Raw genomic sequence first — 121,331 nt, 5'->3', positions numbered from 1 at the left:
AAGGGAACACCTAAAAATGTAATGTGTATTTGAACCAGGGTCATCCAGGTCCACTAATCAGAGAACCAGGGTTGGCTCCAGTTCCCAGTTAAGAACAGCCTTGATGGCAATGTAACCGGGAAATGTACAGAAAGGCACTTCTACCTCTTTCCTAACTCTTTCCTAGCAATCCAAGCTGCTATTTCACAAGTTTTAAAACTTGACTGATGATGCAATGGGAAATTTGTGTTTGACACTCAGTGTTTGGTAGCTGTTGTACTCACCTGCGAACAAATGCCTTCAGGAACGGGCCTCCTGCGATATGTGGCCTCTCTGATCTAACAGATGATGGGTTTTGTATACACACTTGATTTGTTTAATCAGGGAATCAGAAGTATTAAAATACTTCAGTGAAGTATATTCATCATTGTATTTACTGCAGAGGCCGTTTGGCCTTGACTGTAGGCTCCGAGAGGCAAAAGGGGCTCACTCAAACTGGCAAAGTGCCTGGATGTTTCCTTTCCTTATTCTTATGCCATATGCCTTAAAAGTCAGAGGTGCCTGCTGCAGGGAGGGAAGGGGGCAGAGAAATGTAAAGGGAAAGTTGGGGGCTCCACTGATGCCATTTTGGCTGGTAGCCCACAAAATCCTGAACTTATTTAACGTGTTTCCATCACACCTCTACACACTGATTCAGACAGCTCTGCAAAGTAATGAAAACGTCTTTCGTATCGAGTATAAAATTTAACAGTGTATTCTGCATCACTTGTGAGACTTTCCTGAAAACTCCCATCCATCTAATCCATAAATAAATTAATACCAAAAGATTCTTTGTTTTCTTCTTCTTTTTTGTTTTAAAAAAAGACACCTGGTTGCTCCAGCCTGAATTAATCTAATAATCATATCCTTGGTTTTATGTTTTTAAAAGGCCATCATTTCCACTTTGCAAGCAACAGGACGAAGGGACACTTTGAAGCTTCAGCACCAGGAGAACAACAAGGAAGAGTGCAGGAAATGGCTCCTTTTGGAAGCACAGCGCTATACTGAACAACAATTGATTATTGTCCGGGCCTGTTAACAAGTCTCTCCAAGTCCTACATCTGTGGAGTCTTAAAAAGGGTTCATTAAGTAAATTCTTGCACAGGATCAATACTGACGATTTGTGGTGTTTAGAAAACAAAACAGAACATGTCAGCAGCACACATAACCCACCTTCCTAGGAATGTCAAGGAATGTCAGGGTCATTCTGGACTACAAACACTGCTCTCCTTCTCCAAACCAGGAATCTCATGTCGGAGAGGATTGTCATCTTAAGGGACAGATTGCTTTCTTTGCGGTTTGGGTTTTGGACGGGAACTTTCGCTGAACTGAACAGTCCCAGCCAAAGCGAGCTTATAATGGCTAAGATGTTAAAAGCAAAAAAAGTTAAGAGCTGAGTGTCAATTCTTGCTACGCCTTCCCAGGTCTCCCTCATGTTCCTCTCTTGCCGCTGCCAAGTTCTTTCCGGGCTCAGTCTTCTGCTTTTTCTGATTTCCTTTTGCGAGTCTTGCTTCCACAGGAAGCGGATACCTGGCAGATTTGCAAGGGCGCGGAAAATCAGCTGTGGAAATTCTGCACCACTGTCTGTTTCTGAGAGAGCCGGAGCAGCTCCTCGCGGATTGCTTTGATGAGGGAGGCCGAAGAGTGACCCGGCTGCAGGTCCTCAGTGGAGCTGGTGCTGTAGCAGAGTCCCAGGCCTGGGGGGTTGCTGGGTGGAAGCTGAACAGGTGGCGCTGAGGGCTGTCGGGCCGAAGTCCTCGGCATCTGGAACACTGGTGAGGAGGAATATTCTTGATGTCCAGGCGTATGCGTCTGGGGAAAGGCACAGAGCATTACTGCAATGCATGATTAAGAAGTACAGGCGAAGAGATGAGAGAAAAACAAACAATAATGGCAGAGGATAAAACAGAAAGGTTCTCTTGATCTGAAATATAAAACTGGAATGCTGAATGTATGTAAGTGTCTGGGAGAAAACCTTACCATCTACCGGTTTCCTATCTGAGAGACAAAGGAGTAAACTTTCTCTGCCCTTTGTATGAGGGGTGTGTGTGTGTGTGTGTGTTGAGTGCCGTCAAGTCGCTTCCGACTCATGGCGACCCTATGAATCAAAGTCCTCCAAAATGTCCTATCTTTGACAGCCTTGCTCAGATATTGTAAATTGAGGGCTGTGACTTCCTTTATGGAGTCAATCCATCTCATGTTGGGTCTTCCTCTTTTCCTGCTGCCCTCAACTTTTCCTAGCATGACTGTCTTTTCCAGTGACTCTTGTCTTCTCATAATGTGACCAAAATACGATAGCCTCAGTTTAGTCATTTTAGCTTCTAGGGTCAGTTCAGGCTTGATTTGATCTATAACCCACTGATTTGTTTTTTTGGCAGTCTGAATGAGTTACAGGTGGAAAATGCTTGTTCAAACTGAACATATTTTGCAATATACTTCACTGCAAGCACACTACATTTAAAATGTTTTTAGTCTTCTGGAACATCCTTTAATCCTTTTTATAGACTTTGCAAAATGATACTATTAACAGACTACAGCCTCTGGGTCTGCAATTATAAGGAAAAGATGGGTACAGGGAGAGAGGAGCTATGTAAGCCCTTCCCCCTTGCTCCGTTTCCCCACTGAAAAGTTTCCACCTCTGGGCTACTTCGTTCTTTGCTGAGGAAAACTTACCTGTATACTGACACGTCTGCTGCAACGGACCCCAAAGGAGCTGGAGAAGGACAATTTTCAGTGGGGAAAAAATGGCATAAGGTGGGGAGAGATAAATAGCTCCTCCCATCCACAGACATACGCACCTATATTCCTCATCAAAATGCAGCCACTGGAACAACTGTATAATGTTTTTAAAAGTTTTTCATTCATTCATAGCCTTATTTATTGGCATAGTAGCTAAAACATCAAGTTTTTAAAAGTTGTTAAAAAGGAATCATAGGACTACATGTCATGTATAGCTCTGCCCTAAAAACAGTCACTATATACCTAAGGAGGAGGAAGAGAGCCAGAGGTGAACTGTATACTCTGAAGTGCATCAAGGTGAAGTAAATAAAGAAAATCAAACAATCATCATAGCACAATAATTAACATATAAATACATTTGTCTGATTGTGTAATATGCATATAGTGATCATAAAAAAATGTTTGCCCACCACCAACCCTGCTTTAGCATCAATACCAACACTACTCCATAGCCTGTCAAAAGGGAAAAAACTGTAGAGTGGTAAAAAAGAATTAAACTTGAGAAAAAGTAGATAAAAGAAGAATCAAGGCGCTACCAAGCAACACTGAGCCAACAATGTTAACAATGGTCATGCAAAAGAAGCTTATTGCTTGACAGAGAGGGGGAAATATCAAGCACTAAGGAATTTACTTCAGTAAGTACCAGCAGACGGTAGAGATTCAGTGCTGTGTTTCGAAGCCCAATACAAGAATACAGACAATTCAAATCTGGCCATGTTGGTGTGAAAGGCTGTGAGGACTCCACAGGGGACCCCATTAATCAGAAAGTGACTGTCTTTACTGCTGGTCAGAAGAGGAAGGTGCAGTCAATTCCAGCAAAGACAATGGCACACAACCACAAGTCCTCCCGGCCTGGGTGACACCAGAAAGCCAATCACTGGCTGATATAAACTCCCAGAGCTGCTGCCTTTCTTCAGTGGGGGAAACTATGGTAGAAGGAGGCCACTGGATCCTCCCTTTGCACTGCCAAACTGCCTTTGGTCCACCAGTAGCATATCCCCACTCTTAGTAGCCTGCAGTCTGAGAGGCCTGCTTTTTGAGGCTTCTTATGTCAAGGGACCCAGAACACACACCTACCCATGGGCCAGCTGAAGGTCATCCCAGTTTCCTTACCTGCCACTCCCTTGCATGATACTATGTCATGTGGAAATTGCTAGATCTCCAGTTCCACACAGCGAATATGCCACTGGCGCACAGCTCACCAGAATTCGGCCCTATGACCCAAGAAATGGGAAAAAAATTGTCCTCTCTCAGGTTTATGTCATATCTCTCCAGCAGTAGAGTTCAGAATTTCTGACTCTTCCTTCTGAGAGTCAGGTCTACGTTGCACATTTTTGTTTTTCCAAATCTCTTTGTAACTTTGTAATCTCTTTGTAAATGCTTTCTCTGATAAACCAATTTAAGACCATTTGGATGGAGACTTAGGTGAGCCGGGACACACCAATAAAAATGTGCAACAACTTAAGCATGTGGGGTTCCACTAGAAGGTCACGTTCTGGAAGGAGCACCTTTCATGAATGAAACAGGCAGGTAAAAACGAAATCATCATCAAGTGATTTTCAAAACCCCGTGGCTCTTTGTGGTCACATTGGTGGCATCTTCAACTCCATAGTCAGCAGCCAAATTCTATTGTTTGCAATTGACAATGCATTTCCAACATCAGTCAGACAACCTGGGCCATTGCAGTAAGTGCTTCCTATCTACCCTTGGCTCAGAGACAGCGTGTTGAACGAGCAGAACCCAACTGACTCGGTAACAAGGAGAAGAGCCAAGAGTGAGAAAGAAAAGGACAGAGAAGCAGAGATTCCGATGCAGGAGGATGAGAGAGACAAAAGCAGCAGCTACTGTCCAACCAACGAATAAAAATGTCTTGGAAAGAAATGCTCGAATAGCAATGGATGCAAAAAGAAGTTAAACGGAACACAAGATCGCTTCAGAAACTATTCAAATATGAAGCACAGTACTCACTGCATCTCTCCTAGCATATTCATCCTCTCCACGATACGGGGGCCACCCAGGTTCCCCCGGCTGGCCATGCCCTGCTCTGCCTGAGGGTATCTCCACTTGTTGACCTCCGATCCTGCTAGCAATTCCCACCTGAGTGAGGTGCTGTATCTGAGAACCTTAAAAGCAAATATTGGTGTTTTTCATTTTTACGTGCAGCAACAGAAGCGTGAAGGGCAAATAAAACCGAGGGCAGGGGGAGTGGAAAACACAAAGGTATGACATTTGAGAGGTGCAGAAAAAGGGAACCGGCTTTATTTAATTAACCAAGGTCAATGTACGGGCAACAAAAAGTTCCATTTGCATGCAACGCTGTCTTTTTTCAATAGGTCCTTTTGTATACCAAAGGGAATTCTGGGGAGGCTCAAAATCAGGACTGTGTCTGTATGTGGAGTGGAGGGGGTAGAGGTGGGAAAAGGAAACAGACTATGTGCTGGCCCAGATTTGGCCCACTGTGTAATTTTTATTAAAGTGTAAAGTGTCTATTATTAAAGTCTATTATTGAGGTCTGGCATGCAAGTGAATTGCCCTTGGTGGACGAAGGAAAAATATTTGCTTACTGCGAGACACTCAGCTCAAGAGTAACAGCAGGACCCCAGTGCTGGGACAACAGTCTTCAAACCAGATCCTCAGAAGAGCCTAGAGAACAGCCCTCAGCTGCCTGTGCCAATACGACTTTTCCAGCTAAGAGGCACCGGCCCTAATTTTGAATCTTGGCCAGTCAGAAGACCAGTATTTTGGAGTTGTCCCCAGGGCTACACTTAACACTAGTTTTAAAATAAAAGTACAAAATACTTTTTGTTCAAAAAAACCCCCCTAGCCCGTCATGAAGTGTGAGCACATGTAAATCACCACCCTCCCCTTTGAAAGACACTAAAGCATTGATTGGGAGAGAACAGGTCCTTGACGATGTGTGTTTTAAAACAAGGATTTGCTGGCATATACACCCTTCACAACAGATGTGGCACACATACGATTTATATAAGCATCAGTGCCTGAGTGTTAAACACACTGGAGTCTTCTGGCACCCAGGATGAACAAGTTTTTATTCTAGCACAAGCTTTTGTGGATTCCAACCCAGTTTGTCCAGGTGCATTTGATGAAGTAGGCTCTAGCCCACGAAAGGTTATGCTGACTTTCAAGGTGCCACAAAAAGCCTGATTGTTTTTTTCCCCTGTAACAGACTAACACAGCTGCTCCTCTGTGTTTAAAAAAGCAGCGTGGGATTGATGTCCTCCGTTCAGAAGCTACCTCCTGTACTCTTGCAGCCCTCTGACCTGAGTGGTGTTCAACAGATGACAGTGGCGTCTTTCGCCTTGATGTAACTAACAGAAATTCCAGGCCACACTTTCCACCACCTCCTCATTTCATCATATGATAAATCAAAAGTGTTTCCTGTGCACTTAAGCCATTAGTGAACAGATGCATTGTGGGACTCTTGCGATAGCTTAAAAAAAAGAAGGTATTTCTCCCTGTTCAGAAAGCAATTTTACATGCTTTATGAAAAAAATAATAAAAGAACAGCAGCAGCAACAACAAAAATCCCCGAAATCCCCTGGACTTCTAAATCAACATACCTGCAGCTTAATCACACTTCCCCCATGTATATGATATACCAGTCACTTATCATTGCCTCCAACCCACTTCCTGGAGCTGCTGATGGAGCAGTTCTAGGAAATCTTTGGGAGATATGGTTGCATGCATAGCTACTAATGTTTCAGCCTGAAGAATACAAGTTAGGAAGGTTTGCGTCCATTTATTTCTGTCTCCCCTGAAGCATATGAACACCACATACCTCACACACACACACTAGCTGCACAACTGAGTTGGACAAACAATATACAGGTGAGCTGCATGGTTCAATAAAGCTCTTCTACCACATCCCTCCCCAGTTGGCCCTCAATACATGCTATTGGGTGCCCTGGGTTAGGGTTGCCAACTGCCCTCCCCCAGCAGACGTTCACCTGCTAATCCACTCACTTGCCCACCAACGCTGGTTGGTGCGATGGGAGAAAGTTGAGGGGAGGGGGGCTTTGCCCAAACCCAGAAGTGACAGGCAATGCTTTAGGAATATCCCTCCCACCCCAACAATGGTACTTACCATAGAGATTTGGGGGATTCCGAGAGCACAGCCTGGAAATTTGGATGCACTTTTCCACTTTCTCCCACTGTGACAATCAACAGGCCTAGAATTCCCTAGTATGGATCCTGCTACTTGCTTGTATATTAAGTTTATGGAACAACTTAGCTGTTTCAGAGCCATGGCGGATTACAAGTGCTGAATTCTAAAATGCGGCCACTTTGTATATAATGCGGCAACATAGCAGTATACGACAGCTATTAATCTTTAAGTACCTGCAGTGCTTCCAACTGGTCGTGGCCGTGCTACTGAGGGCATTTCCTCTGAGTAGAGCCCTCTGCTGGAATACTGAACATCAGATGCCTGCTGATCTGGATGCATTAGTTCAACAGGGGGAAGGAAACCCGAGCCAACGTTTTGCCTGTAGGCAGAGAAACAATGCAACAGAACACCTTAGTGTTCTTAGGAAACAGCATCACAGGTGCATCTCCCTACCAGCCATATTTTTGAACAACCCTAGAAACATGCATATTTAGAACTGGCTGTTTGCAATATATACGTGACTCTTGGGAAAACATGAAAAAACACAATATATATGAAACTGCCTTATACTGAATCATACTGTTCGTCCATCAAGGTCAGCAGTGTCTAGTCAGACTGGCAGCGGCTCTTCAGGGTCTCAGGCAGGGGTCTTTCACATCACCTACTGCCTGATGCTTTTAACTGGAGGTACGAGGGATTGAACCTGGGACCTTCTGCACGCCAAGGAGATGTTCTACCATTGAGCCATGCCTCTCCCCAAACATAACCTAGAATACAGTACACATGAAGCTGCCTTCTACTGAATCAGACCACCAGCCCCTTCAAGGTCAGTACTGTCTACTCAGAGTGGCAGTAGCTCTCCAGGATCTCAGTAGAGGTCTTTCACACCACCTACTACCTAATCCTTAACTAGAGAAGCCAAGGATTGAACCTGGGACCTTCAACATGTCGAGCAGATGCTCAACCAGTGAGTCACAGCCCCCTCCTGCAGTAAGAGAATATAATTTGAACTCTGCAAACATATACAAAGTGTACCATTTGCCCAAACTGGGTTACTGCTTGTACAATTTGAAAGTTTAAACTCAGAATATTAGTTCCTAAAATATAGCCTTGCACTGCTCTCAAGAAAGCCCTCCCCCTTACCATACTAGAAAGAAGGGATATGAGGTATAGGGTATGCAAGTTGGTTCCAGCCCACTGAAAACCTTGATTAGATTATTAAGAAGAAAAGGAACAATGTGTTTTTCCAGCCACTGTTCCAAGAACTGGCTATTTAAACCACTTGACTGTGACATTAATAATGGCTCAATGCCACAGCAAACTTTTAAAAAAATTAGGACCCACCATAACCTCCCAATCATTTCAAACGGCCTGACACACAAGCTTCACAGAAACGGAAGGCAGCGAGAGCATCACAGAGGCCTTTATTGTTTAATGACTTTATGAGATATTTCATGGTAGCTGTGTATTCATCTGTAACTCAAGAAAGCCCAGCGCTGCCTGAACAGAAGGTAATTGCCATCTAGGAAGCAAGACCGTCTTGCTCAGTTATTTGAAGGCCAAAAGGTTTTTAATGTAATTGTGGATTTGATGATGGCTGTTGTTGCTCTTTACTGTTTTGTCTGTCACTTCAAACTGTTTTTTTGGCTGGGAAAGCTGCTTATAAATACTTGAAAATCAGTCCAATAAATCGCAGATTTCCATACTAACCTTGTCAGGGTCTCTTTGTCCCTCCCCCTTCTACCGCTCCATTTCTCTCTCACTCTTCCTGGCACTGTCTAATTTTATACAAGAGGTGAAAAAGTGAAGTCATTGTGCGGTGCCTTCCCTTTCCAGGTGCAGATCATTGGCTGCAGATGGGGGGGGGGGCAGGAGAACATCTGGCAGCATGACATCATACACACTGTGTTGAAACCAGACACTGCTGAGAGGAGAGGGAGAGGGAAACACAGTGGCCCATAGTTCTTATAATACCAGCAGAGGGGGGAAAAATCAGAGAACTACCTTTGAAGCAGGCCCGGTGCTGATGGAGGAGTCATCCCAAATTCCATGTATCTCTAAAAGAAAACCATGGTATTGAAACACATTTTTTTTAAAAAAAGAGAGAGATTTAAGTACATGATGTAGATGAAAGACTAGGAAGGTTTAAGATGCAAGTTTAAGCGATCACTTTTTCTTCTTATTACACCAATTGTACAATTATATTTAAAAGGTAAAGGTAGTTCCCTGTGCAAGCACGAGTCATTACTGACCCATGGGGTGACGTCACATCTCGACTTTTACTAGGCAGACTATGTTTACAGGGTGGTTTGCCATTGCCTTTCCCAGTCATCTACACTTTACCCCCAGCAAACTGAGTAATCATTTTACCAACCTGTAAGGATGGAAGGCTGAGTCAACCCCGAGCCGACTCCCTGAAACCGACTTCTGTCGGGATCAAACTCAGGCCGTGAGCAGAGCATGGACTGCAGTACTGCAGCTTACCACTCTGTGCCACGGGACTCTTACACAATTATATTTACCCCACCCTAAATCTTTGGAATACCATGGGTACAAATAAACAGAACAACTGAAAGCACAGCAAGCGGCAAGAACAGTTAGGCATTTCTGCAACCTTTCAAGCTGTACCCCTGCAGCGTTGAAATGGTTGCTTACTGTGTGAGTTGGGCCATAGGGAGACCCCCACTGGTTGCTTGAGGTCTCTCTTGGAGCTCGAACAGGCGTGTTGTTTGCCGGCTGTCCCCCTGAGCCTCCAGGGTGCGTGATGGCAGCAGAACTGGTGGTTTGGCTACTGGGGGCCACCAAGGCAAAGGCATCGTCCAAGAGAGAATGCATGGTCTGCCTGGCCTCTTCAATGGAAGGTTGAGGAGGTGTGTACTGAGACGGGTGTGGGGGCAGGCCTGAGTACTTCCCCAGCTCAGTCGACGAAGGTGTTTGGGGTTCAGCAGGAAGATCGGGATCAGACTGGAAAGGGAACAGAAAGGAAGTGATGTGAGAAGAGAGATACTACTTCAACAGCGGTATTGTAAATGTTCCACGATGTATGGATTAAACCAAACAAGTAAAGTGCTTGTGTCACCAGAAGGACCTTCTCAGTTGTGGCCCCTACACTGTGGAATGATACCCGTGCTCTGCTGGACTTGTTTGGTTTCCGCAGGGCACGCAAGGTGGAATTGTTTACATTGGCCTTTGGAGTATAATCCACAAGTCTGAGGTGTCTCATTATTGTTTTATTAAGGCGAGGTGTTTTATTAGGTGTTTATAATCCACAAGTCTGAAGTGTTTTATTAGCTACATATTTTAATAGTTTAATATTTTATATGTTATCTGATTTTACGTTGTTTTTCACTCATGTAAGTCACCACGAGACTCTGGGTGAGTGGCGACTTTAAAAAAAATCTAATAAATAAATAAATATTTCCTCCCACAAGGGGGAGACTTAAGTTGCTGACAAGGTGTGGAAGGGATTGGGTTTAATATCCTTTTGCCTTCCAACAACTCTTCCTCAGTCTTCAAAGCAGCCGTGTGGGCTTAGAAAACAAAACCACAACCTGTGACAAGAGATCCTAATCACTCTTGTTAATGTGTGGTTTGAAACCAGGCAGTTTAACTTGTTACAGTGATGATATCTGTATGTCATAATTTACACAATTCATCTCTGCAGAGAATACGAGCTAGGCATGTAGATCGTTAACAATACCTCCTCATCTGGAGTAGTAGGCAAGTGATGGATTGCTACATATCCCGGAACAAGTGCAATCACCTACTACACTACCTCTCTTAACATCTAAGACTCATCCAAGTGTTTATATTTTGCACATTATACTAAACTTCCAAAACCACATGATTATAATCTTGGGCCCGCATTTGTTCTATATAGAAGTGAAGTCTAAATAATTGTATGTGAGAAAGGTCCCTCCCCCAAGAGGGGGGGGCATGCAAACAAATGAACAAAATCCTCTGAATAAAGTCTCTAAGAGAACTTTATTTACAACAAGCTGATGACCAATTCACATGGCCAGCACCTGGCCAGCCATTCCACCACCCTCCTAAAGGAACTATGGTGTATTTGGGAGTGTGTCTGTGGGAATGTGACACATCCTGTCTCTGCCTTGGCCCCAAACTGCCAAGATGGGTCTGCCATCACTGTTTTGGATGGGTTTGTCCTATGAATCAGCCCTCAGCCAACGAAGGCACCCTTTTTGAGCACCTGATGACAGGGCTGTAAGAAAGATAGCTGAAAATGGTTGTGGAAAACCACACAAATAGTTTTGTATAATTCCTTGCATTATGCAGATTCAAGATAGCAACACTACTTGCTTCCTGAGAAGCAGATGCTTTTTCTCCACCCTGCAACTTATCATAAAGCATTGTTCTCTCTCTCTAAAAAAAAAAAAAAAACGCCAAACATACGATGTACGCAGAGTTGTTAACTCCTGGAGGCCTCTTGTACGTCCCGTCACTGTCAGTAGTGATCAGCCTGTCCTTGTCTGCATCCATCGGGCTTCCATTTAGTTGATGTCTCCTGCGTTGCCTTGGGGAACGTTTAGCCCGTGAACTACGAAGACATTACAAAATTAAAAGTTAACTATTTTCCACCTTACTAAGAGGAAGAAGAATAACAGGCTTCCTCGGGAGGTGGTGGGCCCTCCTTCTCTGGAGGTTTTTAAGCAGAGGCTTAGATGGCCATCTGTCAGCAATGCTGATTCTGTGACTTTAGGCATATAATGGGACGGATGGCAGGAAGGGTTGTGTCAGTGTTTGGCTCTTGTGGCCCTTTTTGCATGCCCAAGGTAGTGCTGATCATCACTTTGGGGTCAGGAAGTAATTTTTCCTCCAGGCTAGATTGGCCAGGGATCATGGAGGGGTTTTTTTTTTTTTTTTTGGCCATCTTCTGGGCATGGAGTAGGGGTCACTTGGTGTGTGTGTGGGAGAGGTCGTTGTGAATTTCCTGCATTGTGTTGGATTAGATGACCCTGGTGGTCCCTTCCAACTCTATGATTCTAAGAGGAGTTGGTTTTTATACCCCACTTTTTCTCTACCTTTAAGGAGTCTCAAAGTGGCTTACAACTGCCTTCCCTTCCCCTACCCACAACAGACACCTTGTGAGGTAGGCGGGGCTGAGAGAGTCCTGAGAGAACTGTGACTAGCCCAAGGCCACCCACCAGGCTTCATGTGGAGGAGTCAATAATCAAACCCGGTTCACCAGATTAGAGTCCGCTGCTCATCAACAGAGAATGGCCTTCCTTCTCCAACTCTGTATCACTGTTACCTCTTTCTGGGCTCTATGAAGACAGTCGGCATATTGCCCCCAGGGTCCAAGATCTTGTCTATCTGCATCTGTGCCTTGCGATACATTCTCTGCTGCTCTTTGGTGTCAATGATAATCATGTCATCCACAATTGGAAACTCGTAGTGTCCTTTGCGCTTGGCTCGAAGTCGGATCTTGTTGCGGTGATGTTCTATTTCAGATTTATGCCTCAGGGCTGTTTGGATCTTTAAAATAAAAACAAAAGCATTACAATACACTTTGGAACACAAAATGTTCCTCAGTTCTTTGCTGGAGGTTTGTGTGGACGGGGAGAAATGGAAGACGACAAATGTTAAAAGCACACGTCTCAATAACACCCTGATATCTCAGTCTCCAGCCTATAATTCACCAATAGTCTTTCCAGGCAGAAAAATGATTGCGCACAGCGTGATGATTAACAGAGCAAGGGCAATTAAAGAGAGAGTGCAGAGTGTGAATAAAAATGCATGACAAATAGCGAATTATATCTCCTGCAGGCTGCCATAAAAGAACAGCAGCAAGGAAATGAGAAGGGAACCAGATTTTAGTGTCTGTTTGTATGGCAGAACTGAATTAAAACTTGGGAGGCACACCAACATTTTACTCTGGAATAAACTTACTTGCACAGTGTGTAGCAGTAAAAACTACTTGACTCAACAGAGCTCACCCCATGTATTTCTGTATGAGTTTCTGCTCTGGGCAAGCCTCTGAGTGCAGGTAATTCTGCTACATCTCTGTGTTGGGAGTGAATTATAGATGTGACATGCACAGATGTGGCAGAATTACCTACCCCAGAAGAGGGTGACTTGAAGGTCAGATCAGTGAATCATACAGAGACACAGCATCTGCTTCTTTCCTCCTGTTTATAGTTCCTCCTGGGTGAGGCCTATGTTAATTTTATACCAGTGTAACCATCATGCCATTTTATCAAAGAATCCTGAGAACTGTAATTTGGTAAGAATCTCTGTTTAAAAACTCCCTCTCCTCAGGGAATCTTAGGAACCAAAGTTCTTTGAGGGGAGCTGGGAAATCTCGATTCCAAAGTTTCTACGTGTGTTCTGTGGGCAGCTTATAGTCTCTCTATCCCAAGTCACAAAACTCTTCATAAAACACATTACCTCCTTGTTAATTTTGTTGGTCTCCGCGACTCTGTCAGAAAGGGGCTGGTTCTGAACTGGAGGTGCTGCTATGGGCTGCATGGCAATCAACTGGATCTTGTTGGGGACTCTCCTGCTGACTTCTGAGGATCGCGACATCCTGTCCACATGCTCAAAGATGGAGGCCGAGGAGTGTTGCTCTGTTCCATTACCCATCTGTGGAGGGCCTGAATTAGAAAGACACATGTAAGACAGAGATCACTATTGCTCCACCAACCTTAGTTAAAGGCCCAGGACATGAGTGGATGATAAGAACACCTTGTTGAAGCTAAGTCTAGGTCTGGGTCATTCGATGGAAGATTTATATACATCTGGGATTCCATGATGGAAGAAAGGAAGGAATATTAATGTAATAAATATATAAGATACGAAGAATGCATGATTTTGCACTCCTGTTCTGGATCAGACATTGATCCATTGCATGAATAAGAAACAATCAAAATACTGTTAAGTTTTTAAAAAGAAAATTCTAAGAGTACAGAAAAGGCTTAACTTTGTAGATACTAAATAACAAGAAATGCCTATTATGAACACATGAAGCTGCCTTATACTGAATCTGAATGAACCTACTGCTTCGTCCTTTTAAGTGGAGATGCCAGGGATTGAACCTGGGACTACCACCTTGCCACAGCCTCTCCCCACAGAAAGAGAGCTAATATACACTGTATATTTTATAACATTCTTGAACAGCAGGATTTCAAGACTTGATTTTTTTTTTACTGTATCCAGTAATTCCTTAGGCCACCAAAAGTCACAGTCATTTCGGCCCCACAAATGTGATACTCTGCATAAATGACCTTAACTGCATCGCCAGATGTTGGCAGGGCTTAGTAAATTTGACGATTTCCTCAAGATAGACCCCCCCCCCCCATTTCTTCCAGTGGCCCTTCTGACTCAGAATTTCTCTTTTGCTCACTTCTCTTTTGGCATTAGAGATTCTTCCAGCTTGTGGATGGTCACTCAAACCAAAGCAAGCATTGCTAATTTTTGTGATGAGTTTAATGGTTTTCTTTGTGTATGTTTACACTGTGTAAGCTGCCTTGGGCATGGTAGAAAGGAGGGATATAAATATAGTAAATAAAATAAACAAACAAAGCTACTGTTTTTGCAATCTGGAGGAGGAGGATGAAGTACAAGAACAAGAAGAAGAGTTGTTTTTTATATGTTGACTTTCTCTACCTTTTAAGGAGAATCAAACCGGCTTACAATCTCCTTCCCTTCCTCTTCCCACAACAGACACCCTGTGTGGCAGGAGGGCTGAGAGAGTTCGGAGAGAACTGTGACTAGCCCAAGGTCACCCAGCTGGCTTTATGTGTTGGAGTGGAGAAGCCAACCCGGTTCACCACATTTGAGTCCAGCAATGAAACCTTAAGATAAGCCTGAGAAGCTAGCAGGACTGGGCCTTTGGGGGCACGAGCCAAACATGCCAAAGCAAAAGAGAGGCAGTGTGGTGTAGTGGTTAAAATGTTGGACTAGGACCAGGAGACCCAGGTTCAATCTCCCCTCAACCATGAGTCTCACTGGATGGCCCTAGCCAGACACCTTGTCAGCCTAACTGACCTTACAGGGATGAAAAGGGTGAGATGGAAAAAAATGAAACAAACCCTGCTAAAATATCATACATTCCAAAGCAAAAGGTGTGTTTTCAGGCACTTCTAATGCCTTTTCTGCCAGCTTTGCAACAAGATGGGTAAAATGCCAACTACAGAATGTAACTCACACATAAAAAACATCATTGTTACTGTAGAAAATAAGGGCAGACACCCTCTTTCTCAAAAGCTTAACAGGAAAAACAGGATCACAGCTTTTCCCCATTATAGATCACTCACACTTTTACTTGAATGGTATATTTTGCAGGTAATAGCTGCAATGTTCTCAATGCCTCTGTTTGCTTGAGCATATATATGAATCTACTTAAGTCTGCTTCTGTAGACAACAGAGATATAGACGCTGAGGGGGGTGGAAGAAGGGCAAGCGAGAAGTCTACCTAGAGAGGGCCAATTCACATGCTGCAGACAGCACAAGCCAATTAATTCCTAGAAGGTTCATCCGCCACAGCCGGAATGGTTCGCTTTGCCAAAAATAGTTTAATTAAGCTTTCTCAAGGTTACAAGTTTTTTCCCCTTTAAGAAGTCCCATGATTGCTCTGGATGAACACACATTTCATCTTTGCCAAAGCAGAGGAGACAATGAGATCCAGGAGAATTAGCAAGGATGGACAAAAATATTTGTCTGGATCAAATATGAGAGTAGTGTACGTGCAACTTCAAGTGGCTGCCTGAAATTAAAGACTGTGTGGAGAACTCTGTTGTCTTTTACCAATGCTTTTAGCCACCACCAGAAAACCTGGTAAAAGCCAGTGTGGTGCAGTGGTTAAAGTGTTGGACTAAGACCCGGGAAACCCAGGTTCAAATCCCCACTCGTGCCAAGGAAGCTTGCAGGGTGACCTTGGGCCAGTCACATACTCTCAGCCCTGACCCTGGCTAGTGTTTGGATGGGAGACCTCCAAGGAATACCAGGGTTGTGACGCTGAGGGAGGCAATGGCCTACCACCTCTGAAAGTCTCTTGGCTTGAAAACCTTACGGGGTCGCCATAAGTCAGCTATGACTTGATGGCAAAAAATTATAAACAATACATAAATATAAATAAAACCTGACAGAGTATCAGATACACAGAACTGAAATGAAAGTGAATCACTCCTCCTCACTAGAAAAGGAGTGTATATCTTGACTTGGATAGCCTAAGCTAGCCCGATTTTATCAGATTAGTATTTGGTTAGTATTTGGATGGAAGACCAAGGAAGACCAGGGTTGCTATGTAGAGGCAAGCAATGGCAAACCAAATCTGAACATCTCTTAACTTGAAAACCCTAAAGTTTCAATTGTTTCATTTCCGCACATTAAGTCTTGAAGAAGAAGAGTTGGTTTTTATATGCCAACTTTCTCTACCTTTTTAAAGGAGAATCAAACTGGCTTAAAACCTCTTTCCCTTCCTCTCCCCACAACAGACACCTTGTGAGGAGCTGAGAGACTTCAGAGAGAGCTGTGAGTAGCCCAAGGTCACCCAGCAGGATTCATGCGTAGGAGTGGGGAATCAAACCCAGTTCACCAGATTTACAGTCCACTGCTCGTAACCACTACACCACACTGGACAAGACATTTTTCTCCAGGCCTGTTATCAATCCTAACTAAAAGTCAAGTGCACTTTAAATATTAATATTTAAATATTAATGAAAATACTCTTATCTTTGTGGAATTGTGGAACTCCCTGCCCCAGGATGTGGTGATGGCTACCAGCTTGGAGGGCTTTAAGAGGGGAGTGGACATTTCATGGAAGAGAGGGGTATTCATGGCTATTAGTTAGAATGGATACTAGTCATGCTGCATACCTATTCTCTCTAGCATCAGAGGAGCATGCCTATAATTTTGGGTGCGGTGGAACACAGGCAAGATGGTGCTGCTGCACTCGTCTTGTTTGTGGCTTCCTAGAGGCACCTGTGTGAACAGACTGCTGGACTTGATGGGCCTTGGTCTGATCCAGCAGGGCCTTTCTTATGTTCTTATCTTATGTCATACACATAAGACAGTTGCATGTTTTTAAAATAAACTTACCAACTCTGTTTACTCCTAGCAGCATCAAGGCAAAAGATAACAGCATAGTTATCATTTAGCACACTACAGGTGAAGAGCCATATGCAACTAAAGGGAACTCTGATCTCAAGTTTCTATTGTTCAATAGTAGAAACCAAGTGTTCTCAAAAAGAGTACAGAACAGGCCTCCAGAGAACCTACCACTTATGAATAAATTTAGAATTAATTTAGGGAATCACATGCTTCCATGCTTGAATCCTTCAAATCTAACTTATAAGGACTTTTTAACATGAGAGCACATTTAAATTTGAGAACTGCACTTTGAAGTGGTACAGCCTGGGGAGGACTGTACCACAGGTTTCCCCCCCCAAAAAAACAACTCTGAGTACTGCTGTATCTTAAGAGTATCATACAGTTTATACAGAACTCCTGAGATCAGTACCACGATTCCCTCACTGACTCAGACAGAAAAATAAATTGCTTCTTATTACCATTGGAAAAAGTAATATTAACCAGGGACTAAGAAAGGGCTCATATTTAACAGGCACCTTGCCAAATTAAAGTTCAAGTCCCAGTATAAAGTCTTTAAACCCCAAAAACTAACAGCACAATGAACATACTGGATCTTTAAATACACATACTGCCCCTTATTTAATTTTTTACACAAGTTTGTGTGCACGCATGAAATAAATTATATTTTAAAAGCAAGAGTGTATAAATCTATCTCAAAATAACCATTTGGCAGCTTTCCTATTCTAGCACACTGTGTCAGTGAGTCGAACTAAACATTCACAGAGGGATAGGAGGCTGAATACCTCGTGCCATACTTATTTTCATTTCCAGCATTCATATGTGATCCTCTAACTGCAGCAGCCATGCTACAGGAGGGAGTATTTTACCCTTTATTCTCCTGTGCCCCCTTTCAGATCAAAATCCCCCACCTCACTAACTTCAGGCAACTGAAAATAAATAAACAGAGAGATTCAAACACAATTCTCCCATACAGTATGTAGTTCGATCCTACAATGTGAAAGGAGTGGTGGGGGGGGGGGAGACTGGCAGACAGACAGACATACCTGTCTTGCCGACTCTGTGATGTTTAGCCTCATTCACAGCAGTGTGTGGCCTTGTAGTTTCTTCTCCTGTTTCACGTCCACTAGACTGTTCGCTTGCTGTGGAGTCAGCATCAGAGGGGGAAACTCTGTAGGTGGGAAAAACCAAAACATTTTTTTAAAGGTGGTACACCTTTTTTTAAAGGTGGTACAATACTGAATACAAGGGAGAGTCAAATACCAAGTGAACAAAGTCATATATCTTCCCCCTTTCACATTGAACAGATTCTTTGAGTGGCTTTGTCTTCTGCTGCAGCCCACAACATTCAGATTTCAGCAAATAAAGTTGATTGTCAGTAAACAGGACAGTCAAAAGAAAGCATTCCTTCAAATATGACATAATTGTGGCATTCACTGCAAAAGGATCCCAGAACTAAACACATTTATTGGGGGTTAGATCTGCTAATGGCAATTACCCATGACAACTATACATTTCAGGTGCATTCTATCCTCAGTTTATGAGGGCAGGTGGCATGGTATAGCTTGATCTTGTCAGATCTCAGAAGCTAAGCAGGGTCCATACTTGGAAGGGAGACAACCAGGGAAGACTCTGCAGAGGTAGGCAATGGCAAACCACCTTTGCTTCTCGCTTGCTTTCAGCCCCTTGCTGGGGTTGCCATAAGTCAGCTGTGACTTGACGGGACTTTAAACACACACTATCATCAGATTACCAGATACTGGGAACACATAGAAACTGGCCACTGCCACTTTCTCTAGAAACAAATGCAAGAAACATTTCTTGGATAAGTGTATAAGCATTAAGCAGAATAGTTGGCCCATAGTTGAGGATAGCCATGGTTTCCATCAAAGCTGGCCTCCCTATCCCCTTCCCCTTCCTTTTTGGTCATTGATTTTGTATGAAGGAGGGCCCTGGCAACACCATGCAACGGTAGTTACACCTTAGCGATTACCGCCATCTTGATTTTCCTCTGATGTTGTTGATTTTTAATTCTTGCTGCTTTTAGAATTTTAAATGTGCACTGTTGAACTGTATTTTATTGTTTATGATATTGTATAATACTTGTTGGTAACCGCCCTGAGCCTGGCTTAGGTCGGGGATGAGGGTGGGACACAAAACCAAAAAATAAAATAAAATGAAATATGGGACAGCAAGTATGAAAGAACACATTAGGTGTCTATGTCTTCTATCCGTTTAGATGTCAGAAGAATACATTGTCAACAGTCTTGAAAACCGGATGGACTGGAAGGTTAAAATGGCAGCCCTGGTGATGGTGGCAACCCTCAAATGGACAGCTCGGCTCTCCCCTGGGACAAAGCAGCCACAATGATGGGCGCCACCAATGGCCCAGGACGAAGCGAGGGGCAAGCCTGCTGCCCGCTGGTCAGGTTCAAAGCTGAGTGAGCATGGGGTGCTGCCAACACCACTGAGTCTCAGCCCAGCTTGCTCCTGGCTAGCAGTAAGACTCCAGGGCAGCGGCTTGCTGATAACTTTCCCAGAAAGCAGAAGGGGAGGAGATGAAGAGGAGGGGCCGTAGGTCAGTGGTGGAGCATCTGCTTGGCATGCAGAAGGTCTCGGGTTCAATCCCCGGCATCTCCAGTTAAAGGGACTAGGCAAGTAGGTGATGTGAAAGACCTCTGTCCCTGAGACCCTGGAGAGCCGCTGCCAGTCTGAGTAGACAATACTGACCTTGATGGACCAAGGGTCTGATTCAGTATAAGGCAGCTTCATGTGTTCAAGAAAAGTTGGTTTTTCTAGGTTGATTTTTCTCTACCTTTTTAAGGAGAATCAAACTGGTTTACAATCTCCTTCCCTTCCTCTCTCCACAACAGACACCTTATGAGGTAGGCAGGGCTGAGAGAGTTCGAAGAGAACTGTGACTAGCCCAAGGTCACCCAGCAGGCTTCATGTGAAGGAGTGGGGAAACCAACCCGGTTCACCAGATTAGAGTCCACTGCTCTTAGCCACTACACCACGCTGGCTCTCAAAGGGCCAATATGCCTCTGCAGGAAGCACTGGAGAAATTTATCTACACAAATAAATCACATTCAAGACCCGCACCATTCAGACAGATCCCAGCTCATCCCTCACTTAACTTAAAAAACCTACACAATTAAAAAGCAGCCAAGAGAAAAGCCCAAGAAGGAACAAGACACAAATCCTTGCAGATAAATGTAAAAAGCGAGTTCCTGAGCGGAAGCTATTCCAAGGGGGATGGGAGGGAAAGCTTAGTCGAGCAAAATAATCCTCCACAGCCAATTAACTTTAATCTGTGCCAAGCGATTTCTCATCCACTGAACTGACCTCCCTCTGTGTCGGACATTCTTGGATGGCTTTGAAGAGATCTTGGTCTTGGGGCTCGGCAGGTCACCGTTTTCTGAAGGGGTGGTGTCCTTAATTGGCCCCGGCAGAGGAGTCGGCTCATGTATGATCAGGATGTCGTCTTTGTTGTGCTGGCCTAAATGCTGCTTTGCAAAATCAAAGCCCTTCACGCTGGGGGCTTGCAACTGCAATGGGGGGAAAAGGAAAAGAAACAAAATACATAAGAACATAAGAAAGGCCATGCTGGATCAGACCAAAGCCCATCAAGTCCAGCAGTCTATTCACACAGCCCATCAGGTGCCTCTGGGAAGCCCACAAACAAGATGACTGCAGCAGCACTGTCCTGCCTGTGTTCCAAAGCACCTAATATAATAGGCATGCTCCTCTGATCCTGGAGAGAATAGATACGCACCATGACTAGTATCAACTTTGACTGGTAGCCATGGATCGCCCTCTCCTCCATGAACATGTCCACTCCTCTTTTAAAGCCTTCCAAGTGGGCAGCCATCACCACATCCTGGGGCAGGGAGTCCCACAATTTAACTATGCACACCTATGGATTCACCAGCCCAAGTCTTATCCCTTATACTTTTGAATATAAGTAGTAGTGCTACCATGAGCTGACATCAAAAGTATAAGCAATAAGACCTGGGCTGGTGGATCCAAAGGTGTGCAGTATGACACAAAGATGTGGAAATAGAGCAGATGTGTGTCAACTGCTGGAAAATATGAAAATGTGGAAAATCATTTCCATGATATTGTGGACATGATCAGAAGAGTTCTGACATATCTATGATTACACTCAATCTATATTTCTGCTGCACAAACTTAACCACACGCTCGGAATTCTTTCCTTTAATGATACCCTGCATTGCCCAGAACAAATTGCAGACATGGAAGTACTAAAAATGGATGCAGAAATGCAGAATATACCTGTGCCTGCTATGTGTGTGTGTTAAGTGTCGTCAAGTGGCTTCCAATTCATGGTGACCCTATGAATCAAAGTCCTCCAAAATGTCCTATCTTTGACAGCTTGCTATGCCCTGGAGCATATCCCACAGAAGACAACGTACCTTACAGCACAAACATTGGAGGGAAGGGAACTAAAGCTAGGCACCACAGAAAGGCCTTTGGGAAGGAGCTACTCACTCTGTGACTTTTCAATGCTAATTTTGGGCTCCAGTCCTTAAAAAATACTTTCCTGGGAGTAAGCCCTAATGAATAACATGAGACGTCTGAGTAAATGCACTTAGGATTGCTCTCTTAGAAGCAACTAATTCTTAAAACAAGATGCTCAGTAAGACAAATCAAAAGCACTAGTGCACAGAATATGCACAAATCTAATCATTATAAATAACAATAAATGAATATAAGCACTACGTATACAGCACCATCAACACATACCACATTTTACAGAGTAACAATTACAAGGCAGGGCCCTAGTGAGGACTGCACAACCTAACATTCAGCAACAAAAGGAGTTTGCCATAGGCTTGACTGAAAAGGTGGGGTTTGAGGAGCAATTCAATGAGACTCAGTGTGCAATACACAAGTGTTCTCGAAGCGAGAAAGAGCGGAATCATTTAGAAGAGTTGAATTCTGGAGAGCTGAAGCAGAAAAGGTCAGAGCAATTTAAACGTACTATGATATTATTTATGGAAAATGACATTTATTCCCTAATCTCCATTCAAACAAGATTAAGAACGATCAGTTTTATAGACAGAACTGTTGCTAGCAGTAAAGATGGTATCAGCACCCTACGATGCTACTCTCACAACTGGCTGGAGAAGGCTGCACTTGCTCTCTGGACCAGCAGAGGGAGATAAGAGTCCTGTTCGTCAGAGAAAAAGGTCTACCTCTCTTACATGGACAGTTAATGCTGTCATTCTTTTGTGTCAACAGCTCAAGTGAAAGGTTGGGACCAATGACCACTTTCCACTAAGTGCAAGGTAGAACGAGTCCTTCTGTGAAGGGTTTCTTCCCTAGGAGGAAGACTTCCCACTTAGCAGAAGGGAGCCAGTGGACCAACCAATCATCACCTGCTTTTCTTCTCCTAACCTGTTCATGTCACCTTCAAAACATTTTGGTTTCCATATTCACTCACACACAATTTCCTGCTTTGATTCCAGCAGCCCCCTTTTCTCTGAGCAGGCTTAATAAAGAATCCACGTTCTTTCTCAGCCTAGATACATTAATCTACATGAAGCCACTGGAAGAGGTGGTCAGGAGGTTTTGGCTGTGGTGCCACCAATATGCGGATGAGCCCCAGCTCTACATTTCTTTTCTACCTAATTCCAAGGAAGGTGACAATGATCTAAACCAGTGCTTGGAGTCAGTAATGGGCTGGATGAGGGTGAACTAGCTGAAACTTAATCCTGTCCTGACAAGACAGGTGCTCTGAATTAGTTGGGAACCAGTGTGGTGTAGTGGTTAAGAGCGGTGGTTTGGAGTGGTGGACTCTAATCTGGAGAACCGGGTTTGATTCCCTACCCCTCCACATGAGTGGCGGAGGCTAATCTGGTAAACCAGGTTGGTTTTCCCAAACCTCCACATGAAGCCAGCTGGGTGACCTTGGGCTAGTCACAAGAGCTCTTAGAGCTCTTTCAGCCCCACCCGCCTCACAGGGTGTCTGTTGTGGGGAGGGGAAGGGAAGGTGATTGTAAGCCAGTTTGATTCTCCCTTAAGTGGTAGAGTAAATTGGCATGTAAAAACCAACCCTTCTTCTTTTTCTAGTTGAAAGGCAGACCAGGGAATTGAGATCTCCCCTGTCCTGGATGGGATTATATTCCCCTTGAAATACAGGTTTGCAGCTTGGGAGTGCTGCTCGACACAGCAGTCATCTTAGAATATCAATGGCTGCTGTGGTTTGGAGCGTTTTGGACCAGCTTCAGCTGCACCTGTCCTTGGCTCAGTCTGATCTAGCCACAGTGATCCATGCCTTAGTTACATTTAGACTGGACTCGTGTAATGCGCTTTACTGAAGAATCTCCAGAGGCTGCAGCTAGTGCAGAATGCCGCAGCTAGACTGCCGGTCGGGGCCAGTTACCAGGATCATGTTGACCCCCAATCCTACAGCCATTATGCTGGCTTCCGATCCACTCCCAAGCCCAATACAAGGTGGTCTTGACCTTAAAAGCCCCGATACAAAGCAAGAGCTTGTAGGCAAGTTGTTAGCAGATGTTGATCCAAATGTGTCCTTGGCAGTTGCAAAATTCTTGTCTAGAACATTAAATGGTATTACTTTTTAATTTTTAATTTGTAGTCTCATACAGTTAAAATAAGAAATTTGAAATTGAATATGTTACATATAATTTTAGTTATTTAGTTGTTAATTTGTAACCATTTTTTCTTTTTGCTTGTGACCTTTGAGCAGTAAATAAAATGGAATGGACCTTAAAAGTCCTACATGGCTTGGACCAGGGCATCTGAAGATCACAGGGAGAGGCCCTCTTGACTGTCCCATCAGCCAAAGAAGCTAATCAGGTGGGTAAATGAGAAAAGGCATTTTCAGCGGCAGCTCCACAATTATAGAACCTCCCCAGGGAGGTGCACCCGGCCCCCTCACTCTCCATCTTTAGAAGGCAGCTGAAGACATTTTTTATCCATGACAGCATTAGATTAGTTCTTCTGTCTACTGGCAGTTTTAAATTATTGATTTTAACTTGCAGTTTTTGTGTATTTTACCCTATTTTATTGTTATTTACATTGTAAGCTGCCTTGAGTGCCTATAAAGTAGAAAACTGGCTAACAAATATTTTTAAATAAATAAAACAATAGTCTGCCCACACCCCAACCCATTTCTGAATTCTTCAACTGTTGTTGTCAAGGGTGCACTCACAGTGATTCTGCCTGCTGCTATATATGCCTTCATTTCACCCTTCTTCCACAGAGCCCAGGGCAGCATACATGTTCTTCCTTCCTCCATCAATCAAGCCTGTGCAGCAGATTATATGACTAAGGGCATCACTAATCCTTCAGAAGTCCCATGACATCACTTTGAAGGAGACTAGCAAAGGTTTAAAAGTAGTGCTGTACATACATGGTAATGTATTTTCTAAGTCTCCTTCAAAGTGATGACATGGGAACTGTGAAGGATTAGGGGTCTTACGTCACTTCACCCTGAAACTGATATTGTGAAGCCATGTACATTAGTCAACATACAACTGAAGCCATATAAGGGGACATGGAGAGGAAAGAGTAGCAATGGCTCAGCGATCCATGGCTCCCAGTATGCCCTTCCACTGCCACCACAGCAGCCAACTTATTTTCTATGGTGACTGCTGTGTTGCGCATCTTTGCGCATGAGGACACTATGAATGAGATCCATCTTGACAGTAGTCCACTTAACTGGATCCAATCTCTGCTTTGTTGACATGAACAAGAGGCTGATCAATGATAGTCAGGAAGTATAACAAATCCTGGATAGTCAAGGACCCGACTCAACACTTTTTCATCTTGCATGCAAATAAACAATAGCACAGTTACTATTGTGGATGGGCAGAAGCCAGTAAGGAGAGAACTCACAATGCAGTGATAGAGCATGAGCTTTGAACATAAGAACATAAGAAAGGCCCTGCTGGATCAGACCAAGGCCCATCAAGTCCAGCAGTCTGTTCACACAGTGGCCAACCAGGTGTCTTTAGGAAGCCACAAACAAGTGCAGCAGCACCATCCTGCCTGTGTTCCACCGCACCCAAAATAATAGGCATGCTCCTCTGATACTCCCCTGATACTTTGCATGCATATAGTCCAAGGGTCAATTCTTGAAATCTCCAATTAAAAATGGATCTCAAGTGTCACAGCTAGGATACATTTGAACCAATTAATATTAATAATATTAGACAACTTCTTATATTCCCAATTCAATGCAAACTTGTAGCAACCCAAGATGTGAACCCAAGGATATGTGGCTTATATACCTAGGAATTTCAACTTGGATACAGGAAAGAATGGTTAATTCAAGCCAATAAACACCACCATGCATGGGCATCCTCTCATCAACCCTCAACCATGTGCAGACAACTATTCCAAGATAAATGTACTTTTATCTAGATGTATATTTATTTTGTTTTTTATGCCGAAGAAGAGTGCATGTGTAGGAGTGGGGAGTCCACCGCTCCTAACCACTACACCACGCTGTGTGTGTGTGTGTTTTTATATATATATATATATATATATATATATATATATATATATATATATATATATATATATATATATATATATATACACACACACACACACACACACACACACACACACACACACACATATCTCACACAACATATATATCCTACACATATCTATATATCTATACACACACACACACTATATATATATATAAACCAACCTATTGATAGATCGATCTATATATACATACATATACACTACAATATACGGCATAATACAAACATTTATTCTATTCAAAGGTGCACACTATAATATGGATACTTTTGCTACCTAACAAATCGAGACCTGAATTTGATCCCAGGAACAATAATATTTCAGTCCTGGCAGTTAATCTATGAACTGCTCTAAAGACCCTGTAAAAGCATCTTGTTGAATTATGACCTGGTGAAAATTCTAGTGCATGTTGTTCTGGAAAACTGGTGGGGAAAAACAAGGCACACCAAAAAGATTTTTGCAAATATTAACAATATCAATAAAGGTAATGATGATGATGATGATGTTCTGAATCTTTTTTTTAAACAATTTTTTTTTAAAGACTCAATATGCACAACGCTTGTATAGAAACTGCTTCATTTTAGGGTCAGCAGAAACTCATAGCATCCAACAGATATTGGCTTGGATCAACCAGGGGAAATTCTGCCCGTGGAGCACAGCTTTTTCACCCTCAGTCCAGCCCCCAATGTCCCCCAAACACTGCTCTTGGGAGACAGCATGATGTGGGAGTCAGAGGTATGTAGCAGGAGGGGGGGAATGGAGACCACCCCCCTTTTGTCAGCAGAAATGCTCCATGGAATCTAAGCCATCATTTCTCAGCGTAGTCTTCAGATTGTGATTATGTATGTAATGCTGACGTTCTTCGAGGCGGCACAAAGAATAATAAAGAAACGAATGAATACTGTATGTTTCCATTCTGGCTTCACCAGTAAGAGAATATGTCTGCTAAGAACTACCATGTGGGATTTTGGTTACGATACAATGGCCCATTTAGACTGTAATCTTATACATCTTTACGTGCAAGTAAATCCTGCGAAATTTAAATTAAGCGTGCATAGGACAGAAGCCAAAGATTGCACAATTTATATTTTCATAAATGGGAATTGCATTCACAAGTCATTTACATAGTACAAGAGATGGCAAATTATGGGATTTCAAGATATTATGTAATAATATTCAATCGTTACCACCAACTGATAAAACTGAAGGTGAATTTCACTACTAGAAATTAAACTGGCTTCTTTTTAAAAACTTACTTCCTTACTCCTCTTTAGCATTTTAGCCAAAAAAAATTTTTAAATCTATTTTGTAATAATGAGCACTAGAAATATGCTGAACAGGGAAAAGTAGGAGTCAGCATGGTTAAGAGCAGCAGACTCTCAACTGGAGAACCAGGTCTGATTCCCTGCTCCTCCACATGAGCAGTGGACTCTAATCTGGCGAATTGGGTTGGTTTCCCCACTCCTCCACATGAAGCCTGCTGGGTGACCTTGGGCCAGTCACAGTTCTCTCAGAACTCTCTCAGCCCTACCTACCTCACAAAGTGTCTGTTGTGGAGAAGGTGATTGTAAGCTGCTTTGAAGCTCCTTAAGGATAGAGAAAAGCAGGGTATAATAACCAGCTTCTAAAATCCTTGAGGTACGTGCATAGCCCTTGAGTTGATCAGTCACGATTGGAAAGCATTTCTACATTTCAGCACAATATAAATCATCAGGTTTCTGATAAGACTTATTTGAGTATGGAAATCATGTTGCTGACTTTGAAAACTAAGGAATTTGGTTTGGTTTTTCTTTTTGCAAGGGCACATGAACACCTTTCTGCCATTTCTGTAATCTCATCTAGTTGTAGAAAAGAAGTGTTTGCAGACTAAAGCTGGAGATACTAAACCTCACTGCATTCTTTCCATTTCCCATGAAAGTATAGCTCTTTTCCATTGTGATAACACAGATGACATCAAAAGGTTCGTAAAAGACACAGTGACTTACAGAGTGGGCCATGTATATTTGATGTGCTTTTTACATAACTCATCCGCTAAAAAGGCAATTCTGCCTCAGAGCCTAATCCATGACAAAACCACTGAAGCAGTAAGGGCTGAGATTTGTCCCTGTCATGAACTTTCATGTCTGAAACTCACCGCTATTTTTATTATGTTGCGGTGTCTGCCTACAAATGAGGTCCAAATAATTCTGATTCATTTCTCTCACTTAATCCGTAAAACGATTGCTCCTTCCTATGTGCTGGGAAAGCAATGACAGCTATTCTGTCAATTCCCTCTCCAGAAATTGTGATAAGTCTGTTTAAAGCAACTCTTTCGTACCTGTGGTTCATCCTGCCTTTGAAATGGCTTGTTCATTTTGCAGCAATGAATTTATATTAGAAGGGGAGAGACTCCCAACCCTATGCAGAAAAGAGCAACCAAAACGATCAGGAGACTAGAGCAACTGCCCTATGAGGAGCAGTTAAAATGCTGTTTAACTTGGAAAGAAGGGGATTAAGGGGATACATGATAGAGGTCTATAACATTATGCATGGTATGTAGAGAGTGGACAGGGAGAAACTTTTCTCCCTCTGTCATAATACTAGAACACGGGGTCATCTGCTGAAGCAGGAGGGTGACAGATTCAAAACTGATAAAAGGAAGTATTTCTTCACACAATGCATAGTTAAATTGTGGAACTCCCTGCCCCAGGATTTGGTGATGGCTACCAACTTGGAAGGCTTTAAGAGGGAAGTGGACATGTTCATGGAGGATAGGGCTATCCATGGCTACTAGTCAAAATGGATACTAGTCACGATATACCTATTGGATACCTATTGGATAGTATCAAAATGGATACTAGTCACGCATACCTATTCTCTCCAGGATCAGAGAAGCATGCTAATTACATTAGATGCTGTGGAACACAGGCAGGATAATGCTGCTGCAGTCGTCTTGTTTGTGGGCTTCCTAGAGGCACCTGGTTGGCCACTGTGTGAACAGACAGCTGGACTTGATGGGCTTTGGTATGATCCAGCATGGCTTTTCTTATGTTCTTATGTGGGGAATGGAGACTGGCATGGAGCAGAGGAGGAGGTTGACTGCTGTCGGTCCTTCCTCTAACACACTACCAGGTAGTCCACTTAGCCTGAAGGTTGCTCTAACCAAGTATATAGGTTGTTAGAGCCTCATGACAATAAACCTTCACCTAATGGGTTGGATCCAAACTGAACTCCCCACTAGCAGAATTCCTACCTCCCTGCTCTCACTGCAGCCCACTGATCTCCATGGAATTTTGAAGGGAGATGCAGACAGTCTGCAGGGTGGGCTGCACAGACAGTGAATCCCCCACCAACGCATAGAAGAAGAAGAGTTGGTTTTTATATGCCGATTTACCTTTCAAGGAGAATCAAACCGGCTTACAATCGCCTTCCCTTCCCCTTCCCACAACAGACACCTTGTGAGATAGGTGAGGCTGAGAGAGTTCAAAGAGAACTGTGACTAGCCCAAGGTCACCCAGCTGGCTTCATGTGGAGTGGGGAAACCAACCCGGTTCACCAGATTATAGTCTGCCACTCTTAACCACTACACCACATACACTCTGTAAGGGAATCAATGCAGAAATCTATCACTTCTTCCACATGTCTTATATGGAGAAAACACCTAGGCTAAGAAAGGAATCGCTCCCTGGACTGGGCTTTCTCATCACATGGACCAATCACCATCACTGTATACTGATCTTAAGCAATAACAGTGGAAAGTAGGAAGGATGGAACTTCTCTCTTAATATTTATTTACAAGGCTTCCCTAAAGTGGCTCTTGCTGTTGAGTAAACTGGACTAGAAAAAGCTTTGTAGTTAGCAAAGTGTTCGACAAGGATCTGGGAGACCCAGGTTCGCATCCCTACTCCACCATGGAAACAAGCCGAGCGAGCCTGGCCTAGTCACACACTCTCAGCCTAACCTTCCTCACAACACTGTTGTAATAATAAAATGGAGAAGAGAAAGATGTAAAAAGCTTGGGTCCCCAACTGGGGGAAAGGCAGGTTATAAATGAAGAAAACGAATAAATTCACTTCATTTGAGGGCCAGATAATATGTCTGTGGTCCTATTTAACTTAAGAGAGGCTGTTGTGGCTCTTGACACAGGTGCTTGACACAGTGCTGAACAGTGCACATCCTGCCACTAAGATTAAACGCAAAAGAAAAAGTTTCATGTTTAATGTACTAGCCAACTGGAGAACTTTACTGCAAAATGCTGCATACTCTTTTCTCTTTACTGTGCCCATAAATTGAAAACTGAACAAAGCTGATTCCACCATTTCTGATCAATTTGTAAATGAGAAATTATGTATAAAAGGCCACTTAGCAGCTGGTAGAAACAGTAATCCGTTACAGCTAGATTCAATTCTTACGGAGCATAAGATGTGAAAAGGCTTTTGCACTCCCTCGGAATGGCTTTGGGTATAAATCATAATACAGGAAACGCAAGGGAGTTATTATTTCTTTATTTGTGCACCTTCCCACAGGGAGAGTAATGATAAGTGTGAATATAGGAAGCACAGCTCATTCACACTTCCTTTATTCATGCATATCATCATCATCCAAAGCCACGCCGGGAATCACTTTCCATTGGTTCAGAGGTGAAACTGGGTCAATGCATGCAACCAATGAGCCGCAGCCTCTCCTCTGTCAATTACACTTACTTCATACTTGAAGGAGAACCATCTCCCAAGGCTTTTCAAAAGTATCTGCTTTGAAGAACACATATTAATTAAAAAAATGCTTGGTTTTCAGATTTCACTAATGGATTAATTACTTTATGAAGCTAACAGCCCATTCCTGAGCTCTGAGGCTGAAAGAGCTCAGGAGGTGGCGCAAGTGGTCGGGCTGGCGCTCATGCCACCTGTGCTGCCAAGACTGGCACAGATGTCGGCATTGGGACGCTTACGCTGGCCTCTCTGGACTGCCACGGCAGCGCAGCCCTGGGACACCAGCTCAAACTCCCGCTGGCATCCTGTCAGCGCAAGTGCTCATGCCGTCGTCCCAGGGGACATTCCCTGGGTCTTCTAGGGGGTGGAGCTGTGAGTAGGCAGCTTCTTAACCCCTTCTAGCCTGGCAACGCCTCCCCCCATGCATCAGCAGTGCTGTGCCAGGTTTTTGCTGGCGCAGAATTGCTTTTTTCTATGGAGCTCCCTGCTCCCCCATTTTTTATTTTTAAACTTTCTAAAAGCCCTTTTCCCTGCTCACAGCGGCCTCCAACCCTCTTTGGAGGCACAGCAGTGGCACCTCAGCCCGGGCACCGCTGGGCTCAGGAATGGACTGTAAAAGTAGGGCATTCCTAGGGCAAAAGACTCTCTCACACACAAACTCTTTGTCTACCAATACAGCTCCTCACAGACCTGTGTACTCCATTTAAATTAAGTGAAAAGTAAATGCGCAGCAAATGTATGAAAACTTATAGTGGTGTGATGCTTTCTAAAGGAGAAATCTCACAGAGAAACAACATGTAAAGCCAGTATTGACAGAAATGTGTATCTATATGACTGTTGCATATATTTTAATGCTTCCAAGGAAGGTAGTTTTAATTTCCAACAAAAATTGCTATCATGATAATTAGCTTGACATGAGAATCAATGAGGTGCAACGGTTCAGGAGAAACCTGAGTTCAGATTCCCACCCTACCACTGAAGCTCTCTGGGTGACCTTGGACCAGTCACACAGCCTACCTCACAGGGATGCTGTGTGGATACAGTAGAGAAGGGGGAACTCTCTATGCCACTCTGAGCTCTTCGGATGAAGGACATGATGAAAATGCATTGAACAGATGACTTCCTTTCGACGTATAATAACATGGAAAGCATGTTCCTGATTCCCTTGTGTAAAAGTGCCAGTGTCCTAACACAAATGATTCCCAACAGACACATCTCCTTTCACATCAGATGTTTAGCTGCCCTTTTACACATTTATCTGTGAAAGGTGTAGCCCCAAGCACTTAAAACAATCAGGGAGCAAAATCTGGCTTTGCCTTTGTACCCTGTAATGAATCTTGACAAAAACAAACCTGCCGGAAAATCTTGTGGAGAATTTTTAGCCCAAGGTCAGTTAGGCTACTGACCACATAAATTCACCGAGGAAAAAGTAGTTTGCAGACACTGGAATTAAAATCTGTTTCTGACCACATTGTTCCAGTCCACGCAGTGGTCTATAAATAGCTGTGTCAGAAATATGTCCCCCAGAACTGCTTTTTTGCTTTCATAGACTTTTGGCTCATACGGCAACAAATGAACGCTCCATAAAATGTGTCACCGAATCCACTTTTTCACCTCAGTTACTGAAGGCCAGAGTGCAATCAATATTCTAATGCAGCTGCTAGTTAGAAATTGTAACAACTAAAACTGGCTTCAAATAGGGCTGTTTAAAAATATATATTCAGAATTCAGATTCGGCAAAATTTGGCCCGTTTTGATTCGGGAAATGCCGAAGTCCGAACTTCCCCGATTTGGATCCAGGGAATTCGGCCAAATTCCTGAATAAATTCGGCCGAATAAAGGGAGGCGGGGGTTTAACTGCAAGCAGTTTAAAGACCCACAGCCCGCTTTCCCCGGGAGTCCCGGGAAGGAGGGCGGTGGGGGTTTAAACTGCTCCGTGCTGCCTGGGCAGGCAGCGCAGAGCAGTTTAACCTCCGCCCCCCCTTCCCGGTCTCGACTCTCAACTGTTGAGCTGGGGGGGAGTGCTCCGCGCTGCCTGGGCAGACAGCGCAGAGCACTTTAAAGACTCCCGGGAGGGGGGACGGTGGGTCTTTAAAGTGCTCTGCGCTGCCTGCCCAGGTAGCGCGGAGCACTCCCCCCCCCTTCCCGGTCTGATGCTCAGCTGTTGGGTGGGGGGCGGGACCCGCCCAACAGCTGAGCTGGGGGGGGAAGTGCTCCGCGCTGCCTGGGCAGGCAGCGGGGAGCACTTTCCCCCCCTTCCCAGTCCAATGCTCAGCTGTTGGGCGGGACCCTCCCAACAGCTGAGCTGGGGGGAAAGTGCTCCGTGCTGCCTGGGCAGGCAGCGGGGAGCACTTTCCCCCCCTTCCCAGTCCGATGCTCAGCTGTTGGGCGGGACCCTCCCAACAGCTGAGCTGGGGGGGGGGAGTGCTCCGCTCTGCCTGGGCAGGCAGCGGGGAGCAGTTTAAAGACCGCCCCGCCCAGTTTCCTGAAACTCCCAGGAAACCAGGCAGGGCGGTCTTTAAAGGCGGGAAAAGGCAGGTTCGGGGAACGCCGAACCTGCCAAATTTATTCGGCGTTCGCCCGAACCCACCGAATTCGGCGCGCCCTTTTCCCGCCTTTTTTGAGTTTGGTTCCATCCGAACCGAAAACCGCCGAATCTGGGGAAATTCAGCGGTTTTTCGGTTCGGGACGAACCAAATCGACAGCCCTAGCTTCAAACACTAGTACTCTCTATTTATCCCTAGCATATTCTTTAGAAAAACGTTGTTAAAATACTTGATAGGCAAGCAGCTTTGAGAATTAAATAACAGAACAGACTTCTGCTAATTAGTAGAACATTGTGGAATCACCCATGCTGAGATTATATATAAAGGACATCACCCCACTTTCCCCCCTCATAATTGTCTGGATAACTCTATGCATTCCAGCACTCTTACCTACCTTATTGCTAAAATTGTCTTTTTATAAAGCTGAATGTTTTTATTCTGTTTTATAACCAGAGCGGACTTCTTATTTTTTTTTTACTAGTGGTTTTAATTTTGATAACTAATATTTACTCTTGTTTTAATGCTTTTATTGCTGTATTGCTTTTATCTTGTGTCTCACCATGAGTTGGTCTCTGCAGGGGGGAGGCGTCATACATGTTTTCTAAACAAATTAATTGAGTAATTTTACCTTCTGACGTTGTTGAAGGTTGCTCATGGTGTCTGGCTGAAACTCCAACTTGTCACTGCGGCAGAGCTTCCAGTATAAAATGATGATGATGAGCAGTACCACAGCCACAGGGACTGCAACACCAACAATAATCCATAGGTTGTTCTGAGATTCTGGAGGTGATTCTTTAATTCTTTCCACAGCTGCAAATTTTCAGATGGGATGTGGGGGGGAGGGAGAATTAGAATTTCATTTGCGGTATTGTTATGAATGCATTGACATTCTAATGCTGTATAGCGTAAGCTCTCACTAGAGGCCGGATCCAGCCCCTTGAGAGCCCTTATCTGGCCCGCGAGCCAGCTGAGGCAGCTGCCACCCCTCGAAGGTGTCAATGATCAAAGACTGTTAAATAAAAGAAAATACTGTAACAGCATTACTGTGTTAAGCATGTTTATTTTTAAAGTAAAAAATAAAGTAAAAAAATTATATCATTAATTGACTTTGCCTGTGTCTTCTATAAAATTTGTATCTCCAGAACCTGGCATTAAATTTTATGGTATCCATGGCCTGGCCCAACCGAGTGTCATTTATATCATTTCCGGCCCTCGTAAAAAATGAGTTCGACACTCCTGCACTAGAGTATGCAGATAAGAAGCAGCAGTGGAGGCAAAGTTACAATTGACAACTCCTGGCCTTGAATATGGCTCTTATCCCTTTACTGGCTGAACTGTAGGGGAAATTCCTGGCAAACCCAGTTTGCTTACCACAACAAAATGTAGAAAGGTGATTATATGCAATATTTATTCCTGTAGTAAGAAGTATGGGAATGTTAATAATCTCCTCACTATAGGAGTAAATACTTCAGGTGAAGGGCTCCCCACGTGGCTTGGGGACCACATCGTAAATAGTTGTTGGTGTTCATGCAATATTTTCTAAAAAAAATGCTGAATCGATCTTTTAACAGAATATTTCATAGCAGGACTCACGCTGTGCCACCGGGCCTCGAATGCGGTATCCTAGGACAATAGCAGCTCTTTGGATGTCCACTCTATTAATCAGATCGGATATCTTCACAGCACTGAGCCTTTCACCATCCTGATCCTCCACGAAATAAACCAGCATGACTGGGTTGTCAATGCCCTCTGTTTGTGAAACATTCACAATCTGGAAAGGGATACGAAAATCCATGAGTCAGATTAAAAGCCTTTTATTTAAGGTGCTCAGCTGGGACTCAAACTGGACCTTCTACCAGCTAAGCCACAGTCCCTTAAAACTGCAGGATAAAAGGTGGAGGGCATTTGGAGATTTTACAGATTTCTCCTCATGCTAAATTCTCCTTTGGTAAACCTAATGAGAAATAAAGAGCTGAAGTGCAAACATTCAAATATATGAGAGATGAAAGAAAGGCCATCAATAGTGTGATGCCAGAGTCCTAGCTATCATATATTGTTTGTGACTGCTCTGTTATTCTTGTTGATGGCACCACAAAAAATTCCAATGAACACCATGACTGAAAACCTCCTTCAGTGATTCAGACAGGCCTATCGTGACTCCTCAAGCTAAACGTTAATAGGGCAAAAAATTCAATATGAAGATTCCCAAACTGCTTCATAAGAAGTAGTCCATGACTCCTTCACAGGGCTGGCAGAAAGTACATCACACTATTCTGTGCAGGACTCGGAGCAGCTAACTTATTACAAAAAGGAACTGTCCATCACTAGAGGTTTATGGACATCATTCACCTCGCTTTTCAAGTTCGTTGTCCTTTGGGAATGTTTCACAGCCATGACAGGTGTATAATTTACTCTTTTAACTGGATTTTATTTTCATCCATGCTGTGCATAGTAATGAAATAACACTGATGTCTTGGACTGCCATGTCTTTTGGCTTGCCTTTGTAATTATGTTCCCTGCCACCTTTTGTTTATATTCATGTACATACATTTCCACCAAATTAGGGCAACGTTTTATAGGCAGTGAACTCTGACTCACAGCAACTTCTGCATATTTGTTAGTGCTCAAGGTGCTACAGGACTCCCTACTGCTAAAAAAAAAGGTACAGGTCCCCTGTGCAAGCACCGGGTCATTCCTGATCCATGGGGTGACGTCACATCCCGACGTTTACTAGGCAGACTTTGTTTACGGGGTGGTGTGCCAGTGCCTTCCCCAGTCATCTTCCCTTTACCCCCAGCAAGCTGGGTATCATTTGACCGACCTCGGAAGGATGGAAGGCTGAGTCAACCTTGAGCCGGCTACCTGAAACTGACTCCCGTTGGGATCGAACTCAGGTTGTGAGCAGAGCTTGGACTGCAGTACTGCAGCTTACCACTCTGCGCCACGGGGCTCTTTCCCTATTGCTAAAGCATGATATAAATCAACAGCCAATTTATTGACAAATATGTTATTTATATGGTCAAAATAAGCCCCCAGGTAAGCCAACAGAAATCCGTATTATGAAAAACAAACAAAAAAACAGTTAAAACCTTAAAATGCAATTAAAATCACTCATGAATCCCTAACATGCAACCCAGGGGCAGAAAAATAAATTGCCTATCTCAATTTAAAAAAATCAGATTAGAACTGCAGCCACCTATTTATCACCTGCCATTCCATAACCCACAGTTAAGGTAACACATTACCAAATCAAAAAGCTTGACTCAGAACAGCAAACCCATATAAGAACAAATTAATCACAACTGGAAACCAAAGGAGAGTAAAAGATATAAATCTCATGAACCTTGAATAAAAATTGCTCACAATTAACATTTTGAAAAATCACACTCACCAAGTATAAATCCAAAGGTAATAATCTAAAATTTCACCGGCTAAGTCGTGCCGGAGGTTAAGCATACACACTGAGGGACGCTCTTTGCCTTCTAATGCTCATCCCAAGCCATTTTCACACAGAGATTGTGCTATGCCATGGCTTCCTTTCAAGAAGTGTTTTTGGGAGCATCCACACGACTTTGTCCTGTATTTGTTATGTTTCCATGTGTCCCCTTGCTCTGCTATGACCTTTCCCAAGTCTTGCTTGATACAAACGTTTTGGAAAGATTGCTGCCAATGAGCCTTTGCACATCATATGGGTGGGAAGGTGCACATGTTTTCAGGTCCTCCCCATGCCTGCGCCATTTTCCTTACCTCAGTATATGTGGCAGCTATTCCCCTTTACTGGAGGGCTTTCCCCAGGCTTTTTCTCTTTGATCAGTATTGCTATAACATTATACTGCCCTATTGCAACAATTTACTAGTTCCCAGCTTTCATTTAAAAGAAATAGTCAGTCTCTGGTTGAAAGGTTATAAGGGAAAAGGTACCGACTGTGCACTTCTTATCTGCAAACCAAAGGACGAGAGACTTTTTTAAAAAAAAATGAAAGCTGGGATCTAATACATCGTTTCTATAGACGGTAATAACGCTACAGCACTATAGCTACTATCTTTTTTAAAAGCCTGGAAAAACCCTCCGCGGCAGTGGAAATGGCAGACACAGGGGGCTGAGGCAGGGCAAGTGAGGGGGAAACTTATATATGAAATGCTTTGCCGCAACTGTGAACGCTCAGCATTTGCAGCAACTATGGGAACTACACAGAGAATCATTTTAAAATGTCCTCTTGTTTCAAGTGTAGTTTGCTGTTCAGACAGTGTACACAACAGGAAGATTATCACTGGAACAATAACTCAAAGAGATAATACCCATTGTAAGACTCATCTGAAGACCACAGCCTCAGTACACAGGCCATTTACCTACCTTAGCATATCCAAGACTGGGAAAACCTACCCGCTTGAAGTGTCAGAGCTGCTACTGGCCAGATTAACCTTAGTTTGTGATTGCCACAAAACCTGCTTGTTTTCTTGCTCGCGCCCTCTCTCCTTTCCATTGCACCGTGTAACACAACCTAGTTTCAGAAGCCTTCATCCAAACTCCAGTTTGCCACGACATTCATATGAAGGCAACTGGGCAAACTGGGGTTTTCCTTTCCCCGTAACTGGAATTCTAAACCAGTTTAATCTGCAATTAGAATTCCAGTTTGTGGAGAAGAAAGAAATTTCAGTTTGCCCCAGAGCCTGCATTTGACTAGTACAGCAATTTGATTCAAGGTTTCCAAGAACTTCAATCCCATGTGTGAGGGGAGGAGAAACAGCATGCCTAAGTATGAGAACAAGCTAAGTTCATGCCTGCAACAAACAGAGGTTTGCTTGAAATGTTTGAATGTGGGTTACGACTCAGGAACTTAAAATATTTTTCTAGCCTTGAACATAACCTCTCTGTGTCACTGCTTCATCATCAAGTCACCAGGAGCTAGAAAAAAACAGTCTTCTACGTAAACCCAAAACAAAATACACTTAGCAATAAGAAAAACACCCCAAAAACAGGTCTAGATTTTTGGGAAATAAATGTGGAATCTCTCAGATAATCTATTAAGGTGTATATCCTTTGTAACCATCTCCTTCAGCCTACGTTCAAACATTCTCAGGATTCTATATTCTATTATATCTAACCACAGCCTCTCATGTGTTAGAAACCCTTATTTATTTTACTATGTTTGGAGATTGAGGAGGAGTTGAGATTGACAGGGGCATAGGAGAGAAAACATAATGAAAAGAGGCAAAAATTAATCTATCTGAAGCAATAACAAAAGAACAACAAAAAGTAAAACTCCTACTCAGTCCGATTATCTCATATTCTTATATCCGCCAATGTTTCACAGGAAAACAGACCTCCCAATTCTCATATCAAGGACTGTACTGTGAGCCTCCCTCCTTCCCGTTCTGATACACAAGGCTAAAGGCTGCATTCCACTCATCAGTTTTTCCCAATGATTTAAAAAACATGAAGGTTGTTTTGGTAAAGCGTTGAATAACATAAAAGCAGTTTCCCAAAGTGCAAGTTACTTCCAAAAGTGGAAGAAGGGAAGCACATTTCACCAATTCCCCCACCCAATGCAATCTTGCTGAACTGCTCCTGGGGACAGAAAACCCTAAGGAACCCTGTGGGAAGCCAAGTGGGGGTCTACAGTGGTAGGAGGAATAGCTAACACCCCCGCCCTTTCTGTTGGTAGAAGATGATGTTTGGATTCAGCCCATATGAAGAATCGTTGCTCTACATTATAAACACATATGTCAACAGCGGCGGTGTATAAAATGGCAGACCATGCGATGCCCGATGCCTTACTGCTCGTCTGTTTACATGATTTATTTTACAGCATTTATACAGCCTGCCCTTCTCAAAAAGGCTCAAGATACCCCATTACCCACTCAAAAGTACACTTTCAGTCAGCGGGGAGAGCTGTACCCTGAAGAATGCCCCTGCTAGCAACCCAGTCACAACATCTCAACTAGACATCACTCGAGACCAAAAACAGGGACAGTCATTCACCAGGAAACAGGCATAAAAATACAGGAACTATGTGGAAAAGTCACGATGGATGGATTCTGTTTATTTGCTGATACAACTTAACCACCACTTAGCCCCAGGAATTCAACAGTAAAATATAATTCAAACAGTTGGGAGGGGGGATTGTTTTGTGCAGATTCCACATGAATTCTCTTCTAATATATTACCTGCACAACACTGTTCCCGGCAAAAGTTGCCCTTCTCCATATCCGCCCTCTGCCCAAGGCCTCATTTAATAACTGGGCTAGTTTCCGCTCCATGTCAGCCTGGAATACGTCCTCTTGGATTTTCTTGTTTATGACACCCAAAACAACTATGGTGAAAGAAATATACAAGTAGGAAAAATAGTATTTGAATATACAGCTTCAAATGTAAGTGATCCAGTGATTTCCAATACCACCCAAAATAACAGAATGATGTAGGTTTATCATTGCTAACTGATATACGTTGACAAATGAAATGATAGGAGAAGGAAGAGGAGAAAAAAGAAGAAGGGTTGGTTTTTATATGCTACCTTTTTTTTAAGGAGAATCAAACCTGCTTACAATCTCCTTCCCTTCCTCTCCCCACAGACACCTTGTGAGGTAGGTGATGCTGAGAGAGTTCAGAGAACTGAGATTAGACCAAGGTCACCCAGCTGGCTTCAAGTGGAGGGAGTGGGGAATCAAACCTGGTTCTCCAGATTAGAGTCCACCACTCTTAACCACTACACCACGCTTGCTCTCCAGTATATTAGAGTATATTATATTACAGTATATGCATGTAAGTCCAGAATCTTGTTAGCAAGCATTCTTTTTCCTTAGCTGTAAAGCTCCTACTTTAGAATAAAGGCCTGGCGCTTAATGTCAGTGTTGATCCAAAGCTTCTTTGAAATGAATCTGCCATTTGTTGCTGCCACAGATATTAACAGAGTGCTTATATGTAAAGTATATGTGAAGTAATTAAACCAGACAACTTATATACTGAAAGCTTATATCCTAAAAATCTTGTTGGTCTCTAAGGTGCTACTGGATCAACCTAGCTCTTTTACTTCAGACCAACACAACTACCCTCTGAAACCATCTTTAATATTTAAATTGTTTTTTTTTTTAAAAAAGGTTTCTGGTTCTTTAACATGTTGATTTCTTTGTTGCCACTGGTTCTACACTGTTGTCTATTTTGTTCATTGTAGTTTTGTTGTACTATTATTGGTCTTCATGCTATCAATTTTTGTAAAGCATCCTGAAAATCATGCATGGTGGAAAAGTGGAGTAAAAATATTTAGAACAGATTAGGTGTTAGAGAGACAATCATTCACTAGAACAGAGATAGGAAATTCCAGCACAATTCTTGTAGACCTACTTGGGGTGACCCCACCGATTTCCAGCACAGAAAACAAACAAACAAGCAAGGTGATAGAAACGAACCTCAAAACAGGGGCTTATTAAGTTACCAACACATTTCAATCATGTCTTTATCAGGTGGTGACCACTGCAAGTTCTTTCATAGTAAAAATGTGCTTCCAAAGCATTTAGGTTTAATATAATACGTGTTTTGTGGGACACGAGTGTCAGTTTACTTATGGGTTTGGTGATTGTGGAAGGGACTGACTCACAATTTATATGTAATTTAAAATTACATTAATACTGCTAAGCTTTTAGACAAAAAATGTTCCTATTGTGCGGTCCCACATATTTCACATGAAGGACGCACTTACTAAAATACAGAAGTGGGGTTTCCAGAGTAAGTGAAGTCCCGTTGTGTGGCCTCCCTGAAATTTCTTCTCCATATAATCTTGCTTAACTTATCCCATGTCCCCACATTATTGTGATGCACTTGCCCATCTCCATCAGTGACAGCCAATTAAGTAGATAATATTACATTTTTATCCCTTCTTTTCACCAAGGAGCTCTTGGTGGAATACTTGGTTTCCCCTTTCCTCCAAGATACAGTATAGGGCAGATTAGGAAGGGGCAACTTGACATGAGTCTACCATTTGAGTCCAAAAAGACAAGTCGGGATGGAAATGTTTTAAATAAATGAATTTAAATAAGCAAACGTTTAGCAGAAGCTCTGGGATCCAACCAGCTTTTCTGCTGGTGAAAGAGAGAGGAAAGGTTCCCCTTGAGCCACCAAAAAGGTTGGGGGTCATGGGACCTGCATAGACAATGAATGTAGTAAGAAAGGGGCATCAGGTGAGACTGAGGGGGGAAATCTGGCTGGGTCCAACCATATAAATTAACTTTAGATAGAATGGCTACTACATATCCTTAATTTCGGGATGCTTAGCCAGAACCATAGCAATAAAGGCAGAAATTACAATAACTTATAAGAGAAATGTCAAATGAAGGTCAAGGATTCTGGTCAAATAATTTACATAGCTCTAAGTACAATTTATAATCGTCATCTTTGATCATTTAATTTCATACTTTGCTGAAGTGTAAATATTGTAGAGTAATACACTACACTAAAAATTGGTCCTAAGAAAAAGACATGTTATTATGTTTTCAGTGTCTCTTCTTTCTTTTGAATTTTCTTTCTTAATTATAAAACTGAATTCCAAAATACACAACATCAAACTGTTAGAGCAAACAGATGAAATTAGACTTGTCAAAAGTGCCTTATACTACCAACAATAAAAGACAGTAACATAATTATTTTATTCAAAACCTCCCTTCAACCCTTATTGTCATTTTGGGGTGTTTCTCCTCAATGGACTAACCAAACGACACATAATTTTTATCTACTTTAGATGTAGTTTCAGAACCATGGTCATTACTTTTTTTAAAAAATTAATATGCCTTTCATGACTGAATCTTCATGTTATCCAGCTAACAGAATATCACATAAAAAATTCAGTCTTACTGTTGCACATACCTGTTCGCACCCAGGAAGATTTCATCAAGTGAGATGTGTTCAGCTGAGGGTAATAAACAGCTGGAGAGAAAAAATGGATAGGGAGGAGTCAGAAAACATGATATTAATAGTAAGTTCCATAACTCTACAGACAGGAATCAAGAGGCTATTTTGCAGTTCCTACTGAGACAATGAAATAAATTGTGCAAGGTCCTGGGGTCCCATAATCATTGCTGCCAGTTCTAAGCCCTGAAAGTTCAGCTTATTTAATTAATTCCAATAGATCTATTATATGCTTGCATATTTTGAGAGAGATTAGAAGGAGGAGGAGGGGAGCTACACTATGAAATTAGGAAGCTAATTGCTTTATTCTCAAATAACTAAGGCTACAATTCTATGAACACTTTTCTGGGAGTAAACTCCACTGAGGAGACTCATGTAAGATTCTGAGTATATCTGGTTAGTATTGCCCTGTAAAGGTGCCATCTTCTGGAATCCGGTGTGTTAAGGCTGCAAATTTTATGCCATCTTTCCACCCAGTTCAGGGTCTGGGGGAACACCAAATGAAACAGAAAAGTTTTCACCTGCCTGAGGAAGACTGTGACAGAGGGGCAGGGCTGGTGTCACCACTGCTGCTGATTTGCATGTCCGAACTCCACCTGCTTGTGTGCAAGCACTCCATCAATGCTCCCAGCCGTACACACTGCCCAGCAAGTAAAGGGCATGTGGGTGATGCAGCCATCTCTGGACTTGATGGGCCTTGGTCTGACCCAGCAGGCTTTTCTTATGTTCTTATATTAATTGAGTGAAAAGGCGGGATAAAAATGTTTTAAATAAACTACAGGTTTTTAAAAAACAGTACCGGTATGTTTTTTCTTTATGGATTAAGAATTTGGACTGAAATTTGATATGATGCAGAAAATCACTGGGGGAGAGTGCCATATAAAGACATAACTCAGCACTGACCTATATGTAAACCCTAAAAACCAAGGTTCAGGGGAAGGAGGAGAAGGAGGAGGGTTGGTTTAATATGCCAACTTTCTCTACCACTTAAGGAAGAATCAAAGCGGCTTACAATCACCTTCTCTTCCCCTTCCCACAACAGACCCCCTGTGAGGTAGGTGGGGCTCAGAGAACTCTAAGAGAGCTGTAACTTGCCCAAGGTCACCCAGCTGGCTTCATGTATAGGAGTAGGGAAACCAAACCGGTTCACCAGATTAGCATCCACCACTCATGTGGAGGAGTGGGGTAGCAAACCTGGTTCACTAGATTAGAGTCCACCACTCTTAACCACTACACCATACTGGGTGCAGAAGCCCTATGAAAATATGCAATAAACCGCACCCAAAGAGCTATCACCTCAACAGTATTCAAAAACATTAATCTGAAAATTCTGGTTCCCTTCCCCAAATTTAATGGGATTAATTTCCTGTAATTCCCTAAATATCACTTAGCTCTTGGTCTCAGCCATGTCCCTTGAAACAAGATTTAAAGTTTCCATCTATGCAGTAAGTGAAAGGCTATGAATCATTCCCCCTTAGCTGTTGATCAATTATTCAGAGAAAAAAATGATTACAAAGGGTGCATTATATTGGTTGTTTAACGGCAGGAAATCTGCTTGCCCATATGATACATTCATTTACCTATGCCCACAAGTTCCAAGGAAAAATGAGCAGCAAGAACTATATGCTGATGTTTCCTCAGCCTGGGGAAAAGTGGAATTAGCCATCTGCTAAAGGACATAAAATTTTAAACGAAGAGCTAAGTTTTCTTAAAGAAGACGTAATATTTGGGCTTAACACTCAACAAGCCATCAATATTTCATCAAAATTAGCTTGCAAATATGGCTTTTAAACAAACTCATGCACTGTTACAGCAAAGGCTTTTTAAAATTTATTTATTTTTAAAAGGAAGAAGAAGTTTGAAGCACCAGGGACCACAGTAACCTGAGGCAGGATGCTGAGTCTTTGGCAGCTGCACAAGAAACAAAATTTATTTGGGAAGACTGCGTAGAACATGGTTCTGTGAAAACTTGTACTTGAAATGAATTGGGTTAGATTGGAGTAACTCTCTTTAGGATTGCACTGTTAATGATTGCGATATTTGGGATTGAGAAGAAACTCCTCCCCCCAGCCAAATTCCACCTCATTCTGGATTCTGGCATAGGCAACACTGAAATGTACAGTTGTCAACAATGTTTAAATTGGGTCATCGCCATCTTCTGATTGGCTGTATTTAAATAAATTTGCATATTACTAAAGCTTCCATGCTCTTTTAGATACTAAATTATAGTTTATTAGCACAGAAGATAATCTTACCATGATATCCTGAGCAGAGTTACACCAATGGAATTCAGGGGGGTTAAAAGGGTATAACTTTATTCAGGACCGCACTGTTATTCTCAAGGCTACAAGTAATCCACCAATAAAAATTCAGCATACCTCAACCATGTATTCTGACTTGAGAATACTCCCTTTGTTTGCAATTGTAAGCAGGTGCTTTATCAAGTTCCTCTTGAGCTACCATTTGTGAGCAACTCAGCTTGGTAGTCTTAACGCCTTGGATTTCACAGCTCTTGATAAAATTCCGATAATACTGTTTCCCGCCCCCCCATCCTTCTTCCCTTTCTGCCTTTTACAGTGTATGTTTATCTGAACTGCAGTTTCAAATATATCTGCATGGCTTTGACCTCTCTCTCTTCCAAAGCTGTAACACCACCCATTGTATTTAAGTGGTGGTACTGTCATGGAAGGAAAAGAGAAAAGAAGTTAAAACTTGTGGTGTTTTTTTAATGGCCACAGGTCTTGTTGTTGGGTGCACAGTTTTTAATTACTATGTGAACAGACAATGTCCAATTATCTTTCAGAGAAAATGGCCTCCTCAATAGGGATGAATCTATGTGTAATGTGTCATTTGCTTAGCAAAATCATGTACTATATCATCCATTTTTATGCCACAACATGTATTTTCCATACTGTGCAAAAAGTGTTAGCTTTCTGTCAAGAGCAGCCACACTGTTAGAAGATGCAAGACCTTCCCCATTAAATATCCGGACTCACACCTGCGCTTCCAGCCATGCAAAACACAAGGCGAAAAACCATTCTGGCATCTAAAAAGTGATTCTTCTTGAGAAAAATGCAGCAAAAGGACTTTATCTCCCTGATCCATTCCATTCACACTACCACTGAACATGACACCAATTTTTAAAAAGCTTTGAAATGCTTCATGACATGTCTCCAAACATGACTGACAAAGTTTGCAAAGTTTTAAACTGGCCACAATATCATATAGACAGCGCCAAAGAAAACAGTTATTTGCATATGCTGATGGTCACACAAAACACTCCATGTGTTCTTGTAGATATTTCATTCAACCAAGTTATCATGTGATCTCTCTGGCCTGGTGGAATGCTCTGTCTGGTGACATCAGGGCCCTGAGGGACCTTAAAGAGTTCCGCAGGGCTGTAAGACAGAGCTATTCAGCCAGGCCTATAGTTGAGGGCAGCTGTGGATCTATCATCCCCTGGCCTCCCTATTTCCTATACCCCCCCTTCTGTATTATATGCCAGATTCCATCTGAGGGGGTGGCCTGCCTGTCTACTTGGTCAAGTCAGCAGAACTGGAGCCATCTTGAGACTTGCCTGTTTTTAGCTAAAATGTTATTGTTTTATTGTTTTTAAATTTCTATGGCTGATATATATTTTAAATGATGTGACCTGCCCTGAGCCTGGACTCGGCTGGGCAAGAAATTGAATGAATAAATAAATAAATAAATAAATAAATAAATAAATAAATAAATAAATAAATATTGGTTCTCGTAGGTTATCCGGGCTGTGTAACCGTGGTCTTGGTATTTTCTTTCCTGACGTTTCGCCAGCAGCTGTGGCCGGCATCTTCAGAGGAGTAACACTGAAGGACAGTGTGAATATTTCAGAAGAAAATCAGCTTATGTTTCATAGATTACAGCAAAGCTTTTGACTGTGTGGATCATGAAAAGCCATGGCTGGTTTGAAAGGAAATGGGCATGCCACAGCATCTGATTGTTTTAATGAGCAACCTGTACTCAGGACAAGAGGCTACTGTTAGGACAGAATATGGAGAAGAAGAATGGTTTCCAATTGGCAAAGGTGTCAGACAAGGATGTATTTTAGCTCCCTATTTCTTCAATCTATATGCAGAATGTATCATAAGGAAAGCTGCATTAGATTTAGATGAAGGTGGAGTGAAAACTGGATGGAGGAAGATTAACAATTTCAGATATGCCAATGATACCACATTACTGACAGAAAATAGCGAAGACTTGAAACGACTACTGGTGAACTTTGAAGCAGAAAGTGCCAAAGCAGGACTCCAGCTGAACATCAAGAAGACAAAAGTAATGACTATTGGGGAATTACTCATCTTTAAGGTTGATAATGAGGAAATTGAAATAGTTCAAGATTTTCTATTCCTTGGCTCCATCATCAACCGAAAGGGAGACTGCTACCAAGAAATCAGAAGGAAATTGAGACTGGGAAGGACAGCCATGAAGGAGCTAGAAAAGATACTTAAGTGTAAGGGTGTGTCACTGGCAACCAAGATCAAGTTAACTCTTGCCATAGTATTCCCTATTACTATTTATGGGTGTGAATGTTGGACAATGAAGAAAACTGATAGAAAGTGTGGTATTGGAGAAGCGTTTTATGGATACTGTGAACTGCCAAAAAGACAAATAAGTGGGTTCTAGATCAAATCAAGCCTGAACTGTCTCTAGAAACTAAATGGCTGAACTGAGGCTAGCGTACTTTGGTCATATTATTTGGACAACAATAGTCACTGGAAAAGACAACAATGCTAAGAATAGTTGAAGGCAGCAGGAAAAGAAGAAGACCCAACATGACATGGATTGACTTTATAAAAGAAACCACGTTTGCGAAACCTGAGCAAAGCTGTTAATGATAGGACATTTTGGAGGACATTGATTCATAGGGTCGCCATGAGTCAGAAGCAACTTGATGGCACCTAACACATACAGACTGGACTTGGGAATGCAGCCATGGAATCCTGAGACAGATTTATTTGGCCATGAAGAGTATTTCTTACATACATTAGAGTCATTTAAATAGGAACTTTTTTTTACTACAAGAATACTTACGTTCTGCAATTTGCTGCACAGGAAAGCCCAAGTAGAAACTGAACTCCACCACAGACAGGTTCCTTAGCAATTCACTGACTTCAGACCCATTCAAGAAACCACGTTTCTCTCGGATGGCAAATACAATTTGAACAGGGCCTTGACGATATACTGCTCTAGACCTACCCAGGGTTATATTCAATATCTGAAAAGATTACGTTAGAAAAAGGAAAATATTAGCATCACCCTTCGTTTTCCAATCTGCCATTCTCAAAACACAAACATTACAAAGTTCAATTTTTTAATTTGAGCCTATAACTAGAGCCATTCGTTTCAATTTTAGGTTTGTTTGAATTGGGCTTTTCCAAGAAATGCATCAATAATTCTCCATGCATCTGTCTAGGGAGCTAATGAAGGAAAGCCTGTGATCTTGGCCAAGGGAAATACTATGCATGTGCTATACAACTGATATAGCACAATGACTAACGTGTTGAGCTACAACTCAAGATGACCTAATTAACATGTCACCTCTTCCATGACATCTCAATGTTAATTTAGATAAGCCATTTTTTTGCAGCCTCAATTCTTCATCTATAGTTTGTGTATTTTATTTATTTACAAGAATTATTGGCAGTGGGTAGCCGTGTTAGTCTGTTTGCAGTAGTCAAAAAGGGCAAGAGTCCAGTAGCACCTTAAAGACTAACAAAAATATTTTCTGGTAGGGTATGAGCTTGTTGAGTTGACTGCAACTCAACAATTCCAGTATGTAATACAAGAACACCACAGACCTATGTATATAAAAGTTATCTGCATACTCTAAAGCAAATGCAAAGTATTAATTAGAGAAGTATGTAAATATTAATTATTATTGTGCAGAGAGAATTGGGAACAGGACATTTCTTTCTGGTTTTGCAGATCTTTCCTTTTAAGAAAAACAGTTTTCCTCTGACGGCATTTAAGATTCAACCATATTTTTAGGAAGGCTTTTGATGTTAACTGTACTTTTCCTGTAGAATACTGTCTGTGTTAGATGGCTTTTAGCTGATTTATAGTAAGTTAAAAGATTACAATGGCTCGTATCCAAGAAGCCATGAGTGGTACAAAGCACAGAGAACAGGGCTTTTCTGCACCCCTCCAGCTCTAGTCCACTGAGCCCCCCCTCAAATTCTGCTCCTGGGGGACACAATACCTTCATAAACAGGAGAGGTAGTAAAATGAGGGTCTCAAGTGGGTGGGGGAAACTGGCGAACATCTCTTCTTCCTCTGCTAACAGAAAGGAACTTCATTTCATTGGCAGAAAATGATGGAGGGATACAAGCCACCGTAATTTATTTTTATATTGTGGATCACTTTGTATTTACCTACAGAAAAACATGTCAATGTAGCCAGTTGCAAAATTATTATCTGGCCTATTATTATCTAGTTATCTGGCTCAGATAACTAGTCAGGAATCATCATCTAGCCAGCAGACAATGGCTGCAGTCCTTAGAACACTTTCCTAGAAGTAAGCCCCACTGCATAAAATAGGACTTCTGAATACACATGCTTAGGTGCACACTGTGAGCGAGTAAGCAACCCCAAGGACTTCTAAGGCTCCTTTCTGGCACATGGTTTACTTGATCATTTCAGTGCAGCCAGTATTTAACAGGCCTTTGGACTCAAAAGAAGTTATCTGGCAACTATCTACAGTAATCACATTGACTGGGAATAACTGTAGCAAATATCACCAACTCCATCGTGTTAGTTATCAACAACGTACAGCAAACAGTACTTTGGGGGAAAGGAGAGAGGAAGGGAAGCTTTCACTTTGGAACAGTCTTATCTCACCTGCACGGAGAAGTTAGATATGTCCACATGATGTTTCCTCACTTCCCCAAATGCAACAGTCAGCCCTTTTTCAATACGCTGACTGAAGTTACAGACTCGGATGTCAACGTTTTGAGGCACGAACTGAAGCACTGGAAATACAAAGGTTTGTGTTTGTGTTATTATATTAAACATTTGGATTACACAATAAAGGAATGGCAGGGCTTGGACAGACATCCTTTATCCCCAGATCCTGGTTCTCCCAGGGACATTATCGCTTATCCTGAGTCCAGAATTGCAGAACTCTTCCCCCTAGGTATTCACATACACAAGGACAGTTGACCATAGCAACGCTGGCCAATGATAAATTATTACCAGGACAAGCATCACTCCATGCCTGAATGGTATTTCTGAATCCTACTCTGTTCCCTTGCTCTTAGGGTTACACTACCCATCAAGTAAGGGATTTATGACAGGACCCCTGACACATGGTAGCCCTAAAGAAGGCAGGCTTCATCTTTCCCCTGAACCAGCTGACTGAAATCACCCCACTTCCATGGGCTGCTATTAGCCTTAGTAAGGGGGAAAGTACAGGCATTCTCTCTTTGTCTACCTTTTTCATTTCCAGAAATAACAGCTGCCCAAGAGGAGCTTTGTGCAGCCACTGGCACAGCAGGCACAAAGGGGGGGGGGAGGAAAGAGTTAACACCCTTTTCCCGTCCTCAATGCTACAATCCCAACCCAACTGAGTTCTCCCTTGTTCTTGCTATTTAAGGCTAAACTAGGGTTGTGCAAAAAAACCAAAAATATTCGGTAAATGTTGGGTTTGGGTTTATTGGGCCCAATTTTTTGGGAAACCTGAAATAAGCCAAATACTAATACCAGTAAATATGGGCATTTGGCTTATTTTTGGGTTTCCCAAAAAATTCGGCCCTGGGGGGGGGTCATTTTTTGAGGTAGAGCCCCCAAATTCACAGCGTAGCTTGAAGGAACTCTGTTTGCATGATCCCCAAAGTTTGGTGAAGGTTGGGTCAGGGGGTCCAATTTTACAGGGTCCAGAAGGGGTCACCCCCCCCCTCTATAGAGATACTGTGCTTTAAAGGTTACAAAACATTTAAAAAAGACTATATACTTCATAAATGATCAAAGACTGCTCATTACTTTGTACCAACAACAACAAAAAGCCAACCATATGCCATGACTGTCACTGCTTGAGCCACCTATTTTTCTGCTGTGCTTTTTAGCAACATTGTGTGAGCGTCAAAATAGCATATTCAAATACATATGTGTGAAACAGAATACTTTTAATTAAATCTGTGATTTGAGAAAGGGAGTGTTTCTTTGTCCCACAATGAACCACTCAGATCAACATGGCCAAGTTTCTCTACACCAGCTCCATTTAATAAAAAGGCCAGAGTGATCGTTTAACTTACCAGTCTGTACATGGAATTTGCAGTCTGGGACAGTGAAAGACGGTTGCAGTGATGAAATTAGAGGTACCTGACCACGAAGAAGGCTGCTGTTCACAAGAGCGTTTATGACAGCAATTGCTGTGTAAACAAATGGACCCGAGGTCACCAAAAAAGAGAATTTCGGAGAAAGTCTATAAACCTAAGAAAAAAGAAAGGCATTTTTTAAAACATAGATGCAAACACCTGGTCGCACCCACTGCAGCACATTTAATTTTGTAGAAATCTTGGGGAGCTTGTTTGGCAACGAAGAAGGGGATGCTACAGAGGTATCCTATGAGCTGATGAGATCGTGTCTACTGCACATCAAAAACATGTGGGACTTGGTATTAAGTGAATAGGCCATTGGCCCACATGCTCTCTCTTCTCTCCATTTGTGTGTAAAGTGCCGTCAAGTCGCAGCCGACTTATGGCGACCCCTTATGGGGTTTTCATGGCAAGAGACTAACAGAGGTGGTTTGCCAGTGCCTTCCTCTGCACAGCAACCCTGATATTCCTTGGTGGTCTCCCATCCAAATACTAACCAGGGCTGACCCTGCTTAGCTTCTGAGATCTGACGAGATCAGGCTAGCCTGGGCCATCCAGTTCAAATACTCACTTTCTGTTCATTGTAAACCACAGGGTGCCATTACATTTACAGAAGTGGGCAGTGAATTGGGCTTGCCTTCCACATCAGGACTGCAAACTTTCTTCAACTGTGGTGTGCAATCCTGGTTTACAGGACAAGTGTACAGTAGTAATGTAATGGCCAACCATGGTTTACACTAAACAGGAAGTAACTAATTGAACTGAAGCACACAAATGGAGGAGGGAGGGGAAGGGAGGGTTACAGAAACCCTTTAATCACATCATGCCAAATCATGGCTTTGTGATGTATATGAATTGACTCACAGTTTAGGCAGCGTGACCAAACCCTTTCTCTCTAGTTTTACCACCTTGGGCATTCTTAGGAATGGAAAGAAAGGACACACTTTTAAAAAATAAAATAAACACACTCCCCATCAATGGAGGAAAACTCATGATACTAGCAGCCCCCAAATGTCTAAAGTGCAGAACCATGACCCTAAAATTGTAATAGAACCTGAAAAACCCATGATACCAAACATTCTCATTTGCTCTTTCCCTGAACCTTTAAATTACACAGTGTTTTCCAAAACCATCAAGTCCAGAAATCTTTTCTTTTAAATCCGGAAAACTAAATTAATAATATTATCACAACACTCTGCTGACAGAGTATGCTACCAAAGCTTCAGACCAGAAACTCAAATTTAGAAGCCTGTATGATATAAGAACAGGAGAGGAGAGAACCTGATTTTTGGAAACAGCTGAAATTGGATCCATTTAATTATTGTTCTTCCCAAATTTTGCTCCTTTTAAATACATACTGCAAACAAGTATGTACTAACACATCACATCGCAAAATTTTAAGCTGATGGCTTATTAGCTCATTTCACATGCTACAACCATAACCAGCAGCCATGGTTCACTCTCATCAATATTATTCACACATCCAACTGTAACTGATTAAAGCTAGATTACTATAATGTGCTGTACATGAGGCTGCCCCTGAAGACAATCCAGAAATTGCAGGTGGTGAAAAATGCAGAAGCCCATTTGTTATCGGGAGGCCGGCAGGGCCATGACACTCCTGTTCTGAGGTCCCTTCACTGACTGCTGACTAGTTTCCAGGTCCAATTCAAAAGTGTCAGTGCTCGCCTTTAAAGCTCTTCTTGATCTGGGCCCACATAATGCCTCTCTCTGCATGTTCCTGCCTGGCAACTTCATTCTTTCTAGCAAAGAGTATTGTCAGGACCCCTGTGGTTAAGGCCTATTCTGCAACATTGTAGGCTCGGACTTTTTTCAGTGGCTGCCCCACAGCAATGGAACAGCCCCCTAGAACTGGTCAGAGAACTTCTGGAGCCTCTCCTCTTCACCCTTGCAAGTCAGCCTTGCCTGGACAGAGGTGGGGTGCCACATTCCCACCCCCAGAGCCAAACTCTTTCTGGAAGTCATTCCTGTCCTCTGGCAGCAGCTGCCTCCACCCCCACCCCACTCATTTGGGCAGAGAGGGAGCCCCGGCTCTTGCTGCAAACTGCCAGGGGGGCTATGCAGAAACTTACCAGTTTCAGGTCAGCATCTTCCCCGCCCCCCGCCCCGCCCGTTCCCTCCTCCCCTGCTGCCTCAAAGGCTGTTCTTTCTGCACATGCTGGGGTCCAACGTTGTGTCCCTGTGTATTATGAATAATAAAGACAAAGGGGGAAATACCCTGCTGGTGGGGACAAGGAGTTTTTAGATGGGTTTTAATGTATGTTTTGATGTGTTATAATTTTTATTTCCAATTGGTTTTATATTGCTGTTTTTCACTTTGGGTCCTAAGATGCTTGGGAGAAAAGGAGTGATACAACATTTTTAAACAAACAAAACAAACGGGGCTCTTAACACCCACATGGAACTGTGGTAATGAACAGAGTAAGTGAAGCAGAAAACCCTGTTCCCAAGGCAAAACCGTGTCCTCTGTGTGACACCACTTCCTTTTTTCACTCCCACCCCACAAATGCATGCCTCTTTGCTCACAGATACATGCTTCAAGGACTGTAGAGTAAACTGAAAATGAGGGGTGCACATTTCAAACACTTGGGGGTCTTTAAATCACCCTTCTACTGCCACAACCTCCCTTTATCGGGTAATCCCAAATGCCAGTCCCCAAAGTTACATCTCATGTGGGGGGAGGGGGAATTCAAATTCAACAATATGAATTTCACCCATGTGAAACTAATCTGGCATTTCCAGAGGGTGCATCTAGTAAAGCTAAATAAGGGCTTGCAAGGAAATGTCACATTAGGCTGACATTTTCCTTTCAAAATTGCTAGTGTAAACTTGCTCCAAATGTTTTTGTATTTGATGTGTGAGCTCTATAAAGCTCAAAGGCATGAACCCCCCCTTTTTCACCACCAGAAGCTATTCCAATAAAAGTTATCACCGTACATATTTTGTGCCTCTCATGTTGCTACTGAGCTATTAATGTTAAAGAGCAGGCACCATTGCAAGTTTTCTTTGCTACGGTGCTGCATTTAACACAGTTACCCCCTGCAAAGTGCGTCATAAAAATGAAACATCTGCGAACTGTAATACGAGATGAAAAGAGTGGAAAACATGAAATGAACGGGGGTTTACCTTCAGTTGCACCATACATAAACCTGTTTACATGCAGAACTTAATAATACAGACAAGTTTGTTTGCAGGATGAAGTTTCACTCCAGGGAGCGTGTTTCCGAGACACCCAACAACAATTAATTTGCGTGGCATATTATGTAGCACAATTAACTTCAAAACATAGCAACCTCGGCAGTATTTTATTGCAAGAGGGGGGTCTCTTCCTTGAAGAGCAAACAACATTCTATTTTTTTTTTAGTTGTACTTTGGAAAGAAAACCATCTTTCATCTAAGATGGAAAGCGTGCAGTGATTACACCAATCGGTCAAAACACAGCGACACAAGCAACTGCTAGTGATGCAGATGTGAGAATCACAATATCAGTTAGCATTTGAAGATGGGAGAAAAGTCACTAAGCTAATGGGCGCTTTATGTTTTTCTCCCATCCCTCTTCCATAATTTGAAATGCCCCCCAAAGGTGCGATTATCTCTGTGTGGAGTAAAATAGAGGTACAACCATATTGTTCCTTCACACAGAGCTAAACACAGCCTTGGAGAGACGTTTCAAATCACTGAAAGGCACCGGATAAAAGAGCAAAACATTTGTTAAGCCTAGTGATTCTTCCCCAGTCTTTAAAACAACCACCTGAGATTGCTTGGGGTTTTTTTAAAGTGAAGAATCTTTCACATTTGTTTCAGCCCAGAATAAAAATGTGAGGGTTTTGTTAGTTTTATAAAAAGAAGGTTGGCAGAGGATGTACCCAAGCTTGGGAGGCTATGTGCATTACTGATGAATGCAGCGGACATGCAGCTGCTTCAGACATTTATCAGCCAAGACTTTTGCAGAGTAAATGAAGGAAAATGGGCTATGCAAAAAGGTAATGGTAAAGCAAGGAGATACAAGGTGTTGGTTCAAGTCTACTTATAAACATTTGCAGTGTTTTTGGGCACACTGTAGCTGATACTGCCTCCTCTCATCTGTCTTAGTGCTACAGAAAATTCAGAGCCTCTGCTCAGACTGCCCACCAGCATAAATCAGCATGAACCCATTAAAGCCGTTCCCTGACAAAAGTAACACCCGTGCTGAAGTGATTGCTGAGAGTTAGCACATACAGTACAGGCTCTGTACAAATGAAAATTTTCCTCCAGTATGCTAATAATAATGTTGATCCAAGGAGACAGAAGGCTTTGTCCTTGGGTTTCCTATGCCAGCAAACAAGTGGCTGAGACATACCAATGAAAACACACAGCATTATACCACACCATGGAAACGTTTAGGATCAAGAAACCAGCTAATCTGAATGTATGTCAAAGCTACAGCCATACCCCTCCAGTATCCCCATGATGCAGAAGATGCCTCTGGCCTATATGAGTCAAGTGATTAATACCGTGCCGTGTATTTGCTACTACTTACCTCCAGTTCCACTAATCTCCTGAACTCAATTCTCAAGATTTCTTTGATGGATTCACTGATGTTTTCTAGGACAGATTTCCGGGTCAGCACTAGAAATTTCAACCAACGAATAAGCTTTAGCTTAATGTGACATTAACAGGTTCACATACAATAATGTAAACAGTGGGACTGTAAGAGAGAGGAGGGGAAGTCCAGAACAGGAGACCAGCGGTACAGAGCCTCAGTGGAATATGAACAACGTCAGAGCAAATTTTCACCTTGAAATTTTTTCAGTTGGATACACTAGGTCACAATTAGTGCTGTAAACATTCAGGGAATTTTGAAGGAGTGGGGAAAAACATTGTGGGGAGGGGACACAAATCATCACAGCTATTTCTCAGGGAATCCTAATTTTCCCCCACCCAGGGCCCATTTCTCTTTCTCAGGACAGAATATTGCTGGGCCCACATGGGGAAAAAAATTATACAGATAAAGGCTGAGTGAGAATTTGACCCCAGATCTCATCACTAAGCCCAACACTATCCACTACATCATGCCAGGTCTACTACACCGACTTTAATAACCAGGATACTCTGCTATTCTATCTGTATTTCAGTCAGCTCTACCCTGAGGGCACATACTTTCTATTTAAGAGTTTCTACTACTATCCTTGGTTTCTTCAGTTTAGAGCAGCTAACACCCATTTTAAATGTAACGGTCTTTCCCCAACCCACTTATTTTATAAACAGACTGATGTTTTTAAAAGATTAGAATTGACAGAGTTCACTCATCCCTCGACATAAGACTGAGGAGGCAATTTCCTAGATATGCAGTATCCACAGGCAAAAACTAAAGCACCAAATTGCTCCCAGAAGTCTACATCATGTTCGTAAAAGGGATGAAATGCTTACCTAATGTTCTTCTGGTTAGCTACTCTAAGTCAGGAAGCAGACTGTGATCTATACCACCTGCAGCCTATGATCGTGTCTAAAGAAAAAAACTCCTGTTCACAGACTTTGAGGGAGGCCACTTAGGAATCACAAGGAACAGGACAGTTGCCAAATATCAGTTTGCAAAAAAGCTTTGCCAGAAATGTTGGGTGCAGCAACAAACCCAAGATTCTGTTAACTCAGAAACTGGAGGATGCTGCAACTCATCATTTTTGTTTATTTGTTTACTTCCATTTTTTTCCAGTTCTTCAATCCCAGGCCCATTGCACCATTTTGGAAGAGTCTGTTTAGTTATAGCTGCATGACTGAATTGTTCTACATATTTTATAATCCACCATGAGTCTCAGTGAGAAATTCAGGCTATAAATGAAGTTAACAACAACAACAGTAACAGTAATAATAATAATGAGGAGGAGGAGGAGTAGTTGGGGTTTGTACTCCGACTTTCTCTACCACTTAAGGAAGAATCAAATCGGCTTAAAATCACCGTCCCTTCCCTCTAAGAGAGCTGTGACTAGCCCAAGGTCACCCAGCAGGTTTCATGTGTAGGAGTCGGGAAACCAACCCAGTTCACCAGATTAGCGTCCACCGCTCATGTGGAGGAATGGGGAATCAAACCCGGTTCTCCAGATTAGATTCTACCACTCCAAATCACCGTACTTAACCACTACACCACCATACTTAACCACTACACCACCATTCTTAACCACTACACCACACTAACAATAATAACAGCAATAGTAATCAATGAGGAGTCTCCTACAGGCCAGTTTTAAAAAATCTGTAGTCATCCACTGATGTTGTTTGTAAGGTGAGGATTCTGCTTTAATCGGTTTACCCATACCTAGAATTTCCTGACTCTACCCTGTTTTCTACATCAAGTGGACAGTTACATGAGAGAACAGGGGCAATACTTTCCCACAGAGGACAGCCGAGTCCGTTTCGTAGCCTCTTTATTGACGGGGAAAGCAGCTGACTGGATGGTCCTCCAATTTGACACTAGATCCCGATCTATCCGCTCCCTCAACAATTTCATGTTTGCCTTGCGGAGACAATTTGAGGATCCCTTTATGGGGGAACGAGCCAAAGCAGAACTGTTACAACTCAGACAGGGCTCCTCTCCAGTCCGGGAATTTGCGGATGAATTCCAGAGACTGGCCAGTAAGATTGTGGACTGGCTTGAGGCCACCCTTATTCATTATTTCAGGGAAGCCTTGCACCCTGACATTCTGAACTGGTCGTATATGCGGGGTGATCCCGAGACCCTAGAACAGGGGTGGGGAACCTCAGGCCCGGGGGCCATATGCGGCCCCCAAGGACATTTTTTGTGGCCCTCGGGAGCTCCGGGGCCCTGCTGCAGAGGCGGGGCGCAGGGTGGCTCTCCCAGAGAGTGTTCCTGGCGCCATGGCTTACATGGCTTTGGACCTCCTCTCGCCGACTGTCGGCTGTTGAGCAGCGAAAGGGAGGGGGAAAGAGGCTGGTGGATCCCGGCGGCAGAGCATGCATGCAGGAGCCGATTGGGCTTCAGGGGGGCCCTTTTGTGGAGTCTGGGGAGGAGAGGGCATGGAGACTGGGCCCGGTCACGCGGGGCTCTGTGCGCCGCCGTGTGTGTGTGTGTGTGTGTGTGTGTGTGTGTGTGTGTGTGTGTGTGTGTGTGTAGGCAGGGGAGGCTGGGGCCCGGTCGCGCGGGGCCAGCGTGCGCGGGTGTGTGTGTGTGGGGGGGAAGGCTTTTCTCTCTTTTCTTCCTCTTTTTCTGTCACTCTTTCTCCTTTCTCTCCCTCTTTCTCCCTCTTTTTCTGTCTCTTTCTTTGTCTCCCTCCGTCCTTCTCTTTGTCTCCCTTCGTCCTTTTCTTTCTTTCTTTCTCCCTCTCTCTACATTTTTTCTCCCTTTCTCCCTCCCTCCTCCTCTTTCTCTGTTTTCATTCCTCCCTTGCAGATCGACTGTGGGCTGCGCCCCCCTGGCACCTCGTTTGCTCGGGCCCACTGCTGGCTGCCCTTCCACCTGGGAGGGGGAGTGGGGGCACCCTGCAGGCCTTCTCTGTGTGGCCTCCCCTGGGGTTGCCAACCTCCAGGTGGTGGCTGGAGACCTGGCAATCCTAGCCTCTCCCCCCCACCGGGAGATCTACACCTGGTATGGCCCCTGAATGATGTCATAAATGTGCAAATGGCCCTTGGCAGGAAAAAGGTTCCCCACCCCTGCCCTAGAAGATTGGATTTTGCTAGCTGAGGAGGTCAAGAGCCGCCGACGTTTCATTTCCCTGGTCCGACAGCGGAACAGAGATAAAAGCGCCCAAAAGCCCCCATCGAAAGCGCCGCTTTCCAGCCTGCGTAAACCTACGCGGCCATCTCTGGATCGCGAAACAAGGTTCCAGAGGGGGGCTTGCCTTGTTTGCGGGGAATTGGGTCACTTTGCAGCGGCTTGTCCTCAGCGCCCGGAGGCCACTCGCCCCAGCATGCCACCCCGAGCTCGAGGGAGACCTCAACGCAGAGGCACCGCGGCCACCCGTAGCGCAGCGCCGGGACGACCCACACCCTCTGCACTTCACGTTGAGGAATCGGCTAACCTTTCTACACCAAGTGACCCCGCAGGATCCCGGATTACAAGTGCCCCAATGGGGGACAACTCTCCTTCTTCTGACGAGGATAATCAATGGAATTCTCCAGCTCTAAACCTGGAAACCCCACTTGATCTGTCAAAAAACGGATTCGGTCTGTGGTGAGTGGAGCGTCTCCACAGACCCCTGCAGAATCTCCTGCTAAACACAAAGCTCCCGTCAAGGTGAGTGAAGTGGAAACCACTGTTTATGTGGACGCAGTGTTGCAACACTATAAAGGGGGCCCCCAACTGCCTGTCAAGGCACTTATTGACTCTGGCTGCAGCCGCACTTTAATTAGTGAGGCCACGTTTGCAGCCCTCAAAGTCAAGTCCGAGGCTTTACCAGCTCCTGTCCAATTCGCCCAGATGGATGGGAGACATTTTAAGAGGGGACCAGTCGATCATCGCACACGGGGAGTAGCGATGGGAATTGGTTCTCATTGGGAACAAATAGACTTTACCATAGCCCCCATAGTCCTTTGGGGAAACACAACATATTGCTATGGCAGTAGCCAATCTTAGACTAGAACTTGCACAAGTAAATTTTCCTTGAGTCCAATTATATGAATGCCTGATTTTAAGAAACATTTTATGGGATGAAATATATCTGAAAAAGGTCTTACCTGCTGTGACTAAATATTTATCAGGAACTGTGATATCGCAAACATAGGGTTGCCTGGTTGTGGTTGCCACTGTAACTTGAGGAGTAGTGACCAATGCAGAAATTGAAGATGATGTAGAAGAACTTGGTGTACTGCTGGTAATTGTAGAAAGACCTTTTGTGCTACTAGGGGTCATGGCAGTAAAGGTTCTCATGCTGGTAAATTCATTCACACTAGTTCTTGTTGGAATGACAGACTCTGTTGTCATTATCACAGATGAAGGCATCTCTGTAGGCACAGATGACGACACCATGCCCATAGATTCAGTGGGGGAAGGTGTAATGCTGCTTACATCTGTGGCCAATGGTGGCATATTTGGCCTTGTAATAAAAATTGTTGTGGTAGCAGCTGCCTCAGGGGCAGAAGAAACCAAATTGTTAGCAGTAGCACCAGCATCCTCACTTATAACAGTAGAGAAAAAGAGTGAAGATGTCAAAACAGGGGTTGTCTGCAAAGAGGTGAACCATGAGGACATGTGAGTTTCATTCTCCATGATATTGCTGGTGAAAACAGGCTCTGAGACAGAGATGGACAGCACCAGTGTAGGAATGGTCGCATCAATAGCTAAGGATGTTAACTTGAACTGAGAGGTAGCTTCTGAGGTAAAATAATTTTCAGATTCCATTAGTAAGATTGATGTTGGTTCCAGTAAAACAGAGGAGTTCATATAGAAACTTGATGGCACTATTGTAGGACTCTGTGTGACTGGAACAAAAGATGAGTTTGAATTAAAAAATGATGTTTGCCATGAAAGAGATTGGGAAACCTCTGTGCTTGTGATGGTAACACTGGGAAGCTCAGCTGATCCCCAGCTAGAAGAACTGTCAAAAAGCACAGATGACGGAAGGAATGTGGGTGAAAGTTGAGGTAAAAATGTTGACAAATCACTTGGCATTATCAAGAAAGATGTGGCTGTAGACGATGACAAATGTGACAAGCCATTTGGCTCAGAAGAAAAAGGCAATAATGAAAAACTGGACAAAATATCCAATGTATTGACAGGAGATTCTTCTGTTGGGAAACCCACAACTGTAGTATCAAAGAAAAGTGCAGATTCTGATGGCATAAATTCAGGTGTTTCCAGTAGGCTTGAATTCTTGATTGTCATGGATGGAGTACCTACATTTTCAGGGAAGGTAGACTCAAGGGTAACCGTAGTGACATAAAAGGGTAGTTCTTCAGTAACACTAGGTGTTAACATAATCGTTTCAGTCACAGGGTAGGATAAAATGACAGAAGTACTTTCTAATGGTATTACCTCAGAAGACTGACTATAGGAAGCAGGAAATGATGTAAATATATTTTTAAGGCTAACATCCACAATTCTTGATGTAGAGACGTCTGTAAACTTTGAAGAGAATGAAACAACAGGCCTTGAGGGAAAGCTAGTATCAAAGACTTCAGGAGGAGGCTCCTGTACCTCATACAGATCGCTGACTGCCGATGTAAATGGGGAAACTCCTCTTGCTTCAGAGGAGAGGAATGATAACGTCTCAGCATAGTCACCTGAACCCACATCACTTTCTGATGGCTCCACTGAAAAAACTGGCTCGGAAGAAACTGAAATGAAGTCACAGTATGAACATGAAGTGTATGGTCTAGTGAAAGGCACTGGGCTTGTGAAGACACTGAAGAACTCAACTTGAGTTTGTCTTTCTGAATTGTCTGGCAAATCTTTTTCTGTACTGCTAGAAGATATATGAGGAAGCTCATGTGTAAACAATTTCTCATTAAAAAGACTATCAGCCAAAATGGTAGCTGAGGGAGAGGGCTGAAAAACAAATGGAAGATGAATTGAAGATGCAGCAGCCTCCATGTCACTTGTCCAAACAGGAATGTCCCTTGAAAAGTTCAGAACAGGTGAGCTCCTTTGACTAAGTGCTTCTGTTACACTACTGCTTATACTATGGTAGGCTTCAGTGTATATTTTAGTACTTCTTGTCAAAATGTCTGGCACACTTTGGGTACGCTCTTCTAGCTGTCTCATAAACTGGGGCGACCCTACTGCAGTAGTATCAAAAAGCAAATGTGTTGCAGAACTGGTATGAAAGAGCAAACTGTCCTCCTCTTTTCTGGCTGTTCCTTCTACCACTTTACTTGCCATGGAACTTAAGGAAATAATATCTATGTTAGTCGTGGGCATAAGCAAGTCTCTGCTTGGAGTCAGAGTTACACCTGAGGTGTCAAAAGGGTTCGAATGTGGAGGAGGAACATGACGGACAGAGGCAGTCCACGTTGCCTGCAGCGTTTCCGTGTAGTCAGGTGGCAAGGAGAGGACAGGTAACGAAGGCGCTAACAATAACACTTGCAAATTTTCTTTTGCTGGCTTTGCCGGATAGGGACCTGAAGGATAGCCCTCTGTAAAAGACTTTAATGAAGGAGTCCATTGTGCATTTGGAAACGAGCTAATAAATCTATCATCACTTAAGACTGCCTCATTGCTTGTTAGTGAAATATCCAACAGTGGTACAGTTTGTCCAGCGGAGGCTCTCCTTGTTCCTTCATGGTCCAATGAAGTCCCCTCAGAAGAAGTTACTGGTGATGACAGCCCCTCAGGAAACACACTATTTGCCTTGGTGTCCATTGTGCTTGTTTTTAAGGCTGTGCCCACAGAGCTTTGACTTGGCAAAAGTGAGGAAATGTTCTGCCACTCCAAATGTAATTCATCTAAAAAATAAGAAACTAAAGTTATTATGGTGTTTTAAAAGTGAGCAACAACAACACTGAAATCTTAAGATTTTATTACCATCTACAGGTCCAATGTCTGGTAGGCTGAACATGCAAAATCTCAAATTAATAAATGTAAAAATTGGAAATTAATTTCTAAAATCCATGATTTTGCATGATTTCTCTCTTTGAGGAACCGTTTCAACATGACCCTTTCTGCCACAGAATTCCTGTGAGCTGCATGTTTTTTTTAAGTTGAACGGTTACGATCATGCCTGATTTATACATCAGCAGAACATTGTCACAGCATGGACAGAACCACTATGGAGTGCAGGCAGGAACAGGGAATAAATTCACTAAACGTTAAAAAAAAATCTAGCACGGCAGAGAAAGGCCTAGGCTAGAACTTGCTCTATTTGTGCAAGGTTTCTTCTCACAGGGAGGCTTTTTAAATACACAGAGAGCATTAAAAATGTGATTTCTCATAGACTTATTATTGTATCATCTCAGCATTACACCACCTCTTCCTTCTGCATGTGTAGACCTAGAACTGTCTATTTCTGCTGGGCACCTTGTAGCATACCCAGTACTTCCTTGTAAGTGTGCTCTGCAGAAGACAATTTCATGGAAGCTTGACTGCCGTAACTGATCTTTTCATTGAGATAACGCTGAAACTCTTCCAAGGCATCCTAGAATTCACCTAAATAGCTGCTCTGAAAATTATTACATGGCTTTCACACGACCCATTGGCATGAATAACCCTTGAACCTATTGCCCCCCGTTTTCACAGACCTACATTCTCCCAGTTTATGGATTTTGCCCTTCTTAAGAGTCAGGGTGTCCTCCCAATCTCTTTTGCATCATTCAAAAAATACATAAAATAACTGCAGTAAATTATTCCATGAAACAAAGGTGTTTTTAAAAATTGTGTTCCAAGGAAACTAGAGCTTTCTCAATGAGGAGAATAGTAATGGGCAAGTTTCCTTAAAAGACACCTTATCTCAGTGCCCACTGTTGTGTTAGAACTTATCATTTCAAGATATTCCCTTATGTTAGTCCAGCGTGTTAATTTGAAGACCTTCCCTAAGGTCACATGTTCACATAGGCAGTTCAATTAGTTGAGAGTGCTTGCGTGAACCTGTTGGAGTTGCTCCTTAGAGCAAAGCTTTTTGAACTACTCCTCACTCTTTTGGTATGTTATTTTGGAATCCAGAAACATGACACCCACTACTGCTAATCTGTTCCTGTATTCTGCATCCACAGGACGACGTAAGGTTTGTTCAAGGACACATGTTCTGTTCACATCATGTGCCAAAGAAGCCCAATGGGCTAGCATGAGCCCTACAAAATCACAAGTGTTCTACAACAGTCCTAGAAATTTCCACAGCTTCCAGGGGATTCCTCAGAAGACATGTCAAGATGAAAATTATTTCCTGATTAAATAATTTGAAAACAGCTGGCTTAGAAATACAATAAGAATCAGTAAAGCAGTACTCTATAGGACAACTAAATTTGAATCTTCTCTAAGTTAAGATGGCTACTAGGAATGAAATGGAAAAATGCACCCTTAAAAAAAAAGACTGCAGCACCCATTTTCAGTTAAAAACAAAAACAAATACCTTGCATCGGTTCTTGTAGGTTATTCGGGCTGTGTGACCGTGGTCTTGGTATTTTCTTTCCTGACGTTTTGCCAGCAGCTGTGGCAGGCATCTTCAGAGGAGTAACACTGAAGGACAGTGTCAAAATACCAAGACCACGGTCACACAGCCCGGATAACCTACAAGAACCATAACCTACAAGAACCGATGAACTCTGACCGTGACAGCCTTCGACAAATACCTTGCAGCTTGTGGATGTTCACAAAGCAAACCTGGGAATATGCTTGGCACTGTGCTTTTGTTTTGTTTGTTTGCATTTGAGGTTCCCTTAACAGATTTTAACCATAGTCCAGATGCAAAAACAAGTCAACAATAATTATTCAAAACCCAAAGTACTGTAAGGGTTGCAGGCAGAAGTGCAGAAACACTTCATATTAATGCAAATGATTGGCCCACAATCCATAAAGCCAGCAAAATAAAAAAAAGACATCTGTGTAATACAATCTGCTGAAAACAATTGCACATCATACTTCAAAGCCTAGTTTTTGCTGGGAGCATGTATGCTTTTTGGCATTAGCTGTATGTGATGTCATCATGCAAGAAGCCATATGTTACAGGAAGAATAAGCAAAGCTTCAACTGGGATCACAAACATTGGTTCTAAAAATATCCCAAGATGTGATGATCACTTTGGTAAGTAAGCTATTTTTTAAAATATCATAGCTCCCTTTCCTTACTACATTAATTGAAATGTCCCAATCAACAAGTTGCCTGCTATTAGGGGAAGGGCTCAAAATATATGCAACATAGGGTCGTCTGTACTGCCTCAGCAACTGTTGGGAGATTTTGAGGGGGGTCCCTGGGGAGGATGTGACACCACTCCCAGTTGACACGTCAGGAATTTTCCTTGATCTGTAAAAGACATGGGGGGAGTTCCTCAAGTGTCACTATGAAGGTCTTTTTCCAGCCATTTCTTCTCCAGTTCCTCAGTTTCTCAAGGACAGGGGGTTGAGGGTGGGGACATATCTGCTGCTGCCAGGCAAATTGAAAGACTAAAATAATGTTTATTCCAAGGGACTGCACTTTCCTTTCTACATTGGTCAATGGCTGACATTTATTCTTACAGGACAAGCAAAAGGATGAACCCAGGAGACAAGGCTGAGCAGAGACCGTCAGCCCATTCCTGAGGGGAAGGGCTGAGCCGGTGACTGGAGGGAGAGCAGCTGTGCTGCCTCCAAAAGAGATCAGTTCCCCTGGAGAAAATGGCTGCTTTGGAGGGTGGACCATATGGCATTATACCCTGCCGAGGTCACTTCCTTCCCCAAACCTCGCCCTCTCAAGATTCCACCCCCAAATATCCAATGAAGCTTTAGGGTAGCCTGCTGCAAGAGAAATATCTGGTTGATACAACACACATTTATTGATCCATTTCCCCCCTCTTTTTCAGACAAAGCACATTTTTTAACCTAGCTCATATTCAGTGCTAATCTGCTGACTAGATATATGGTATGGATATATGGCATGGATGTGTAAGGATGTGAGGGTGATCTGGCTGCGGCATCTGTCACCCCATTGATTGCCAGGGTTGATTTGACGGGCTACATAGGTGTCCCCTACCTCCCTCACCACTCTATGTGTGTCCCAAAGCTGCATGCTCGGTGGAAGAGGATGACCATCCCAGATAAAAGGAGTGTACTGTTCTTTGGTCAAGGGTATACGATACAGAAATGATGTCTTGGATTCAGCAGTTAATTTTGCACCAGCAGAAAAGGGGGAGCAATTTACTCAGATTCCCTCTCCCTCTTCAGACCCTCAATATGACCTCTTTGCTATTCTTGAGGGTCCCCCCGGGGCAGCAAAGTCATGTTGCATAGACATAAATGACTTTGGTAAGCAGAAAGTTACTGCTGGATCCAAACCAAAGTGTTTTTCCACTATCCTGTGATGTAAGTTGTTGAAAATTTCATTTCAGACGCTGGGTCGGCACTCACAATTTTCTACATGTGCAAATATAGAATAATAGAATCATAGAGTTGGACGCGACCACCAGGGTCATCTAGTCCTAACTCCTGCACAATGCAGGAAATTCATAACTACCTCCCCCACACAACCCCAGTGACCCTTACTCTATGCCCAGAAGATGACCAAGGTGCCCCCCCTCTCATGATCTGCCTAAGGTCATAGAATAAGCATTGTTGATAAATGGTCATCTAGCCTCTGCTTAAAAACCTCCAGGGAAGGAGAGCTCACCACCTCCCGAGGAAGCCTGTTCCACTGAGGAACCGCTGTTAGACAATTCTTCCTAATGCCTAGACAGAAACTCTTTTGATATAATACATGCAGAAAGTGATCATAGGTACCACCAGCAACAATTTCTGAGGTTCTGGCAACACTATTTTCCTAGTAGCCACAGTCAAGGTAATTGATGATAACAACATGCATGATCACCTGGTTCACATATGACATGCCATGTACTCAGGGGAGGGGGGAAGCAGCATTACTGATGGCGCCATAACATGGCTCCCACTTGTGGAATTGCCTATCTGATGAGGTCAGGAAGGGTTCCTACAGTTCTATCGTTTTGCAGTACACATAAAGCAGAGTTGTTTAGAGGGACATTTTTACGAGGGAACAGGGGTGTGGTAAAATGGAACAGTGCAGAAGGCATTTTTAATGCTGAGAACAGGGCTGTAGTTTCAGTTGTCTGGAATTTTTTAGACACTTTCCTTTCTTCGTCCTTTCGGTACCGTACTGTCTATCGGATCTATTAGACTGTTATCATTTCATTTGCCTCCCTCATACTGCACTGTTTATTGAATATATTAGACTGCTTTCACTTCATTCTCCTCTAACACCATGATCCAATTTTATGGTATTGTTTATTGTATGTATTTTACTGGGTTTTATCATGACAGTGTTTTTACAATTATGTAATTCACCCTGTGTCTCAGTAAGAAAGGTGGATAATAAATGAACTAAAACACACAATTTATACTGCCTACTACCTTCCTACTTCTTTTGAGGAGCTAGCCAAGAGGAAAACACTGTACCCTAGCATATGCCCCCCCTTTCCACCATTCCTTTCTTCTGCTCCTACAGGACACAACCTTCACCTCTACCACAATGTGGTAACAGTCATTAACAAATGTAGGGGGGGTCTTCTGCAGCACCAAAGAGGGCTGTTGGATTGAGGCCTATAGCCTGTCAAAGGGAGGAAATATTTTAAACTATGGACAATCAGAATTGTTTCAATGTTATCCCTAAACCAGCTAGCTTCCATGGTGCTGAAGAAGTGTCTAAAAAACCTGAGTTCACTTGACTGTTCTTCCTGGCCATGGAACCAGGTAGCTTCCATGGTGCAGCCTGCTGTGGAAATGTCTAAAAAACCAACACGCTTGGGGCAATATTTCAGAAAAATTTTTCAACCTTTGCTTCTCACTCCATAATCCCTCAGAATGGGACATACATCAAGTTTTTCGCTTTAAAGGAAAGTTGAATATTTTCCACAGATGTACTGAAATCCTGTATTTATAGTATCATTACAGAATGTCACAAAATTCAGACTATTTCAGAAGGACTCTGATGGGGGTAAAAGGGAAGAAGTGTGAGCGATGGGGGGGGAGTAGAAAAGAGCAAGAGTCCCGTAGTATCTTAAAGACTAACAAAATTTCTGGCAGGGTGTGAGCTTTCGTGAGTCACAGCTCACTTCTTCAGATACCAACGATGGGGAGAAGGTTCACAGACTAAGAACCACAAGGTGAATTACGTAGCTGTGCTGGATGCATGAGATAATTTCTCTGAATACCCAGCAAGCCCTGTCTGTCTTAAAGCAGCTTTCAGCGTTTCTACACTGTATCTACAGCTATTTCCCTCTCTGTGGTCTACCCTGCAGAGAGGGGCTTCTACTAAGAATGGCTCACAGAGATTAAAGAGATGGCTATGAAGTAAGAAGAAAATCAGTGAAGCTACTCTCTTGCACCTTGGTTTCTTGGTTTTCAGTGTCCCAATTTTCCTGTACAACCGTAAAGACTTGACCCTTTCATGAAAGAACATGCTGAGATTTCCTAAAAGCCACAATTCCAAAAAAGTCACGTTCTGCACAGTTCAGAAGAGATAACAGCCAAACAGAACACACACTGTCCTGAAAAGAATACTCCTATGAACTAAAAAAAAAACACCTGTAGGTTTAAATCCACAGTGCACAAAAGTGCCGGTCAGAAAAATGGGGATACTATCAGCAGTGTTTTACTTCCCCTGAATTGAGCAGCTTGGCACAAACGCTGGCTGAGGGACTACTCGATAAAATGTTTCTGATGCATGCATGCCTTTTCCAGCTGCTTCCCCAACTGGAGCTCTTCTACCTCTCTGCTCTTTAAATCAGGGTGGTTTAAACCTTATTTGTGAATCTGAGGGGGGGGGCTGGCAGTGGAAAAATCTGGCTGAAAAATAAACTCTGAATTCAGTATAAGTTGTGCGCCTCAGGATCACAGGCATCACGCATTGAAAGGAATGAACCAAATTTGCATAGCTTGTTTTCAAAAGGTCATGACGTTTGCCATCTAATTTTAGCTGGCCTGTCAGATTCTCTCATTCCCTTTTGATAACAGACTCAAACGTGACAAGCGAAGGAAACACAGTTTTCTTACCCTTTTACAGAAAGAGAAAATTTGCCTAGAGCTCAAGCTCCTTACTTGGCCTTAATGCATTAAAGCAATGCTGTCAAATTATTCCACTGGAAACAACCTACCCACATTGATTTTTTTTTTCATCTTCTGTTTCAACACCCTGGGTCAGTTACATCACTTGCGTAAGCAGCCTGAACTCCTGACTCTCCCTAAAGAGTCACTCACTCACTCAGGGAATGAACTGAGACTCCAGTGTTCAAGAATTTCCCTCTCTTCCATACAGTAATTGCCAAAGAAAATATTGCTGTGAAACTGCTGTCTAATTATTGGGAATGAGTCTACATTCCAGTGGAGTACTAAGAATGGGTCCATCACTACTATTATTTCTTGAAGGAATGGAGCCTGGGCTGAGGACCAAAGAATGTTTATGTTCCTCAATGCGTGCTAATTGTTAGGAAACTGGCTCCCTCCTAATAGGGGAGGGGCCGTGGCTCAGTGGTAGAGCATCATGCAGAAGGTCCCAGGTTCAATCCCCGGCATCTCCAGTTAAAGGGACTAGACAGGTAGGTGATGTGAAAGACCTCTGCTTGAGACCCTGGAGAGACACTGCTGGTCTGAGTAGACAATATTGACTTTGATGGACCAAGGGTCTGACTCAACAGAAGGCAGCTTCATGTGTTCATGCGATAACTCATTTCAACTACCCATGGAAAGTCTGGAGAATGTGCCCCTCCAAGCAGAGAACATCAGGGGTGCAAGAAAGAAGTGACCCCATGAAATTGGTACAGATCGAAAAAGAAGAGGTTAAAGCAACTTGAGGTGCAGGATTTCTTAACAATATGCTGCCTTGTAGGAGTGCCTCCTTGCCTCCGTCTATACTCTTATATAAAGCAAATGTTTAAAAACACCAGAAATCTATTGCATCCTCTCCTCCAAAGGCAAATAACCCAGGTAGGCTGCCCCTGGAACTTTGTACCCTCCAGGAACTTGGGGCGAGCTTAGAGGCATCATTGGTCCCATGTTGGCTGATGTCCGCACGTGTCGTCTTGGCCTGAATTTTTAGGAAATCCACTCACTTTTCTGGCAACACACTGCAATACTTAAGCAGGCAGGGTATTCTCAGAGCCATCTTGACTTTCCTTCTTGCTGGAATTAAGGGAGCATAGGTATGCCTCTTGAAATTCCAGAAAAAAAGATTTGTGCTCCTCACAGTACATTTTGGAATAAGGTAGAATACTGATGTGAAACTTAAGACTTCGGTTCCAGGGCCATGGTCACTTTCTTGGAGGCCATTTCCAATCTAAAGGAATGCATATGTTTAGGGTTGTTGTATAATGCAGGAATCTGAAGGAAGGAAGGGAAGCACTTGATTTCTGTTACCAAGAGAAACCCCTTCAGGAAACGGCACTAAGTTTCCAACAGATGGTCTTCAAGAGCAGGACCATTCAAATTTGTTTTCAACTTTACTCTAAGCAAAATGTAGTAGCAGCTATGGGAGAGGGGAGGGAAGTAAAAGATCTATACCACCACAATTCATTTCATCTTCTCAACAACCTTGTTAGGTAGGTTAGGCTGAGAGGCTGTGATTTGCCCAAGGTCAGTTAATGAGTTTTTTTAAAGAGAGTATGGATTTGAACCCAGTTAATTCTGGCCCAAGTCCAATATTCTTATCAGCTGAAGACTCCTATAATGATAAAGAATGTACAGAAAGTCACCAAACCAAAAAAGGAAAAAAGATGCAAGGTGACCGTTGATAGCGTTGTCATGTATAGCCCCTACACATTTTGCTGTTTATGCTTCATCAGAGGGATCAGAGTTCTTTTTGCTGAACCTTTCCACAGCAATTGAGTTCTATATCATCACATTGCTTGGTGTAGCCCTATTTTTCTTCTCCTCCAGAAAGATAGTCACAGCAGTATATTTTGTTTAAACAGGAACAAGGAGTAGCCACGATTTATTTCATTTTTGTCTCACTCTTCCGGCAAAGAGCTCATATACACCTTTCCCCCTCACATTTTATTCTCACAACCTTGTGAGGTAGGCCAAGCTAAGATGACTTGACAGGCTAAGGTCACCCAAGCCACCTTCATGGCTCATCAGGGATCTGAACCCGGCTCGACTTGAATGCCTTCAGTTTCCATCTTCCCCCCTTCCAAAAATGCTATTCTTGCCCAAATCCCAAACCAATTATTGCCTACAAATTCCAGAGCTTTTTCATAACGATTTTTCCATGGATACAGATTTATCTTTATGGAGGATAAGATGTAAAACAGGTGTCAGCCAATCCTGAAGAACTGCTTTAAAAAAAAGGAAACACATGGGGAGGTGCAGCATATTGCCTCTCAAGGACATGTATTTGCATGAGGAGTCACAGGGGGAAATTGCTGGGAATTGGATTAGGTGATGTCAATTTTGTGGAGAGGAAATGCTATTAAGAGAGGCTTTAAAACGAAGAGTATGAAAGAGGGGTCCAGCGGCGTCTCACAGCGCTCCACGTTCGCCTTAGGGAACGCGGTCTCCGTATGACAGATGGCTATTAGGCGTGTGAAATGCAATAGCTTCTTATTCAGCCCAGCCTTGAGAAAGAGGGTGGGCAGGATATCATGTGAATGCTTTCAGCCATATCCACTCTTTGATGCTTTCAGCAATGGACCCTTTTACTGGTGGCTACCTATCCTTTACACTGCATTGCTTCTCCCATCCCCAGCATGACCTTGGGGTTTAGGGTTTCCTGCCGCACCACTTCAATTATTTACCTGGCATGTAATAGAGCTTTTGTTATATTGGGAAAATTATTCTCCTTCAACAAATAGAGAGCCGTGCCCTTCCTTCCTTTCCACTCAGGCTTTGCCTGGCTGTTGTAGCTTAAATGGACGGATTACATGCATTCTTTTTTTTTTTTTTTTGTTCTCAAATATCGAGCATAAAACCCGTGCTATTATGTATTTGAAATTTGGGGATATGAGCCAATCTTTACTTATTTACTTCATTTATACCCTGCCTTGCTCTCCAATGGGGACTCAAAACGGCTTACATCATTTCCCCTCTCCTCTATTTTATCTTCATAACAACACAGTGAGGTAATTTAGGCTGAGTACACGTGACTGGCCCAAGGTCACCCAGCAAGTTTCCATGGCAGAGTGGGGATTTTAACCTGGGTCTCCAATTAGTCCAACACAAAAACGTAAGAAGAGCCCTGGTGGATCAGACCAGGAGTCCATCTAGTCCAGCATGCTATCTCACACAACGGCCAACCAGTTGCTATGGAAGACCAACAACAGGGTACAGAGGTCAAGGTCGTCCGATGATGATGACTCCTGGCATTGGTATTTACTGCCTTTGAATGTGGAGATTCTCTTTAGTCACCGTGGCCAGTAGCCGCTGATAGACCTTGTCCCATTTTAAACTTGTCTATACATTAACCATATTAACCATTGTACAATGCTGGCTCTCTTGAAGGAAGAGGAAGGATTCCACAGATATAGAGTCAGGCCACCATTTGTATTTTACTTAATGGGCCTCTTGGGACAGATCTAATCACGCCTTCTTTCCTCCAACGAGCTCAGGGTGGTACATATGAATTTTTTTTCTCCACTTCACCCTCACAACAACCTGTGAGGTAGATCAAAGTAAAAAAGAATGAAGTAACAAAAGAATGAGCTTCATGGCTTAATGGAGATCTGAACTCCAGCCTCCTCTCCTAGTCCAGCACTCTATCCACAGACCCACACCCAGTGGAAGGAAATCCAGGGCCCTAGCTCAGAGGATCAACAAGAAGACTCCAAAAGCAGGCTGTAGCTTTGCATTTGAATTAAACACTATCTAAACGGGGGCCCATCAGACCATCAAGTCCACAATCTAAGATCTACCTAGCTGCATCTCAACGGATGCTTCCCAGGGTTTGTGTAAACACAGAAAATCAGGCTGGCATCATTCCAAAGGTTTCGACTCCCACCGTTCCTTGCCAGAGATCAAGGTGAGTGTGTACAGGAGATGCCCGTTGGATGGATTCTGTAATGAAGGTAGACTGAACAGACTTGTCCTCTCCTTGCCCCTGAATCACATGTAAAGTCTAGAATGCTGCAAGCCATGCTCTACCCTTGAGCCACAGATGAGGTGGGCCCAAGATTACACACTGCTCTCTGCTGCCAGAGACTGTCGGCAACAATTGAAGAACACATTATGTACTCCCCACAGTTCTGGAGAGTCAGTATAAACTTCCACGCACAGAATATTATCATTGAAAGGGACTTCACCTATCACAGGAGACCTCGGTCCTTTCATCTTTGGTCATCTTCACTCAGACTGACCAAACTCAAAAGTAAGAACCTGCCTCTGCCATGAACGTACTGAGGGAAACAAGCTATTAGCTTAAACCTAGGGTTGCCAACCTCTAGGTGGAACTTGGAGATCTCCTGGTATCACAACTGATCTCCAGACTACAGAGATCGGTTCCTCCAGAGAAAATGGCTGCTTTAGAGGGTGGACTCCATGGGATCATGTGCCACTGAGGTCATCCCCACATTTCTAGGAATTTCCCAACCAGGAGTTGGCAATCCTACCTAAATCTCACTTCTGCATTATTGGGGTGAAAATACTGCCTCGGAGGGTTGTTATGAAGATTCTTTATGTGTGTGTTGTGCTTTGAGCATTCTTAAGGACTCTGCATCGTAACACTAATAGTAATGATATTATAGGCATATCTAGCATTTGTCTAGGCACACACACTTTAAAAGCTCAACAGCATTTCACATACACTGAAATCACTAATCACTTTATCTTCATAAGAACCCTGTAAGGCAGGGTCGACCATGTAAGAGAGACTGATTGGTCAAAAGTCACCCAGTAAGCTTCACAGCGAAGTGGGGATTTGAACCTGCGTCTCCTAGATCCCTAATCTAACAACAGTAGACTACAGTGTCTTCATATAGCTTTCGTCCTGTTTCTCCTCACTGAATTACTGTAATCTACTCTGCATAAAACAGGTTGCTTTTAAGCCATCACAGGGCTGGAATCCCAACATCTATTTAACATTCATGCTTCCACTCTACGGAGGCTGAATCTCCCATGGCAGTCTGATAAGCACATGCATTAAAAAAAGATGATGAATGGTGGAAGAGTGAATAATTTGGCACTCCTGCCGTAATATGTCTCAGTCTATTAATTTTAAAGTTTTTACACATTCAAGTCATGTGGTTACTCTTAATGGACATTGTGCACTAAAAGGTTTCCATCAGTACGAGAAAGATCTCTTGGAAATGCTTTGCCTACATTGATAGTAAAAAAAAAAAGAGTTGTTTTAAGTTTCTGACAGGATTATTTATAATGTCTCTGTTGCAAATTCTACTGTCAGTGCTTTAAAACAAAGTTAAATTAAACAAATTCTTTCAGAGAATGTGCAGAACACAAAGGGGAAAGGGCGGGGAAGGACACACAGTACCTCACACTGACAACCCTTTTTGAGAACAGAACAAAACAAAAACCAAGAACCCTCATTAGAAAGAAAGAGGTATACTACGTAACAGATTTACTCATATAACCAAGACGTCCCCCCACCACTGGAACCATAAATTCAGTCCTTATCTGCACCCAAGCAACACTGGGGTACCAAAGAGAGTTTTGGTCTTCAACCAGTGAGGTTCAATTCGGATTCAAAATCATGAAGGTCACTGGCTGACCCCACCATACTGTTGTCTTTCAGCTTACCCAAGGGGGCTTTTGGAAGATTAAAGTTACTCACAAAAACACACACACACACCAACACAGTGGGTATTTCTCTGACCTCTGTGGGATTGAAAAAACAATATAAATGAGGGGCAAGTGCCATGAAAGCCCATATGGTAATGGCAACCTCAGCTGTGGAATACCCTTCCCTTTAAACAATCCTATCACTTACTTTTCAAAAAAAATCTAGCAACTGTTTAATTAATTAATTAATTTCTCTGTCCCATGCTGATGGTTTAATGGTTAATCTTTTCTTGTTTGGCTTTTCCAGCTGCTTTTTAATTTTTGCTGTTATTGATTTGAAGGCTGGTTCTGATTTTCTGTTTTTAATTGTTTATGAATTTGTAACTGGGACTGCAAGAAGCTTGTGTGCTTCGAAGACAGCTTCTCTGCAAGCACAGAACCCATTCCTGGATGCTCTGTCTGTTCACACGGGGACAGGCACAAAATTCCAGGACCATATGGACAGAGTACCCAAGAATGAGACCCAGAATCCAATACAGAGACTGCAAGGCCAAGGTGCAGAGATTCCTGGATAAACAAATCAATATAGAAAGAGCTGCTTCAGGGACAGAATCCTGAGAATTTAATAGACTAACAATTCTCAGTGATCAATAGGCTGCAATGCACAGGCAGCAACAAAATTAAATCCTGTAAACTTTCTACGAGCCCTGGAGCTTGTTTGGCTTTCCATTCATTGTGTCTTAATTCCATTCTACCTTCTTGTAAGGAACTCTACTTTTCAGCCGAACAGAGTCTCCAGAAGACTTTCCACAAAAACAGGGACAAGCTTAATGAGGGCAGATCTTCCCCCAGCATTTTATCTGCTTCTCCATATTTGTAAGTTCTAAATTATTCTAAATTGCAAAGGGAAAGCAAATCCAATTTTTTTGAAAAAATCTCAGTGATATCATTAGGATTATTGTAGCATCTGCATGTTTAGCAAAAGCAAAAAAAATGTAAGGAAACGAAATGTAAACATCAGGGCTATAATAAACAAGACACTTGTTTTTTAATTTAATTTTTTATTATTTCAAACATTACACACATACAACAACACACTTAACCACAATACAGTAAACACTCCATATTCGTATGTGTGGCTAAATATCTGACAATATATCAAAAGCAAGGTCATAATACTACATACTACAACATTATATCCCCCTTCCAACCAAATTGATCATATCACATTTCATAGTTTATACTAGAATTCATTCATCTATCATAACTGCTGTAGGATCTAGCTGAAAATTAATTATGGTATATTATTTTTCAACCAGGAAAAAATATCACACCCTACGATTATTGTGTGTGTGTTAAGTGCCGTCAAGTCGCTTCCGACTCATGGCGACCCTATGAATGAAAGTCCTCCAAAATGTCCTATCTTTGACAGCCTTGCTCAGATCTTGCAAATTGAAGGCTGTGGCTTCCTTTATTGAGTCAATCCATCTCTTGTTGGGTCTTCCTCTTTTCCTGCTGCCCTCAACTTTTCCTATCATGACGGTCTTTTCCAGTGACTCTTGTCGTCTCATGACGTGACCAAAATACGACAGCCTCAGTTTAGTCATTTTAGCTTCTAGGGTCAGTTCAGGCTTGATTTGATCTATAACCCACTGATTTGTTTTTTTGGCAGTCCACGGAATCCGTAACACTCTCCTCCAACACCACATTTCAAAGAAATCTATTTTCTTCCTATCAGCTTTCTTCACTGTCCAGCTTTCACACCCATACATGGTAATAGGGAGTATGATGGCATGAATTAATCTAGTCTTGGTGGCCAGAGTCACATCCTTACACTTCAAAATCTTTTCTAGCTCCTTCATGGCTGCCCTTCCCAGTCTCAATCTCCTTCTAATTTCTTGGCTGCAGTCTCCCTTTTGGTTGATGGTGGAGCCAAGGAATAGAAAGTCTTGAACAATTTCAATTTCCTCATTGTCAACCTTAAACTTGTGTAATTCTCCTGTAGTCATTACTTTTGTTTTCTTCATGTTCAGCTGTAGTCCTGCTTTCTCTTTTACCTTTCAGCAATAGTTGTTTCAAATCTTCACTATTTTCTGCCAATAATGTAGTGTCATCAGCATATCTCAAATTATTAATGTTCCTCCCTCCAATTTTCACTCCACCTTCATCTAAATCTAATCCAGCTTTCCTAATTATATGTTCTGCATATAGATTGAAGAGATAGGGAGATAAAATACATCCTTGTCTGACACCTTTGCCAATTGGAAACGATTATTAGTGAATTGCAATTTTAAAAACTACTTAATATCTTAATATAAAGACAAAAACTGCCCTCTATAAACTTATATCCCAGCTATTAATTAGACATGTAATCATAATACAGTTTCCAATTCTCTCAGAATTCTTCCATCAGTCTTTTATTGACAATGCTAGTCAATTTGGCCATTATAGCATATTCAGCCAGTTTCTCGTCACTTATTTTGATTCACAAATGAAATGGCCCATGCGAAACTGCAGCGAGAAGACAACCTGGTAAACCACATTTCACCTTCCCAAATTGCCTCCTCTAGGATTTTCTGGGAGGGGAAGGCAGCATGGTCTTGTCAGATCTCAGAAGCTAAGCAAGGTCCATATTTAGTTGAGACACCACCAAGGAGGAGGTGGCAGAGGAAGGCAATGGCAAACCATGCCTAGTTCGCACTTGTCTTGAAAGCTCCTTGCTGGGGTCGTCAGAAATCAGTTGCTACTTATTGGAACTTTTGTATGCAAGATTTTCTGAGCTACTGGAGCCTTGAGCAGAGTGAGTCTCTTTAAAAGACAACCAGTTTTCTAGCCCCTCTGGAACATTTTAACTCTCATTGAATAAGGGGCTTGGGGGGGGGCATGAGAACTTAGTTTACCATGTCTACATAGGAGTCCATTGAGTAGAAAGGGTGGCCTGGTTTTGCTACTTTTGTTACCATAATGAGGCCAACCACTTTATCAGTTGATATTGTTATTAAGTGAATCTATGTAATACGTAAACAGCTCTAAAAGTTACTGAGAAGTTATATGACTTCAGTAAATTCTATGACAAGCAGTAGTGTGAGAATTTCAGGTAACTGTATGTTTTCCTACAAATGAGTGTGCAATTTGCAAGCGAGTCCCAGAATCTGAAGATGCTTTTCCTAACATAGGTTATGTTTTATAAAACATTGGCAGATAATTCTTTTTTCACTGCATTCTGATTTATGATGAATTGCAGAAGCATTACACCATGTGATGCTTGTGTTCATCATTACATGGAAGAGTATATATTTATTTACAGTTATACCCTACCTTTTCTTCCGTCATGGAATTCAACACAGCATACATTGGTTTCTAGGCACTGACTAGATCCATATCCAATTAGCTTTAGCATTTGCCTTCCAGCTGATCCCTGGTATCAAGTAATCACACCCAGGCAAGGAATCACTATATTCTCACCTCCTTGAGTTAAGTCTTTTCTCTGCTGAGAAAAGCAATGGACACTGACTACATTACATGACCATCATTCCAGCATAACCCACACTAGGGCTCATACTGAGCTGCCCAATCACCAAGTTCTGTACAATATACTAAGGAAGCAAACGGGGCTAATAAGGGACAGTCTCTTGCTGCCACTATCTTTTGTGGTCAGGTTCTGCAACCGGTCGGGTAAAATTATTATTATTTAGATAAACCCATAAGTTAGCACAGCACTTTAAAGAACATAAAACAAAACGAAAGGCCCCTGCTGCAACCAGCTTACGATTCTAAGCTTAGACCATCAGTGATGATAAACACAAAAAGAAGAGACAAAGGTTACTACAGATAAATAAAGCACAGAAACATTTACCTCCACACACTTAAAAGTTAAATATTTGAGTTTTCTAATGTTTCCAGAACACACAAGACCACACTGTATTTTTAAAATATCATTCAAAATTAAACTTAAGTGATGCTTTGGATCACAGGTACAGGAGCAAGTAGATGCTGTTCACCTGTAGGGCTACCTGAACTTTTATCAACAGTGTTCAATTAGATATGGTTTTGAAACAATATTGATTCAATGAACATTTCAATTAAGCAGTCAATATGATTTATTAGAACATTTCCCTTGAGTAGCCAGGTACTTCCAGTTTGCCAAAGGCCTTTTAAAAAAATAATTCTTAAAATATAATCTAGTCCATCAAGTATGCTTTTAAAATCATTCATAATTTACTATGATTCAGACGGCATAACGATGATCAGTCATGAATATTTACTGATGCCAGAATCTGTCAAATGAACGTTTCATTTCCCAAGCTATTAAACTACAGATCTGTGAGTGGATTTGCTCTGAGAAAAGTATCTTGCATGGCAAGGGCAAATCTTTTGGTCACCTGAATATGCAAGCCCCTGTGGAATACAATGAGAATTTACTTTGCCCTAGCCAAATATTTCCAATTCTTGGTTTGCTCCAAGGCTAGCTTACGCAAAACATGAGGACCCATGGCTCCACGGCACAGCATCTCCATCAATGCTGGCATCTCCAGCTAAAGGGATCAAGAAGCAGGTGATGCCAAAGACCTCTACCTAAGATCTTGGAAAGCTGCTACTATGACCCAGATTAGACAATATTGACGTGGATAGACCAAGAGTCCGATTCAGGGTAAGCTACGTGAGTATATATGCATATGTCTGCATGTACATCTCATGGCTGCTGTGTACTCATTCACATAGATTAAAGTTAATGCATGAACTAAGCAGCTATACAGGCAGCAGCAATTTCTGTGATCACAATGGGCATCTCTTCCAGAGAGCCAGCTTGGTGTAGTGGTTAAGAGCGGTGATTTGGAGTGGTGGCCTCTGAGCTGGAGAACCGGGTTTGATTCCCCACTCTTCCACAGGAACAGGGGAGGCTAATCTGATGAACTGGATTTGTTTCCCCACTCCTGCACACGAAGCCAGCTGGGTGACCCACTCTCTCAGCCCCACCTACCTCACAGGGAATCTGTTGTGGGGAGGGGAAGGGAAGGTGATTGTAAGCCGGTTTGCTTCTCCCTTCAGTGGTAGAGAAAGTTGGCATATAAAAACCAACTACTACTACTCTTCTTCTTCCATACACTGTTCTGCTGGAAGCAATCTGGGCAACTAACTTCTCATTTCACAAGCTGCTTTTATCCATGCATGAACATGAGTGCTCATGAACTGGCCAATATTTGCCACATTTGGCAACCATGGTTTTGTACAAGAGAGAAAAAAAAGAGATGGCAGACAACAAGTAACCCGTACATGCTTTCAAATACAGATAGGGAGAACAGACTGCAAACCTGTTGCAGAAGAAAAGGGATGCTTCCCCTCCACAACTACAGACCAGGGGTATAAAAATCAGGACTGAATTATATGCTAAAATGCTCTGTGTTGTTCTGGAAGACAATTATAATAAATAGGAGGGGGAGGAGAAAAATCTCACCTATCCACAGCAAGCAGCATGGATTTAACATTCTTTGACTGAAAATGGTAGCAGGCTTTATTTACAAGTATCCAATTACTAATAAATCAACTGTACAGCAAGTAGAGTTTGTGGATGTGACTCTTGGGAGACCCCTCATGGTATTGCTCAGAGTATGACATCATTTCCTGGCAACTGGAAACCAAGAGGCCTGCCTTTCTCTACCCTCACAACCAGTTTAATGATTCCACAACAATGCTTTGATATTAGGATAGTCTGCAGGGCTTTCACTTCACAGATGGTTCGATTTATGGCTTCTTTCACTCTGCAGACATGGCTTCAATCGCCTGGTACACTGCGTGCTTCGATGCACACAGACAGCTGCAGATTTCAATTTGCAACAGAAGGTCAGGAAAGGTAAAGTAAAAAAGGAGACACTCCTTTTCAGTGGCAGCAATTATTTTTCTTTATATGAAAAAAGCAAAAATATTCAAAAACCTCACTGCTAGCAAATCTGCTGTTTACTGGAATACGCTGGAAAGACTTGGAAGCAGTAAAGCAAATTCAACTGAAACAAGACATAGTACACTGAAAGGGTGCAGACAAAGAAACTTGTGGCCCTTTCAATGCACTGTATTTTCTTTGACTCTAGTTCCCTCTCTCTTTGTTTTGGGGTGGGGCTAAGGTTGTCAACCTCTAGGCGGTGGCTGGAGATCTCCCGCTATTACAACTGATCTCCAGGTGACTGAGATCAGTTCACCTGGAAAAAATGGCCGTTTTGGAAGGTTCTCTTTGATATTATACCCTACTGAAGTCCCTCCCCTCCCCAAACTCCACCCTCCTCAGGCTCCACCCTCAAAATCTCCTGGCATTTCCCAACCCAGAGCTGGCAACCCTAGGTGGGGCTATGAATTGGTTTGTGTGAATCTGCTTTGTAAAAGTGGAGCCAATCAGTATTTCTAAAAATGAGACCTAGCTACATTCACGCTACACAAGCAAAGCTCGAGAGAACTGGCTTGGAGGCAAATGCATGCCAGCTCCCTTACTTGGGACTGGGCAGCTCATTTACCCTGTCTGCAATCTCAGTAATAGTGGTAAGGTCATGGCAGCATTCGATGGGGAGGGGCTGTGGCTCAGTGGTAGAGCATCTGCATAGCATGCAGAAGGTCCCAGGTTCAATCCCCGGTATCTCCAGTTAAAGGGACTAGGCAGGTAGGTGATGTGAAAGACCTCAGCCTGAGACCCTGGAGAGCTGCTGCCAGTCTGAGTAGACAATACTGACTTTGATGGACCAAGGGTCTGATTCAGTATAAGGCAGCTTCATGTGTTCATGTGATGGTGAGAGCTAGGACAGCATGGGAAGGGGTTATTCCACAGCCAGTGGAAGGGAATTTCTTTTCAACATCCCTGCTACACCAGTGCTCACTTGTGGAAGACACAGAGGGGAAAGAAAATGTGTGTGTCTTCATCATTCACTCTTTGTGGCCTCCTGTCTATCTGGCTGGCTTGTGCTCAAGCGTTCTTCCAGGTTTTCATTCATTTGGGAAAGTCAGTTGCACTGCTCCCCAGTTTGTAAAACAGGCAACTGATTTCTATAGTTCTCTATTTGCATCGTGCATGTACACAACTTGACCAGAACTCAATGTTTGGCTCACCGTCCTGACTTATCTGCTTTGCATATGATTTTACTGCCACAGATTTATTAACTTGCTGTGGGACATGTCTCAGCCTCAGCATTCCCCATCTGCACAATCCGTAACAATAATATTTTTGTCCGTCTTCCAAATGTTTAATACTTTACGACGCTGCATCTATGTCTGCTGTACATTTGACCTGATATGTAGTTTGCAGCTAGACTCACCCACTTGAGCTATCTGCTCTGTATGCATTTTCAATTGTGGCTTTTTGTTTTGTTGTGTGCATTGTGCACTTATATATTGTATGTATATTAATGCATAACTAATCTGTGCAAAGTGATACGGCGTACGCACTCTGGCTTTAGAATGTGTAGTTTCACCTAGCGGAATCAAGCCAAAGTCCACCAATCTTTTCAAAAATGCCAGCAGCCGCTGGGACAACTTGGTGATCCACCAAAACTGGCCAGTAGTCTGCCAATGAACCACAATCTGCTTCCTACACACTCCCTTGATCTATGAGCTGCCAATTTTGGAACCGTTTGTCTGCAGACAGCATGTGTGGAGAACAAGAAGCACAGCAGCATGCATCTGAAAACCAACAAGACAAGAAAACTGGGAAAGTGGTCCTATTGGTGAAAGAATAATCTGATCCTAGTAAAACATAAAACACTATGAGAGAGTCAAGCTCTGCACAACAGATTATTCCATAAAATTACTTCATTTCAAACTTAAAAGCTATGACTAAGCAGCTTTCAGAAGGATTTAAAAAACCCAACAAACAAGTCTTGTGTTTAGAGGGCTTTGGGAGTTTTGTTCCTGCCCTCCAGCAAAAAATCAGTTTATCTTAACAAAGAATGACACATAATAAAAAATAAAGGGCTCCATAAAGCTAGGCAGTAAAAATGAGATCAGTATACTCTAGACCGGAAGGCACTGGCAAACCACCTCCGTTAGTCTCTTGCCATGAAAACCCCAAAAGAGGTTGCCATAAGTCGACTGCGACTTGACGGCACTTTACACACACACACACACTCTAGACCCGTGGTGCATTCCAAATAATATCTCAAAGGTGCATTCCAAATAATATGCACTTTGCTGAACAATGGTCCCAATTCCCCCCGTGGAATCCTAAAATTCCCCCCCACATGGGGGAATTCCCCCCATGTTGAGAACCCCTGCTCTAGACCAAGCAACATCTCTTCAAAACCAGGTTCAATCCCCGGCATCTCCAGTTAAAGGGACTAGGCAGGTAGGTGATGTGAAAGACCTCTGCTGGAGACCCTAGAGAGCTGCTGCCAGTCTGAGTAGACAATACTGATCAGTTCTTGTAGGTTATCCGGGCTGTGTGACCGTGGTCTTGGTATTTTCTTTCCTGATGTTTCACCAGCAGCTGTGGCAGGATGCCATCTGTGAAGATGCCTGCCACAGCTGCTGGCAAAACATCAGGAAAGAAAATACCAAGACCACGGTCACACAGCCCGGATGACCTACAAGAACTGATGAACTCTGACCGTGAAAGCCTTCAACAAGACAATACTGACTTTGATGGACCAAGGGTCTAATTCAGTATAAGGAAGCTTCAGGTGTACTCTCTGACCAAATTTGAAGGGTTACAGTTAAAAAAAAAAAGGCATAAGTAGCAAACAAAAACAAATGGAAAGTATCCTAAAGTTACTAAAAGCCATCCCAGTTTCATATTCTAGCATTACATTTTCTCTTTATTGTTATAAGGATTACAAACGAGTATATGAGACACCCAAAGCAGCCTCCATCATCATTCTCCTCTCCTCCATTCTGCCCTCAAAACCACCACCCTGCAAGGTACTTAGGCTGAGGGACAGTGACCAGCCCAAGGGGACACAGCAAGTCTCCATGGCAGAGGGAGTTTCAAACATCCATACAAATGGGAAAACCAGGAGATCATTCCTAATAGTATAGGTGGAGCCTAAGTGTGGCTGAATGCCAAAGTCAGGGGGCGGATATGGCTAGCGAAATGTGCAGGTGGGGGTTGGCTCTAGGATCTCACTTCTTGCTCTAGGCCCACCGTTTGTAGACACATGTAATGTATGGAAGGCTACTGAGACATTACACTTGGTTATTCCTCACGACAGAATTTGATTACCGCCAGCTACATAATGTTCCGGCTCCCAGTGAATACTGCCAATATTGCCAGTTTTTTTTAAAAAAATGAAACAAAGGCGCTTTAAAAGAATGAAGTGCTCAGGTGCCAGGATTCAGACATTCAGCATTCCTTGGAAGGCCAGTTATGTAAATCAAAGTCACTGAAATTAATGAGACGGCTAGTAACAACTTTCAATATTGCTACCTAATGTACTCTTCTTCCATGTGAATGAATCTGAGCTATTAAGTGGTATGCCGATGAAACCTGGTGCAGAATAACAAGGACAGTCACTTATGTTGCTCTGTGTGTTTATCTCTTCCTGCATTCTGGGGCTAGTTGTACCTTCAACATGATAAAAGGTCTTTTAATTCATTATTGCAAAATATGGCCCAGGATCAACTGCTCAGGGTTCTCTCTTACCTGTTCTACCCTGCACCTTACACCATCATTCTCCCCTCCTCCATTTTATCCTCACAACAACCCTACAAGGTGGGCTAGGCAGAGAGCAACTGGCCACATGTCACCCACTTAGTTTCCATGGCAGAGTCTGCCAGCTCCTAGTCCACCATGCTGATTCTCTGCTAAAACAACCAAACTTAATGAGAAACTCATGGGTCCTCTCTGCCCAAAGTGCTGCTAAGAGTGAGACAAAAAGAGAAACAGATGACAAAATTTAGAAGCACACATGTGGAGGAGCATGCTGGGTAAACTGGAAACAACCCTTAACATATTAATGGTAACCCACTGATATCTATGCATTTCTGGCAGAGAGGGAAAAATTCAGTTCTACCTTTCCCTGCTGCCTCAAAGACTATTCTAGCTTTTTGGGTTACTGCTGACAAGAAAGGAGGAATAACGAACTGTGCAGGGAAAGGTGGAAGTAAATAAAATACTTTTTTTCTTCTGCTGGGACACACTGCTTAGTGTAAAACTTCAAAGGGAAATTAATGCATGTATGCAGAGCCATTCTCACATACTCAAAGAGGCAATTGCCGAACAAAGGCAGCCGCCTCTTGCCCCCATAACTATCAAACCCACCTTCTCTGCTCTCACTGTGTGTGGGAATCTATCTGAATTCATTAGCCATGAAGACTGATTTAAACCATCTGTGTGATGCTGCTACTGCCAACAGCTCCTGATAAGGGGAAGGGGATTGCCTGCAGCGCTGCGACGAAGGGGGAGAGAAAGCAACCAACATTTAAACTTTTAGACTACCATATAAACCCATGTATAAGCCGACCCGCGTATAAGCCGAGGTGCCTAATTTCTCCCCAAAAATGGGGGAAAATTAGGCACCCACGTATAAGCCGAGGGTCGGCTTATAACCCCTCCCCCCCCCGCAGGCTTACCTGACAGGGCTCCCGGCGAAGGCGGTGGCGGCGTGCCCCCTGCAGGAGGCTTCCAGGACGGGGGGAGCCAGGCGCCCCCGGCAGCAGGCTTCCCCCGGCCCTTCCAGGGCAGGAGGAGCCAGGCGCACCCGGCAGCAGGCTTCCCCCGGCCCTTCCAGGGCAGGAGGAGCCAGGCGCGCCGGGCAGCAGGCTTCCCCCGGCCCTTCCAGGGCAGGAGGAGCCAGGCGCGCCCGGCAGCGGCCGCAGCAGGCTTCCCCCGGCCCTTCCAGGGCGGGAGGAGCCAGGCGCGCCTGGCAGCAGGCTTCCCCCGGCCCTTCCAGGGCAGGAGGAGCCAGGCACACCCGGCAGCAGGCTTCCCCCGGCCCTTCCAGGGCGGGAGGAGCCAGGCGCGCCTGGCAGCAGGCTTCTCCCGGCCCTTCCAGGGCGGGAGGAGTCAGGCGCGCCCGGCGGCGGCCGCGCGGCCTTGCAGCGGCCGCAGGAGGCCCTCACAGGGCGCTCCTGGCCAGGGGAAGCCGCATGGGCCCGGCAGCGGTGGCGATGGCGGCAGCGGTAAGTTGCCCCCTCCCTCCTCCCCTCCCCTCCCGTATTGACCCACATATAAGCCGAGGCCGACTTTTTCAGCCCTTTTTTTGGACTGAAAAACTCGGCTTATACGCGAGTATATTCGGTATGCCAATATGACCATTTTTGCTCTATTCAATAGAAGCCTGCATTAATTTTGCACATTTCACAGACATACAGCAGTATGCTAGTTACATAAACTTGTACAGGGACCATAACAATATATCTCGTATTTTGATTCAGTTGCTCTGCATATCACATATCTTTGCAACACCTTTGCAAATGAACAGAGTGGATGAGTTATAAGGTTTCAAATACAAACACACACACTCTGTACATAAACAAGCTGTTTCTTCCTCTCAAGAAGGCTAAAGGGGGGAGGGCAGGAAGGGTTGCATCTGTGTTTGGCTCTTGTGACCCTTTCTTACATGCCCAGGGAAATGCCAATCACCACTTTGGTATCAGGAAGCAATTTTTCCTCCAGGCCAGATTGGCCAGGATTCCTGGCCGGTTCCCTCCCCATCTCCTGGGCATGGAGTAGGGGTCACTGGGTGTGTGTGTGTGGGGGGGGGGGGGAAGGTAGTTGTCAATTTCCTGCATTGCGCAGGAGATTGGACTAGATGACCCTGGTGGTCCCTTCCAACTCTATGATTTTATAATGCCATGCAGCTAGTTCATAAATAATGTGGCATTTATTTTATGCATAGTAGGAAAAGAGAGCACATCTCTCAGTGGTGGCTAGACACTGCAGGCCAATGAAGCTTCATGGCCAAAGATGGTTAGCCCCATCACAGCCAAAGACTGGAGTCAGAAAACATAGAAAGGATGCACAGTACAGATGGTTGGCACTGGATTTAAACCTTCCTCTGCTCACTATAGTACAGAAAAATAGTGCAATGTTATTCAACTGTGCTAGCAACAGTTGTCATTTGAGACTGTTAATTACTGAGTCAAAGTCACCAATTCCCCCAGCCTGCTAGCAAGATTGTCTCTTATGCCATTAAAAATACAGTTCCCATAGTGGCTATGAGAACCACTTGTGATCTGGGAAATGCCAAGTCTCATGTTGCATTAGGTAGGTAACTTCGGCAAGCCACTTTCTCTCAGATCCCTGCTCTGGCTACCACCTCCACCTGCAATATAGGTATAGTAATGCAGGCCAGCTTACAGGCCAGCCCTGACCTGTCAGATCTCGGAAGCTAAGCAGGGTCGGCCCTGGTAAGTACTTGGATGGGAGACCACCAAGTCCAGGGCTGCTGTGAAGCAGGCAATGGCAAACCACTTCTGTTGGCTTCTTGCCATGAAAATCCTATAGGGTCAACATACGTCTGCTGTTTCATAAATGCTTTTAATTTTTTCTGAGCCTGTGTGTGTACGCAAAGTGCTGTCAAGTCGCAGCCAACTTATGGCAACCCAGTAGGGTTTTTAAGGAAAGAGACAAACGGAGGCAGTTTGCCATTGCCTTCCTCTTCATAATGACCCTGGTATTCCTTGATGGGTCTCCCATCCAGGTACTAGCTAGGACTGACCCTGCTTAGCTTCTGAGATCTGACGAGATCAGGTTAACCTGGGCCATCCAGGTCAGGGCTTTCTGAGCCTATACGCCAGCTAAATAAACATTTACCTTCATGCATGCACAATAAGGCATGACCAACTGCAGATTCCCATAACAAACATGAGCGCGTTCATTGCAATCAACAGTTTACATTCAGCATACCACCTTTTTCCCTATACAGAAGCTGTACCGAGGTAGGAAAGCGGTCATATGTAAGGTAGTCAGAGATTGATGAACAGTATTTCTAGCTGCAGGTATATTCTAGCACTAATGGCATCCACTGAATTAAATTAAGACTAATTTAATCTCCCTTACAGATTTTGAGCAATTTATAATCACAGTACGGTAACTACTGAGAAAGGAACAGCCATTTAAATGCAATGGAAGACATACAATACACATGGACCATATCTAACTAAAATGAACCTATTCTTATAATTGTCTCCACGGCATTATTAAAAGCAAAGAAAATTTCTCTTGCATGCTTCCCAGATAAATTTGTGGGCCATCCCATTGAATTCCCTCTGTTCGTGTTTTGTAACATTTTTTTCCTAGTAAATTGTTAATACTATGACACTTACAACTGCCCTTGGGTTGGAAACTGTGGCTGTCCCAGTTCTGCCAAAACAGATATAGAAAACACCCTGTAAGACAAGTAGAAAGCCACCAAGAAGAGCCAGCGGAGGATGGCGTTCTGAGAAAAAGGAATACTTTAGAAGTGCACAGGAAAAGACAATGGTTTCCTTTTGGTCTTAGGGTGCAATGCTATGCATGTTTACCTGGGAATGAACCCAACAGTGAGACTTCTAGCTAACATTTGTCCTTTGGTAACTGTTTCTCCAGTGCACAATTGGTACAATAAGACAATTAGAATTTGAACAGTACTTTCAAAATGCTTCATATGTCACAGTAATCTTTACAACAGCCTCATAAGGTAGGACAGTATTATTATCAGGGGCAGTCTCAGCCAATGGGCAACAGGGGCAGGTGCTCTGGGGCCAATGCTAGGGGAGCCCTGACTGCCCATGAAAGAGGGAGAGAGCAGGCTCCCACTGCTGCTACTGACACCCACCCTGTCCTCAGGCTGCCTGCTCACAGCAACAGACTCTTGTGCTCCCCCCATTTGAGGCTTGGGAAGTCAGCCAGCTTCCAGGGAGTTCTGGAGAACTGGGTTTGATTCCCCACTCCTCCACATGAGCAGCGGACTCTAATCTGGTGAACTGGGTTGGTCTCTCCACTCCTACACATGAAGCCAGCTGGGTGACCTTGGGCTAGTCACAGTTAGAACTCTCTCAGCCCCACCTACCTCACAAAGTGTCTGTTGTGGGGAGAGGAAGGGAAGGAGATTGTAAGCAGGTTTGATTCTCCTTAAAAAGGTAGAGAAAATCGGCACAAAAAACCCAGCTCTTCTTCTTCAACAGCTCCCATACACCTCATGGGGAGCCAGGTCCACCCTCTGCTTGGCCCCAACAGGGGTGGTGGCGGCAGCAATGATTCTGGGCCCCATCCTGGACATTTGCCCAGGGCTCCAGAATCACTAAGACTGGCCCTCATTATTATCTTCTATTTTAGCTGGGGACTGAAGCCAAGAGAAAAAAGGCTTGGCTAAGGCCGCTTGGTGTGCTTGTGACTGACATGAAATCTGAACTGGCAACTTGCCAGATCACAGCTCATTCTCTTCACCACAATGCCACAACAGCTCCCATATTTCTCACTGTATTTAGCTAAATTCCTTACATAATGTCTGCCTCCTTAACTCACAGGGCAGACTGCAACTAATCTAATTTCGCAAGCTAATGGAGGAGACCATATAGTCAATATATCTTCATCTGGCCATGCCTGAACTGCAGAAAATCCAAAGGTTTATCTTTTGCCAGTGTCGTCTAGTGAAACTCTCCTTCCCTTTGGGTCAAGGCACTCTGTTTCTTTTAGATCTAGCTTTTGAAATAGATAAAAAAGGATCCTCCTCCCTTGCCTTTTTTGAATAACAAAGCATGGTGAAAACATGTGGTCAAACACAGAAAGGGGCTTAAGAATGCTGTAGATAGTTTCAAGCCTTGAAGCCTTAGAATGTCTGAATTTAAGAAACACTCAATGTTTCTGGGTGTGGATGTTTGATGTAAGTTGCCAGAAAAGTAACTAGAGTTACCAAAAAGTCTCATAAATGAGAAGAACACAGACAGCCAATGTCTAAAGACAATAGAATGTCTAACAAACCCCCAACAACAGACAACCGGAGACGTACCATTTTCAGAAATTTTGAAGCCATGGAAAATAAATCAGTTTTTTCCCCATTTTTTTCTTGGGGGAGGGGGGATGGAAATTTTAGTGATAATTTTAAAATATGCAATATTTATTGTACTATCAAACCTAAACTAATTTTACTGCTTTAACAACATAAAAGGCATCATTTATGGCTCTCTTGGCATATAAATTTGCAATATTTGATGTATCTAAGGAATTTAAAAGCTATAAACACTTTAGTCTTATGCAAGCAAAATTGTAAATATAACCAATACTTGAGAGAAAACTGAAAGCTGATGCACGTTATGCTACATTAGCACATGTATCTTAATTTTTGCTGTCTGGTTAGAGAGTGCTTAATACTCAATGAAATTTTCAGTTTCCCTTTGAGGCACCTGTGTAGTTTTTGCCTCACCTCCTCCTGGTCTTTTTTTTTTCTTTCCCTCCAGCAAGTTAGAGCAATAAGCTACTTTTTACCCAGTCTGTGGGTACACCTGTCACAGTGGTTTGAGGGACAGGTGAAAGGTCAACCACAAGTCAGATCAAAATGAGAACAAGGCATGCAACTGCTGAAAAGTAATGACAGCCCTGAATGCCCCCCTTCATGAAGACTGGCTATCCTTCTAGGTGCAAAAATGCATCTTGGATTTAAGACCTGTTATATGTCTCCAGCATGCCTAGTTTGTCACTCATTCTAAAAGAGAAAAATATTTCACAGGGAGGTTTGTTTTTTTCAGTACTCCCAAAATTTTCATTAAAAGGCCTCCCCTCCCCCAAATGTTTCCAGTGATTTCCTAGGCCTTCACATCTCTATGAACCACAGAAAATACCTTCAGGAAATTCACATATTTTCATTTTCCTTTAAAAAATAACAAAAGAAATGATTGATTAATTAATTAAACCATACCATTGTCTTAAAAATCATTTTGCAATCCTTTATGATGTTGCCAAAACAAACTGTTGGATCCAAAGAAACACACGCATCTCACTAATTCAAAAGTAGCAGGGTTTTTTTCCATTCCTGCTATTAAATGATTATCATTGCATTATGAGAAATTTAAGAAGGGAACAATAATTTAATACAATTTAAAAACCCTATAAAATCTGTTCTAAATATAGAGTGTCTGTTTTTATGTTTTTGTATTTATGGTTTTTCGCTTTTTAAACGCAACTTGTATGTTGATGGAACTTCTGGCAGCTTGAAGCAAAAATAAACTAGAATGACCACAAAAATGCAACTTGAAGTAATGGAATTATTTGACTAGCCCTCCGCTAAGCCAATTTTTTAAAAAAATATTTTTCAGTACTGAGGTTATTGCTAGGCAAAAGAGTCATTTGCTTCAGCGCTACTGTGCTTAAGGTCTTAAGGCAATTTCTGTAGCGCTGTTAACACACTGCAAGGAAAAGCAGGCACCTGACCCCTTCTGGATGACTTGCACCTTTGTGAACGAACAAAGCGTTCTCTGGATGAAGTACTGAGTCAGAAACGTTAGCTTACAAAGGTCGAGATAATTCATTGGGGGAGGAGAGCTGTCAAGTCTCACCAAGCTCTACCCTAAAAGCTCAGCCCTCAAATTTCCAACCAAAAAAATCAAGTGAATGAAAAGGCAGAGATGTTGGTTGGCCTGCAGTCCCCAGCTTAGAAATACAAGTTTGGGCAGCTCTGTAACACTCATTGGTTCTTGTAGGTTATCCGGGCTGTGTAACCGTGGTCTTGGAATTTTCTTTCCTGACGTTTCGCCAGCAACTGTGGCAGGCATCTTCAGAGTAGTAACACTGAAGGACAGTGTCCTTCAGTGTTACTACTCTGAAGATGCCTGCCACAGTTGCTGGCGAAACGTCAGGAAAGAAAATTCCAAGACCACGGTTACACAGCCCGGATAACCTACAAGAACCAATGAACTCTGACCGTGAAAGCCTTCGACAATAATCTGTAACACTCACCTTACAATATGACTTTTTAAAATTGTTTTTCCATCAAGTCACAGCCAACTTATGCAACCCTGTGAGGTTTTCAAGGCAAGACATAACCAGAGGTGGTTTGCCATTGCCTGACTCTGCACAGCAGCTCTGGACTTCTTTGGTGGTCTCCATTCAAGTACTAACTAAGCAGGGCCGACCCTTCTTAGCTTCTGAGATTTGACAAGATCAGGCTAGCCTAGGCTATCCAGGTCAGGGCTAGTGAACCTGACAGCTGCAAATCCTTCTCTGACTCAGATTTAATATATTCATTTAAATTATTTCTACCCTACCTTTCTGTTCTTAATGTGTGATCCTGAAGGGGGGGGCTGAGCCACACAGGAACCACCGTGACCCCTACACTGATGTCCTTGCCCCTTTCACCATGTAAACTGGCACAGACATGGCACAGGGTGACTTATGCTGGCTTCGGGGTGCTGCACAGCTGCGCAAATCTCCTGCATCCACACTTGCCTTCCCGTCGGTGTGTGTCCAGCATGAGTGCTCATGCTGGTGTCCTAGGGGTGTTCCTGGGGCATTCCCTGGGGAGGAGCTGCCTTTAGGTAGCTTCCTAAAACCTTTCAGGCTGGAAAGGAGCCATTTTGCAGGCATCGCAATACTCCAATTTTTCTCCAAGAATATTTTTTCCTTCATTTTTCCAGTGCAGTAAGTCTCTCTGGAGGCGGTGCGGCTGCACTACCTCTGCCTGCCACCTCCACCCACCACCTATTTGCTCCCCCACTTCAGGAATGAGCTGCTAGTCTCTAAGTTGATTTGCAGTATATAAAAGCAACCAAGACCAAAAACAATACAATAATAAATTAAGTCAACATTTTAAAGCTAAACACAGCAAGAGCAGTCAATACCAAATGGCAAGGAAGAACAGTCAAGTGAACTCCAAAGGAACATGATGCTTCAAGAGAAACACACATCAGCAGGATATTCAACATCTGTGCCCCCTACTGTAAAGAAGCCTCTCTCCTGTCAGTTATCACCTCCTCTACTTCTAAAGGTGGAGGCAACTGGAGCCAGGCCTCTGAAAACAAACTAAATGAAAAGGGCATGTTGATCCAGGAGCAGAAGGTCCTTTAGATCAGGAGTGACCAGTTATCGTCCAAGCAATTAAAATAGATCTCTGCCCCTCCTCCAGGGCTGCTGTAATCACTTTCTCATCCTTCCTTTCAAAGCTACTGCGGCAGCTTCTCTCCTCTTTCTCTTTAGTGTGGAAGCACTCACATGCTTTCTGAATGTCAGAACTGTACCAGCAGCACCCTTCCCTTCTCCATACACACAAGCAACCTTGCTCTGAACAGGAAAGGACTGTGCTACAGAGTCTTTCCCCCTGCAGCAAAGCTATTTTGCTTCTTCCAGAAAAAGCACAAAGGTAATTGTATATTACCATGGCAAGTTAGAATTCTAAAAAAATTCAAATCTGATGAACGGATAGGCTTGCCAGGCCCCGTAGCTCCACTGGCGGGAGCTTTCGGGGGGCCGTGGCTATAGCGTGCGGTGTGCAACGCGCATGCACACCCCACATGACGCGCCCACGTCACTTCCGGGTTTACCCAGAAGCGACGTGGACGATCTAGCGATCTCGGGCAAAACTCTATGGTTTGAGTTTTCTCCGAGATTCCCAGAGCATCCGCATCACTTTCAGGTTTACTCGAAAGTAATGCGTGCGCATGTGTGCCGCTGGCCATCAGCGGGCCAGCAGGCAACCCGGTGGATTGGTGGGATTTTACCCGCCACCACCGGGCACTTGGCAACCCTATGAACGGAGCTTTGACTCTTGAAAGCTTACACCCTGGAAACCTTGTTGGTCTCTAAGGTGCTACTGGACTTGAATCTAGTTACAAAAATTAAGTAGCTCCCAGAAACAAAAGGTCTGCCCTCCCTTGTTTTAGATGCTAATGTCCCAGGCAAAACATTTAATTGTACATAGAAACCAGCAGAGAATCAGCGCAAATTCTCCAGCACGGGTGAAATGTCATTACAGAAGAACCCTATGCACTCTAGTCTAGTCACTATATACTAAGTCAAGTTTCCAAAGTAATCATACATCAAAAACGAAAGAGTTTTAAAACCACACAAATCACTGGGAAAGGTACAGTTTCACTAGGCCAGAGGCGTCAGCCCAAAAGGGGGGGGGGAGAAACAACCACCACCATGGATTTAATCTCTAGTTCAAAAGTAAGCCATAAGAAGCATGCACAAGTTAAGCACATGCTGAAGTTTCACTTTAAAAACCAATGCTGTTTAATTGTGCCTAGATTGTAGTCTAGTTTGGGCTTGCTTTATTACTAGTAAATATTCAAGCCCCAAACCAAGCAGGTCATGGTCTCCTAGGAGACCAGAGGGACAATACAGTTAAACAGCTTGGGGGGGGGGGGGGAACAAAGGGCACATTATCCACCTGGCAGACAAACGCCCCAGTTAACAGGAAAGGTCAATGTCCTGTGTGTCAAAAGGCCTGTATAAAGTTCCCAAACAGACAAAAAGTCAATTTTAAATAAGATTTCACAGTTATGGCAAGTGTTTCTCCAGCAGGTTCAGACAGAACTGTCCCCAAATGGAAATGAGAAACTTGGAATGAAAAAGGTTTCATGCATATTCTAGACAGCATGAAGGGATTGCGCAAGAGATTTCTTTTCCATTATTTGGCTGCTCACACTTATCCAATGTGTGGAGCAAAAGGCAGCTGTGAGATAAGAACCGGTTCCGACCCACTGCTCAAGTCAGCCTACAAACCCATGAGTGGGCAGGTTGGTCATTAAAAAAAAAAATTGGCCAGTAACTTTAAAAAAAAAAACATATCCGCAAATCTGAATTACTTTTAAAACTCTTTCCCAGTCACCCCGCACTCAGTCGAACTACAAAACTATGGATGTGTTATGTGGAAATGCAGTAGACAGCTTCCCCAAACAACCTGAGCTTTCTTGGAATAAAAAGAGAGCCAAGGTTACAGCTTACAAAAATATGTCCAGAAGTGTTTTTATAATATTTACTGGCAACTACCATGTTCCTGGCTTCTAATTTTTTTATATCACACAGCCCAACATATATTTCAGCTTCCCACATTTTATTCTACACATAAAAACCATGGAAGGGTTACAGGAGGACACCCTTTCCTCATCAAAAATTTCTTCGCCAGGAACAATAAAAAAATTAGCATCTAATTTCACGTCTGTTCAGCATTCATAAAAGAACGACCGTTGCACCCAAATTAATTTGGAATGCTGCCCACCATTATATTCTCCCCCCCCCTACATCTGCCATCCCCATGAGGATATAGATTTGTACCTTCCAGAAGAAAATGCAATACAAAGTAACAAGATCATGAAAACTGTAAGCAATGTAGCTGGAAGCTAATAAAAACAACAACAAAAATACAACTAACAGAATTCAGTGTGCTTAGTGAGGGATGTTCTCCATACCGGCACTGCAGAGGTAGAGAAATAGAGGTCATAATCTCACTTCCGTCACATTCAACCAGTTTGAAATGGAACTATGCCACTGATCGGCACTCATTTGACATGCATGTTACTTCTAGATTCCCTTCCTTTCAAATGAATGAATTGGAAGGAAGCAGAAACAATGCAACTTGGTGCCAGATTGCAGAGTTTCGGTTTATATTTTAAAAGGAGCAAAACAGGAAGCCCTGGATTTACGTAACCATGCGAGACACCGCATAGGCTACCCCCTCATACAGTCTGGAACAGTGAAGACCAGCAGACAAGGGTTGGAAGGTACAGAAGGTGCCAGATGGCTTTTCATTGTTGACCTACCAAAATTATGCCACAGCTACTGGAAAAACAGTTAGGCAGAACCTGATACAGAACCAGAAAAGTCTTGGAAAATTGCTCTCTGGCCATTTTAAAACTGCTGTGGTTCTTTATTAAAAACACGCACACAATGTGTAACATCAGCTTTGCACTTAAGTTGACAAATGTTATTTTCTGCCTGTAGCTGCTTACATCAACTTTGGATTAATTCGTTTTTATTTATACCTCACTTTTCTTATTTGAAAGAAAAACCCCAGGTAGTCAATAGAATACTTATTTACTTACCGTACATACTCGCGTATAAGCCGAGTTTTTCAGCCCAAAAAAAGGGCTGAAAAAGCCGGCCTCGGCTTATACGCGGGTCAATACGGTAGGGGAGGGGAGGGGGGAGGAGGGAGGGAGGAGGGAGGGGGCAACTTACCGCCGCCGCCATCGCCGCCGCCACCGGGCCCATGCGGCTTCCCCCGGCCAGGAGCACCCTGTGAGGGCCACCTGCGGCCGCTGCAAGGCCGCGCGGCCGCCGCCGCCACGCACGCCCAGCTCCCCCCGCCCTGGAAGGACCGGGGAAAGCCTCCTGCGGCCCCTGGAAGACCGCGCGCCCGGCTCCCCCCGCCCTGGAAGGGCCGGGGGAAGCCTCCTGCAGGGGGCCCGCCGCCGCCACCACCGCCGGGCCTGAAGATAAGCCTGCGGGGGGGGGGAGGGGTTATAAGCCGACCCTCGGCTTATACGCGGGTGCCTAATTTTTCCCCATTTTGGGGGAGAAATTAGGCACCTCGGCTTATACGCGGGTCGGCTTATACATGGGTATATACTGTATTAATCCCTCACTTTTCTCCCCAATTGGGGAGTTAAAGCAGCTTACAATGCTGGAAGGAGCATAAATGATAAAAGGGAAGAGCGAAAGTGTGTGTGGGGGGGCAGCAGCAGAGGCTTCCAGGGGAACGAACTGAAATGGGTAGGGGGATGGGAAGAAGGGAGAGACAGAATGGGGAGAAGATGTAGTCACTGTTGGGGAAGGCAAAGGTCATTTATGCATGGGAGTTTTACCTGAGGTTCGTTGCTCTCTGGAACCACGCTTTCCTGTTGGGAATCTATGCACCAGCGGTCTCCAAGCTCAAATCAAGTCCCCACCCCTTTAAATGCTGCTTTGTAATTGGCTTACTTGTAATGCTTACTGTGAGAGAAAATTCCCCCCTCCCAAACCCAACTGCCACATAAAAATGCATTTTAGGAACAACAACAACAAAAATGGAACAATCTGAAAGGAAAGGGGGGAGAGAAATCCGAGCCTTGGTTTTAAGAATCCTTTCTTCTGCTCAGAAAGACCTCAAAGGAAGCAGGAAGTATTTCAATCTCCGCCTCTGGATATGCTGCTTTGTAATTGGCTGTGAGCGAAACCAAGCTTGCATGTCCCGCACTTTGTCTTATGCATGGGGATTTCACCCGGGCTTTGCTCAGAGAAGATGGAAGAGTCGGGTTAACAGAGGAATGGAAAGACCCGGACATTGCGAGGGCTGGGCACGAGGTCATCGCTAATGGATGGAAAACTCATGCATAACTCCAAGGAACAACCAAGACAGACCAGGGGCGAATGTGAGTGAAAGTACCCATGCATAAACGACCAAAGAAGAAAAGCAAGAAGGAAAAAGGGAATGGGGGAAATAAGACCCCCCCCCTCATCTGAGTCCTCGAGGGTGCCCCACTTGCCAGTTTTAAATGGAAACATTTCACCCCTTTATGCTTGACTGAAATATTTAAAAACAATTTAGCCCACTGGCTGTCCTTCTATACATCACCTTATCCAAGTTTTATGCTTTATAGGTCTTGGCATTTAATATTTCTTAGTGGTTGTTTTTATTATCAATGTCTTATTGTGGATTATGCTTACTATTGTCATTCTCAGGGCTATTCTCTATTGTTTTAAAATTAATTTTGAATGCAGCCTCGGGGTCCTTTAAGCCTAACAAGTGCAAGGGGAAAGATCTGTTAACTAAATACACACTGATTATATAAACATGTTGGCTCAGTCAAATCATCCAAAGAAGCATAAAGCCTTGTTCTGAATCACTCGAAAAGAAAAAACGCCTTTCCTCATAAAAGTTCCATAAAAACTCAAGCCCATCTGCTTGAGATTTCACTCCATACAACAGGAAATTGGCTTAACTGACATGTTCTATTACAGGAATCTCGCAAAGTCCAGTTTCTGAATTTCTCCTTTGAAAAAAACCCTCATAAAATTCCAAAATGAAAACCACCTAACACACACGGTGCAGACTAAAAATAACAGAGTTAGATCTCAGCAGATCATTTTTTAAAAGTGACATTACATTAACCCCCAAAATGCTTTTTTTTAAACAATGCAACATTAATTTTTAAATTGTTTTTTAAAAAACTTGACTGTAAGGCAACTTCTAACACCCCAGTGTTGTGTAGTGGTTAAGAGAGGTCGTTTGGAGCGGTGGAATCTGATCTGGAGAACCAGGTTTGATTCCCCACTCCTCCACATGAGTGGCAGACACTAATCTGGTGAACTGGGTTGGTTTCCCTACTCCTACACATGAAACCAGCTGGGTGACCTTGGGCTAGTCACTCACTCTCAGCCCCACGTATCTCACAGGGTATCTGTTGTGAGGAGGGGAAGGGAAGGTGATTGTAAGCTGGTTTGATTTTTCCTTAAGTGGTAGAGAAAGTCGGCATATAAAAGCCAACTCTACTTCTTCTTCCAAGAACCTGCCTCTTTTTCCGCTCCTGCTTTTGAATCAAAATTCACACCAAAGCAGCTAATTTCTGATAATTCAGAGTTTCCAAAAGGGTTCCTTTTCACCATAGCCTTATTAACACATACTGCTAGTTCAGAATCACACTGTTCCATTTCATTATTATCAGATTCCTCCAACTGATCAGAAGCCTTAAGAGTTACCTACCATGCCACACTGAATGAAACGCTGATAGTGATGCTAATGAAGTTGTTGCTTTTTTATTACATAATGAGAGATACAAAGGAAAAAGAAAAATATAGAAAATACATAAAATACAAAACTCATATATGTACATGGAAAAATTACATTAAAACTTCAAAAATTGGAAAAACCATCAGATATAATACGTTAAACTGAGGTTGCTATCATACAATTATTCCAACATGCTAAACTTGCTGCTATATAGGCTGTTGCTTTTTATTTATGAAGTGCAAAAATTGTTTAGTCAGATGCTACCTTGGAGAGATGTACTCTCTTTTGTCGTTAATGAATACCAACCAACTGATCACTCCACAATATAAGGCCTACAGCAGCTCTTGGGATACCTGGCACTAAAAACCCAATCCAATTTAAGTTACGTAATAATTAAAGCAACTTTAAGCACATGAAACTAGTATCTGGAGTTGTTGTTTTTGCTTTTAACAAGTCGACTTGTGATAGTTTCCCTCCCTTCCCATTTGCCCTTATGCCTCCTCATCATAAAATATCTTGACATGCTCGACAGGAAGCCAGTACAAACACAACAGTATAACATAGTTTAAGGCTTAAAAGCACCACCATGAGGTGAGCTGCCATGTTCTATATTAGCTGAAGCAAGCAAGCCAGATGCCACAAAGCATTTTTAAAATGGGGGGGGGGGGATCATAATGCACACAGAAATAAACTGAAGCAAGACTGAAGAGGTTTTAAGATTAACGCGTGAAGTTAAATTACCATGAGACACTGTGAAAGGTACAAGGATTAGACAAATTCAGGGAGCCTAATGGCCATTAGCCAATACTACCAAACAACCAGGGCTTATTCTGTGAGTGTCTTTAACCCTCTCCCTGCTGGTATACTTCCTTGGCCTACGTAGCATGGAGTCATGTCAAGCACAGAACACTGTCTTAGATGACTCCATAGATTTAGTTTGCTATGGAATACAAATGTACATCCAATAAACACAATGTGTTTTGACTAGAAAACCCGCCCCCCCCCAAAAGGAAAGGAAACCAGTGAAGGAGGTTAAATCTTAAAACAATGACACACCAAGGCATCAGCTTGGTTATTCGGCATAATGCCTCAGAGCTGGCCAAGACAAGTAAGAGGAGTATACAGCAAGTGCAGCAGGAGAGGCAATTAGGAGGATAGGGGGAAAGATGGCAGCAAGAAAGAAGGGGGGGAGGAGAAAGAAAAAATCAGATTTTACCCCACCCCATGAGTTATCACAGGTCCACTTTGTGAATGTATGTGTGTATGTAAGGCCCAAGAGATGGATTAGCCCACTGTGCCACCTGCCTATTTTCTGCATTCTTTGCATTCGTTAATCTCCATCTTTCTACCTGGCTAAGACACTGCCAGCACCACTTTTAAAGGCGCCACTGGACTCTTTGGTTTAGTTGTTTAATTATTAAGATGATTTTAATAATATTTATTTATGACGAGACACTGTATTTTAACTGATGTAAGCCACCTTGAGCCTGACCTTGGTTAGGAAAGGGCGGGTTAAAAATCTAACAAATAAATAAATAAATAAAGGTCAAAGTCAGTGAATGAAGGTTAGCAGCAAAGGAAGAATCTGCTTTGCTGGGGAGCTGGATAAAATATTCTGCTCTCTAATCACCTTGTATAAAGTAACTGGAAAATTATGTATGTGACAAGTTAGTTAGTAAAGAGGGGGTATTAACTTTATTATAATTGGTATTATTGGTGTAATTATATTGCTACAAGCGGGGACCCGCAAGGTACTTGCGGAAGCAGCCATCCCATTTTCTCCACCTCCGTTTCCTCCCTTCTCCTACTTCTATCAGTCTCCCCCTCTCCTATCTCTTATCTTACTTTTGGTCTTTCTCTCTCTCTCCCCCTATGCCCACTGTCACTCTTTTTTTTCTTCTCCCTTCCCCACCTCTATCACTCACTCACTCTCCCCCCGCCCCAATCACTTACTTGTATCCTGCTTTAACAAAATTTTATTCCACCATAAAACTGTCATGGGAGATCACTTCTTCCGTGGGCTAGAGCCCATGGAAGCATCTGCTAGAAAAAAAATGTTTACTAGTGCCTTATGGGATCACATGGTGGGAAGCAGAAAATTGGACAAGCGGCAGCTAGAAGCCAAAAGAGGCCGGTCCATTTTCAAGACCCAATGCTGGAAGGGATGAAAAGAAGTGAGTCCCCACCCCTCAAAACTGACAAAATGAGCTGGCATGGCTGCTGCTCTCCCCCTTAAGCGGCTGTGGATATATGGTGGGTACTCTGGTGGGTTTGGTGACCTGATGGGTGTTGATTCTTCTTCCCTGCTGCATCACTGGATCCTCCTGTCCTGCCTGCAGTCTAACCACCTCAGAGGTCCATGAGGAAACGTGGTGTCTAGACTCAAGCAGAGGCAGTTCCTCCTTTCTCTCACTTGCAGTGATAATGACCCTGGCTCCCCTCACAAGTTGGTGAGAAAAGGCAGAGATAGTGAAGTTTATGGTGGTTCATCCTATCCCACCCTCACCGTTGCTGCCTCACTGCCTTAGAGGCTGGTAAGCAGAGGTGGGGCTGGCTGAGGCAGCTGTTTTCAGCACATGTGCAGACAGATTCATGGGGGGGGGGGGTAAAGACACCCACCCATCAATTTGGGATAAGCTTTTAGATTTTTCTGCAAACCTGGGTGGTGCCTCAAGTTTGCAGGAAAATCCTCCTCCTCTACATCTGGCCCTGATCTACAGAATTATGTATCTACAGATGGAGCCAGGTTGAGAATTAGATATATTGATCGCAGAGTTATTTCTTTCAAGCTATAATAGGAACATGCCTGCTATATTAGGTGCTGTGGAACACAGGCAGGATGGTGCTGCTGCAGTCATCTTGTTTGTGGGCTTCCTAGAGGCACCTGGTTGGCCACTGTGTGAACAGACTGCTGGACTTGACGGGCCTTAATCTGATCCAGCATGACTTTTCTTATGTTCAGTGGTAGAGCATCTGCTTGGCGTGCAGAAGGTCCCAGGTTCAATCTCCGACATCTCCAGTTAAAGGGACTAGGCAGGTAGGTGATGTGAAAGACCTCTGCCTGAGACCCTGGAGAGCCACTGCCGATCTGAGTAGACAATACTGACTTTGATGGACTAAGGGTCTGATTCAGTACAAGGCAGCTTCATATGTGTTCATGTTTCTCAAATAACTTTAAAGTCCTAAAAGTGTATTTATTGGGGGGAGGGACTTTAGAGGACTCTTAGAGATAGTACAGGATAGAAAGCTGGAAGTGCTGTCATACGTATGCTGTGATGAAAGATCCTGAACAGATTTATACCCTTCCAAGTCCACTTAAATCAAAGGATACAACTCTACTTAGGATGGCACTGTCAGTCTTTCACAGAGTCATATCTGGAGCCCAATCACTATAATCTTTTAGAAAGACATATCCAGTAGTTTGAATCAAACACAGAAAACTGCTCAAGGAATTAAATATTTCCTATTGCACCACCAAACCAAAACTCCAGAAGAGGTTTGCCGTCCACCTGCACAACAAGCAACCAACACATCTCTCTCAAGAAAATTAAACTTTTTCTTGTTAAGCAAAACAGTTATGCTTGAAACTTTAAGAACTCAGCAGCTACGAAACTGTCTCAAGTTAGCGTTACATGATCAAATGCATTTTATTCTGTTGATGAACAGGAAAGAGATTACCCTCAAGCAGAACTTCTGGAAGAAATATCCATACATGCAAGAACCTATCTGTGATCTCAAGCCTGTCAGCAGTCCACAGCCTCACTTTTAAGAATGTAGCAACTTAATATTAGAGTGAGCAACACTGATCAGTGTGACAGGTTGATACGACAGATGCCCTGAAGGGACTGGCATCTTAGATACAAGACCGGCTACATGTGAAAATTAAAGCAAGGGCTTAGAGTCACTAGGGAACTTCTAAAAAGAAGAGCACTTGGAAAGCAGAGATGCTGAGAACCAGTTAATCCCAGGGGCCGATAATGTTGTGACAGAGAATTCAAAGATAGAAAGATGCTACTGGGAGCAAACTCAAACCTGAGGGAAAAGGAACCACACAACCAAGTTCAGTACCTTCCACTGGAATCGTCCAAGAGCCAACTCACATGATGTCCCCTGGCTGCCCGGTCTATTCAGTGCACTACTTGCCAGTAGAAACGGAGCCTTGAATACTTACCGTGAAGGCTCCATCTCTCCTGAGGCGGAAGGCGTCTTGAGCAGTGGGTTATTTTCCTTGTTCCATCCGGGGAAGGCAGGACTAAAATTCTAAACTTCCTGTCTTCCTGGCGGGAAAATAGCCTGTAGAAGCCCAGTTACCGGCTTGCCTAGCTCAATAGACAGGAATTATAACTGAAAACTGATAACTTTACCAACGGGTAATAACAAGAACAACATATAAAACGTAAACAGACAATAGAGAGAACTAGGTGTTCTAGGTCGCTCCATCTATATAAGGCCTCTGACTTTTAGTTCTTTAGATTTGCTAGATTGAAGGTTCAATGTTATTGCTCAGTGTAAGATCAGGGAGGGCAAGACGCCTTCCGCCTCAGGAGAGAAGGAGTCTTCACGGTAAGTATTCAAGGCTCCGTTCTCCACTGAGGCTTCAGGCGTCTTGAGCAGTGGGACCTTCAAGAGCTCCCAGTTGGGTGGGTTACGAACCTTCTTGCACTACCTGCTGTAAAACCCTTCGTCCGAAGGAAGCCTGCGCAGAAGACCAAGAGTTGATCTTGTAGTGTCTGATAAAGGTAGAAATTGTAGACCATGTTGCGGCCCTACAAATCTCTTCTAATGGGGCCTGTTTGTTAAAAGCAGCTGTCGTGGCTGCACTACGTAAGGAGTGGGCTGTGATGCCAATCGGAACCGTGTTCCCACTAGCTTTATAAGCTTCGATAATGCAACGTTTGAGGGTATAACTGATTGTTGACACTGACATTTGTTTTCCCTTGGTGTTGTTGTTGATGCCTATGAACATATAGTCTGTCTTCCTGAACTCGGCTGTTCTGCGGATATAGATACGTATGGCTCTCCTAAGGTCCAGAGAATGCCAGGCACGTTCCCTAGAACAAGAAGGCCTCGGGCAAAAGGAAGGTAAATTGATTTCCTGCGATTTGTGAAAGGAGGAGTTTACTTTGGGCCGGAAAGTGGGTCTGGTCTCAAGACCACTTTATCCTTATGGAAGACACAGAGACCTTCTCTAATGGATAATGCCCTAATTTCTGATACCCTTCTGGCCGAGGTGATGGCCACCAAAAACAGAACCTTCATGCGAAGGAATTTTAAAGGAACTGAGTCGAGGGGCTCAAAGGGGGCCGAGGTAAGTGCATTCAAGACTAAATTAAGACTCCATGATGGAAAACGATGAACAACTGGTGGTTGTGTCTGTGATACCCCTTTTAAGAAGGCCAGCACATGTTTGTGCCTAGATGTGGGAACGCCCTCTAAGGTAGGTATTACTGTGGTAATCACAGCTATTTGTCTTCTTAGGGTAGAAGCTGAAAGCTTCAACCTTACCCCTTCCTGCAGAAATTCTAAGATGTTTTGTACCCCTGGGCTCAAAGGATCGACCTTTTTTCTTTTTGCCCAACGCACATAAGCCTTCCAAGAGGTATTGTAAATGCGTTGCGTGGCTGGGCGCCGAGCCTCCATAATGGTGTTTGTAACCTCCTGAGAGTAGCCCCTTTTTAACAGGAGTCCCCTCTCAAGTGCCAAGCGGTTAAACAAAACCATGCGGGGTCTGGGTGTACTAGAGGGCCCTGGCGAAGTGTTCCCCAATGAGTAGGGATCTTCCATGGTTCCTGGACTGATAATTGCTGAAGGGTCACAAACCACGGTCTGCGGGGCCAAAAGGGCGCGATGAGTATTATGTTGGCCTTCTCTTGGAAAACTTTCCTTAGAACCTTGGGTATGATAGGTAACGAAGGAAAGGCGTACATTAGGCCTTTGGGCCAAGGACTGGTCAAGGCATCTGTGCCTTCTGCACTCTGATGAACGTATCTTGTGTAAAATCTGGGAAGTTTGGCGTTTGTGTCTGAGGCGAACAAATCTACCTGAGGGATGCCAAATTTGGAAATAATTAGTTGAAAGGCATCGTGATCTAGTGACCACTCTCCCTCGTCTACAGTCTGACGGCTGAGCCAGTCCGCCTGGATGTTGAGGGCCCCTTTTATCTGCTCTGCACGTATCGATTTGAGGTGTATTTGAGCCCATGAAAAAATCGCTATCGCCTCCAGGTGAAGGGAGGATGACCTGGTCCCCCCCTGCTTGTTTATGTGGGCCTTCGTGGTTGTGTTGTCCGTCCTCACGAGCACATGGTGACCCTGGAGGACTGAAGAAAATTTGAGAAGAGCTAGTCTGACTGCTCTCATTTCTAAAAGGTTGATATGAAGTTTTTTCTCTGCTGGAGACCAGCGGCCTTGTGTCATGTGCCTGCTGAGGGTGGCTCCCCAACCCTCCAAGCTGGCATCTGTAAATAGCTGAAGAGGCTCGTCGTGGATGTATTGACTTGCCTTCTGGAGATTTGGTCTGTGTGTCCACCATCGTAATCCCAGTTTTGCCTTCTGGGTGATATGGATGGGTCTGTCCCTCTTTTTGGCTATGTCCTTGTGAAAGGGTCTTAATAGCCACTGAAGGGGTCTCGAGTGGAACCGAGCCCAGGGTACCACTGCAATACATGACATCATGAGCCCTAAGAGCTTTGCCAGCCTCATTAGACGTGTTGACCTCGACTTGATTACGGAAGAAGCTAAATTGACAATTTTGTAAACTCGCTCCGGGGGTAGGGAAAGGGAATTTGTCTGAGAATCTATCCGAACCCCCAGGTGTACTAAGGAGCGAGAAGGGATCAAGGAACTCTTTTTGAAATTGATTATGTAACCATGGGCCTGGAGTATCTGTACTACTGTTGTAGTATGTTGGACGGACTGCTCCCTGGACTGGGCACAGATCAGGATGTCGTCCAGGTATGGATGTACCTGGATCCCTTCCTGTCTGAGAACCGCCATGACCGTCACGAGGATCTTCGTAAAGACCCTTGGGGCGGAAGCCAGGCCAAAGGGTAGCGGCCTGAACTGGAAATGATGTGGGCCAATTGCAAATCGGAGGAATCGTTTGTGCTGTGGATGAATGGGCACATGAAGATATGCCTCGGACAAGTCTACCGCCGTCATAAAGGTATTGGGGCATAGAGACTCCACGATAGAACGTAAGGTTTCCATCCTGAAATGCTTTTTTGTTATTCTCCTGTTTACATATTTGAGATCCAGGATGGCTCTCCAGTCCCCGTTTTTCTTCGGGACGGTGAAAAATATGGAGTAGACCCCCTGTTGCATTTCGTGAATGGGAACCTGTTCTATGGCCCTGACGGCTTGTAGATGTTGGATGGCCCTGAGTGTTCTGATGCGTTTCTCTTTCTTGTGAGATGTGGGAGAAAGAATAAGTCTGTTGCGTGGATGGCCAGAAAACTCCAGAAGGTAACCTTCTGATATGATTCTGGATACCCAGTTGTCTGGGTTGGAGGCTAACCATCTGGCCAGAAAAAGTTGAAGCCTCCCCCCGATCGCGGTGGGATAGGCGTCACTGGGTAGTGGATTTTGTGAACTTGTCATTCTTGTCGTTGTATCCCTGATGTCTAGTGTTGTTTTGGGGTCTCTGGTACCGACCGCCCCTTCGAAAGGACCAGGAGGTATTCCAGGATCCCCTTTTGTAATCAGTCCGGAACTTGGAGGAAGGCCGAAAGGAACGAAAGGACTGAGGGTAACTAAACGACCTCTGTTCCTTGCGAAGTTGTTTGGGCATGACGTGTTTTTTGTCTTTGGTTTCGATGAGAATTTTGTCTAACTTTTCCCCGAATAATCTATCACCTTGTATGGGGTAAGCCATAATGGTAGTTTTGGCCCTGAAGTCTGCTGGCCAGGCTCTAAGCCACAAGCTTCTTCTTAAGACTGTGACGGAGGCCATGGATCAAGCTGTGAACGAGATCGAATCCAGTGAAGCGTCGGCCATTAAACTGACCGCACTTAACAATCTCTCCAAACCCCCAATCACCCTGTGGTTACCGTCAGGCACCAGCTGAATAAGTTTTTTGGTCCACAAGTACGATGCCCTAGCGAATATGGACATGGTTGCGTTAGCCTGAATTGCAAGTGCCGAGGCCTCATGCGCCTTTCTAGCCAGAGAGTCCGATTTTCTGTCTAGCTGGTCGCGTAGGGTGCCTACGCCATCTTCTGGAACCAATCCAGGATTCTGCAGGTCTGCCACAGGGGCATCTACAAGGGGTACTTTAAGCATGGCCATGGCATGTGGTGCCAGTGCATACAATTTTTTAATAGTGGGAGGCACTTGTTTGCTGGATGAAGGGTTATCCCATTCATCACTGACTGCTCTTACAAAGAGATCAGGGAAGGGAACCAAATTGCTGGAGGCTTTCTTTCTGGGAAAACACTCCTTGACTCCTTGTTTTAACTTGGTTTTGGGTTCCTCTGAGGAGTCAGGCTCTTCATTTAGTTCTAAGGCTAAAATAGCTTTAGCTAGCAAGCTCTGATACTCCTCCCCATTAAACAATCTAGTGGGCTGATCATCTGACTGAGAAGACTCGTCTCCTGAGTCAAATTCCCCTTCCTCTCTCTCTTGCTCTGAATCTAGGGACATTGAAGAATCCAGCGGGGTAGTCTGAACATCCACTCCCCTTGATTTCAATGCAGCTTTAGTTGGCCACTGAGATAAGTTAGCTGGCTGAGGCTGATCAAGTGTCGGATTCGTGGCCTGATGCAGGGCAGACTCCCCATCTCTGGTACTCTGGGACTGAGAAAATGAAGTAGAAGGAGATTCTAAAGGTCCAACCCCTGTGGGTCCCATCCCTGAGGGCCCCGTCCATGTAAAGGGGGGGGGAATTCTAAGTTGGAAGGCTTGAAAGGCTTGCCACTGCCTTTGTAACGCATAGTTTACTAAGTCATCTGTCTCTTGTTGGGAAAAAACACGCTGTCCCGCCATACCAGAAGGGGGGGAGTACGTTACCAACTCCAGACCGGGAGACATCGGGTGCTGCAGCCGGGAGGGCATTGGAATTTGCGCTCACGGAGGTTGGGGAGCAGGCGGGAGACTTCTTCCCGGCTCTCACTTTGTGCCCAGCGGTTCTAGAGCCTCGCCTCTTCTTCCCCGCGCCAATTTTCGTAGCCGCGGTTTTTCGCGCCTTTTTTGGGGACGGGAGCCGCGTCTCTTTCTCCGCGCTCGCTAGCGCGATTTCTACGGCGCTCTCCCCTAAGGGCTCGCTATTGCGGCCGTTGGGGCAATCGGGGTCGTGGCGGGTCGCTTGCACTAAGCCTGGTCGGTAATCCTCCACCGACAATAGATCGTCTTCCCGGGCCGAAATGGCGTCCGCCATCTTGGATCCTCCCGGGTCTAACTAACTCCCTCCAAGAAAGAAGACTTCTCACACAAAAGGAGGGGATGGTGCGGGTAGTGGAAACAGTAGAGAATAGGAATGGGAGTAGAAATAGAAGAAAACACGAACAAATAGAATATCAAGAACTTCCTACTCTAACCGAAGCACGGAGCTGTGCCAAGATCCTGCTTCCCCCTCAAGAAGGCAGGAGGAAACTGGGCTTCTACAGGCTATTTTCCCGCCAGGAAGACAGGAAGTTTAGAATTTTAGTCCTGCCTTCCCCGGATGGAACAAGGAAAATAACCCACTGCTCAAGACGCCTGAAGCCTCAGTGGAGAACAATACTCTGCTGTCCTCTTAGAGAGATGAGGGACAGGCCATGAGCTCCCTTCCGCCTCTCCTTTCCAGTGCAATTTCTCACTTCCCTTACCAGCTTTAACCATAGTTTGGATTCACTCATGTCAGGGCACCGACTGTGGTTACCACTAATGAAGTCTGGACCCAGGCTTCAAAGAGGGTGTGCAAATTCTGTTTAAGGAAGAACCTCAGCAGCGTTAGTGGAGGTGTAGATGCAATACTAAACCATGGGTTTAGTATTGCATCAGGAGGAGGAGGAGGAGGAGGAGGAAGGAGAGAGAGAGAGAGAGAGAGAGAGAGAGAGAGAGAGAGAGAGAGAGAGAGAGAGAGAGAGAGAGAGAGAGAGAGAGAGAGAGAGAGAGAGAGAGAGAACGAACACGAACCAGTGTGGTGTAGCAGTTAAAGAGTTGGACTAGGATCTGGGAGACCCAGGTTGAAATCCACACTCTTGCCATGGAAGCTTGCTGGGTATTCTTCGGCCAGTCCCACACTCTCAGCTAACCTCTCAGGGTTATTGTGAGGATAAAACAGAGGAGAACGGTGCAAGCCATTTTGAGTCCCAATTGGGGAGAAAGGCGGGATATAAATGAAGTAAGTAAGTAAGTAAATAAGAGGAGCAGAAAGCATCAAATTCCACTCTCAGTCTCTTAGCAGTGGTTAAGAGATTCAGCAGTGTTATGTTTGCCCAGGGTAATTATACACAGCTGAGTGATCATCCAATTGCTGTACCATATGGACAATATTACTCATCTCTTCACAAGCTGAAGATCATGCAAGGGAGCGATCAGAGAACTCCTTGGCCACGTGGCCACTTGCACTGATGGAGCGTGAAGCAGCCCTGACCAGTTACAGCGCTGTGAAAAATCATCCAATAAAGCTGCAATACAAGGTTGAAAGCTATCGTGTTATTATGGAAGAACACAGCAAACTTCCTATTCTTTTACTGCAGTGCATAATGCATGGCTTTGCTGCAAACTAATATCCCTCACATGCGTTCGCAAAAGTTATGAGTGAGTTTGGAAGTACAGATGGAGGCCACAGAGAGAAGACATTCTGTTCTTGCTGATACACTGTGACATCAGTTCCCCTTTCCAAATTTTCCCCTAAAGCAATGATAAAATGAGATGTTTCCTGGCTCAAGTCTACCTGGAAATCCTAGCCTCTGATGTCAGCCCTTCCTTCAGCAAGTGGGCAGCTAAGGGCTGCCATCAAGGGCTGAGGAGGAGTAGATTGCCAGGTCTCATACTAAGAATCCTGCATGGAAGTAAGAGAAGGAGAAACCAGCTTCTTCCTTCCTTCAACAACCAAGACCCTAAGAATACCAGAACTGGTGATTTTTGCACCCACATTAAAGCACTTATGGTGGTGGAAAGTGCCATCAAGTCATGCTGACTTATGGCAACCCCATAGGGTTTTCAAGGCAAGAGACTTTCGGAGGTGGTTTGCCATCGCCTGTCTCCATGTGGACAGAGAGTTCTGAAAGAACTGTGACTAGCCCAAGGTCACCCAGCAGACTTCATGTGAAGAAGTGGGGAATCAAACCCGGTTCTCCAGATTAGAGTCCACCACTTTTAATCACTATACTACGCTGGCTTGTGTACCCTAATTTCTGTGTTGCTGTAAGACAACCCAGTATTTATAATTCTACAGCTTGTGCTGCACCTTAACTCAGGACCTGTAAAAATTAAGAAAGCACTTTGCATTCCTCATCCAGCCTTCAATGAAACACCAAGATTTTTTGTTCAGGTACATACTAGCAACACTTTAGACACGACGCATCCCCCACCCCAAGATGGCAAAGTCTGCTGCAAGATACTAGCAACAGTTAGAGCAGTTCCTCAGTGGAACAAGCTCCTTCAGGAGGTAGTAACCGTTCCTTCCCTGGAGTTTTTAAGCAAAGGCTAGATGGCCATCTGTCAGAAATGCTAATTCTATGACCTTAGACAGTGCATGAGAGGGAGGGCATCTTGGCCATCTTCTAGAAATGAAGTAGAGGTCACTGAGGGTGTGGGGGGGAGGTAGTTGTGAATTTCCTGCATTGTGCAGGGGGTTGGACTAGATGACCCTGGTGCTATCTTCCAACTCTACGATTCTATGAACATGCTGGAACAGTTGGTGGAGGGCAGAGAACTACCCATGACTGCCCACAGTACAACACCACGGTGCCAAAAAATACTTTGCAGGAAGTGTTGATACTTCTTAGTGCTGTCACTGCAACTTTGAAGACTAATTTGATGGTAAAGAAAATATTATCTGAACTAGGTCTAATAAAAATTCCACTCTTTTGCCAAGTGGAAAAAGTGCCTGCCTCAGCAATAATAAACCTACTTAATGTTGGGTTGCAAAGCTAGACAACTCATTTAAGTGTTAAGATCAACAAAAGCTTATGCATATCCATGGGGGTGGTTAAGTTGGCTCATAATTCCCATGCAGTGGGGTGTCAAAATGATGAATGGGAACCTTCTTCAATAAGTTCCTTTTACTAAGTAATTTCCATGAAGGGTGTCAGGATGTTTTCATCAGCCAAGGAAAAATGGGAGGCCAGCATGGCCCTATTTGAATTAATTTAGCATGAGCCAGGAAGAATTTTCCTTGCTGTTCTGGCTACAAAGAGACTAGCAGGTAATTTTTAAAATAAAAAGTCAGTGTCTGTCATCCAAGAGTTCTGTAATCCAATAACTTATTTAGCACACTTTTTTCATATATATATATATATATATATATAGATAGATAGATAGATAGATAGATAGATAGATAGATAGATAGATAGATAGATAGATAGATAGATATAGATATATATAGATATATATATATAATAACTTTGAAGTCCTGAAAGGAAAACCATGAAGTGTTCCAGAGGCATTTCAATTCAAGAGTTGTGTGTAATTAAAAACACTACCTACTTAATAGGTACTGTTACTTTCCTAGTAATATGCCAATTGCTAGTGAGCAACGAATGTGCATCAAGCACTAGAAAAGCATTTGGAGTGAACATTTGACTGATAGTTCCAAGAACAAAGGAGGGAAGCTAGCAGTGCAATGTATTTTTAGTTGAAATACTGAAGCTTAAAATGCACTGCACAATATAAAAATGGGCTCTCTCTATATAATTATCAGGGTTGAGCAAGTGAAGTTAAAATCTGCTGAATTATTTTAACATATGAGCCAATGGGCACCCTAGAAGGATGGATTTGAACACACGTTCACAATGCTATTCTCTTAACTAGAGAGAAACATACTCTGTATGTGACAATTTGTTGAGAGAGAGAGAGAGAGAGAGAGAGAGAGAGAGAGAGAGAGAGAGAGCAGATATTATTAAGATTTTTGTACCACTTTCAATTAAACATAATTCTAGCACATGCGTTTAGGTCTCGTTTTAAAATGCTGCACCTGTTCTTTGGCCTGGTCAGCTGTCTCAGAGCATCTATTATGGCCTACAAAGTGATTACTGACACTTAAGGGTGGATTTTCACCCATCACCAAACTCCAGATCCATTCAGCGATTTTCCTGCAAAAGTTCCGTCTCTGCCCTGTGTTTCAGGCACAAGCACCACGTCACCAGTAAGAACTATAGTTGGAAAATAGCTCAAGGTACAACGCCTTCACATGCCGACAGGCTTTCCAGCACAGGAGAGCACTGGGAGAGAGCTGTGCAAGAGATGAACAAAAGGGGTGACAGGCTGTACAGACAAATTAAACTATCCTCTGGTGAACAGCAACTTCCTTTGTCAGCCCCATGCCTTTTAAAATTAACAGAGGTTGTGGAGACAAAAGCAAGAGCACTGCTCTCTGAAAGGTGGGTAACTCACTGGTTTTTGGAAACATCTTGCTCCCTATATAAATCATAACCAGTAAATTCTGAGCCTCAGTTACACTTCAACATGGAAAGCCATCAAGGCCAAATCATTCTAATGTGTCCAGTGATAAACCCCAACCACATTACATGGAAACATTTATTTAGGGTAGGTCTCTGATGACTCCAAGGACAGAGTCCCAAATTAATAGTGAACTGACATTTAGTAGAGACAATTTTGCATAATTATTTTTTTTACCTTCATCCTTGATCATCTGCCACAATTTAATTTCTCCTTGAAAGTTAATCATATCTTGATATGTTATAGAGACATTATTTTTTTCACATATTTGTCACAGTATGTTTCTATTGGATATTAATGGTGATACTCAAGGGCTTAGTCTTCTTCAGGTAGACTCCCAAATTCTAAATAGGCTATCTCTAATTATGTAGGTTCCCTTCTGTATTGTTTGTTTCCCCACAAATTTTTAAATCCATAAATAATTGTGTGAATCTTCTTCCAAATCAGCCTTTTCTAGATTTTGCATAATTCTTTTCTGGAAAAATCTCTCAGACCCACTGTGAGCTGGGAGCAAACTGAAAATTAACTCAAGCAGTAGAGGTTGTCTGATACCGTCTTGTCCATTTTTTGTGGTTTGGTCTCCACAACCAATTTTGACAGGATTTTGGGTATTGTGAAGGCCACCACATGACCTTAGATCCCCGCTCTTCATGACTGGTGAACAAGTGGGTTGAAAATGTGGAGTCAGTTGGTAAACATCAATTCTTCCCTGATGTATGAGGGTTTCCTAAGCCTTAAAGAAGATGCTTTTGCCTCTACTGCCAAAAAAGCCATCTTTAGATGGAGGGCTTCTGGTCAACTATAGATCTGTTTCAAATCTGCCTTTTTTTGTAGGTGGTAGATCAACTTCAGGGCTGACTGCTGCCCTTGATCTTTGTCAGTCTGGATTCAGACCTGGCTACAGCACAGAGACAGCTTTTGTTGTTCTGGTACATGATCTCAGTTTGCAAACTAACAAGGGTAAATTTATACTCCGCTTTTCTCCCCGGAGCAACCCAAAGTGGATTACAATATAGTACTCACCATATAAATAAACCAATAAACAAGCAAACAGACAGAACCAGATCACGATGTATTTGTTGGACCTGTTGGCTGGCTTGTTTGAGGACACAGGTGGCAAACCACAGGATAAGAGTCCTCTGGCTCTTGCCCTTAAGCTTGTGCCTCTGGCCAACCTCAAGATTTACAAGGGAAGGGAACAGGAAAGGAAAAACCAATTCTCGGCAAGATGCTAAACAGTTGGTAAGATGCACCTTCTATTCCTTCCCTCCCTCCCTTGTTGGATCCATCAATAACTTCTGACAAGAGCAGATCATGAAATTCTGCTGAGGTACCTACAGTATAGAGTTGTGTGTGTGTTAAGTGCTGTCAAGTCACTTCCGACTCATGGCGACAGTATAGTTAGCCTAAGATCAAAAGCTCTTCAGTGGCTTTGCACCTTTCTAATCTTGAATGAGTTCAGAAAACTGTTATTGCAGAAGCTTAGTTAGCAACTTTGGAGTTTCCATGTGGAGTTCCACAGGGAACACATATGTGTTATGTTTAATATCAATGTAAGACCATTACAAGAGACCATCTGAAACTTTGGTATGGGTCATCATCCATGCTCATCTCTTTAAATAAGCCCCCCGGAAGCGGCCATCTAGGGTAGTGCTCAGAAGCATACAAGTGGTTGTGGGAGAAACCAGGCAGAGGATATGCTGGTTGGAAAGGCTAATGCCTTCGAGGGAACTGTATTCCACTCCTCTTTAGAATTCCCTCTGTCAGCATTTCACCCAGAAATACATGTTTTACTTTGCTATTTAATGTGTGTTGGGCTAAAAGGATATTACAACTATATACTCTTAATCCAAGGTTGTTGGACTCAAGGGGGCCTCTTTAGGGTGAGAATGATATGATAGGAGACTGCCCCCTGAAAGCCACAATTGTTCCCTCACGTACCCAATCTATGGGCTTTCCTGTATTCTTGTACTTCATTGTGAGGTATGTAAACAAATACACATTCAATAATCATTCCACAGGAGACAAAATGAGGGGAGTAGGGTATGGGAAGCATAGTCGCGTCCGTTTCCATGTGTCATACCAGTGAGTGGACAGATCAAGTTCAGCAGAGAAATTCAGCAGAAGAGGTTTTTGTAAGCCTTATTCTCTTTCATTCCACAGAGGGTAGGCTCCAGCTCTCAAGGCTCCAGCTCTCTCGAGGACCCACTCCACTCCTCTTCCAACAGACACCCAAATATGTTGGGGGGGGGGGAAACAAGTTTCCCAGCTGCATAATGGGGAAGCTGTGGTAATCACTGAGGGTTTAGGCAAAGCTCTACTATGACAATCAGGAGTCCACGAGCATCACCAGGATTCACTGTCCGTTCCCATGCCCTAAACCAGAACTGTTAAACATGATGCCCTTAGAGATGGATCCACTGCACATGTGGGGACTTCTCTTTCCCTTCAATAGAAGGAGCAGCTTTGAGTCTGCATCACTTCATAACTGGAAGGACTGCAGCATTTCTTGCATCATTTTTAAGCTGGGTTCCTAAGATTTCCCTAAGGCTCTGAGTTTGGCAACTGCTACTTTATCGTATAACAGGGGGCAGTTGCACAGCTCCAAGAAGAGGAGAAAATTAAAATACCGCAATAAAACAACTTTGCACAATAAACAGAATAAGTCATGATAACATGACATTTCCAGAGTTGGTTTTGCAGTGCAAAGCAAAGGATGCCTGCCTCTGTGAATGCATATCAAGAGAGTCTGAGATGTAGGATGCTGAACTCCAGAATATGGTTTATATCTTGTGTCCTTTAATCGGCTGCTGTGGCACACAGCAGCCACTAAATTAAGAAGAAATGTCACTCTGGGGACACTCTACATACATAATGTAACTGATACAAACAGTCTTCTTGACAGCTGAGGGGACAGGGTGTGCATATGATACCAGAATCTGGTTTGTATACAGTTTATTTTAGATGCAGCCCACTGCCAGAGACGACTTACAGAAATCCTTGATGGATAGTTTGCTTTTATTCAGAAATATTTCACAGCTGGCCCCGAGTCCCATGAAGCATTTTATGACGGAGGCAAAAGCATTCCCCACATAGTCAGCTGTGTCTGTGGACCAAGTCCTCCAATTTAGAAGAGCTGATGGTTTTGAAGCAGTATTTCCCCTATATCGCCCCACCTTTGTAAGCTTCTACACATTCAAAATTATATCATTAAAAAAAATCTAAGCCAACTAGAGGAGAATAATTACCCATGTCTCCAGACTAGAGGGTCTTGTTTTAAATAATCAGATGAGAGACATGCAGACAGAGGCATACATAACACAGATGTTCTAAGTCAGCATGTTTTTTTCTGGTCTGCTTGTTTTATGCTGTTTTTATACCTTGGCATCATTATTATTGGCTTGTTTGGTTTTTATTGTTTTAGTTGTGAGCCAACTCAAGCAAAAGAAGAAGATGATGAAGAGTTGGTTTTTATATGCTGACTTTCTCTACTTTTTAAGGAGAATCAAACCAACTTACAATCACCTTCCCTTCCCCTCCCCACACAGACACCTTGTGAAGTAGGTAAGGCTAACAGAGCTTGAAGAGAACTGTGACTAGCCCAAGGTCACCCAGCTGGCTTCATGTGTAGGAGTGGGGAAACCAACCCGGTTCTCCAGATTAGAGTCCACCTCTCTTAACCACTACACCACGCTGGCTTTCTTGATGGAAGGGTCTGTAGAGGCCGCAGACAATTTTCCTAAATAATAAAGGACGTCTGCATCAAAGCGCAACAGGTGTGCTATATCAGATCAACAGATATCTATTCTAGCATCCTCTTTCACACAGTGACCAACCAGATGCTCTCCAGAGGGACCACAACCACGATGTGGAAACCAAACCCTCCCTCCATTATTGACAACCAACACGGGTATTCAGAGGTTACTGTCTCTGAAAATGGAAGTTTCATTTATATATTATGCCTAATATTTTATGTGCCACGAGTATGTCCATTCGCCCTTTTAAAACCAAGTAAGATAATGACGATGTCCTACAGCAGTGAATTCCAGAAGTCACTCTGAGTGAAGAAGCACTTCCTTTGTCTATCCTGAATCTACTGCCCATCAGCTTCACTGGGTGTCTAGCCTGGTACAGATGAAACTATCACAGCATGCTGACCCTATCCCCTTCCTCTGCATAGTCACCTGGTTTGTAGAGTGACACCACATGGAGGAAGGGGCCACATGTATAACCCCTCCCCATGGCTAGTGACACTGCTTTTGGAGCACTGCTGATCACAGGGAGGGTGTGTGTGGCAGGTACTACCTCTCTGCAGTTGCACTCTGCAGATGACCACACAATAGAGCGGAGGCAGAGGGAAGAGCCAGCGTGCTCATGCCTCCCTGCACAGTGAGTCAACACACAGGGGGATCATCCATACTGGGCTCCTGAGAGCCAACATGGTGTAGTGGTTAAAGAGCGGTGGTTTGGAGCGGTGGGCTCTGATCTGGAGAACCAGGTTTGATTCCTCACTCCTCCACATGAGCGGCGGAGGCTAATCTGGTGAACTGGATTTGTTTCCCCGCTCCTACACATGAAGCCAGCTGGGTGACCTTGGGCTAGTCACACTCTCTCAGCCCCACCTACCTCACAGGGTGTCTGTTGTAAGGAGGAGAAGGGAAGGTGATTGTAAGCCGGTTTGATTCTTTCTTAAGTGGTAGAGAAAGTTGGCATATAAAAACCAACTCTTCTCCTTCTCCTCCTCCTCCTAAGTTCTACTAACATGGAAGAGGTAGAAAAGGTCCAATCACCTTCCCTTCCCTTCTGAGACTGCTCCCTTCTGAGGCGAGTCTTCCATTTCATCAACAAGAACTGGACATCTGACTATCAATTCCCTTAGAGCAACATGGTGACACACAGATTTCACCGGCAACCAGACCTAGTATTCAAACCTGTAATTTAGTATTTTACAAATCACGTGAACACATATGCAGATGTGAAGGAAGCGGCCATATCTGTATACCCAGCATAATGGTTGCACTGAACCACAGCTTCACACTGTTCCCTGCCACTACTCAGCTCCACATAAAGAGAGAAAATTGCTATTCTTCTTGGGCAGTGCAAGATGCATTACAAGTCTGGTGGTGATTCAGCAAATGAAAAGCAAATCTCTTCCTTAGCAGCAACAGACAAGGAAATAGACAGATATCCACTAAAGATAAAGCACCTGCTGTAAGCAACAACAGAGGATCTAGTGAGCGTTAGGAACGGGGTTTCATAAGCTTACTGACCATCAGGAAATATTTTGTGTAAGGTAGACCAGTGTAATACAATAATTAATGCAGAACAGAAGTAAATTGTTTGGGGATTTCATGCCTGAATAGAGCTGGGAGCCAAGCGTTTTCCAAGGGTCCAATATCCCAGGTACTACAGACTACACTAGCTGCTATGACCCATGCAAATGAAAACCTGCAACGACAACATAAAATTACCATCCCTACACTACCAGAAGAAGAGCAACAGATTCATGTATTGAGGAGACAGATTTTCAATGTGAAGCATCCTGCTGTCAAAAAAGAGACAGCAAGTCTTTAGCTCTGCATTATCGACCCACAAGCAAGATGGCCAGCCATAATTTGAAAGCCCAGAATAAAATATAAACCTCCCATGTGCCACCTTATCAGCCTCCAGCCAACTGTCACATATAAATCTCGGTTTTGTAGACAGTGGCAGGGATGCTTTTTTGTGTGTGTGCATGAACGTCAAGGTGGAAATTATGTGCACGCTTCTTTTACACGCTGTGGAGAATGCAAGATGACACTAAGAAAGCATTGAAAGGACTGCAGCTGCTGATTACTCTTCGTTCTTTCTGCTAATGAAAGTGACCCATAAAACAACATGCTTTGTGAAGGTCAAAGAGTCAAGACCCTCCAGCCGTCAACAAATCTGCCAGTTCCCACAGAGGACCGGGTAGTTGGAAGCACACATAATGGCAGCCATATTTTTAAAGATGATACACAAACAGTTTCAGAGATTCAGGATTCCCTTTGCATCTTCTGCAAAACGAATTTCCTTTGGGAGCTCACATCCACACTGTACAAATGATTTATTATTCGTATCATTTATACCAACCTTTCTCTCCACTAGGGGCTAAAAGCAGCTTACATTGTTCTCCCATTTCACCATCACAACAACTCTGTGATGTAGGTTCAGCTGAACGGGTGTGATTTGGCCCAAGGTTACCCAGCAAGCTACCACAGCAGTGGTGATTCAAACTTAGTCTCCTAGATTCTACTCTGATGCTCTAAGCACTACACCACACCGGCATTACTATTCTACACCAAAGCATTTGCTTTAAAATCTTATTACCTTTGTAGTAAAAAAAAAAAATCAACACTGATGTATGCTGCATCACACACAATAATTTGTATGCACAGAAAGCATTACTTTAGTTTTTCAAACTGCTAATCCTAATGCCATCCAACCAAGCTGTTTCCCTACAGCCCTTCCATTTGAATGGATTAGATTTTTAAACACATCTGGCTAAATCAAAGTATTAATATAATACTATTTGTTCACAGAGAATACCGCTATTTCATTTAGCAGACTATTTTGAATACATGTTTACAATTACTTTTCAGCTACTCGCTATTACATTTTTTACAGCTACTTGCTATTCAACAGAAAATAGTGCTTACTCGGAAAAGAATAGATACAACAGAAGAATCTTTAATTAGATGGATCTGACCTCAGGTTGGAAAATGGATTTGATTTTAAAAAAATATGTGACATTCAGTACTCTTTTAATTCAAGAAGATCTGTCACAAACAGCGCTCATAATTGAGCCCCCAAATGACAGGTGGGTGTACCCTATTGTAGCATACGCTGTTTTCACAGTAGGAGATGCACAATAGCACTTCACAACATAGGCCAACTCTTCTCCTTTAAATGGCATTGAAGGCAGCACTAATTATATGTATGGAGACATGCAAAGAAAATTACCCAGAACTTTAAACTATCATGCTTTCTGTACTTATAAAAAGTTTTTTTGCTCATCAGTAAATTAAGAAACATTATATAGTGCTCTGTTTCAGCAGGGGTGAAAAAGAACACAAATGCACACATACCCCTGCCTGAAGAATCTGCCTTTGAAGCAATCAATATGAAAAATTCCCCACCCCAAAAAAATCAACTCATGAAGAGCTGGACCTAAAGGTTTCCTTTTTGCAATCAAAAGACATCTTCTACTTCCCAGTAATGTGGGTTCTCCGGGGGGGGGGGGTTCCAATTCAAATTTAAATAATGTAAAAACTGTTAACAAAATCTAAATAATGTCATCAAAACACAACACATAGAAGCACTGGAGTTTTTGTCCATGCTTCATATCCCACGTTTAGCCTATCTAACATGATTTGCTGCACAACAGCCCAACAACTATAGATAAACATATGCGGGACAGTACATTTTCTATGGAAAAATACAGCATCAGAAAATTTTGTTTGGGAAAATTTCCCAGCCCACATCACTTCTTCCTGCTATAGAATTTGATATAAAATGTAAAACAAATCCAAAGGGGCCAAACAAAGTGCGAACAGTATTTTTTATAAAGTTTTCAAACTCTTAATACATTGCTGGGAATACAAAGTGCTGTAACCCCCAATGAGTCTCAAAGTGGCTTATAATTGCCTTCCCTTCTCCTCCCCACAACAGACACCTGGTGAGGTAGGCAGGGTTGAGAGAGTTCTGAGAGAACTGTGACTGGAGAAGTGGGGAATCAAACCCGGTTGTCCAGATTAGAGTCCGCCACTCTTAACCACTACACCACGTTGACTCTAGAAACATGAAGGGAATCCCATAGTACTGCTGATGTTTTAGAGGGCATTTTTTATTGTTGTTCTCTGCTTTGAAAACTTTGGTGAATTGAACCCCCCCCCCCCCACACACACACACAACATTATAAATGTTTACTTGTTGGAGGAGATAAACCACACTCATTTATCTTAGGCTAGTCAGAAGGTAATTAGATATTTATACCCTGCTTTTCTCTCTAATGTAGATCCAAAGTGGCTTCCTTCTCCCTTCCTTCATTTTATCCTAACAGCAATCTTGTGAGGTAAATTAGGCTGAAAAGAGTATGACTGGCCCAAGGTCATTCAGGAAGCTCCAACAGGAGACTGAGAATTAGATCCTAGGACTTCCAGATCCTAGCCCAAAATTCTAACCACTAAACCATGCTGGAAATTTGATGTATGCTGTTGTAATTGCTGGGTGGACAAAACAAATAAAAAGATTTAAAAACAGTTAAAATATTCATTATACTAATTGGCCATTAGAAAACCACTCAGTTTGAAATCATCTCTCAATGTAATATAAGCGTGAATATTAAAGTCTATGCATTTAATCTATCCTTTAAAACTGTATCCAACATCTGCAATGCTAAAAGCATATACATCAAGTAAAACCCATTTCTGTGCATAAGTACCTGTGGTGGTAACAGGTTTCTTCATCCTCTATAGTAGAGAAATATTGATGCACCAATATGTTAAGACAGGGCAGGACTTCACCGTTGTGCCAATTAGGCCACAAAACAATCAAATCCTTTCGAGAAATTGTCAGTTTCAACTACATGCGATGAAACAATGCAGCTCAGGCCAAAGACGCATTTTCGAAACAAAGCATGAATTATTATAATGTCATAACAGGAATACAGAACAGGATAGCTTTTTAAAGGGCGCTGCTCTGAACCAGCAAATACACAGCCAGCTTTATACTGCTGCCAGGCTTATAACTGCCCAACAGAGGAACTAAATCCCACTTGCACATCACAAACAGTAGACTAAAACAAAAGAGAGACAACTCAGCGGAAGAAAACATAGGCATGTTTGCACTTCTTAGCAATGTATACAACACTCAAGCATCTTTTTTTATAAACTAAATTTCTGTAAACAACTGATGGGCATACAAAACAAGCAGAATAACAGGGGTATACTTGCAACATTACAATAGTACACACTCACAAAAACTATAGTCCATCCTTAACTTCAAGATTCCAGGCTAAATTCTGAAAACCAGGATTAAGGCAGAGGAAAACGTTACATGTATTAAGTAAAATGACCTCTACCCACATGACTGAGGGGTGCGTTATATGTAGCCAGTCTTATTGTTCACAAAGCACCTGCTCTGGGGTAGCACTGATTCACCATCTGCCTCCATTGCAGAAGGGGAGACAGGGCATAAAGGGCAGCAGCTTATGTTCTGGCCAGGAACAATGTCTGTGCAGAAGTCACTTTCGAACTTATAAAGAACTAGAAAGGATAGAAGACAAGTGTCCTCAGAAGAAGACTGCGGTTTAAGGAAAATAAGGAAGACAGGGCTAAGTTTGAGAGACAAAAGAATCTGGAAAGTATCTGGAAAATAAGGATGGCACGATTGGAAGACAGCCAAAGACTCAATTAGCTTGTATCAGTTTTGTATAGCAATTTCAGAAGGGCATTTACCCAACAGCCCCCCTTCCAACACACCAGACCTGTAAATGAGGACTTCAAGACACAGAATTCTCTACTACCTTTTATCTTAACTCTCACACCCAGACCTCAAGTGATGTCTTGTCTCTTTCCCCAACCCATCCTTGCTGCCTCCATATTCAGAGGCAGTAAACTTCTGAAACCCAGGGCTAGTAGGTATCATCAGGGAAGGGCTTTGGCCTCTGTGTCCAGTTTGTTGGCCCTCCAAGACAACTGGTCACTGTGTGAAACAGGATGCTGGACTAGAAGGACCACTGGCTAGACCCAGCAGGTCTCATCTTATGGCCTTATGAACTGTAAGAAGCATATTTTGCCCTTCCCAAAAGAAAAAGGTGCTAGATTCCAGTGCTCCAAGTACTTTTAATCAGCACAAGCACTCAGAACTATAGCCCAAAGTGTTGGAAGCACAGAGTAGTAACGGTGGGAACTGGTTTTCATATTACAAGCTGCAAACCCATGTAAAACCAGAGGGAATGGCTAATTTGGAAACTCTCCAATACAAACCTTTCCCTTAAGAATACTATAAGTTCCTAGAGCCTTGAATAGACAGTCATTCTCATCTTTAGCACCACACTGCTTTTCTTCCTTCACCTTAAGTAATGCCCAAATGCTCTCAGGTTCCATATCTCTTGAAGTTTTCTCAGATCATTTTTGCAGATCAGATCATTTTTAGTGGTTGGGAGAAGGAAACTTTGGGGGTCCCATGCAGAAATGCCTTCTTGTCTATGGGTGATCCTGTTTTGCTGCCCTGCTGAAAGGTACGTGATCATGAAGTTCACTACCATAAGGAATGAGTGTATACATATTACTAACCATGTATTCAAAATGTCTAGGAAGACATTGCTATCATTTTCTGTATCCGCCTAGATTGACACTTGAACAGCAGTTCAAGACGGCAGTTTCTGTTGCATGCAAGTTTTTGGAATGAAGTATCAGCAGACTCAACCTGCTAAAGATGGGTCCCTAAAAACCTTCCCCCCTGCTTATGGGAACAATTCCATATTTATGCCTTAACGATGGTGGTAGAGAACCAGGGCATTAGCATCCACTGGGAAAACATGTTACATGGAACACTCAACAGCCCCAGGACAGTAAATCAGGGGCAAGTGTACCTAAACCAATGTATCAATCCAACACTTCTTACGAACAAAATCAGGGATGAAAAAGTAGGAGATCCTCAAGGACTAGAGTGGGGGTAGACCTCATTAACCCCTCCTTCACACTTTCTTCTCTTTTTCTGAAAGCCCCCATAGCCCCTCTTCTTTTCTGACTTCCTTCCCTGCTTCCCACGCACCAGCCAACCTACCTTTATATGCCCCCAGTCTTCAACTTTTCGTCCTTCC

At 43.3% G+C, this 121,331-nt stretch overlaps 1 protein-coding gene across 1 annotated transcript; it reads right to left on the bottom strand.

Moving 5' to 3' along the window:
- Window positions 1–1,521: 1,521 nt before the first annotated feature.
- Window positions 1,522–104,040, bottom strand: KIAA1549 (KIAA1549 ortholog). Its single transcript, XM_056846575.1, has 22 exons — window positions 102,619–104,040; window positions 61,960–62,065; window positions 58,671–61,376; window positions 54,523–54,611; window positions 49,920–50,097; window positions 48,508–48,638; window positions 46,702–46,885; window positions 41,590–41,649; window positions 38,901–39,046; window positions 34,326–34,503; window positions 33,361–33,542; window positions 20,297–20,499; window positions 17,998–18,122; window positions 16,943–16,957; window positions 13,292–13,497; window positions 12,156–12,379; window positions 11,297–11,441; window positions 9,539–9,847; window positions 8,888–8,940; window positions 7,117–7,262; window positions 4,726–4,880; window positions 1,522–1,830 (listed from the first exon to the last, which is right to left on the bottom strand). Exons 1-22 carry the CDS (start codon window positions 104,038–104,040, stop codon window positions 1,576–1,578), a joined length of 7,218 nt encoding a protein of 2,405 aa, XP_056702553.1. The 3' UTR covers window positions 1,522–1,575.
- Window positions 104,041–121,331: the final 17,291 nt, after the last annotated feature.

Source organism: Euleptes europaea, chromosome 3 (genome assembly GCF_029931775.1).
Source record: "Euleptes europaea isolate rEulEur1 chromosome 3, rEulEur1.hap1, whole genome shotgun sequence".
NCBI classification, from domain to species: Eukaryota; Metazoa; Chordata; class Lepidosauria; order Squamata; family Sphaerodactylidae; genus Euleptes; species Euleptes europaea.
Note: the sequence above shows the minus strand (reverse complement) of the source record. Positions and strands in the feature narration are given on the sequence as shown.

What these genes read in the sequence shown, in the direction of transcription:
- KIAA1549 (XM_056846575.1), bottom strand. Translation starts at nt 104,040, where the DNA reads ATGACGGCGGTAGACTTGTCCGAGGCATATCTTCATGTGCCCATTCAT. An exon ending in CCGGGAACAGTGTTGTGCAG is followed by an intron (nt 34,504 to 38,900) that starts GTAATATATTAG and finishes ATCCCTTTCCAG; the next exon opens with ATTGTGAATGTTTCACAAAC. An exon ending in CCAACAAAATTAACAAGGAG is followed by an intron (nt 12,380 to 13,291) that starts GTAATGTGTTTT and finishes TTTATTTTAAAG; the next exon opens with ATCCAAACAGCCCTGAGGCA.